The sequence below is a fragment of the Chenopodium album genome, chromosome 10, assembly GCF_948465745.1.
Source record: "Chenopodium album chromosome 10, dcCheAlbu1.1, whole genome shotgun sequence".
NCBI classification, from domain to species: domain Eukaryota; kingdom Viridiplantae; phylum Streptophyta; class Magnoliopsida; order Caryophyllales; family Amaranthaceae; genus Chenopodium; species Chenopodium album.
In genome coordinates this window covers 8,869,405-9,013,583 of record NC_137843.1, presented here as the reverse complement: position 1 = coordinate 9,013,583, position 144,179 = coordinate 8,869,405, and the positions used below count along the sequence as shown (strand labels likewise).

Below are 144,179 nucleotides of genomic sequence, written 5' to 3'. Positions count from 1 at the left end.
CGCCTGACCACCCCTTCCTCAACCCTTGCACCCCCCGGGCATGAACGACCCCCATTATCCCCTCCTCGCCTTCCTCAATAACCCACCCCGTCCTTGCAACCTCCCCTTATTCCCTCTCCATCACTCCTCCACCTAGAAGCCCCACCCCACCCAACCAATTAACCTACCACCGCGCTCCATCAAATACTAGAAAATCACCGCGAAAATGCTCCCTTAAAACCCAAAAAACCCCGTCCTCCCCCGAAACTTAGAAACTACCTTCGATTTCTGGATTTTGGGATGTTTGCAGTGGGTTTCGAGGTGTTTTGGGGGTTAGTTTCATAGGGTGTTCAAGGCTGCGTTTGAGTTGGGGGATTTGTGGTGGTGGTGGTTATAGTGGGAGTGGAGTTGGGTTCGAGGGTCGGGGTGGAATTTCAGCAAGGTGGAGGGGCTTTTTGGGGTTGGGGGTGAGATTACAGTGTGGTGGAGGTGATTTTCAGGGGTCAGTGTAGGATTTCGGTGTGGTGGAGGTGGTTTTCAGGGGTCGGTGTGGGATTGCGGCGAGGCGGAGTTGGTTTTCGTGGGTTAGTCTGGGATTTTGGTGAGGTGGAAGTGGTATTCGAGAGCCAGGGTGAGATTTCGGCAAATTGGAGGTGATTTTCGAGGGACAATGGCTGAATTCCGTCACTGTAAAAGGTTCTTTCATGCAAATTTTCTTTAAGATTAATATAACCCTCACACAAATCTATTTTATTTTGAAAAATTAAAGGCTTCAACCAAAAATACAACAAGTAATTAAAATGAAAAAAATACCCTGGTTTTATAATAATGAATCTGTCTCGTATAAAACGTTGCCTGATACATAGATATGATAACATATTTAGACCCATCCCCACCCCCTTAATATAGCAATAATTGGAATTTTGCATGAATAGTTAGTAGGTCCTATCCCATTGTTTTGCCAATGACCTCAGAATGTGACAATTTTAGGAATTACTACGTACTATGCAAAGGAGTAGTAGTAACCTTTAATTACTATTTGGCACAAAAAATCAATCATCAATACAACTTTACAAATTTTCTACCCACTCCCCCTCTCCCCACGAAGAATATGGAATGATGAGATGATAATCGAAACAATTGAATGAAGGAGAAATATTGAGAAAATAAGGAGCTATTTCATTCAGAGAGAAAAATGTAGAAATGAAATGTACAATGTAATAAATGAAGACTAAGCCTATTTATACAATAATACAAGTGTAACAAACTCTCTGACAATAATAAAAATAATAATATATCTTATACTCCCCCTTCAAGCTGGACCTGATCAATAAGTCCAAGCTTGGAACACAGAACACTATGCCTGTTAGAGGCTAAAGGTTTAGTGAGGAGATCTGCCAACTGATCTTCTGAAGAAACATGCTGAGTGCACAGAAAGTCAGCCTCAACTAACTCTCTGACATAGTGCATATCTCTCTTCAAATGCTTAGTCTTCTCATGAAACATGGGATTTTGAGCAAGATGCTCTGCAGAAGTGTTATCACACATTAAAGTAATAGGAAGTTTAGATTGAACAAGTAAATCTTCCAACAAACCATAAACCCATTCAATCTCACTTGAAGCAACTGACATACTAACACTTCTCTGCTTTTTAGTTTTCCATGAGATCAAATTTGATCCAAGGAAAACTGTATATGCACTCAAAGACCTGCTGCTAAATTGACATCCTCCCCAATCAGCATCACTATAAGCAGACAAGTCTAGACTAGATTGTGCTGAATACCATAAACCACAGTTCATTGTTCCTTTCAGATATCTTAGAACATGTAAAGCAGCTCTAAGATGAGGTACCCTTGGAGAATGCATAAACTGACTCAGGTGCTGTACTGAGTATGACAAATCTGGTCTTGTTATACCTAAGTATAACAGTCTTCCAACAAGTCTTCTGTAAATATCTGGTTCCTTAAATAAGTCACCATGTTCTGTAGAAAGTTTTAAACTAGTAGGCAAAGGAACATCAGCAGCAGAACACTCATCCATTCCAGCATCAAATATAACATCTTTGATATATTTTCTTTGAGAAAGAAAAGTTCCTTTAGAGTTTCTAGTGATTTCAATCCCTAGAAAATACTTCAAATCACCAAGATCCTTGATAGTAAAAGCTTCATCTAAAGCCTTTTTAACACCATTAATCTGAACAGTAGAAGTTCCAGTTATGAGCATGTCATCTACATACACCAATATTGCCAGAAATTCACCATCCAAGCTTCTTGTAAACAAAGAATAATCTTGTTTGGACTGTTGAAAACCAAGACTCTTTAAAAGCTTACTGAGTTCTTTGTTCCATTGTCTAGAAGCCTATTTCAGTCCATAAATGGACCTTTTCAGCTTACAAACTTGACCTTTTCTTGCTTTCTTATATCCAGCAGGAGGAACCATATAAACCTCTTCATCCAAGTAACCATGCAGAAATGCATTGTTAACATCTAATTGGCATAAAGGCCAATTCTTCACAGTAGCAAGAGCAATAACAATTCTAACAGTAGCAAGCTTAGCAACAGGAGAAAATGTCTGAGTAAAATCCTGTCCTTCCACTTGCTGATATCCAATAGCTACAACTCTCCCTTTATATCTTTCAATAGTACCATCTGGGTTTAACTTTGTCTTATAAACCCATTTAGATCCTATTGCCTTCTTGCCTACAGGAAGCTCAACTAACTCCCAAGTATCATTTTCCTCTAAAGCTTTTAACTCTTTCTCCATGGCAGCAATCCAATAAGGATCATATTTGGCTTGGTTATAGTGTTTAGGTTCAATTATTTGAGAAGAATTGACAGCAAAAGATTCAGACTGAGATTCTTGTGGATTATTTTTGTGAGGAATATAGGTAGTAACAAAATTTTGTAGTTTGGTAGAGGGTTTAACAGGTCTAGATGATGTCCTGGCAACAGGAACATCAATATGAGGGTGGGTAGAAACAGAATTTTTTGAATAAGAATTTGAATCAGAAAATTCTGAATGAGAATGTTGCTCAACAATATTATCAAAGAAATGAGCATTGTGATCAGAAGGAAATGAAGAAGTAACTTCAGTAGAAACACCAAAATTCTCAGTAGGAATAACAACATCAGATTCACTACTGAAGGATACAATACTGGGAACAGGACAACTTTGGTTTATGACATTTTTATCAGGCTGAAATGGAAATATGGTTTCAAAAAAAACCACATCTCTGGATACAAAAGTTGTGTGTGTTTCAAGATCATAAAGCTTAAAAGCTTTTTGTCCAAAAGGATATCCAAGAAATATGCATTTCCTTGCCCTTGAATCAAACTTATCTCTGTTATTCTTCATATTATAAGCAAAACAAAGACATCCCATAATCCTCAACTCATTATAAGTAGGAGCCTTTTGAAACAAAACCTCATAAGGAGTTTTCCATTCCAGAACCTTGACAGGCAACTTATTTATCAAATGAGTTGCAGTTAAAATACATTCACCCCAAAACTTCTTAGGCAGATTAGCATGAAATCTAAGAGCTCTAGCAACTTCAAGCAAATGCCTATGTTTTCTCTCAACTCTAGCATTTTGTTGAGGAACTTTAGGCACACTCTTCTGATGTATTATGCCTCTATCACCAAACAAATCTAAGCACTGTTCTTTCACCAACTCAGTCCCATTATCAGACCTCACCACCTTAACTTTCTTCTGAAATTGAGTTTCTACCATGGACAGAAAATTATTCACAGTCTTCAACACTTGCATTTTATTATGCAAAAGAAAAGTCCAAGTGACTCTACTATGATCATCAAGGATTGTGAGAAAGTAAGAAGCTCCATTCAAAGCATGAACTCTATAAGGACCCCATAAATCAATATGTATCAAATCAAACACATCAACAACTCTACTTGTACTGACATGAAATGGTGACTTATGCTGTTTAGCATGAAAACAAACACCACAATTATATTCCTTAAGACCAGAACAGTCACAATCCTGAATATACTTCATCTTAGACAAAGATACATGCCCAAGTCTTGCATGTAAAATATCTAAGCTAGTCTTATTATCCTTATCTACATCACTTGTTCCAGTTTTATTTGGCAAAGCAAATAACAACTGATTATTATCAACATTATTGCAGCTTACTATATTTTCAGTAGAAACAATACCTTCATCTCCAGCAATATCTCTGAGGAAGTAGTACAAACCATTTTCCCTTTGACCAAATCCAAGCACCTTCTCATTAGAAGGGTCCTGAAAATAACATCCATGGGCAGTGAAGAAAACCTGAACTCCAGATTGATCAATTAAATGACCAATAGACAGCAAATTATGCTTGAAACCATCCACTAGCATAACATCATTAAGGACCAGATTCTTGTTAAGTTTCACACTACCAACCATCTTAACAAACTTGTAAGAACCATCAGGCAACACCACTCTAACAGGCTTATCAAGTTTTCTTTTACTGATAAACATGTTATCATCAAACACCATATGATCACAAGCACCAGAATCTACAATCCATAAACAATTTTCACTAGACTTACTAACAGCACATGAAATAGAATCAGTACCTGCAAAATTTGCAAAATTTGCAAAATTAAACAAAGTCTTTGACTCTTAGTGTATGACCATTGGACTTTAAGTGCCTAAACTCAATTAAAGACTTAAACATGGTTTGAACCATTAATAAACTGATTAACCGATTAGTAGACTGTTTATTAGACTCGTCGTGATGACTCGAGCAAGAAAACTGGACTGTCGCTAAAACAACAGGACTGTCGCCACTGTTTAAAGCATGTCGCTAGACGACAAAATTGTCGCCAAGCGACAGACACTAAACTGCAGCGCCACAGTCCAAATTTCTGTGCCATTGCTGGAACATTAATCTGGACTGTTTCCAGTAATTTTACTCTAAATGGACATGCCTAAAGTCGTACTAAGTCGAATTGATTAATTTATTAGCCTTTAATTAATTAATTAATTAATTAGACAAAGTCCTTTTAGTCATTAGTCAATTTATTTAGTCTTAATCACAAGTCAAACAAACGGTTAACACATATATAATATATACAAGCAAGGGTGCACAAGTAGTTCACATAGTCACAATATGATGAGTTTGCAACCTAACCATGGCTCTAGTTCTCTAAAGTTCGAGGATATGGGTTAAGTCAAAAAGGTCCATGGTTATGAATCCATATGCATTGCACACAAGCCTACCGTGAGGGTTGGAGCGAATGGACAGGATTCCGCGAGTTCGTGATGAAATCGAACTCGACTCCATGGTTTGGTGGATTCACAAACTTTGCACGTACCCAAATTTGAACTTTGCACATGATAGTGGGATATTCCATTGGGCAGGTGAAGCAGGAACCCCCAGAGGGTTATATCCATATGTAGAACACATATGGGTTCAGAAAAGTGAGAAAAGGACTCAATCAATAAGTAAAATCAAGCCAACAATGCTAGAAATGGTCAAAGCAAGAAGGCAGACCCCTGGCTCGGTATTGGAAGAACTTGGCGCCAGACTACAGGGACTGTCGCCGCAAAAAAGCTTCTGTCGCCAGGCGACAGAAACTTTTTACGGGCGACAAGCCCTGTTTTCTAGACGCTAGTTCCTACATGCCTTGGCAAGTTTCTGTGTTCTTCGAATTTTCCAGATTTCGCATCATCTTTTCGATTCTAGTCATGAAAGATATTTCTCAAATTTCCTACGTGTAAAATTCCTATGGATTGACTCATGGGGTGCTCCCATGAGGACCTTTTAATGCATATGACAATAATGTTAATCAAATCACGCACATGAAATACTTAGAATTTTTCGAGTCTCATCCGCTCATTCTAAATAATTGCCAAAATTAAATAAATTTCAGGAATATAAATAGAAATCCTCCCCAGTGGAGTCGCCAAAAACTGTAGGGAATATTTCAAGCATTACGATAACCCCAAACTTGAACCCCACTGTGATCATACACTAAAGTACGGTGGCGTTCCAAAGGGAAAGAAAAAGAGCAAAAAGAGTCGCCAACAAGTTTTAGGAACTTGTAAACCCAAAAGACAATCCAAAAGACCGTCAACTACTCCATAAGGTCTTGAACCAAACAGGGTCCGGGGATGAGGGTACGAATCCAATCTACAAAAGAAAGGACTCGCCCTATAAAATAGGCCTCTACTTTGTTCTGCTCGCATTCATGTGCGCTTTTCGAATAACATACAAACATTATATTAAACCTACCCTGTTTATCTATGTTGGTTGAATATTAATGCACAAATAATACTATTATTGGCGATCACTTGAGTTAAAATCACATTAGCCTAAACCAAATTAATAATTATCTTATTAAGCGTGATTTCAAGTACCAATTCCCTTTAACAAGCATAAAAGGTGTGATCAAGCAATAACAATAAAACAATATCAAGCAACATAATAATAATCAATAATAATAATGATAATAGCATGATATAATAAAGCTCAATAATAATAGCAAGATCCTAGGCATGATACTAACAAGATTAATAACAAACCCTAGCATGTCACTAAACAATAAAGATCAAAGCTTTAAACCTAACATGGTACTAACATGATATTAGAAAGAGTAAAGGCACCCTAAACATGATACTATAAAGCATAAAATAACATCCTAACATGATACTAGAAAGCATTAAAATCATCCTAACATGATACTAGGAATTAAACATTAATAAACATGCTTTCTACATTGAAAGAGAGTAATAAGATTACATACTTTGAAGCCTCGTACCTCTTTCTAATAACAAAATACACAAGTTAGTAACTTCAATGAAAATAATAAAGAAAAATTAAAGAATTAAATTGAAATCAAGTTAAATAAAGTTTAGACTAGTTTTGGATCAAACCCTCAGAAATTATCAACCTTTCACGTCTAGGGCGAAGGCAACTTCGAACTTGGCTAAGAGATTCTAAGTCTTGTGAATGCGGAATATTGTATTAAAAAAGCTAGTTTAGAAAGAGAGGGAGAAAAATAAGAATTAAGTAATTCTTGATGAGAGAATAGAGAGAATTGATGATGAGAGTTGATGATAAAAGTTGATGAATTGATTGTTGATGAATGAAAACAGAAGTTCGGACCCTATTTATAGGAAAAAGTCCGGAAAATCATAGAATTTGATAAGGAATAAAACTCCACTCTGTCGCTAACAAACCGACCTTGTCGCCAAAGATTTATCTTGTCGCGAGGCGACAGAGTCTGTCGCGAGGCGACAAGCCTGTCGTTTCGCGACAAGACAGTTTTTTGCGGATTTTGTTTTTATCATATCTTTTAATCTAGAAGTCCAAATAAGTCATATAATATGTCGTTGGAAAGCTCTTGAAGTCTACTTTCAAATTCAATTAGAATCAGATTAAAATCTTTTGTAGATAAAAAGATATGGACGAAATAGTGAAAGGGTGTCAGCTTTGGATAAAGTTTCGTATATCTTTAATATCTTTTTCGTTATAGCTCGGATTTAATATTATAATATATCATTGGAAAGATAATTTCAAGACCTATCCAACCATATAAAATTTGGATAAAAATTATGAGGCACGAAAATAATATCTGACTATCTTTGAACATGTTTAAATTCGAATAGAATTAGGAAAGTTTTTTAAAAAAAGAAAGTTTATATTCAAATCAAATTCCATGATCTTATCTTTTCAAAAAAGGATAATTAAGATATTTTAGAAACTTATGGAAGATTCTAATTAATCCTAATTAGTTTAGGAATAGGATTAAACCTTTGGACCCTCCTCATGATCATTGGGTCGTAGGTAAAATCCGGTTTGGGCCCAGTTTAGTATTTTGGCCATAACTTCCTCATTATTCATCGGAATTGGGCTTATAATATATCGTTGGAAAGGTCTTTTCAAGCCCCATCCAACTACACCATTATTTGACCCTTATTATGGACCAAAATAAACTGAATTGGACGTTTTCATAAAATAGAGTGGGTTTTCGAAAACAGAAAGAAGGGTTTTAATAAAAACTAACCGCAACACTTGACTTTTCACACTTTCACCTCATTCGATTATGGTTTGACGCGAAAGGTATTCATCACTGGGTTTGGTTTTGGGGAGACACAAATGGGTGTCTACACTACCATATAATCAGCTCTCTTCCACCTCTGATGATCACTATGACTAACATCAGGTTCCTTCAAACTTCCAGTTATAAATCCATCCTTATTCTTAGCAACTAAGGCACGTTTTACACTCCTACTCCATCTAATGAAATTTTGTCCAGAAAATTGAACAGCAACTAAAGACGAAGTAGGATTATCAGAATTAGCAACGAAAAGAGGATCAAGATTACCTAAATTCTGTTGTCCGCCATTGTTATTACCCAGACCTTCATCAGCCGCCATTAAAACAGCTTCAAAACTTCAGAAATCAATCTCAATTAAAGAGAAGCAAAGACGATCGTAACAAATCGCCAAGAAAATGAACAATCGTTAAGAAATTCAAGATATGCAAGAAGTTTCAACAAATCGCAAGAAACTTCGCAATCGAATTTCAAAATCAAACCAAAAAATACTGGAAAGAAACAGAGTAATCAAATCCAGTAAGATGCAATTGCAAAGAACCCTAATCTTCGAAGAGATTATTGCTCTGATACCATATGGAATGATGAGATGATAATCGAAACAATTGAATGAAGGAGAAATATTGAGAAAATAAGGAGGTATTTCATTCAGAGAGAAAAATGTAGAAATGAAATGTACAATGTAATAAATGAAGACTAAGCCATTTATACAATAATACAAGTGTAACTAACTCTCTCACAATAATAAAAATAATAATATATCTTATAAAGAATTTGAAAGCTTAAGGGCAGCTCATCACATGAAGACGAGCAGAGGACAAACAAGCCCTTATTCAATTTCACAAAGACTATTTAAGCATAAAGTGAAATTAATCCACTAGGAAAAATGAAATTTAGTAATAATAATCGTAATTAATTACTATTAACATTAGTTCTAATTTATTAAAAATGATAATATTATGTAATTAGTATATAACTGAATAAAAATAACTTAAGATTAATCGGATAAGTTCCAACCTACACTAAAAAAAAAAAAATAATCAATTTTGATCAATAAAAATTAAATTGATGTAGATATGGTGAAAAACTGAAAATAACTGGACCTAAGATCATCTTTTAAGTGTTCCCCCATTTTCTTGCCATCCCTTTCCCTCTTAAGGTACGTTAGATCAAAAGTCAAAAAAATAGTGAATGGGATGATAAAAGAGAGGATTTTATAACCCCCTTTATGTTCTCTATATCGTTCTCATCTCTCATATATAACTCATTTTTTTGAGTATCTTTGAGTGAGAGAAAAAAGAATTGATACATAACACTTTGTATTATAATAGAGTAATGTATTGTTAATGATGCTCTTTTGAATTGAAAAACATCACTTTAAAGTTCTTTTGCCTAAAAGAAAGTGTTAGAGAAGTAGGGTGTGAAGACTGAAGAGAAGCTTACACACGACTTCAGTGGACCTCCCACAAAATCGAATATAAACATGTCCATTATACATCCGAATAACAGCACCGAGGTAGTCACAATCTTCCGGATAAACATACTCATTTGTAAAAAAAGCTTCTTTAGAGTGAACACCATCATTTCAAAGTGCTAAAATTCTTAGTTCATAAGAAAGGATTAAAAAGTGAAAAACAAAAAATAATCAATGACATAATATACTAGTAGTTGATAATATGATATGACCAAGAAAAAGGAGATTATAAACCCCATCATCATATATTATTATCTGCATTATACAGGATTTATCCTGTTCGTGCATATTAGTAATAATAATATTAATCTTGTTCATGTTTTTACAGCATAGAAAAACTCCCCAATTACTGCCTAATCATTCATTCATTTGCCGCACGGTGTAATACTACAAAGACACGGCCACCTCCAAAAGACGTCATCTTTCTCTCTCCTCACATGGCCTCCATTTTTCTTGCTTCCAACAAGAAAATCACAGTGCTTTGGGAACTTAACCTCTGTACAATTAATTTGGAAGGATGTTTTTTATTGAGTTAGGTTCCCAAAACCCGTGAAATTCCTCAAATTTGATTATCTCATTTCTTTTTTGGTTTAAGGGTTTTGATTTTGGGATCATTAAGTCCACTGATCTGGGCAGTACCAATGAAGAGAAGGAGCTTGTTCTTCAGAGAAGAAGTTACAAGCTTCTTCACCACTGAAGAAGTTATGTTCTTCAATTTTCACGAATTGGGGATGATATACATTGTTGTGATTCTGGGGAGTGCCTAAGTTGTCTGATCTTGTTTCGGCTGCAAAACCGAAACAGTTGATTGAAGGTGGTGGAGATGAAGAGCAATTGAATCTGAAGGAGGATGTTGGTGACATCAGTAGCTGCTGCTGCTGCGGGTGGTGGAAGAGTGCGTCGCTTGAAGAGTTTGACGCATTTGGACTGTTACTGTTATTGTCATCGTTTAAGATTGCGCTTGAATCACTGTCTGATGGTCCGTCTTTGAATTCGGAGAATGCATTCTTTACCTTCAGCAGCTTTGCATCCTCCGATCCACCGTCGTCACCGCCGCTCAGTGTGTCGAGTGGGGTGATCAGCTCAGCGTCTTTCTTGTTGTGATCGTTGTCGGATTCAAATATCAAAGCTTCTTCTTTGATGTGTGTATTGCTGTCTGAGACATTATCTTCACTCAGCTTTGATTTTAACTCTTTGATCTGTCAAAAATTATAATCACTTCGTAAGATACACATTACGGAGGACATATAAAAGTCAATATATTTACAAATATCTATGTTACTCAGACTCGGCTAGATGTGTAAGATTATATGATATATCCACTTAAGGTGAAATGAAAGTAACAAAAATACAAAATTTATCAAATTAGCACTGGTTAACTCGACTAGATGTACAAATATGATATAATGTGAGATGAAGACTCCGAGTAACACAATTAATCAAATTACTTGCAATCTATGTTACTCAGACTAGATGTACATAGTATGATATGATACGGACACCTAAGATGAAATGAAGAGTCCGAGTAACAAAATTCAATAAAAGTCACATGAAATCATACCTCTTTAAGGAGTGCGTCCTTGTCATGTTGAAGAGACTCATAATTCTGCTTGAGATTATCAAAACTAGCTTTAAGAACACCATAATCTCTCTCCAACTGCTTAGTCTTCCACCGAGCCCTACGGTTCTGAAACCAAACAGCAACCTGTCTAGGCTGCAACCCAAGCTCTTGAGCAAGCTTAACCTTCCTTTCAGGTTCCAACTTATTTTCAACCTCAAAGTTCCTCTCCAAAGCCTTCACCTGATCCACACTTAGCCGTCTTTTCTTCTCCGGTACGTGCCCGGTTTCTTCTATACACCCTTCTTCATCAAACCCATCTAACATAGACTGGTAATCTCTGCTGTATATGTTGTTTCTTGGGCTATGTTCATCTGCATCAACCGTCACACCATAATTCAGCACCCAAGAAATAAAACATTAAATAAAATAAATATTAAAGAAAATTATGTTGTAAAATAAGTAAACCTGTAGGAGGGCACATGGAAATGAGGGCACCCAATGAATCTGAGCTGCTAATTCTCTTCATAATTCTCAAACTTTAAAAAGTTTAGGCCTTTTTAATTTTCTTTAAAAGAGTTAAAATGCTTTAGTCAACTTTATTGAGAGTTTCAGATGTTGTGTTGAGTTTCCAAGTAAGGAAGAATTAAAGCAGTTGAAATGGTGCAGTACAACAGATAATTCACTGCTAAACACCCATTTTCTTTACCTTCCATCATCATTAGTTTTAGTTTTACTTCTTCTCCTCTACAAAACCCCATGCAACAACAGTAAAAAAAAAAAAAAAAAAAAACACAAGAATTTACCCAACCAGAAGCAGGAAAAGAGTGTTCTACAAGTTCATTTGGGGATTGAGAGGAGAGAGAAAGTAAGTGAGAGGGAGGAGAGAGAAAGAGATGAATAACAAGATCACAACCCAGAGCCAGAAGGCTCTCAGATTTCAGTGTCCTTAAATAAACAAACTGGGGTTAGTGAGAATGGTTAGAATTCAACTTGGGTTACATCCTACTGGGTTGGGAAATGAAATGAGACCCAAATTATAACCAAATGCAATTTTTGTTGACCGGCTATATCCGGTGGTAGTCCCTTCTCCCTTTCTAAGGGGTTTTGATGAGAAGATATTTTCACAAATTTCATCGATGTCTTTACGACTCTACGAGTACTCCCTTATTTTTTAAATACTTGTTCCACTTTTTTTTTTTTTTTTTTTGACCGTTTTTACATATTTATTTCATTTCCTTATTTGAAAAACTTTTACAATATTTATTTAATTTCTCTTAACAAGTGAACCCAACAATATTAATTCTATATTTTCTCTCCTTCAATTATCTCCACTACTTTTTGAAATTTTATAATTTTTTATTCTTCCCCCAACTCCACTACCTCCATAATTTATTACTTTCTCCAATTTCTTCTTAAACTCCGCACATGGAGAAACGGAGCAAATATTTAAAAACGGAGAAAGTATTACAAAAAATAAATAAATAAAATTTAGGAAAATTTCACTTTTGCTACCACTCAAACACCCCTACTTTATTTTTGCTACCCATCAAACGCTTTATTTTATTTTGCTACCACAAAAAATCACATGATTTTAATTTTGCTACCACTTAACACTTTCAGTTACAATTTCCGTTAATGAGATCAACAATCCTCATTGCCACCCCTCCCTCCTCGGACACCCTCACGTCAGCCACCTTCGACCCACCATGAATTTTTTTTTTTTTTTAAAAAAAAAACACCCAGCCACCATCGCTGCCAAGCAACCCCCCTGTCGGCGCCGACAACAACCCACCCCCTCCCTTATCGCCGCCCCAATCCCCAGCTCGAAACCGGAAAACAACCCCTCCCCACCCCCACCGGAATCGGCCCCCCTCCCCTTCCCCCATCCTGAATCGACCCCTCTCCCCTTCCCCCCACCCAAAACAACCATCCCTAACCCTTAAACACCAGCTCGACGCCACCATAAATGAAACCCTAAATCCCGTTTAGGGTGGTTTTGGGATGGTGTTTAAGGGTTAGGGGTGGCGGTTTTGGGTGGGTGAAGGGGAGGGGGGATCAATTCAGGGTGAGGGAAGGGGAGGGGGCCGATTTCAGTGGGGGGAGGGGGAGGGGGAGGGGGTTGTTTTCCGGTTTCGGGGTGGGGGTTGGGGTAGCGAGAAGGGGATAAGGGAGGGGGTGTGCTGCATAGGTAGAGGAGGGGGAATGGAGTCGCCGGTCTCCGGTAGGGGGAGGGTGGCTGACGGGAGGGGGTTGGCAGTTGAAGGTGGTGGCTGGGTTTTTCTTTTTTATTTTATTTATTTGAATAAACTTAACGGATTCCGTCAAGTGGTAGCAATTTTTAACAAACTTATTTTTGTATGGTAGTAAAATAAAATTAAAACTTTCCTCGATAGCAAAAGTGAAGTACATGTGTTTTGTTGGTAGCAAAAGTGAAAATTTCCTAAAATTTACTTCAAAGTTTTTTTTTTATTTTTTATTTTTTTTGAAGACAATTTACTTCCAAGTTTTTACAAAAAATTATACACATCAGTACAAGATGCATCCAATTATTTAAGAGAATATTTTGTTCATATTATAATTAAAAAAAAAAAGAAAAAAAAACCCGATTTTTTCACCATATGCCCTAAGAATTTTTTTTTATTTTTTTTATTCACCTTATAGGCTTATATACATGAAATTTTTTAAATTCACCATATGTCTAATGACGGTTAACTTCGTGACTCATTAAAGATAACTATGCCACATGACGACCTTTAATTGGTTCTCTTTTAAGTTATTTAAATAATAATAATTAAAAAAATAAAACCAATACCCCGGCCAACCACACTTCCCCTACCTCTTACCCCTAAGCGTCGACACTAACCCATTGCCGATATCCATCCCCTTAACTAAAAACCCTCACTCTACCCTCAAAAAACCCTCTATCTTCAATTGTTGGAGCCCAAACCCTTCCCCCATGTCTGCGCACCGAATTCTCCTTTCCTTCCCCCATCTCCACCTCCTCCCCCCCACCACCCTAAAACCCTAATACAAAAATCGAGATGGCAAGGGGAGAAAGGGAGGGTTTTTCAAGGGAAAAGGTGGTTTTTAGGGTGGGGGATGGTGGTTCAGGGGAAGGAGAATGGCAGGGTCAGAATGGTACGGGTGCGGGGGTTCAGGGGGGAATGCGCGCCAGCGGAGGAAAAGGCACGACCAGCCTTTCCACCACCGCCGGACCTCATCCTCTCTTTCCCACCTTGTCGATGCCCTATCCCCTCTCATTCCCCTTAAACCACCCCTCCTCCCATTTGTTGAATTATTTAGAGTATTGGTGACAAATATTCATGTGTTTGATTGAATTTCTTAGGTTAAGGTGTTGAAATTCAATTAAACAAGTTAAATAGCAATTTGTATCTTGGTTTAGAAAAGTGTTCCTCCACCCTATAGTCCGCGCTTGTTGGTGGCCCGGCAGGGCGAGCCACCGCCTGGTAGGGCCATCGTCGCCTGATCGGGCGCGAGAGCACCGAATTTTTTTGGGTTGCTTGATTTCTTTCACCTGGCAGGGCGTGGAGGGCATTATTGACGGTTATTCTTCAGTTTTACTTGGTGAGAGTTCATATTGATGATATAACTTCAAAAATTAGTTTTATTCTCACTTGAAACCTTTTGCAAGTTATTGTTCATCATCACAAATCACAAAAGCTTATTTACATTGTATTGTAATCATCCTACTTGTGATGGCAATTGTTTTTCATTGTATCACCTGAGTAAATTTCCGTAATACCCGGTTATAGTATAGGGTTGGAATTATATTTTTGGGAAAGTGATCTCGTTCACGCCTCGAAGGTTTTTTGGTTAATTTCATTTGCAACTTTCTTTGTGACTCTTGTAAACACAAATTCCCCAACACCATTTGCCTTACCCCGACCCCTACCCCATCCTTAAAATGAACCCTGAGCCCCACCCAAAACCACCAAGAAAACCAACCACCCAAAAATCAAACTCATTCTTTAGGGGAGGGCGTTGGGTAAGGGAAAAGAGAGGATGTGGGGTAGGGAGTCGTCAAAAAGGGGGGTCTGGGCGTTACATGAATATTTGTGGATGGAAAAAGAAATTAAACTAGCTAAATCACTATCGTTCAATACCGTTTAAAAAGTATGAGAGACTTCTTATGAATAGCGTGAGGATATTTATTCCCCTTAAAATGTTTGTTTACATATGTACTCTTATTTATAAGTTTAAGAAGCTCATTTTTTTTTCTTACATAAAAATGTTTGTTTACATACTTTCCCCCATTTATATGTTTAAAAAGCTTTTTTTTTTTCTTATTAATACATTTTCCTAATAAAAACTCCTAGGTAGTAGTCTAGAACTTATAGTTATTGTCACTTCTTCATTGGGGCTAAATTAACTCTACTAAAGTTTCGAAAAATATTACAAGATTGCAACATCTAACACATTTATTGTCTATGCAAATAATTATAATAAAATACCATGCAAATTCATTAGGGTCAATCATAAAAATTTTTTTTAAAAATTAGCTATAGCGGGCTTCAAAATTTCTGGTCATCCAAAAAAATTAGGAAAAAATGTAAAAATAAAAGTGTTTCATCTAAATTCTAGAAGGCGAGAGTAAGTAAAAATCAATTATTATTAAAATAATAATATACTCCGTACTTCGTATTTTTGGTGTGGGTAATTGGGTATAATAAGCTGAAGCCACGCGGTTCAAGATTTGTACAGCGTCAGCGTATCCTGACCGTGTAACTACAGTGTGGTCGGTTGCAGGATCATGGTTATTTCAGAAATTTATTTTTTAAATATTTTTTTAATTATACTACGTATTACAATCGTCTTAAGACTTTGGAGTGGGTGATGCCAAACAGCCAAAGGAGGATCATGATTATTTCAGAAATTTATTTTTTTAATTATATTACAATCGTCTTAAGACTTTGGAGTGAGTGATGCCAAACAGCCAAAGGATAATATTAGTAATTTTATTAATCAAGAAGAAATCAAGACAAGTACGCCAGAAAATGGATATTCCACCGATAATTATAATATTAATCATAACAATTATAAATTAAGATGGGATTAGTGTAACGGATTAAATTACTCAAATGATTGCCACAGGAATAAAGTTCAAAGTTCATCCTATGACAATAAAGTTAATTCTATTAGAGTATGTATTAACATAATCATGAGTAGAAAAGGAGTTATTTATGATAAATGCTAAATCTAGTTGTCAATGCCAGCGGTTACTGTAGTAGTCTTTTTCTTAAAAACGACATGTCTACTAAAATTCAAACACTTTGTGATCCATATTCCCAGCTAATTAAATTGTGGAAAAAAAAAATTGTGGTGAAAAAAAAATATATTTTGAGATTCTGGCCCTCTAATCCCTAGAAAAATATCTACAGTGATAATATTTACACCTCCTTCAAGGTAGTTTAAAATATTTAAGGAAGTATAAATTAAAATATCGATTAAATTAAATTGAGTGTTAAATCACTTTAATTATTTGGAGTAATTCATCTATTTTGCATGCATGTAGTATATAGACGTAGTCACAATCTTCTCTTCTATAGATGTTTAAAGTCCTTAAATAACAAAAACATTAAAACGGAAGATTAGCATTAGAGGGAAAAAAAAAACTTTCATAACATTAGATTTAAGTATTTAACTCAAGTACTAACACCAACTAAAATAGATATAAATCCGGTTGAGTGGTTTGGAGACTAGATAAATATTTTGGCATTGAACAAAAACAGGTTTCTTACAATAATCTCAAAATGCATCAAATCTATTAACTATTACTCAAATAAAACATTACTAACATCATCTCTCTCAAAACTGTATATGTATCGTTTTTTTATGAAATTTTGTCCTGCCTAAAACCATTGATTATGTCATTTTTGTGATACTTTTTTCTTTTTTTCTTTTTTTCTTTTGTGTGATACTTCATAAATAAGCTGTAAGTTTTTTCAACAACTTTAATCTAGAAAGTATAGTAAATTGAATAGCAACTGTATTCCTTTATTTTGTTTTAAAGATCTATCATTCCCTCTCTTTCCTAGCCTCCATTGCTAGTTTTTTTCAATTTCTTTAAAGGTTTTCCTTCTGTCTTCTCCCTTTTCTCTCCATCTCTTCCATCTCTTTTCCTCTTGATCTCAGTTGTGAATCTTTATAGGGGCTTCCACTGGTATTTTTACCGCTGGTAAGTCCCAAAAACTTTTCAATTGCTTTCAATAAATAGATCTCATCCTTATGATGATGATTTTTATCTTAAGTTTATTTTCTTTTTGTGTTTGTTTGGTGAAAATTGAACATCTAGGGTTTCATAATCTCTATAAAAATTTGGAGGACCACATGAGTATTTTCACTCAGAAGACTACGTATCAGTGGATTTCAAACCGAATCAGTGCGAACTCACAGATTGTATTGCTTCAAATGAAGTTTTTTTATTAAGGCGATTGTTAATCAAATCTACGATGTATTTAGTTTTAAGGTGTGTACTTATGTTGGAATTCTTGATTTTTTAGGAATTATATGTAAGTGCCGTTTGGCTATATTTTATTAATGAAATCCCTTTTTTTCTTGTCAAAAAAAAAAAGAAAAAAAAGTACTCATACCGTCATACATAGTACTTGCTTATTAAAAATTAGACAAAATTGCTCTAGCAACCATATATAAACATTAAAGTTTATGATAGTTGGACCTTTCACTAGTTCCTTACTATCGTCCATTAGGTTGATTTTGTACAATCAAGTACTCATACGTAGGACTTATTACTCAGTAATGTCTTTATTATTAATGTCATCTAGGAGCTCAGTACCACAAATGCAAGAAATAAATGGTTTCTAATACAAGTAGACGTTCAAATATTCGTCTTTTAAATGACAAGTATAAGAACCTAAAGGTAAATTAGTCTAGCATTTACAAAAATTAAGGAAATGTCTACCCCAATGTCCACAAACACTTACCCTTATCAAGATTTCAATTCCATACCTCGAAAATACTCCGTATAAGGTAAGAGTCTTATCGAGTGATGTTTAGATATTCCTTAGAAAAGGCATTCAGACAATTTCCCATATACGGAGTACATACGATTTTCATACGCTTCATCACGAGCATATACGAAGGACAGATTAGGTAAAGTATTCAATGTATATTAGTCATATCTGTCAGAAATGTCACCTGCAAGCACCTCGTGTTGTATAGATTGTCAAATGTGGTGGGTGGCCCTTTTCATGGTTTCTTCTACCAGAGACCATGGTTTTTCTAATTTACCATCTTTTACCGCATCTCCCACCTATTTCAAAGGTCCAAATTAAAAAGGTGGTTTCTATATATTTTAGGGAAATTACAGTGTAACGTATTAAGTGCTAAACTCGGTTATTTTGCAAAGTATGTACGTATACTCCGTACAAGTGATGTGAGTCCATAGCTCAAAGTTCATTTTTGTCAAAGACTGAACATATTCTCATTAAGGAAAATGAATAATTTAAACAACTTAAGGAATTTAACGCACTAGAAGGTGCAAGAGGGAGTAAAATAGATCGAGTAGTATGGTGGAAACGGTAACCACTTATCAATTACTGCACCAAGCAACATTCACCAATTTCTTTGATGGTCACATTTACCCAAGTAAATTAAAAAAAAAAAAAAAAAAAAAAAATTCACCCTTTAACACCAAAGAAAAACACTCCTAAGAGCATCTCCAATGGGAGTACTCTACTTCCATACTTTTTCCCTCTCTCTCCCATTCTCCTTTTGACACATCATCTACTTTTTCCTATACCCCACTTTCCACTATCATAATACTCTTCATCTTCCTCCTCCTCCATAATTTCCCACAACAAGAGGATCCTCTTGTCATACTCTTTTATTCTCTATCTCTTTAATATATATATATATATATATATATATATATATATATATATATATATATATATATATATATATATATATTTGTCACTACATTATTGTACCTATTATTATATATATCACTACATTATTGTACCTATTATTATTTAGTATTAAATTAATTTTGTTTAAATTTTAATTATAGTAAAAATATTTGTTAGTAAAACGTAAACATATAGTTAACTTTCTAAGATAATAAAATAGTAAATATTTGTAAAATAGTATAATCAAATAGTACGCTTAATTTGCATTAATAATAACATTCATTAATAGCTGAAATAATAACAAACCAACATGAAACTAAAAACAACAATAACTAGAAAATAACGACATTAAATTAAAATTAACATAAAAATAAAAATAATGATAACAATACCAATCTCCTTTTCTTACACACATTGTTTAAGTTTAATTTGGTCCTTGAAACTTTCTCCAAACATGTTCAACCAAATCGTTTTTCAACGACACATGTATTTGTTTGTTGTGAAGCTCTTCCCTTTTGCCCATAAATCTGCTTAAATCTCGATCCATGTACTCGTATCTTCCGCGACTAACAAGGATGGGCCCGCGATTAGCGTTTTCACTTGATGAACTAGCTAGTGTCTCGGGTTGTTCTTCCGCAAAATCAATACACGGATCTTGATAATTTCGATACATATGACGTTCATCTTCTACAATCATGTTGTGCATTATAATACATGCCATCATAATTTTCCATAATAATTCAGGGTGCCATGCCAAAGCAGGATATCTTATTATTGCAAATCGAGCTTGAAGTACTCCAAATGCCCGCTCCACATCCTTTCTAGCACTTTCTTGTTTCATAGTAAAAAGTTAATGTTTAGCAGTCTGGGGAGCAGTTATGGCATCAATGAAACCAGCCCATTTCGGATAGATACCATCCGTTAGATAGTAACCCATATTGTACGTTTTTCCATTTACGTTGTATTGAACTTCTGGAGCTCGTCCAGTTAGTAAGTCATCAAATACCGGTGATCGCTGCAAGACATTGATATCATTATTTGACCCAGGTGTCCCGAAAAATGCATGCCAAATCCATGTATCCCAAGAAGCAACGGCTTCTAAGATTACAGTTGCCTCTCGAGATCTTCCTTGATACATGCCTCTCCACCCTGCTGGACAATTTTTCCATTGCCAATGCATACAATCAATGCTCCCAAGCATGCCAGGAAAACCACGACTTTCTCCTTCACAAAGGAGACGATACACATCATCAGAATTTGGCTTCCTCAAGTAAACTGCAGAAAAGCTAGTAATAATTCCGTCAACAAAATGAGTAAGACACTCTCTTGCCGTACTTGCACCCAACTTGAGGTACTCATCAACATGATCAGCCGAGGTGCCATATGCTAACATTCTTATTGCCGCGGTGCACTTCTGCAAGTTTGAAGCACCAAGTTTCCCAGTGGCATCTGCATTTTGCTTAAAGAAATCGTCAACTTCGGTTAAAGTATTCACAATGCGCATAAAAACTGGCTTTCGCATGCGAAATCTTTGTCGAAATTTTACATCATTATAGAGTGGCGTGGTACTAAAGTAATCATCTACCAAACGTTTGTGAGCCCCTTCACGATCTCTTGGCACATAGTCCCTCGATCTTGGTCGTGAACTCTCAGTTGTGGGTTGTTGAACAGCAGAGGTAACCACTTCTCTTATTACATCCTCCACCTCTTGTATACGTTCACTCTCCTGAATGAAATCCATCAACATCCAATCATATATTTCATCACTAGAACTTGATGAACCTGAACCAAAGTCAAAGTTCATTTTTTTTTTGTGAAACTTTGAGTGTTTTTACAATTTGTGCAAAAAACAATGATATTTTCACATAAGGAGAGTAAATATATATATGGAGTATAATGTGAAGTGAACTTATATTGTGAAGTAAACTTATAATTTATCAAGTGAACATAAAATCACGGATAAGATATTGTTGGATATAGAAGATAAGAAAGTAAAAGTTAATGGTTGAGAATTACTAGATATCTTCTGAAGATAAGAGTGAAGATATCTTATCCAAATATGTTGGATTTCAATTATATGAAACAATAAGACTAGTACAAGTAACGTTAGGTACATCATCATGATATGTCAGCAATTATATGATAGGACATGACATATTGTAATGGTAAAGCTTACAAGATTTTTTTTTATTTTGTTTTTAATTAATATAAAAATTAATATATTTCACATAAATGATTTAGAGCAATATATTACAAAGAATCTTAATTTGAACTAAACAACATTATATAAATTAACTAAATATATATTACAATAACAACAATGGAATATATTACAATACAATATCATTTAAACAATAAAATTGTAACAATTAGGATATAATTATTCAACTTTTTATAACTAACACTAAATAAATCTACCCCTAAACTCATTTTTCAACTTCCGATACAATTCTTCATCATCGCTATCACGATTAGGATTTGTCGCTAGTATGCTGAAAATTCTAATTTTTGCCTCCTCCTCCTTTTGTCGTTTTCTATCTTCACTTCGCTCTTTGATTAAAGAATACATCCTTTTTCCTTGTTCATGTCTCTTAAGGTTAGACTCATCAAGAGTAGAGGTCAAACTATCAATGTTGACAAAAGAAGAAGTAGCCTTCTCCTTACCTTTATTTTTCATCTTCTTAACCCCATAAGGTCGATTTTCTTCACTATCACCTATTAAATACTCGGACTCTGATCTTTTACTTCCTCGACTATCAGAAGGTAGTAGCATAGTTCCGGCACCCCATTTCTTTTTTTTCCTCATAATTTGCCAACAATGTGTCAACACAAAATGTTTACCATATTGTTTGTGAAAACTCTCGTGAGCATGCATTTCAATATCTTCCTCCGATTCTCCACTTTGTGGTGGGTTACGTCGGATTAATGAGTAACATCCAACCCATTTTCCAACCAATTCATTAATATGATTCCACCTAACTTGCAAAGCTTTCTTGGTCCTTTTACTAATTTTCCAATCGGGATTTTCTTCTCTTGATTTGTTGTAGAGAGCTTCAATGTTATCCCACAAATTAACTTTTGTTTGATAAGTACTCTCTCCGACATCTCCTCCGGCATTAATATACCCGGATACTAGCGCTTCATCGTCCTTTATGGACCACCCCTTTGATCATACAATAATATTCAAACTAATTAAAACAATACAATACATAAAGTAATAATAAAACTAGTTAGCCATAATAATATTAATTGATTATATGCACTATATAATGTAATAATATATCTCTTAAAATAAATCTTAGATCATCTAATCTTTACAAGAATGCTACACTACTGTAAGTTTTGCTAAAGATTCTTTTTATTATTATCATTTACAAAAATTCTTTTTATTATTATCATTTACAAAAATTTATGTGTACAAGTGAGAATAGTATATTGTTTGATGGGTTGTAATTAAATTATCTATAATAATGTTCGTTATTGCTAATAATAATTTTAAAAAAACAATCATACCTTAGGTTATTGCTAATAATAATTTTTAAAAAACAATCATACCTTAGGTTATTGCTAATAATAATTTTTAAAAAACAATCATACCTTAGGTTATTGCTAATAATAATTTTTAAAAAACTATCACACCTTAGGTTATTGCTAATAATATTTTTAAAAACTATCATACCTTAGGTTGTTGCAACTCATTCGTTTGTTGCGACACTTTTGCTTGTGACGTCTTCTTTGCTTGCTTTTGCGTTTTTTTATTGTTAACGATGACATTTGGTTCTTCGGGAAACAATTCGACGGCAACATCTTCAATTTCTTCAAGGTGGCGTGCCGTCCTAATTTCGGAAGTTGGAGTTGCATTGCTACTAGCATTTCCTCCCGGAGAACATTCCATTTGTTGAAAATGTTGAGACATTGGAAAAACAAAATTTGGATTTTGTGAAGTGTTATTTGGATTATTAAGGTTAGATTGAGTAGTAAATAATTGTACCATAGCTTGAAATTGAGGATTATTAAGAAGATTAGGATCAAATTGGAAATTATTTGGTGTATTTTGTGAGTTTGCACTATTATTATCCATATGGGATTTTCTTAGTTGAGAATAATTAAAGGAAAAAAGTTAATTAGTTGTGAGAAATATGGAATATGTAGGAATAGATGAATGAAAGTTAATTAGTTGTGACAAATATATAATGTAAAATTTTTTTACCGTTACAAACTTACAACATATAAAAATTACTACAAATTCTTCTTGTTTGAAATCCCCTAGAAACTAGCCGTTTCAAATTTTTTTTTTTTTTTTTTATTTTAAAATATATATATGTATATTTTGATAAAGTTCCGTTTGCATTGTTGACTGGGTAGAGTATTGCAATGTTGTTTATTTTTTTTAAAGTATTGCATTATTGTTGTTGTACTACAAATTAGAAAAAAAAAAAGAAGAAAAGAAGTGGGCCAACAATGTACAAGTGTCAAACATTAATAGGATAGTTGGGGGGTCCACTATACAAGAGTACCATGGGAGTACTACTCCATATTTGGAGTATGCTTCCAAATACTCCTATATGGAGTACTTTGGGTAAATTTACCACAATGGGAGTATCCTCCCAAATTGGAGAAATATGGGGGTAGAGTACTCCCATTGTAAGTGCTCTAAGAACCACCCAAAAAAAAAAAAAGCCCATATTCATGCACCAAGGAGAATATTTTATGCATATACATCCAAATTAATAGGACCCACCATATTTTTTTAAAGGAAAAATATTATGATCTATATCATCTTTACCTCCGTTTCATATTATTTGTAACGATTTGACATAAAATAAAGAGAAAAAATGTATATTCGTTGCAAATAATATGAAACGGAGGTAGTATTTAATTTTTTTCACGGTTAGAAAGTTACAGGTTCTATTGATCCGCACCTTGAACGCGGATGTAACATTAAACCTGAATTAAGCTAATACTAGTACACCAGATAAAGGTATGGTTGATTGGTTGCTCATACAAATGAAGAAAAAAGAGGTGAAAACGGGAGGGGTTAAAGGTTTTCCTTTTCCTTTCCCTTTCAAAAAAGTATTACTCGTACTCAAATCTACCGAAAAGCTCGTCAAAAGAACAAAAAACTTAGCACAAGATGATGTTAAATTTATGGTCAAAGTATTCGGCTTTCGGGAAAAGCTTTAAGCGCCCAGCTAGTGTTTTATCTTTTAATCTAACCAAATTGTAATTTGCCTGAGCGATCAGTTGACCATAATATAATTTTGTGGGCATGGACAACCCGAAGAAAGAGGAGAAAAGTTTGGTCCACAAATAAGGCATAGGAAGTTCCATACTAAAACCAATTGACAATTGTAGAAGGTACTCCTCTACCTTATAAAGTGAAATCATCTCTCATCTTTCTTCAATGTAGGACACTCATAAGTGGGCAACAATGGGTTTTAACAATACTCCATCCGTTTTTGAATACTTGCTCTATTTTTCCATGCGCGGGATTTTAGGAGGAATTGGAGAAAATAGTAAAATATAGAGATAGTGGGATAGATGGAAGAATAAAAAATTATTAAAAGCAAAAGTAGTGGATAGAATTAGAGGAGATAGAATATAAAACTAATTAAGATAAATGAATTAAATAATATATAAACTTTCCAAATAAGAAAATGGAGAAAATATTTAAAAATGAAGGGAGTAAATAGTCATCTCATAGTCACACAATTGTGGGATCAATCCCCACACTAGAGGCAACTAGGAAGAAATGATTCCCTTACTTATCCCCAACCCCACTCTCACTCTCAAGAGGCACATTGCCTGCTAATCTGGGCTGGTTTGATAAAACGTTCTCTCTTTACCTACCATTAATAAAATGGTATTTGCTTGAGGTTTGAACAAATAGCTAGTTTAATACTCCTAGAATCCTAGGACATAAGACCACTCTCATTCATGAGCAAATAAAAAAAATGTCATTATCTCTCTAACCACTTTCTCACTCATCTTTTCCACTTTTTCTTATGGGCATTTTTTTTTCTACAACTTCTCACACATTCATGGGCTAAGAAAAAACCCACACCACTCTCTCTCCTATTTTTTCTCTCTCCTAAAGTATTACTATCATCACATTATTTATTTTTTTTCTTTTATTTTTTTTGCTGATTTGGTACCATGGCCCACACTACCGTAGCAATTAATTTTTGCCATTGCTATGGGCATTTAAGGATTTTCCCATGGGCATTTTTTCTAATGCTCATGAGTGGGAAGTCAAAATTTCATTGTTTTCATTAAAATCTCCTCATGAGCATTTTTTGCCCATGAGTGAGAGTGCTCTAAGGTAGATCATTCGAACGGGATGGATGGTGGACTAAATAGACGGTAATTATTCTATCAAACCTCATTCTCTTCTACCTGTACATGTTCCAAAGACACTACAACCAGCTCAAAAGGTGCAAAAATAAAGCTATAGCCAAGCTTACTAAAATTTGATCTTTCGTCTGTAGATGGATTACCAAGATGTTTTTCTTGTCTCCTTCATTGGGGCCTAACGATGACTTAGTATATTGGTTACGATGTCAATTTTCAGGAAAACAATGTGTAGAAATTAGTCTGGATATGATGAAGTGGGTTCCAAAGAATACCAACCTAAAATAGAGTTTCATCAGGAAAAGGGCATTCAGCTAGCTGAAGATGTTATCAACTCATCATTAGGGAATGTAGCGACCCACCTGCAAACATAAAGGTATACATTCATAATGTATATCCTATGCGTCTAACGAAGTTTAATGTACAAACATGTAAGCCAAATACATCTTACCTATCATTTGATTTTAATAAAGCCCAACTGGCGAGTCGTAAACACGGAAGTATGGAGCATGAGTTGATCTTAGTATTGAGAATCAGGCGGTTAATGGGCTGTTTTAATCTGTCAAATATGCAATAAAATGAATGAAAATCAGCAAGTTTTGTCTTCATTTTGAGCAGACACATATCAATTCCAGGGAAAGGGTAACCACACGGTAAGAAAGGTAAAGTCCAATTGAAATAGCTAACCCCCAAAAACTTCTAAGCAAAAACAAAATGAAACGGAAAAGGAGAAACATGATAATAACACGAGGTAATTGATAGCAAAATACTTCCATAAGCAAACGTACATCAACTAGGACAAAAATCCACCCTTTATCAGTAAAGTTTACATGCATGAAAACACATCGTACATTATGTCAAGCAATCAGAAAATCATGACACAATTTCAGGTACATTAAAAAAATAAACTGCTCATATCAAACAAGACAAGAAACATGTCCATACGAAAAATTCATGAGTAAATTGTACCTCCAAATACTCAAAGTTTTGCAGTGAAACCAGATACAATTGTGTCAAAATGTAATGTCAAGTCTCATTCAACACCAACAATATTAACCAGATTTATGGACATCCATGCAGGGTCAAGTCCTAGAGCTTTTCCAATAAAATGGCAAATTTGTGCTACACCTTTAATCTCTTAATCTTGTGTCTACCGAGGGTTGATTAGGGTTAAAGTTTCTTTAGTAAACTTCAGTCATAATACTTTTTTTTCCTAAGTTCCTAATGCGTAGCTATTCAAGTTTCTTTAGTAAACTTCAGTGACAATACTTTTTTTTTCCTAAGTTCCTAATGCGTAGCTATTACTCCGTATAATGAAACGGAGAGAGTACTCGGTAAACAAGTTGCCACAAACACAAAGTATGCGAGTATGCGACTAAGCGCCTACCGTGAGCAAGAAACAAAGACAGCAAGCATTTCGTAAGTTGGTGATTCGCAGGCAGTAATGGGGTTTTAGCTGGAGTTGTAGGGCCACCTAAAGAAAATCAAAGCCCACCACCAAAAAAATACTTTCTTTCTCTATCTAAAAATAAAAAAGAAAAGGACCCCACTCAGCGTTTGTCAATTGACAGCAACACGTGTAAGACTGAGTTTCTGGATTTCAATATTTTAGACCAATGCCAACAGAAAGGGGAACTGCTGAGTTGTAAGCATGTGGGATACTTTCTTGTATTTTTCATAATCAGCATAAAAGTCCACAAAAAAAAAATAAAAAAACTAAAAAACTGAATCAGTGCTTAAAATCCAGTAGTAGGGTACTAGGGTAGGGTATGGAACAAAAGCAGCATCATGATTCATGAGGAATCACAATACTAATAAGAGAAACAATTCTGGTCCCTTTAAATTTTGTTCCATGTTCAACTTCTTGGAACATTTGTAATGGGTATAGTTTAGCAAGTGTTACATTGGTTTGTGATTTTCAGCAATTTAACATGTACACACATGACACTAATACATCGTCTAAACAGTGGGTCCCATTTATCTTGTACTACCACGACGTGGGTCCCACATATATTGAGTAGTGAGAGGAAAAGTTAGGAGTACTATGTGGGGAATTTATTTTTACAAACACTGTCACGGTACAAGGGAGATAAAGAGATTGGACAGCACAAAGACTTGTGAAAGTTTAGTAGACCTGGGATTCTATTCAACCCACACCAAAATTAATAAATTTGGAAAATATAGTTTTGGTAGGCAAAATGCATTCAAAGAGGCACATAACTTTACAATTTTTACTCTCAAGGTTTTCTTTTTATTAAGTGTGCATATGCCAAAGCTCACCTAAGCGTAACAAAACTTCTATCGACTTAGTTTACCTAACACTATAAAATCCGTTAAAAAGTTAGAAATAAACATGAACCTAACACTAAATTTAAACCGATTAGAACCTAACCCGACAAGATGAGCTTGCTTGAATGTGATGTTATGAACTTATGACGCCACATATTCTAAACACACGAACCTAATCCTAATAGCCTTGCATGTTTAGAGCAGGTGATTTCCATGTTTTCATCTAGTACCCCTAAACAAGGCCTTCGGTAATCGGTAGTGTAACATAACAAACTTCCCCAGTCATGTGGCTTAGGAAAAGCTAATTGCCTAATCCCTTAATTCGGCTGAGGGAATGGTCCAAAGCTTGTTCACAGTAAAAGTTCTAAGGCTGCATGTTTATACTAACTCGTATGATATTTAAAGTCCTATCACATAGTACTACAAATATGAAAATATCTAGTTAAATTACAGTATTGAAAATTATTTATCTAATTATAATAATGACGTATAAATTTGGGAGACTCACTACTGTTACCTTAATAGTCAATCAGCCAATCAGACCACATACAAGGAGGAGTCTCTTTCACCAATTCATAAGCACAAGATAAAAGTTATGAATGGAACTTTAATGCACGTGGAAGAAAGCCCACGAGTCATAAAGACAAGATGAAGACCCAGGGTAAATTAGATGAGAGTATATACTAATATACACTGTAATTTCCTTGTATGGAGAGTCTCCTAACGTACATTTTTTACCTTATAAAAAGTAAAAAGTGCTAAAAAGATAAAGCTTGTGTTTTGCAGATGTAATGGAAGCACCTTTTAATGCACACAAATGTGATGATAAGGTCTCAAACTGTGAGACGGAGTGGGTGGGTCTGTCCAGCATAATGGGGTAGTAGAGGATCTTCCCAAATTCACTATAATAATTTGGAAGAAGTATGAAATAATTAATTGGGGTCTGACTAAAACAGAGGATCTATCTATGCAAAATTTATATTATCATCTCCATCTTTTCTACTCATCTTTTTCAGCACGGGGAAAGCAATTTGCTACGTTCGTCTCCCCTGAATGACATGCATGTATATGCTAAGATCAGAGTGCTTCTTAAATGAGCAATTATTTGATAATGAATGAATATTCATCAGAGCCCACTTCTAATCATTGGGTTTTTTCCAAGAACTAGTTGCTTACGAAACACTATTATCTATCAAAGTATACAATTCAGTGCCCCCAGTTTCCACCCCCACCATCAATTCATAGTCTCCCAATTCAACTCGTCTAATCAAGGATCCACTATGATTTCATCAAACAACCCGTAGTAATATATAGTTATGTTCTCACCATCCTTTCTTCGGGTTCACGAAATCACAATCCATTTAGAAATTGTAACAACTTGTTTTTTCTGGACATCTAGTTAATATAAGAATGCTATTACAGTATAAAAAGAAAGGAAATATAAAAATAATATACTCCTTAAATATAAAATAAAATTTAGAAATGATTGAATGAGCAGGTAAGATGTCATTAACCTTGATTTAGCATTCAAAATAGTGTGACTAAACTTTGGTAGTATGTAAAAGCAAAATCCTACTAAAAAAAGAAGCCGACAAAAGCACAGAGATTTCAACCAGATTCTAGCGTCTTTCAATGCAAAAAAGACATGATCTAACTTGACCTGATTCGTATAAAGATGGGAAAAGTAATCTTGATTTTTGGACTAAAACCTCCCCCCACCCCGCACTATACCCTCCATCTACTGTTAAGTTATTTTTTCACAGGCAACCGGGTAAATCAATTAAACCACTACTAAGCTCTATGTTACTCGAACTCTATTATTCCATTACTCCGTAATCAAAATATCCTCTATGTTGCTCGAACTCTATTATTCCGTATAAGAGTTTAGCAACTTTGAATTACAGTTGAAGTTTACACTACATAGTAACAGTTGCTAAATGGCACGGCCAAACACAATTGAAGGTTACTTTTTAAATACTTGAACAAAAAGTCCACAACTATCATATCACTATTAATATTGTTATCACCACACCACATAAATAGACAAGATAGTCTTTCCTTTGGAGTATTAGTGGTCGTTTGGTTGAACATAGAAAATACCATTTCTTAGAGCGTTCATGTGCGGATGTGCCCATGACTTTCCAATTTCTATGAAGTGTATTAATTTGATTAATTGATTAAAGGAAGTTTCACTCACTTACGAGGCTTAGATAATCAACTTCTGCCATAATATAGGAAGTGCTTGAATGGGAAAAACCATGAAAAGTTTCACTTCCCACAAAATGAAAAAAATTGTTTACCTAAGTCCCTATAGTTAAGTAAACCTTTCCATGGAACATTCTACTTCCCATGTCTAACCAAATAATAATCTTTACTACCTCAGAGAGTATGTATTACATGGAAAACTTCTACCTATGAAATTTTACTTCCTAAGTTCAACCAAACGATCACTTACTAATCAAAGTAATCATTAAGGGTAAAGTCAGAGTGATTTAACTTTAACACTACAAATCGGTTAATTTCATATGATATAAAAAGTTACAAAAACTTGGTTTGCCACAAATCAAACCAATATGCTCCATGTTACCCAAACTTGGCTAAAAGTGTTAATCCATGGATAGCTAGGTGAAACTTGGATAAACAAAGCATTATTACCAATTTTGCATATTGACTACCAAAAATGGACACTCAAGATGAACCCAGGAATATTAGTGAAATTTAGCTTATACTGTATTTTAAAGCCAAATGGGCAAGTATAGTACCTTTTAAGTTGCATCTAACTTTGCTTGGACCCACAGCCTGGTAATCATGGGAACAGTTGCAATCCAATGAAGCATGTAACCTGCACATGAGAGGGATTTTAATTTTTAAACATGAAATTTTAGGATGCACCTATGGGTGAAGATTTGCCTAATATTCAGGAATAATAAGAAAATAAGTGCCAGATATGGGAAACAAGAGTAGGCAAATACTATCATACATTTACTAGGCGAAAGTACATTAAGGGACATGCATGCTGGTAGCTGTCATGACTTGAAACCCAAATTGAGGATGATTAACCTACTTAACATGAATCTGCACGGTTAAGTGAAGACAATAAGAGCCAAAACCTAAATCTGATAGTAACTCGTAATCTATTGAATATAGATTCACATGGGTTCTTCTAAAAGGCCAGTTCTAATTTCCACAATCAGGCGATAAATAGCTGTCATGGTGTTTAATGTAATTAAAGTGACAGAAAACAGATTCCGCAGAAAACAGTCCTAGCATTCTTATGCTTCAAAATTTAGCATCAAATATACTTTTTCCATCCAACATTAACAACCATGTTAATAGGTTAATTTGAATTATTAGCATGTTGATTAATGACTAAATGCGAACGGAGGGAAAATAGAGACTAGACTTCGGTCGTGTCCTCGGGTACCTATTTGCTGGCTGCACATAGAATATGATGAACTTAGTTAAATAAATTAAAAAAGGTGACCATAACAATAGTAATAATAATAAAGTATACAAATTGGGAAATGATATGATTAATTGTGGAGCTTTATAGACTATCGACCCCTTAATGGTAGGCAGCTTTCTCTTTAGGTTTTCTTTTTTATTAGGTGAGTGCTGTCTAAAGGCTCAGGTTGAAAGGTAAACAAAAGCAGAATCTTGGTCAGGAATTCTTTTGTCATCTTTTTCATGTATAAATCAACCTTTAGTTAAACCAAAAACATCCCTTTCACCCCCTTGTAAAGAAGGGAGCCAAAATACATGAAAACAGTGAGAGGTGATGGATGTGGCTTCTAGTGGAAAACAAATTAGCTCGTTACTTCATCATGGCAAAGAATCAACACTGTGTAACACGGGCCTTTCATTTCACCTAAATACCCGTGTATAATAGTTGACATTCAATGAGAACATAGATACTTGGACACAACAAGTTTGGCCAAAAAGATGCTATTGGGAAATGGAGGGAGTCTAATGCCTTGACATGTATTTATGCAACCTTAATTCGGAGACTTGGAATCTAAATTACATTTGTATAGTAGAGGTACATCAAACATATATTTTTCATGATTTAAAAAAAAAAAAAAAACAGTTATATATATATATATATATATATATATATATATATATATATATATATATATATAATATAATAAAAAATATATATAATAATAAATAAATAAAATAAAAAAAAATAAAAAAAAAAAAAAACGTATACTAACTTGTTCAATAGCATATTTTTTTGCATAAATATGAAGTATATAATCTCATACTACTTTGGATTTATTTTTTATTTTATTTTTTTTTTTAAATAAAAAAGACTAAAGATCCATCAGCATACACAATATACCAAGTTTTGATACACCTAAAATGAGCAAAAAATTACTAATTCCCCTTAGGCCAATGCAGAATTGAAAGACAAAGCAAAATGCCTAAATGATAGGGAAAGAAAACAGAAAGATAATCATCAGCCAAGAAGCACACTTACTAGTTTCAAATGACTAAAACTTAAGAAAAAAAGTAGGACATCTTTCTCTAGCCAGAATAATTTTACTCCACTCATGAGTCATGAGCATCTTCATTACACTAGAGATACCAACTCAAAAAAGATGATGAACTTCCTAGTAGATTAGGAATGCTATCTGTATACATGACTTCTTTAGGGATATGCATGTTGGATACACACTAGCAATCAATTCCAATCATTTCAGTCAAATAACATGCCTATGGCCAAGTAGACCAAAAAGATAAGCCTATTCTCCCCTAATCTTCTGTTACACAAAAAAGCAATTAAAAATGCTATATAGAAATTCTGCTCCATTCCATGTTCATTTTTTACATTGCAATAAAGCCCTAAATTTAGCCCCCCAACTTTAACAAATTTGGCTTCTATATAAGGGCAATCTCCCAACATCAAGGTTGTCTGTGCACAGCACTTAAGATCTAACTTCTAATCAACCTCAATAAACAATGTCATCAGCTTCTTTACTGGATGTAAATCATGACTTGTATAATCAATTCCGTTACTATCCTATTATCAGGGATAAAAAAAATATAGCAATCCTACAGGCAAACAAGAAAACTATGTACTAGTATCAATCTTCTAAGATCTCGAGCAAAACTTATACTAGTATATAGGAGCAAGAAAAGGTATTTTGCTAACGACATAGATTCTTCTGCTTTCATTCAGCGAGCAACGTGCCTTCACCCCTCTACGGCTCTCCTCATTCTGCTCACACCCTCTTTACATTACCTACCTCTTAACATTCTTGTTAACCACCCCTCTGACTATCAAATAGACAGAAAAAAAAGGAAAACTAGAACGTACAGATATCTATATGCACAGATTAGCACCCTCATCGCTCAAAGTGCAAATGATGAAGCATAAAGCTGATTCAAGTCGAAATCTATTGCTACAAGCATCCAGAATTTACTTAGAATACTAGACTATGGGCAAAGGACAATCATGTTAATTAGCCCTCCCTGCAAGTCTGCAACTCCACAAAATAAAGCATAATGTATAAGCATCCATTTATTAGTCAACCGTGCAGCCAATTTTACATCAAATAAAAAAGATTATAAGCCTGGTACTACCTTCATATGATACTCAAACCCTGCTTGTAAAATGAAATAAGCTAAGAGTTTTCTAAAATGTGCAACTTCAAATACCTATCAACCAATTATTTTAAGCAGTCAGAACACGGAAGTTAAAATGTCCTTTTTCCACAATAACATGTACACCTTAATGATCATAAGTTCATAACCATCAGGTTCAAAAGAAATGACATCATAGCCATAGTTGCAAGTTACATTAAAAAATACAGTATGAGCTTGTTGAACACTTTTGGCCCTAAAGAATTAAGACATGTTGAGCTATACTAGGAGAAGAGATTCCTTCTTGTGCAAGACTATGAGAATTAGCATTTTGTAAGCACTTTATCCCGGCCTCAGTTTACAAGGGCCAGGAGGTAATAGATAATATTAAGCCAATGGCAGGTGATTAATCTCAGAAAGGAATAAGTAATGCCTAATCATTGTAGGACTATTTATTTTGTAAGAGGATGACTTTAATGTCATTGGACCAGGAACTCAGGAAGTGTCTTTTTCTAAGGATTTCAGCCTTAACTTTTTTTTCCCCCCTTATGTTATGAACATACATAATGGCCTTAATAAGGCCAAGTGTTGTCTTGGACTCTTGGGCCACCAACTAGTCTTATAAACATTTGACCCAGACAGGCCAGACTTCATCTTCAAAATCTTAATCTAAATATGAAAGACCTCCAATGCATTCAAAGAACAAATCACCTTGCAATTGCTGTCGGCACAAGCCTGAGTATCAGGTGAAGAAACTAAAGGGTTAAAGGACAAGCAATAGCAGGAATATAGACATAAAAAACTATCTTATCATGCATGACTTTGCTTCATTATAGGAGGACTTCTTTAAATCATACAGAAGTTTATCTTTACTTAGAATTACTCTACAAAACTTGAGCAGATTATTTTAATTTAAAACTAAAAAAAAATAAAAAATAAATAAAAATAAATAAAAAATAAAATAAAAAATAAAAAACTATTACAACAGAATCAGATACCTTAAAGAGAGGGCTTAAAAGTCCACCAGATTCAAGAAAATAATTTGGTTTAAAAAATTTAAAATTCCAAACAAGAGTTTCCTTATCATTCTTCTCCCATCAAAGCACCAAAAATTAAATAAATAAGCAAATCAATAACTGTATGCAGGAAATTGATGCCCCCTTATGTTGCTTAAATTTTTTATACTGCACCTGATTATGACTAAAAACAGTAACAGGGACAACCCAGCTAAATTCCTCTCCCCTCACTAAATAGCCTATGTCTGAGACTCTGAGGCTAGGGCCTCTCCATTAGCATAGCACAAGACACACATAAGGAGATAACACACAGTGACACAGCCTACAAGCCAGAAAATTCTAACGAGTATTAATTTTCTTCAAACTTGCGTATACACATACCCTAACATGCTTTGGAGCTGTAAGGCATAACCTTTCTCATAAAGGTGGAAATAGGAAAAGGTTGTGAGTTACGAATTGGCTATAAAAGGAGCAGAAGTAAGTAACCTGAAGAATTAGCTATCAAGTTTGTAAGCTCCTTTCCAACTCCCACTCATAAAAGATCGGCCTAAACCGAAAAATCCCAGAAGTGCCACTACTTCTAACATAAAAAGATAATATAGGAGAATGGTTAACAGTAGAAACCAGTAGAAGTATTGATAAATACACTCAATTGATCTTTCGCTCAAAATCCCTCCCTAAGTAATGCACCCCTTCATTGTCCACCTTGAAATTTGACAAGGGGAAAAATTCACCCCAATACTCCAATAACAGTGATTATTCAGTCCATTAATTACATAGTACCAATTCCAATGAACCTTATGCCTAGGAGGCTAGGATAACTGGGATCTTTTGTGAAAAACTCCATAACCATCTTTCAACTAGAGAAAAGGTTTTAGATTCCACACTACCAAAAGGTCCAAAACTAAAACCTCCTTCCTCAAAATTACAAATTCACTCCCATATCACAAGGTGATACCTCCTACCATCTTCATTTGCCTTAGACCATATATGATATTCATAATCATCTCAAAGACATCAGCCATAGCCAGGTTGAAAAGGGGGAAAAGTGGTGAAGATTAGCAAGTTTGAATGAATGCCATAAACACCCCACCTCTGGAGAATTGGGGACAAATCCTTTTCCACCCAAATTCCTAAAAACCTTCTTAAAAACAAATGCCCAAGATGATGCCTACAAGATATATCACTCCAAAGGAAGAGCAAAGTATATAGAGACAACCATAGTCCGCAGAAACTCCCTTGGGATAGCTTAGCTTCTATGTGTAGTTGGACCATACATCCTTCAAGTAGTCAGCTCTCCCTAATAGGTTTACGTGGCAATACAATATTTTCTAAAACCATAACCAAGGTTAGCTCTCCCTAGTAAATAACCTGAATCATCAAATATTTTAACCTGAAACTGACGATAATATACTAGGCAAGCAAAGCGAGCAAAGATCAAGTGATCAACACCTAAAATAAGCTTCAGAGGTTCATAAAGATTCTTTTTGAGGACATGGAGAACTACACATATTAATAACCTCATCCCAAACACAATACTGGTAATCCTTTCAAATTTATACCAAAGTTGAAACTGATTACCAGTATTGTTTTGAAAGGATACCAAAGTATTGTTCATAAAGGTTCTTATATGTTTTCATTTTTTAATACTACATCCTATATACCAAAGTAACCATCAGTAATATTTTGAAATTGATTGCACTTTCCTTGCATAATGCATTTTACTTGAAAACTAAAACTTACATAAGTTTAAGACAACAATTAGAGTTCATATCAAATGCTGGAAATGCTGGCGATGCTCATCCTTTGTTGTTTTCAACTAGTAGCATAAAAGGTATTTAGTAAGGTGCTGAAAAAGAAAATACAGCAGAATTTGAGTTAAAATGATTTTTAAAAATTAAATTAATCCCTCTAACAAGAATAAGTTTCAACAATCTAAATTCTTTTTAATTAAGATATCATCATTGTCCAAAACTGGTTATCTAATGTTTTCAGCTATCAAATACTCGCATCTCTCCATAGTTTCAGCAATTTAATCAACTAATTTACGAAACATTTCATTGTAATCAGCGTCTAAAACTCAAGTTTCAACTGATTTTTTCCAACGACGACATCCAAACCATTACTTTAATTAATATTAAAATCAACCACTTGATCATCACATGTAACTCTCAATTTCTTTAGTGATATGACGTCATAAACTCGAAGCTGGCACAGTCAATTAGAAAGAACAAATGCAGCAAAATTCTAGCTAAACTACTCGCTTAAAGTTCAATGTTGCCTCCAATTGCTACAAAATTAACCAAGGTTTACCTAATTCTTCTTTTGAAATTAAAAATAAAATAGCAAGATAAATTACACTTATAAAACGAAAGTAAATTGACTTTCCAGCATAATCGTAGGCTACAGAATCCAAATTACGAATAACTCAACGAAACTCAATGAAATATACCAAAAATCGCCTCCAAAATTCCAGAAAATTCAAATAAGAAATCAAAATTCAGCAGAAATACGAAGCTGATGAGAATTCGAAGAGAACGAAAGTATAGCGAAAACAAAAATAAAGTTAAAATTGACATGCATAATTATAATTTGAGAAGCATAAAAATGGAGTAATTGAAGAAAAATCAGTGAAATGTGAAGAACCTGAGAATGTGAAAGACGTAATGACATTGCAGAAGAGCGAGCTTTCGAGTTCCATATCGCTGAATTGTTTGTCCTCCGTATGAAGCAGTAGCAGATGAGAGAGAAAATCGAAGCGTGGTGAAAATGGTGAGGAAGGGTGAGGGTAGGAAGTTGATTGAGGTTTTGAAACTTTTGATTATAGACGGGAGGAGGGAAATATTACGAGGTTTCCGGTTTAAGATTCAAAATATTCCACGGTTGCACGTAATAATTAACGAAGGTAATATATTATTTTCAAGTAATAATTAACGGAGGTAATAGATTATTTTTGAGTAAATGCTGATCACATAAGCGACTTTATTAAAAAATTCAGGTAGAAAATAAAGAATGATTATTGCTTTAGTATAACATATTGATGATGGATAATTCTTCATTACTTGTTCATTTTATTTTTGGTGACATGTTTTTAAAAGTTCATGAGGAATAAACAATAAAGAATCACAAAGTTCAAGTACAGAGACGAACAAAAACAATAAGGGAGTACTATAATGAGTTTAGTTAAAATACAATTCCTCAATTTTACTCCAGTATTTGGAGCAATTTGGTCTCTTATCTTTCAAATGAAACAAATTGGTCCCTCTACCACCCTTACCTGACTTTTCTGGTGGGAAAAAAATGAGTCACCAAAATTTAAGGACTAAATTGCCCATGAGGCAAAAATTTATATTATTTTTTTTTTACAAAGTTTAGAGATCTTTTGGGTATGAGTTGGCATTTAATTAATAGAGAAAGATAGTATAGGGACTACTAGACTTAGGTGGCGTATGTCATGATTACATATTAAAGTTTAGGGATTAAGGGGGACACGTGGCGCAACGAATAACCACATAATCAAAACGAAACGTTTGGGGTTCTCCATTTTCCAAATACGAGTGAGTTCTTTGGCGGAATAATCAGAGGGACACTACTACGTATATAATATCCCTCTAGAAGGTTACCAAAAAAAACCCACAATTCAAATTCAATTACCGATGTCTGGCCGGAAGTTTGGTGAATCCTTGGAGCAGAAGAAGGCGAAGATAGCGAAACTCACAATGACACCTTTGACCACTTCCACTAGATCCACGGCTAAGTCTAGACATTTTCTATCATCAACAAACATATTATTATTGTTTAAATCTTCTAAAATTGAACAATTACTAATTACCTTAATTCCTAATTTTATTGCAGATACTATGGCAGGAACTTCCTTCTTCACTGCAGCAGTTGTAGGTTTTTTTTTTTTTTTTAAAGGATTTTTGCTTAATTTTCTGATGGTTTTAGTGGCTACAAACAACATTTTATATAGCCACTTTTGAAATGTTTAAGGCTAGTTTTTTTTTACTATTTTGGTTTTTTTTTTTTTTTTTAACATTCCTTCGGAATTAAATGCAAACCCCCTAAACTTCAAGCTGCCATTTTGTTGCAACTGAAATTGTCCATATAAACATGCAGGCCCCTAATCTTTAGCAGAAAATATGTGTAGTTAAGGCCCTGTTTAGTTCACCTGATTTAAGTTGATCTGGTCTGGTCTGATCTGATCTGATCTGAACTTATATTTTCTGATCTAATCTGATCTGAACTTATTTTTTCTGATATGATCTGAACTGAACTTATTTTTTCTGATCTGAACTTATCTTTTCTGATTGATCTGATCTGAACTTATTTTTTCTGATCTGAACTTATTTTAATTATTTCAATATTCTACTTTTAATTTTAATCAATATTAATGTTTTATTATTATTATTATTGTTGTTGTTGTTGTAGTAGTAGTTGTTGTTGTTGTTGTGGAAAATTATTATTATTATTACAAAATATTGTAGATCCCTTACAAATATTTTAAAAGAAACATAGAAGTATTAATATTATCAGATAGTACAAGGTAATAGACTTGTAATATTTGATAATTTTATTATTTACAATATCCCACATCATAAATGAATTTGTTTATAAGAAAGTATTAAAATGGGATCCTAAAAAACCTAAATCACAGATTAAATTTGTCATAGCTTTTTGTTATATAGAAAAAAGAGATTTGACTTGTTTTTGTTATAGGGAATTTTACAAATTTTTTGGTAATGTAAAATGGTTGACTAAATTGAATTGAAAATTATCATTTCATATTTCAATATTCCGAACAACTATGGGTAACACCTCTATTTTCCTATATAAAACAACATCTTAGTGTCATAATTTTCACACTCTAAATCAATCTCCTAAAATATTTTTCTATTCATCTGTTCAATAGGTTGTTTGTCTTTTATCTCCATCATAGGTAAATACTTCAATACTCTATGTCATTAATTTTATCATTTGTCCATTGTTTTTTTGATAATGTAGGAAAATATACATTTATTTGATTTCATGAATTTTACATTTGACCTAATGCAAGTAATATCGATGAAAATGTAAAGCACAATTAATATTTTATCTTCAGTTCATTTATTTTAAAAGAATCCTTTTGATTATAATCCTGGTGCCAATTCAACATTAATGTCTATAATTTATGCATGAAATATTGATTCCAAAGTGCTCTTTATCATAGTGTAATGGCTGGTAGGGTAGCATGGTCTGAAGAATGTACGGAGATATTGTTGGACATATGCTTGGAGATGAAAGAATTTGGATATTTAAAGCTTAATTGGGATAGAATAGTGAGCACTTTGATCGTAAAAAGTGGAAAATAATTCAATATCAAACAAGTAACAAATCATTGTAATGATTTGAGGAATAAATTCAAAATTTGGACTGAGATGGAGCTCAATTGGACTGACCTTAAATTTGATTCTATTACCGGTCGTCCTCTAGTTGAACAAGATGATAAGTGGATGCTATTTGTGAAGGTATGACATGTTTTAAACAAGTTTCTATTATTATCCATACATTGTTGGTTACTTTATTAAATTTATTTAATCTAAATTGAATCTTGTTTTTGCAGAAACATAAAGATATACCTGGAATATTCCTTAAAGAGACCATTACCTCATGTAGAGAAGATGCGAGCACTTTTTTCTTAAGAGACCAATACCTTAATTAAAGGCGATAATTGAAAATCCATCAGTATTTTGTGAAGTCGTTACCTAATTAAAAGGCGACATTTGAAAATCCAACCACAAGAGGTTCTTAAATAATAATATCGGATTTATGATGTATCGGATTTGGTTTTATCGTTTGTTTGAACTGGCCACATTTTCTACGTTACTATATACTACGGAGTAATTTAATTAAAGTAATGTGTTGCTATTAATTTTGATCTTGTACTTTTCCTTTTGTAATTTTGGTCAATGCTCACCATCTCTCCATTTCATCTACCCACTTTATATTAAATTGATTTATGTTATTTTTAATCAACCAATTAGTAATTAATCATTATGTGTAATACGTGAAGAACAAATTGATTTATGTTGTTTTTAATCAACCAATTTGTATACGTGAAGAACAAATTGCTCAACAAGATCAAGATGAGATAAGTGATAAATTGATAATAAGACACACTTTTATAATATGAAAGACTCCTTGAGTTCAATTGTAATTATTTGAATATGTGCACACCCGAATTATTATGTGTAATATTTATCTTCAATTTTGCTATTTGATTTTATTATACGTGTTTAAGGATTTCGAGCCCATAACAAAGAATCTCTGGAACCACCACTGTCCCTCCGTAACTTTTTGATAGTCTTTTTTGGCTAAATTTTAGTTCCAAAAGGTTAATCCCATTTAAAGGTGGGCACGGGCTGTACCGGCACGCGGGCGGCACGGGCCCGACACGACACCGGCACGGCCCGGCACGGGCACGGCACGGAACGGCGGCCCACCTGTGGGCCGTGCCGTGAACAAAATTTCTGGGACGGGCACGGGCACGGCCCGTGGCACGGCGGGCGGCACGGTGGCCGGCACGACGGCCGGCACGCTGGCACGACCCGCCGGCACGGCACGTGGCACGACCAGGCACGGCCCGGCACGAAGCCAGGCACGGCCCGTGCCTTGTACTAGCCGTTGGAAAATAGCCGTTTATGGCCGTTTTCCAACAGCTATAAACGGCCATATTTTCCTCCAATTTCCACCCAAATCCCCTATAAATACCTCATATTTTCCTCCAAAATTTTCACAATTCATCAACTCATCTCTTCTCTCTTATTCTCTAATTTTCTTACTCCCAAATTCTCAATTCTCAAATTCCTACAAATCATACAATCTTCCTCTCTTTTGTGAAAAGAAAAAAAAAATTCCTACTCTCTTATAAATTTTACATTTTTACTATTATTAGTCTACTACAAAAAAAAAAAAAAAAAAATTGTTATATTTACATTCGGGAAATTAAAATTTCGGGAAATTATAAGTTCGAGAAATTATAAATTTGGGAAAGCATTGAAGCGTCATTGTAAGATCTAACTCAACTTTATTTTAATTTGTTATTGTTATTGTTATTATTATTGTTGTTGTTGTTGTTATTATTATTATTATTATTATTATTATTATTATTGTATACGTGGAACTACTTAATTATATAAAAACTACTTTCTATTTTAATTGTGGGTTATTTGGATTGTTGAAATCTGTCTAAGGCGGGATTTGGGCTCTGGACAACGTCGCTCCTAACCTCTCCTACCTGGGATCTCATTGATCCAAGTAATCTACTATTATTATAATTATTTTTGAAAATTTAATTTATATAAAAACTACTTACTAATTAATTCTCATTGATCTCATTGTTGTTAATTGTTACTTTGTTATTGTTAGTTGTGTTATTATTATTAATTAATCATGGCATCAAACCAGAACGTTTCCTCCTCCTCTAGAAAAGCCAAGTCAAAACGTAGGGAATCACCAAACCCAAACACTTCAATGTCTATGCCCCCCCCCCTAACATGCCCTTTCCCTCTTCTAACATGCCCTTTCCAAACACTTCCACCTCTTTCTTTCATCCCCAAAACACGGGAGGGCAAGAACAAATGGATGATATGGCTCCTTGGACCCAATTTCAACAAACCCAATTTCAACAAACCCAATTTCAACAATATGAATTTCCTTTTCCTCCTCCTCCTCCTCCTTCCCAAGGTAGCCAAACACAAGCCTCCGGGTCGAGTGAACCATCCACCCAAAATCCTAACATATTAGAGTGGTGTACCGAAGAGGATTTTGTTCAAACCAAAAGAAAGAGTGAATGTTGGGCACATTATCAATTAAGTAAAGATGGAAAAAAATGCAAGTGTCGGACTTGTGGTAAAATTTTCTCGGCCGATACCAAGGGAGGGACGGGACACCTTACTAGACATACAAAAAAATGTGGTGGACCATCTAGTGATCCAACCCAACCTAAAATTTCTCAATTCCATCCACAAGGTTTCATTTACAATTACGAGAGAGATAGGGATGAACTTGGGAGAATGATTGTACATGCAGAACAACCTTTTCTTTTCGCCGAAAATGATGCCTTCAACAACTATATTAACCGAGCACTACAACCAAAACACAAAAAAATCTCCCGAAAAACCGTTCGATCTGCTGCCATGAAGACTTATCTAGAGTACAAATTGAAATTAGTAAATGAATTAGCTAATCTTCCTAGTAGAGTTTCTTTAACCGCCGATGCATGGGATGGTGGGTACGGACTTCACTATTTATGTGTTACTTGTCATTGGTTAGATAATGAGTGGATGTTACAAAAACGCATCATTCATTTCAAAATGCTTGAATACCCTCATACCGGTCTTAACATTTCACATCATTTAATGGAAGCTATTGATGCATATAGTCTTAGGGATAAAATCATGTCTATGACTTTCGATAATGCAACTTCTATGACATATAGTGCGAATTTGGTCAAATCCCAATTGAACGATGTTATATTAGATGGAGATGCACTTCATGTTAGATGCATTTGTCATGTTCTTAACTTGTGTGTGAAGGATGGAACACAAGCAATTGGTCCATTTTATCACAAAATAAGGAATGCTATTTGCACTATTAATAGCTCTAACATGAGATATCAAGAATGGAAAGGTTTTTGCAGGCAACAACGGATAAAAACCATAAAAATAGCACCGGATTGTCCAACTAGGTGGAACTCCACCTATGAAATGTTGAGTCGGGCAATCGAGTACAAGGTTCATTTAACACTTTTTTATAATATGAAATTTCCACAAAATGCTTTACTTGAAGATGATTGGGCTAATTGTGAAAAATATATGCAGTTTTTACAATTACTATATGGTATGACACATTGTTTTTCTTCTGTACATAATCCTTGTGCTCATTCTTTTCTTAGCAATGCATGTTTACTTGCACAACTTTTTGCGGAACACCGATCACAACATGTTTATCGTGGATATCTTCCATCCATGGAGGATAAATGGCGTAAATATTACACCGATATTCCTATGATTTATATTTTTGCTTCTATTTTAGATCCTAGACAAAAATATGATGGCACCTTTTTATTAATTGATATTTATTATAGTAACATGAATTTTGAAGATGATGTTGAAACTTTTAAGAATAAGGTGACGGATGAGTTTTTTAATTTATATAATGTTTATGAAAGTAAATACGGAACCGTGTCTCGATTTGCCCCTTCTCAAACATCCAAAAATGTAAGTAAACGGGCCAAAGGTTTATTTGCACAAGCTGCTAACTTGATGTCTAAGTATTCAGGTACAGAATCATCATCATCTAGGAGAATACAAAGCGATGTTTCGGAGTTGCAAATGTACTTAAGTTACGACTTCATGAAAGGCATGGACGATGAAGAGAAGTTTGGCCTCGACATCCTCGATTGGTGGAAATCACAAGCCGTGAAACATCCAATTTTGTCGACAATGGCTCGTGATATTTTTGCTATCCAAGTCTCCTCCGTTGCTTCCGAAAGAGCTTTTAGTGCGTCGGGAAGAGTTCTAGACGATAGAAGAACAAGACTAAAACCCGAAACACTTGAAATGTGTGTTTGCTTCAAGGATTGGTTGGATGCCGAAACTCGTTCTCAAGATCGTACTTATGCACAAAACGACGACGATGAAGGAACGTCGACTTCTTTTAGTTCTCATACTTCTCAATCCACTCAATTGGCGGATGACCTTGAACCTCTAGGAGACGAAGACGAAGGCGAAGACGAAGACGACCAATAATAATTACATGATTACATATTTACATTATACACTATTGTATTCTTTTTGTATTATCGAACTTCGTATTCCGTATAATAAATGAAGTTATTCAATATTCATACACTATTGTACGATTTTTAATTATCATTACTTATTTTGTAATTTTGTATTATTGAATTATCGTACATTCGTACCGGGTACCGTCATATAATAAAATAAGTTATTCTTCAATTTTTTGTGTTTTCGGATTATCGCACTAGTATTTTTTTATTATTATATGCATTTTTGTTTTTAATTCGTTTTTTTTTAACATTTATTTTTTTGTGTTTTCGGATTATCGCACTAGTATTTTTTTTTTATTATATGCATTTTTGTTTTTAATTCGTTTTTTTTAACATTTATTTTTTTTTTAAAAAAAAAAAAAAAATTAAGGTAGGCACGGTTTGGCCCGCGGCCCGGCACAGCACGGCCCGCTAGGCACGTGGGCCGTGCCGTGCCGTGGGCTGGGGTGTGCCAATTTCAGGCACGGCACGGCACGGCCCGCCGCGGAGCCGGCACGGCACGGCCGCCACCCCGGCACGGCCAGGCACGGCCCGTGCCCATGTTTAATCCCATTTGCTTTTTAAATTCGTCTACTTTTTTGAACACCCAATGTAAATATATCTTTCCAATGTATTTTTACTACTTATTTATGCTTATTAATTCCCGTGAAAATTGCCCATACATGGCTATTAATAAGAGACGGAGGGAGTATATTGTTATAGGAATTGACAATACTTTTTTTATTCACCTAAATAATAAATTGTTTTAGGAAATGATAATATAACTCTACCCTAGGAAATAATATTGTCCTAAAAGCTGTCAACATGCTATATTGTTTTAGCAAAAACATAAAGGTGGTTGAAAAATACAAACACACTAACATATTTTCTAATTAAAAAATACATTATGGTTCTAGGAAATGAATCAGTGACAAGTTTTTAGGAAAGGAATTCACTTTATACTAGGAATTGACTACCGACAATTAATGACACAGACCAAACCTCTGTATATTTATACTAGGAAATGACATATACAATTTATGTTCCTAAGAAATGACAACCGAGATGTATTGCATGTTGCACGGTTGGCACACTTTGGCAGCTTAAACTTTATACATCAAGTAATGTATATTTTTTTATTTTAGAACAACATTCCTACTCTGCATGGTTGACCGACAATTTCATTGAATGTGAGTATTGGTAGTTTAGTAGTACAGTTTCGATTTTGTATATATAATCCTTCGGGTATTGCAATAATTCTCACACCACAACAAGTTCTCCCAAATATTTTCCTTCTGTTGCTCGTATACAATAGCGTCGGCAGGTAAATACTTTAACTCTTTGTTTTTATTTTTATTATACTTCATGTTTAGCTGGTGTGTACAGACAATATTCTTTTATTCAATTTCATGAAGATAATAAATCAAATCTTCTAAAATAAGCTTTTATCATCAATCAAATATTATTATTATATAAAAGTTTTAATTATGTATGAATCATGTTTTTAAGTGGAGTGTACAGACAATATATATATATATATATATATATATATATATATATATATATATATATATATATATATATATATATATATATATATATATATATATATATATATTTTAAGACCAACATGTATATATTGGGGAGTATCATCATGCAGTACTTGTTTGTTAACAAGTGGAGGCAGAATCATATAGTGAACAATTTTACAAAAATAAATCAGATAGTGAACAGTGGAGGGGGAAATATATTGTGAAACATAATTGATTGGCTAGAATTATTATTATAACATAAATTACATTATATTTTGTTGTATATTTCATGCATCAAACTAATAATTTCAAAGTGCTCTTGATCATAGTGTAATGGCTGGTAGGGTAGCATGGTCTGATGATAGTACAGAAATTTTTTTGGACATATGCTTGGAGATGAAAGCTGGTGGACTATCAAAGGTTAATTGGGATAGAATAGTGAGTACTTTGAATGTGAAAAGTGGGAAGAATTTCAATACCAAACAAGCAATAAATCATTGGGATGATTTAAGGAAAAAGTTCAAAATTTGGAATGAAATGGAACTCAATTGGACTGGTCTTACATTTGATCCTATTACTGGTTGTCCTCTAGTTGAACAAGATGATAGGTGGAAGATATTTGTAAAGGTATGACATTTTGCTTATCCATTTTCTTGCATTATGACCTCTACAATGTTTATTTTTAAATTTATTAAATCGAAATCTTGTGCATTTATGCAGAAACATAAAGATATACTGACGAGATTCCTAAGGAGGCCATTGCCTCATCTAGAGAAGCTACGAGCACTTTTTTCAGGGTCTTTTGCTACTAGCAAGTGGAGTTTTTCTCCAGGATTAGGTGGGGAACAAATTGGTAAAGAAAATGAGGAAATTTCTGGGGATAGTGATGAAAATATAGGAGCTATGGATATGAGTAGGGTAATAATTAATTCGGGTGATGAACAGAGCATTTCACCTCCTAAAAGTACCTCATTGGGGAAACGTAAGAGTAATGGGTGTACTGGTAAACTTAAAAAAAAAATAGTAGTAACATTGACTCTTGTATAGAGTTGTTGAAAATGTCTATTGGAACTAATTGTAAGCAAGGGAGTGGTAACAAGTATAAAGATGTCTCGGAAGCTCTATACAATATTGAGGCTGTTGTTCAACAAGGAGAAGGATTTATTTACCAATGTATGAATTTTCTTCATCTTGGCGATAATGCAGATTTCTTCTTAGGTCTCCGAAGTGATGATCAGAAGATCATGTATTTGAAGGCGGCATTTCAAGATCCATCATTAGGAGGTCCCTAATTAGGTTTATCGGGTTGATGAGTTTTCGAAATTAACTTTGTCTTATGTTTTCCTATGACTTGTTTTGCAGTTTCGTATGTTCTTTGTTAGTTATTTGATGTTGTTCTAGTTTTAATTAAGGTTCTACATATGAAGCTACTATTTTTTCTGACCTTTAGGTTTAAGTAGCTTCATATGATGTTATTGCATTCGAAATTAGTCTTTATTTAAAAAGTCATTGTTTATTTTATTTTAGAAATTGAATGATGTTGGTATGTTGTTGATTTATGTTGTAGAATGGATAACACTTCCACTGTGCTCAACAATTATCGCATTGGAAGAGCTAAAGAGACTTCTTACACCAATTGAGAGATTGCCTTTAAGGTTAGGTGGAGAATCTGGTAGCGAATACATAAACAGATTACTATATGCCCATCCTGATTTATGCAAAGAACAATTGAGATTAGATAGAAACATATTGGTGGATCTTGTTACTTACATGAAAAATAAAAATTTATTATCGGATGGTCGTCACATATCTGTGGCTGAGCAAGTAGGAATATTTTTATATATCATGGCTAAAGGCAGTTCTTATCGTGATGCTGCCGGTTGATTTCAACACTCCGTTGCAACAATTGGGTTGTACTTCAAACAAGTATCGCAAGCAATTGTTCATTTGTCTACTGAGATCATAAGACCATACCAAAGTTTGAGCGAGGTGCCAAAAAAAATAAGTGACAACAAAAAATATTGGCCATATTTCAAGGTATTAAGAAACATTATTATAATCTTGCATTTCCATTTTATCTTTTTATGCATGTGCAATATATAATTGCTTATAAAATGTATCATTAAATGTTTATGAACTATTAGGATTGTGTTGGAGCATTAGATGGGACTCACATAAATGCAGTTGTGAGTGATGATGATGGTGTGGCATATCGAGGGCGTTCAGGAAAAAAAAACATGGAATGTTTTGGCTGCTTGTTCCTTTGATAGACTTTTCACGTTTATCAACGTTGGATTTGAAGGTAGTGCTCGTGATATTACTGTATGGAACCATTGCTTAACTGTACCAGAATTTTGATTTCCCCATCCACCTCCGGGTATAATTTAGAATAGTGTATGTTTTTACTCCATACAATAACACTATACTAATATCCTGTATAACTTTATTTTGTAACAGGAAAATATTATCTAGTAGATTCTGGATATCCGAATACCGTTGGATATTTGAGTCCAATAAAAGATAAAGATATTAGAACTCATATGCCCGAATTTCGAAATGGTCCACCACCTCAAGGCATACTTGAACATTTTAATTATCTTCACTCTTCACTCCGAACAACGATCGAGAGATGTTTTGGACAATTAAAATCTCAATGGAAAACACTGACAATGATGCCAATTATGGACACTAAACATCAATTGGCGATTATGGTTGTTGTATTCACACTTCACAATTTTATTCAATTACATGAGTTGCATATACCCATTGATAGTGGTATAGAAATCGAACCAAGAGCAGATTATGATTTGTTTAACGAGAATCATAAGGCTGTAATGAAAAAGTACAACTTAATAGCGAAGGAAATTTGGAACTTCTTGTAATGGAAATTATATTTGTAAACGTTTATGATTTGGAGCTTATAATGAAATTTTAATTATTATTGTTTATTGTTTGTGCTATTTTTTATAATGAAATTTTAATAATTATCGTTTATTGTTTGTGCAATAATAATAATAATAATAATAATAATAATAATAATAATAATAATAATAATAATAATAATAATAATAATAATTTGTATTTAATCTGAACTTATCTGATCTGATCTGAACTTATTTTTTCTGATCTGATCTGATCTGAACTTATTTTTTCTAAAATAAGTAAAAATAAGGTGAACTAAACAAGGCCTAAGTGCAAGAAGTCCCTAAACTTTGGTTTAGTTGGTTTGGAGATCCTAAACTTTGCTGACTAGGAAGTTTCTCGACTAGAAATGGTGAGGCAAGGGTGGTAGAGGGACCAATTTGCTTCATTTGAGAAATGAGGGACCAAATGTGCAACTAATGGCAAAGTTGAAGGACCGTATTTTAGCTTAACTCGTACTATAATAGTGATCCCGTATGAATATAGGAAGCATTTTAAGTACCTTCAAAACAGACAAAAAATGAGTCAAATGCTGCAAGAATTTAAGAACAAGAGTATATATTTAATTTCGGTATTGAGATACGGAGTACAAAATTAAGAGTATGTTACTCCGTACGTAGGAACATTTATTAGGCATAAGCTAGTTCCACCTTCCACGATATAAGTTGTAGTCCTATTATTGTTTCATAGACTACTGGACCACTAAAAGCATTATACATTGGCAGAAAGCTAGACAAACTCTAGAGTTTATACCACAATAGGATACAAAGCATATAGCATCCGCGGAAACTTAGATTATCATCTATGAGCATAACCAAGTACTTCAGCAGTTCAGCTCTCCAGGGACATTGTCTATGTAGAAACACAAAAGGCTCCACATAATACTAAATAATGGGGTGAATTGTTTCCAATTACATAATCAAGCTTGCAGACCATTAAGAGACCGAAATATAGTCGCGATGATAGATCAAGTAAATTATTCTCCCAGTTATACAGCTAGATAGGCACTGGTGCACTTCCACATAATAGCCCAGGTCCAGCTGCATACGGCCTGGAATAATAGACTACTCTTGAGTTAGGATACTTCCTGGACCATGAACCAGTCAGTACAAGTTTCCATCTCGTGTACCAAAAGTTTCTTCCATGAGCCAGGTCCATTCTTATGGCATGGGGCATTGGGGCTGTAGAAGCATCTTCATCTTTCAGCAATATCAGCATTATGCTTGACTTCCAATCATCAATATCTTCCTCCACGGAACACTAACCGTTCATTTGATACGTCATTGAGCAAGCAAATAGTCGTGAAATACTCGTATATTTTACATGGAAAGTCCAAGTGAATGTCCATTACATAGCATCTCCACTAACAAGTTGCCAGAACTAATATTCATTTTCACTTATTACCACCCAGATGTGTAAGCATCTGTTGAAAAAATAAGATCAATGAAAATTCATACATGTTTGGTAGCAGAGATGCCACAATTAAGACATCAACCTGGGACTTACTACCAAAAATAATACACTAACTCAGTATGATTCCCCTAACCTACAACCGTGTATCAAATGAGCCAAAAGGTCTCGAAAAAGCTTCGTTTTGGCCAATTCTTCTATTGCTAACAAGGAGCTGCAGAATTCAAATGAACAACTTATTTGGCTTTTTTTTCCTTTTTTTTTTTTTTTTGTGGGGGACTTGGGGGGGGGGGGGGTGGTTGAGGGCTTTAGTGAAGAAAGCAGGAAAAGAGGGATAAACTTACCATCGATATTGGTCCTCCAAGAGCAGATTTTGCGTACATCAAAACATCTTCTAGTAGCAGCCCTTGCCTGGGAATTGGTAAAGGCACTGCGATATCGAAGCATGCATTAAACAGGTGTTTTCAAATCATAAGTTTCATTACCAGAAAAGGTGAGAGATGAAACAATCAAATCCTTCAACAACTTTGTAGCATAAGCTGGAAATTCAAGTCTTTCAGCATTTTGGAGGTGTTCAGTGCACAAAGACGTGAACAAGAAAGTAGGCACATAATGCTACCAATGCTACGCCAAAAAATTAATATGTGTTTGCAGAGTCAAAGATACTTCCTAAATTTCTGCATAAGCCAGATATGAGTCACCCAACTGCTATTAAGCAATGTTTAGGTTCTTCAACTAATAAGTATCATTTTTAATTGTAGGCCCAGCCAAAGTCATTCAGAAATATAAACATAACTACATATCATAACACTAAAAGAGGACCGACAAAGACCTGTTGGAGAACACGAGCAAGGAGCATATAATTGCTAAGCTACAAAGTTCCAAGTCTTATCACACCTTCCAGTCTTACTGGCTAATTGAACACTAGAAACTAATTAGGAGTAATTCAGCATTCCAGACTACATTATCAAACAAATTCCAGTCCGTTGGGTACAAAACGACTGTACATGAGACTATTTTAAGGTCTGCACTTAAAAGACTGGTTGGGGGAGAACCCAGGAGCTAACAAATTTTATGTGCCAATACCTTTAACAAGGAATTTAAGTTTTAGCAACCCAACCTGCCTTTTAAGTAGCCAAATATGAAATAACCCAGTCTCCTATCACCAGTTGCTTCCCTTTCTCAAACATCATCTATGTCTCTCAAGTATAATACTTTGCAGGACATTTACCTTTTTCACAGTAGTGAAGTTGCAAAAATAATCTCTAGTTAATACTCTTCTAGCAACCATCGAAAACAGTGTCAGACTATCAATCTACTATCATCGCATATAAATTAAAAACTTACCATAATCAAGTGCAGTAGAATCTTTTGATGCATTATTTTTCCCTCTCTTGTACCGAGCAAGGTGTTCATGATACTCTTCCAGCTCCTTCTCCAACTTTTCGATGAATTGACTTGTATGCTCAAGGGACTGTTCATACTGATACTTCTCCAAAGCCTAAAAACAATTGTATTAAAGGTATGACAGAATAGATACTGTAGCAACATCTATTTATAAACAAGGGAAATTACCACACCAAACACCAGTAGAATGTAAAATTACCTTTGCCTTTGACAGGAGACATAACATCTGGCTGCACATAATTTTTTCCCCGGTAAAATATTATAGTGTTGTCAGGCTTTATGTCAATGACAATACCTTTGCTCAGCCGAACAAGCTCTTCCGCAATTTCATGAACCTGCCCAGGCTTACAAGGTTTGCAAACAACCTTAACAGTTTCATGCTTTTTCCAATGCAAATGCATATTAAGCACAACTCCCCCAAAGACTCCTCGTCTCCCAACAGGAACATAATTTTTCTTTTTCTCACCAGTACGTTTCAAATAAAATTTCTCTTCCTCTGTTAAACTTTCAGGATCATGTGTTTCAGCTGGAGCCTTAGGTAACTCAAATTTTCTCAACTTCTCAATCAGCCAAGCTTCCTTTCGCTTTGCCTAAGGAGAGAACAGAAATGCATTAAAACATTGTGCTACGTACATTGCACTATATCGTCTATATGCATGCCAAGGCATCACAGTCAACACTATAATCTTTCCCCACTAACATTGCATTATTCTTCCAATACCCAATCTTTCTCGTTGTTTGTGGATGGAAATTTATCAGACTGAGGTGCATTTGGTGTGGATAATGGGATAGAAATCAGAAAATTTACTTTATAGCACAGCACCATGTGGTGCCGCAATATCAAAGTTGAAATGCATACAAAAGTTGAGACTTGAGACAATGCGAAAAGGCACCGCCTTTCCTCTATCTTGTTTTTCAGAAACCAGAAATGGCAAGGGTTGAGTTCTATAACTTATAGTAATATGTACAACCATAGTCCTAACTAGAGACTAATATCAAAGTTGACAAGATTTAGTTATAAAATGCAAAAAACAGACATATTAATATGATGGGGAAAATGTAATTATCATCTTCAGATCAATATCATCACATTACTAATTGTGTCAACCATGCAATGATTAACTATTAAGAGATGCCTAGGATGATTGCGAAGTTTACAGAAGGAACTATACTCTCCTTCTAGAAGTATAACAGCAATGAACATAGCTAATAAATCACAAAATATACTAAAGCATCAAAATACTTAATAGAAAGCAATGCTACCTTTCCCAGTTTATATCTAATCCTAACTTCAGGATTCGATGATTTCATCTTCTTCTTCGCCATAAGCCGGTAAAGCCTCAATTCATTCACCTTGGCCTTCTTTGACTTCTTTTTCTTTCTCACCATCATACCCTTTCCTTCTTCAGCAGCAACCCTAGCATCACCCTTTCGACAAGGCGAATCGCCGAAAGAAAACCTAACAACACCATTATCATCCTTTACACCAACAACAGATGCATTGCTCAACTGCCTAACACTCAACAATCTAGTCACACCCTCAGAAATCCAGTTTACATTAGATTCCAATTGCTTATTAAAGATACCCTTTGATTGGTATTGCAAATAAGTACGAAAATTTGATGAATAATGAGATAAATTGTTCGTTTGTGTAGAACCCCTGCATTAAAATCAAAACATTGTACCCTCAATTTCATGAAAAATTCCCGAAATCAATTAATATACTAGAAATTGAAAGAAATGATGAATTAATCCTTAGAAAATGAAGAAAATGAAAACTTAGGGAAATTCAAACCGTAGAATAGAATAAAAATGGAGTGAGTTGAAGAAAGTGCGATTAGTTGTTCTACACAGTGCCTGCATCATAATTCTGGCTCTAATTCACGCCGTGCAGAGGCCAGAGTGTAGAGTTGCTTGCTGGTTAGCCGAGGGAGAAGTCAGTAAGCGGTTATGTACTGAACAACTTTTTTTTTTTTTTTTTTTTTTGATTAGCTACTGAACAACTTAAATACGAGTAAACAAATAATCTTTTTTTTTGGGTATTTGGGTATTTCCACCACGATTAGGATGATAAAAACATTAATACTCTCTCCGAACCTAAATTACATTCTTACTTCTCTCTATAATGTGAGGATAAATGCTAGAAATAGCAATGTAATTTATGGACGAAGAGTCGAAGAGAGTAAGAATGAGAGCTTGCATATGTTGGGAATGAATTCCTCGATCCAATCCAACATAACATAACAAGGGAATTCTTTAAAATATTACAAATATGCAGATTTTATAATACTCCTTTATTTTTGGGAAAACTACTCCTCCGTACTTTATTTATACCTAATTGACATAGTCAAAGTTGATACATACGCTAGTTTCACCTTAAATACAGATAATTATAAATTAATAAAAAAAATATTAGTAACACAGCTAATAATTAGAAACTTTGTACCTATACGACTTCATCTATATAACAATAACAATAAAATTCATGATAAAAATTGTTAAATATACATACTAAATATACTATGATAAAAAAAATGAAAGAAAAATGAAAAGTAAATTAAGAGGTCAAACGTGATGATTTTTGAAACAATGGAGCATTATGAAATTATAAAAATATTTAATCTCTCTCATTTCTCTTGATCCCATTCAAAGTTTCAAACCCACTACTATTTTTATATTTCCTTACTTACAATTTGTCTTGAGGAATCTTTATTATATACTTCGTAATCCCTTCGTCCCTTATTAATAGTCTCTTATGGCCAATTTTAAATCCCAAAATGATAGTCTCATTTGCTTTTTTCAAGTACCATTAATATTAAATTTTTACCAAAATTCTCTTCAATTTGCAATAATATTTTTGCAAACTTAACTTTACTGTGTAAATTTTGCTTTTTCATGTACTTTTATTATTTTTTCTCTCTACTTTTTTGCATACCTAATGTCAATTTACCTTTTCAATGTACTTTTACTATTTCTTATTTATATTTATTAATTTCTGTGAAAATTGTCTATAATGAACTATCATTAAGGGACAGAGGGAGTATAAGTCAAGGGAGGTTGTAGTGTCCCCCTTAAAATTAACATAATACCCCACTATTAGGTTTGCATATTTAGACAATTAACTATCACCTGAATTATTAAAGTTTTTCAAAATGAAAAATGATAAACATAACCATATATATAAGAAGCTAAAAAAAGAAATATTGAGAATAAATCATATAACTAATATATAAAGCTAAACTTTTAGCCAGGTCACAAGATTACGACACTTGGCATTCCAACTTTTCGCCAAGTGTTGCGCCACGTTGGAAAAATTTAAATAGACTTCCTAAGATATATATATATATATATATATATAAAATAAAAAAAAAAAAGTTAGTTTAGAATTCTATTTGGATAGAATAGTAGGATAAAATTGTTAGTTTAAAGTTTTATTATCGATAAAATACCAATATTTCAGATGTACAAATTGAATTATAATTTTATTCAAAAAAATTATTAGATTATAATTCTAAAAAATTATCATATAAATTTATTTTTTATATCATAATATTTTTTGGAGCGAAGCAAGTAGTTCAAAGCGTAAAACATTCATTTATACTAATCGGTTAAAATTATATATTTCACAATCTAATAAAATGGAGACCTGTCAATTAGGGTTGGGTCATAAGTCATCTCAGGTTGAGTCACTTCAAGTTACGAGTCAAGAAATGTTCAATCCTTGCCCAAAGTTTTGGGTTCGGATCAATCCAACATGTTTTGAACATTTATTTTATTTAGTTTATTTTTTGCTATTTTTAAAAAAAAAATTTAATGTATTAAATCGAACATTTTCACTAACATTATTATTAGTCATTACATGCCCACTAGATAGCAAATTGTTAGAAATTTTGTATAAATGGTATATTATAAATTTTGACTTATAAATTTATCTTAAAATTCAATAAACAACCCGGATATCGCATGGGGCACAAAACTAGTTAACATTAATTACAACAATCTGTGTGTGATTTCATCATGAATTCCCAAACCATTACTCTTACAAAAAAACAAAGAGAAAAAAAACAATCGATGACATTAAATTATCTATCAATCAATATTTAACATTTTGGAAACTTTACTAAGGGCCTGTTCTCATTTACTGAACTGAATATTTTATGAAAAAAGGAAATTAAACTGAAAATAAGCTGAAGTGAACAGGCCCCGATTAAAAACATAATAAAAAGACAATTGGTTTTCTGATTTTCTCCCCATCGGCCCATCCCAGAGCACTCAAAATACAAATTATTTCTCTGTATCACGTACAAAAAAAAAATGCTAGTGGAAGCGTAACATTGTAACAAAACCCGAACTCAATGTGATTTTAATTTCCAAACCAACTATTTTTGTCAAATAAATTACTCTTTTTATTCGTGATAACCATTCTGTTTAACGAGAATCCAAAGACCCGTGTATGTTACTCTTTTTCAAGTTAGAAGCATTGTCATGTTTATACAATTAACAGAGTGCCTAATCGAGTTGCAATCTGCTTGTGCAAAAGACTGTATTACTTAACCTGTCAAAAGATTCAAACCTGAAAAAGAATTATACCGAAATACAATAACGTGGATTGCACCTGACAATTCAAGCCTGAAAAAAAAAAAAAAAAATCATACCAAAATACAATAACATGGATTTTTTTTTTTTTTTTTTTTTTTTTTTTTTTTTTATATGCTGCTTGTAAAACTATGTATGCTACAACAATACATCCTTGAGCAGATACAAGAGTTCTCCAAATACAAGGAAAACCAGTTGCTCAAAACAAAATTTGGTAGTATCTAAAGCTTTACATCAACATCACAGTCGTGAATATTTAATGACATCATTCATATATTATAAATATCATAGCAAAATAAATTAAAAAAAAAAAATCTACTCTACAAAAAACAGCTCCTGCAGAAGCGCTAGCATAGTAAACATAAGATTTTTTTTTTTTTTTTTATCCTTGGTTGTTTCCACAATTTATGATATTTTTTTTACGTTTTCGGTGACAAATGCAAATGTTTCAAGTTAATGAAATAATGAGGACGATTAGTTAGTCTTCCTAATGACAATAAAGTCTGATGACAGAATTAGCACCAGCAGTAAATAACCAGGGTTGCCTAGGATGAAACTTGCAATCCAGAATGCCTGCAAATACAAAGATAGAGAACCAAAAAAAAAAAGTAAGCAAGGCATCAGCAGAAATTAGAATTCTTGAAACCCTGTAACATTTAAAGCACAAAGAAGAGAAGCGTGCATATGCATTAAACAAATCAATTAGTCTTCAATTTTGCTTCTCACTAACCACACCCCCTCTCCCTAAAGAATAGGATAGTAAAACTAAAAATGCCATGATATAAGTTTGTACTTTGTACTATATAACTCAACTAAATCTATATGAAAGCAAAATGGAGTAAATATGACTTAAGAGCATGTAGAGATAGACCGGTTTGTGCTTGTTTATTCGCTTAAATTTTGTAAGGCAATTAGCAGATAATTAACATGTGACATATATCATTACCAATAACATTACAAGAATGCAAAGCCACAACAAAAATGACAGCTTTTTTTCTTGGCTAGGAAATAAAATACAGAAGCAGTTAAACCTTCAGCAAGAAAATAAAAATAAAAAAAAAGACAAGGATTGACCTTTACTGTTTTTCTCTTGGAGAATTCGCAGCGGAACAATGAGAGGATTCTGGTTTAAGTCCGAATAAACCATGCCATGGAAAACATATGCTTTACCATCCTCCGAACAAGAAGCGAATAAAGGATATGAGCGGTGAAAGGACACATTTGTGATATCCTTTTTGTGAATCCTGAAAAGAAAACCATTGAACAAGTAAAATCAGTATGTCAAGTTTTAGTAAAAGCAGTAGAAAATCACTTCAAGGAGAAAATTCCCAAGAAGCTCCAAAAGAACAAAGTCGCTTCAACCCCCTTTTCCCAGCCACCTAATCCACCAAGTAGAATTTGTTATATACACCCGGGTGTACTGTACACCCGGGTAATTTGCTCATTAATTTTTGCTCATTTAATAAATGAGCAAATTTTTTTTTGCTCATATATTAAATGAGCAAAAATCAATGAACAAATTACCCGGGTGTACGGAACACCCTGGTGTACAGAACAGGCTCTCCCCACCAAGATGCCTTGTAGAAAAAGGATAATGAAACAGACACAGATAAACAAAAATAGAGATTGCCCTGTATGAATTCTTCACAGCTTATAGATCATACTAAGTTTTGATTATTGCACTTTATTCCTCTTTATCTCAATATTACCACTTTTGGAAGCTAAAAACCAATTACATAATATATTAGGTCTCCTAATATCAAGGCCGCCCACAGTATAAAGCAAACGCAATAAAAACGATACCAGAGATGGGCAATTCAAAATCAATGTCAACCAAATTAAGCCAAGAGGATAGGAAGCCTTTAAAAACCGAGAACATACTTCAGGTTTGCATAAGGTTTTACGGAGGAGAGATCCATGTCAAACCAACACAACTTTCCTTCTCTACTCCCGATAATCACATTATCGCCTACATTAGAGTTATAACAAAAACTTTAGATAAAAGCACATGTACAACTACAGAATTAGAACTATGTAAAAAATGAGCAAAGAATGGATTGTTACCACCAGGATGCACTGCAATGCACGAAACTTCACGCAGCCCTGTATCAATTTTTTTGATCATTTTTTCCTTAAGTAAATCATACACACGAACATTTTTCTTGGTTGAGATAAAGAAAATGGAACGAACTGGATGAAAAGCCGTAGAGACTGGAAGTCCATGCAACTTGAAAGGGATTCTCTGACTTCCTTTTCTAGACAGCTGGTGTATCATTATCGCTCGAGATTCACGTAAAAAAAAGGTTAAGAAAATTTATGGGGCAAACAAGTAACAGTGAACATCACATTTAGCACTGTTGAAGATACTCAAGCGTCCCCAGTCTTATTTCCCACAAAGAAAGCCAAGCAGTCAGGTACAAGTATAACCAAAGTCTATTAAAACTTCAAATTTTAACCAAATGGAAATCAGATAATCAACTCGAATAATGGACCTAGAGCATATGAAGCCAAATTTTAAGACAAGGTTTTTATTAGTAATCCTGCTTCACTTTTTTTTAGCCACCAGTTCAACAGAAAAGAATAGTGTGTAATAATACATCATATTTTACTGGAGTAATTATATCAGGGGAAAAAAAGACGAGTATAGCTGTATGAAATGTATAAAATTACAACCTCATACAAAGCTTAATATGCAGTAAGACAGTAAAGGATACATCTACAACTGACCAACAACAATTAAGACGATAGTAGCAGCATCTACTAGGATCATCACCCAAAATAAAGCCCCAGGCCCCAACACATTAAGGGGCCGTTTGGTTGGGGTTAATAAACAAAGAGAAAGGGAATGAACAAGCCTCGTTCCCTTTGTTGCTGTTTGTTTATCACTTTTAATCATTCCCTTTACCCATTTTTATTTTTGAGTTTACCCAAAATCACTCTAAATTGATTCCCCACCTTCCCCCCCTAAGACTTTTCCATTCCCTTTCCTTAGCCACCACCATGCCCACATCAGCCACCACCCTTCTACCCTACCCACAACGCACAGCCACCACCCAGCAACCTTGACGTCCCTCCACCGGCCATCGCCGACCCCATCAACCTCGTCGCCCCTCCCCCGCCACTCGCCAACCCCCGGAAATCTCGCAGCTCCCTCGAAAACCTTCCCCGACCCCTCGTCGGAACTCGTTGCCCTTGTTCGCACCTCCCCCATCCCTCCCCTTCCCCGAAAATATCTCCACTCCCCGGAAAACCGTCCCCCCACCAACGAGCGAAGTTTGAATTGAAGAAAAATGAGCAAAGTTCGATTGAAGAAAAACGAGCGAATGTTTTTTTTGTTTGATTCAGCAAAGTTTGAATTGAAAGAAAAACGTGAAATTGTTGGATTTCTTAATAGGGGTTTTCTGGGGTTTTAGGGTTCTTATATGGGTTTTCTGGTGTTCGAATTGAAAGGGATTAGGAGAAGGTATTCCGGGGAGGGGAGGGATGGGGGAGGTGCGACGGGATCCGGAGGATTCTGACAAGGTGGTGGCTGGATGGTGGGATGGCTGGAGGAGTGGGAAAGTGAATGAAAAGGGGTTGTGTGGTGGTGTTGGTGGTGGTGCTGAGGTAGTGGTGATTCCCTTTGTTATTTTAAAACAAACAACATATTACATGGAATGGTTTTTCATTCCATTCTCTTTGAATCCCTTTGTTCATTCCATTCCGTTTGCCCCGTGCGAACCAAACGGCCCCTAATAATAAAGAGCCAAGAGCATCTGTCAGGATTATCACAAAAAAAAATTGCTTCAGAAATTGATTGGAACCAAGGATATTTCACTGCAACACACACACACACACCCCATGTAGAGCAAACAAGAGTTTCTCATAACTACTACAGTAACTACAGTACTACACAAGTTATCTTCCAAATAGCTGGATACATAAGTATCATCTCTATTACGGAAAACATTGCCTTAAAGCTTTATACTTAATATTACTTATGATTGAAAATTTGAAATCTAAAATCAGCGAAAGGAGATCAATAAAACAAAAGAAGAGAGAAGGATATCTGCTGGTATCACTGTTGAGAGATAATCTCCTTTACGGTGCCATTCAATTGATGTCACGGTCTGTAAATCCAAAGACAATAAGCAGTTACACTCTGCACAAAATCACCTTGCTGCCTTGCACATACCTAATGCAGGATTATATAAGTACATAATATGAAATTAGTACCTTAGAATGCTTCAATCTAAGACCACCTAATTTGTCATCAGACAGCCAGCTTACAATGGCAGCGTCACCTATATAATAATAACATATAGATTGAAAAGGCAGATTTTATTTCATTGAGAAGGGTTAAAAGGAAAGGGGGACAAAGCTAATCTTTACATAAGCAGATATCAGTAGCCAAAAAAAAAAAAAAAAAACTGACCCGATTCATCAGAAATCGTAGATTTCTGCATGTGCAAAAGATCTTTAATTTTCCCCTGCTCTTCTTCACTTCCCAATCCAGTATCTAGAATAAGCACGTCTTGGTCCCTACAGAAAGAAGTTTAGCCAATTGTTATGCAATTAAACAAGGAAAAAGCAAATTATTGATAACTCAAAAGAACCATACACGGAGACGGCCAAAATTGGTAGATCTGGTGAAGGATTCCATGCAACTTGCCGGATAGAACTGCCAACTTCCCAGACACGGACGCATCTTCCAGTAGCAACCTCCCAAACACGTACAGTACCATCAGTTGAACCTGAAAATAAAAAAATAAAAATAAAAAATAAAAAAACACTATTCAGCTTAGATGGCATCATCATAAAATACAAATATGTGATGACTAGGTGAACACGATAGCAAACCAGAAGCAATCCATTGCCCAGAAGAATCAGTTGAAATAGTGACAACAGCTTCACTGTGACCCTTGTACTCAATATAACATGTTGTGGGATAAGGTCTAAGATCCTTGGGATCAGGCAACTTTTTTTTCAATGATTCAGGATCAATATTCACCTGGAGACATTCAAATCAGAATAGATTCCCGTAAGGCCTTCAATTGTGTTCACAAGCACTATATATACAGGATATGTACAAAGACACAGAGTATGGTAAAAACTTCAGCTCAGAGAAAACAGCCAGTTTTTCTTTACATTAAATGGCAAAAACTTACACGCTTTTTAATAACTCTAGGACACAGATACAGATCTAAACAGCGGGCAAATAATTCCTTGAGAAAATTGGCATATGCTGGGATACTTCTCAAAGATGTATAACTAATAAAAAAGAAATGTAATAAATCCATCAGTTCACATCAAAATGAAGAGAAAACAATCTTTGAATGTTAATATTTCATACTAGCAGACATGGTCATATGGAGCATTAAAAATACCTCGTGGGAATAAATGTAGGTCTATCTTCCTCATACATTAGCTGATATGAATTAATCTCTTCTTGAGTTGGTAGGTATTCCAAGGAAGGGTTGTAAGCTTCCTCATGACCTGAAAAGAATATAATTTGTTTGATGGCAAATTTTGGGACCCAAGCCCAAAAGGGGAAGAGAGGGGAGTGGGAGGGACTCTCAGAATGAATTAGTCATACCAGGCAATTTTGCTTTTGGAGGAGGAATGTAGGATAATCCTCTTGTTTTTCCTGATGAACTAGAATCATCACCCCATAATAGGTAGACCTTTTCCTTTTCTTTGGGTTTTTCAAATGTGATTCTTCCATCTCGGATTCCCCTTACATACTTTTTGATCTGCAGATTCACATTATAGCATAAGATGATTATAAAATCCATAAGATTGTAATGAAACAATAAATTCAACTCCAAATGATGACAGGCTGATGAAATTAGCCTACCAAAAGACACAGGGAAATTAACACATTAACACAAACGAGACAGTACGAAAACTATTCTCAAAAAAAATTAAATAAAGAGTAAAAGTTCCAGCAAGGCATACAATTTCAGCATCCTTTCTAATTTTTGCGCTAGATGTACAAAAGATAGCTTATTATCCTAACCCCTACCAAAAACACGTAGAAACATCTTCAAAAATTTTTATCAGAAAACATCAACTAATTACTTTCACTTGTAAGACCCTGATTTCTTCACCTTATTTTTGTTGACCTTCAATTATTTGTATTGATTAATACTCATTTTAAGTGAGCTGAACTTATTTTTGTCGAGCTGAACTTATTTTTGTTGAACTTAACTTATTTTTACTGAACTAAATTTTACTAAATATTATTTTGATAATAAGGTTAAGGGAACAAGGTCTAGTTTAAAGACGCACATATCTCACAAATTGACACTAATTTAAACTAGTTTTGCAGCTACACTCATAGCAGGGGCATTCTAAGGGGTCCAATTACATATTGTATAATGTCCACCGGAATTTGACAATCCTAGAAGACTCCATACATAATTTTTAATGTGTAATTATTTCAGCACCACAGAACAAACAAACAAAAAAAAAGGCCCAATGTCGTCTAACCCTATATATAGAGATGAGAAGTTCACTACTGCATGAAACTATAAAGTGCTCCACTTGACAGAGAATCTTTTAAAAAAAGAATACCTTTTTGGCCTCTGATTTAGAGGGAATAAACCGTCTCTTTGGCTCTGGTGCATTTGACAGAGGATGGCCTTTACCTTCCCAGACAAACCAATCAACATATGGCTGCAGAGGAGATGTATTACGGTTATGAAAAGACCACAGCATAGAACTCTAGTTGGCTAATAGTTACAATGCATTAGCATCATAGTATAACACAAATAAAATGAGCATGATACCTCATAAGGATTCACATCAGCATGTGGTGTCTTTCCTTTCAATATACGATTAATCATCTTGGTCTCCTTTTTCGTCAATTCCACTTCTTCGTCGTTGTATTCATCAATAAATCTCCGCCTACAATTATTGCATGTTATAAGTCAAGTTACATAAAACCAACACTTTGCATAGAAGAAGCATCACAAACATGCATGCAGAGGATCACAACTTATCTTGCCCTAGAACAGAAATGAAGCATTCCTCAAACTCTATTCATCCTCAATCTTTGGACTGGCCCAAGCATTAATGATCTCAGAAATATTAAGAGCACAGCCAAATTTTTTGTAAGTCACCATGAAAGAAGCAAAAAGAAACTAAGATTTATATATAACTCAATATCTGGTAGTAACTAGCGACTCTCAAAGTTGGACTTATTGTATGCTATTTAAATCTCTAAATCTCCCCACAAGCACTTCCAAAGTTACATGACAAATATGGTTATACAAGCTCAGAATTTCCAGCAGGATGGTGAAACATGTTAAAGTAATGTTGTCACCATTCTTATATTAGTATACCGGAACAAAGACAGGCTCTTTGGTTCAATGTAATGGATGACAATATAGCATGCGACCAATGTATAAATAAAGGTGTCTTAGGAAGAAAAAACAAAAAAACACCCTATAAAATAACCTTTAAATGTTCATAGGGACTGAATGACAGGTGAAAAACATAATAATACTAACTTTTCTCCTGTGAGAATGACAAATTCTGATAAAAAAAGGCTTGTGATTACTTCAATAGTAAAGCCCAACAAGGCTATCTTTTATGTGAGGGATGTCTACAATTGATCTGACATTGAAAAGGTCTGCATTTATTTCTACGAATTCTACCACGCATGATCCAGTGTTCGCATTCATTTACTGAGCCCCATGCAGAACCTAAAACGTAAAACATGTGATAGTTAACAAGAAAACCAAAACTAACCACACCACATAACATAATTATCGCCTCTCCCTCCACATGTATTTACTATGTTTTGTAAATCCTAGCCAACACACTTCTGTTCAGAACATTTTGTCAGCTACCCCAAGGCTCTCAACTCCTATTCGAAAATGTATGGGTTATTTTGCATGCTAGGTGTCTATACAATGTAATTCCAAAATAATTAAATTACACATCCAACAAGGAAAACCTTTACTTGTATGCACTGACGAAGGTAACAAGTGTCTACTAAATTTTTTTATCACAAGCTAAGCGTCTATACGAGGACACCTATTATGCTTTACTAATTTTTATCAAAAGCCAATCTATAAAATTCAACAGCAGCAATCTTCCTTTGAGGAAATGCTTGGTATTCTTTGAACAAAGAGGTTAAAAAAAGGACGATGATAAAAAGTAGATATTTTCCTTCCCCCTCCAACCCAGAGCACATTTCTGGCAACCAAAAAGCAATTGATGGAAGCAGAACCTAAAGAGGGTCACCTCTCTCTTTAACTAAATCCCAAAGGCTACATTATTATAATGAAAAAACCATATTTAAAACTTTAACATCTCTTATAAATAATATAGAACAATTATAAATAAGGATTGTTATGATTCTGGAGTTGTGCTTGGTCTTTTATTAATGGATGAACGTAGTCATATATCAAAATTCACCCCACCCCCTAAAAAGTACTCCGTACATATTTTAAATTGAAATATATTAAGGTACATGAAAATTTTAGAATTTATTACAAAACAATGAAAAATATATAGTTACTCCTTCCCTTTAATATTGAAGCATGGGGGAGAATACCAAATTATAGGTAATGTAAATACTAAAGGCATGGAGAAAGATATAAATTACAAACTTGTACATTGGACTGTAAGCATAGACTAAAGTAATAAGTGTTTAAGCAAGGGTACATGTGAATTGAAGTGTTAAAGACGATATTAGTTACCTAAAAATCTAAAATGGGTAATAACTATTATACATAGTATAACGATAAACGTTTAGTGGCACTATATTTTTTTACCATGTGTTGCATACAACTATAACAAAACATAAACATACTCTGTAACACACATGATGTCAAATAAGTGAAATAAACGTTGCTCTCTAATTCTCTATCCAAGAGCAGACTTCAGGGTTAAAAATTTCTTGTATTCCACTAATTATATCAGAGGGATGAGCACCAAGCTCCAAATTCCAGCAAGTAATCGATTTGATATATACGAAGGTACTAATAATGGAGCATACATCTTTAAAGGAACATTCATAAAGCAAACAAATGCTAAATTAACACCACCAAGGAGTGATTGCAAACATACCATGATTTCTTATCATCGACATTGGCGAGAAAAGCATCGAGTTTATCTTTCCGGTCCTTCTTCTTAATCTTCCTCCCAATAACATCATAACCAATGTGTTCCTCATCTTTGTAAAACTCCAATGGAACTTCTCCTATAGTATTTCGAGGAGCAACCTAACAATAAAACAATCTTTAAACATCAAACACATGAATAAAACTCCCAATGCCAACAAAATTAAGCTAATGCAATCTCCAAACCTCGTCTTCTGACGAATCACTCTCTTCAGCCGAATGAAAAGAATCATTATCGTCGCTATCGCCACCACTCGTATTCGTGTCACCGCGCTTACGAGCTACAACGGTTCTACTAGGCGAAGCACCGTCTGCATTAACTAATTCAACACCACATTCAAATTAAAAGCAAAAGTAACAATCCTAAAATTCACAAATTATAATTAAATAGCTAATTTTTAAGCAGGAATTCAGATATTTACCATGTAATTCATCTCCAGAGGTTTCTTCCTCTTCGGAATAATAATCCTTTCACAAAAAAAAAAAATCAAATTAAACATCAAAACTTGCAATAAAATCTCAAAAATCAAAACTTTAAAAAAATAAAAAGTAACTCACTGAAATTTGAGATGATTTTTCTGCTTCTTCTTCATCATCAGATAGTTTGATTTTCTGCAAACTACTTCTAACTTTTTTCACCTTGGATTTTTTCTGCAAACTACTTCTAACTTTTTTCTCCTTGGATTTTTTCAGCAATTTTTTACTCGATTCTTTCTCCTTATTTTCATCCCTCCGCTTTTCCTTTAAATTCTCCTGCTTCTCTTTCTTCTTCGTGTTCTTCTTAGTTATCGCCATTGTTGCTTTCTTTCCGACCTTTAACTCCATTTTCTCAGTCTGCGAAAAAACTGAGAGATGGAAATTGAATTGAGTTAGGGTTTTTTTAGGGTTTATCAAAAATATGACGAAAGCGGACAAGGGTTATTTTGATAATTTCCTAATTTTGGTTCTCTTTTCTTAATTTATTTATTTTTTTTTTTTTTTTTTTTTTTTGACAACAAGCAAGCGGGATTTCATTATAATAAATCAATTTCCATCAAAGTTGTTAAACTTTGGGGAAACGAAGACATACAACAAATACGTTCCGATGAGTTATAACTTATAAGTATCCCAACGGGCCACACTATGAACAAGAATATTCCCGCTACGCTTAACATGAGAACTAAGTAAAAGAATTAAACATAAAACTAGAAAGAAACACATCTTCATAGAACAAGAAAATAGGGGCAGCTCCCTGTTGGCCTCCACGGATTGCAGAGATCACCCTCAGAGCATCACTCTCAAGGACCACATTATCAAAGCCGAATCTTCTCACCAATTGAACACCATAAGCAACAGCACCTGCTTCTGCAAGCTCAAGACACCACCTCGCCATAACCTTCTTGACAGCAGCCAACAAAAGTCCTCCAGCAGCATCACGAACAACCACTCCAAAGCTAGCACTCACCCCTTTCAGAATATGCGCATCAACATTTATCTTCACAGCAGAGGCAGCAGGGGGGATCCACCTTGCGTTAGATACAACAAGGCAAGGAGCAGGGGCACGATTGCAGACCTTCGTATTGTAGCACACATAATCTGCACATAATTTCATAAAGCCAATCGCTACACTAACAGGGTCAGCCACTCCATTCTCATTAAAAATAACCTTGTTGTGACAAAACCAGGCTGCCCACGCCAAAGCACAGAAGCAGCTAAGCATAGCTCCATCCAGTTTATCGCACATCCATAAGAACAAATTAGAAAAAGAGTTCATAGGAGCATCATTCAATAATTCCATAAAATTACTCTTCTCCCTTATTTTTGTAGCAACCTTGCAGAAAAATAAAGCATGGATTATAGTTTCATCTCCCCCATTACAGATTGTGCAGCGATTATTAGCTCTAATGTGGCGCTTATATAGAACATCAAGTACCCCCAAACTCCCCATACATGCTCTCCAAACAAAGTGACATAACTTAGGAGGCCCTTTCAGATTCCAAACATGCTTCCAAAGCTCGTTATCACTTCCATGAAAGAGTTCCCAAGTACGCAAGTGCCCAAGCCTACCTAGCCAATACCCTGATTTAACAGAGTATAGCCCATCCTTAGTTGGTCACCAATATCTTTTGTCACTCGGCCATCTCTTAGACAAAGGAATGTCAAGGATGGCTTTCTTATCAGCATCATTAAAGTGAGCATCCAACTCCCCAACATCCTAGCAGCCACCATTAAAGTCAATCAGGTCACACACACGAAGTTCCGGATTGTGATTTGGAAGAGGGGTTGGCACATAATGTTGTCCTTCACCACAAACCCATGAGTCCTCCCATACCCGAATTGAAACCCCATTCCCAACCCTCCATTTCAAACCATCTAGAAGAGACTTCACCCCCCACATGCTTCTCTAACTATAGCTCGGATCAAACCCCCTTAAGGCCTCTAAAAAATCAGAATTTTTATAATATCGAGCCTTTAAAATAGCATGTAGCAAAGAATTACCTTCTTGTGAGAGCCTCCAACATTGCTTTGCAAGCAACGCTTGATTAAAGCACTTCAAATCTCGGAACCCCAATCCCCCCATAGACTTCGGAAGACATAATTTCTCCCGACTATGCCAATGCATTTTTCTATCCACCCCATTCGAACCTCACCAAAACTGAGCTAAAATGGAGTGAATTTCATCAATAAGACCTTCTGGGATTTTAAAAATACTCATCATGTATGTGGAAATAGCTTGAGCAACGACTTTAATCATCACTTCCTTCCCCGGGCGAGATAACAATTTTTCCTTCCATCCTTGCAATTTTTTTATAAATCCTCTCCTTCAAGCAAGCAAACACGGCTTTTTTCGATCTCCCAATTATAGTCGGCAATCCCAAATATTTTTCATGTCGTACTACTTCTCGAACCCCAAGAGCTACCACAATCAAGTTTCGCTGGTCCAAACGCACACCTTTGCAAAAAGCGACTTCAGTCTTGCTTAGATTAACTTTCTGACCCAATGCCCTTTCATAAGTACTGATTATATCAGCAATTTTAGAGCATTCTTGCAAATTTGCTTTAGCAAAGACAATACTATCATCGGCAAAAAAGAGGTGAGAGATTCTAGGAGCTCCTCTGCATATTCGAACCCCACTTAGTTGCTTATCATTCACTGCCTTAGAAATAAAGGTTGAAAAGGCTTCCGCACATATAAGAAAAAGGTACGGAGATATGGGATCTCCTTGTCTTAGTCCACGTGACGGAATAAGGGAGCCCTTGATCATGCCATTATATTTAAATGAGAAAGAAACACTAGAGAGACATTGCATTATACGTTCGACCCAAAGTATCCGAAAACCAAACTTGAGCATCACCCTCTCCAAAAAGCACCTTTCGACCCTATCATAAGCCTTACTCATATCAATTTAAGGGCCGCCGTCCCATCTCGACCTTTACCTCCCCTCTTAATTTAATTTTTTTACTACTTTTTTTTTTGTTTCAAAAGGTTAGATGGATTTGTTCTTAAAGTGAAACGAGTCGGGCTAGCCATTGGACTCTTCTTTTTTTAGGAGAAGCCATAAGACTGTTGATATTGGGCTTGGTCCAATATTTGGGTTAATAATTATACCCAAAATGAAAATCCGTCTAGAATAATGTTGATTTGTTTTTTGACGGGTAGAATAATGTTGGTAAACTAGGTTAGATCCCGTGCCATGCGCGGTGATCTATAGTTGTAAACTAAATTAGCCCCGTGCGATGCATGACATAAAAAATTTCTTTTATAAGTTGTAGGTCTCAATCTACTTAGTGCTGCTACATGTATTATAGCATGACCCCAAGCAGATGATGGCAATTTTGACCTCATTAATAACGGTCTTGCAATTTATTGTAATCTCTTAATTAGTGATTCAGCTAGACCATTTTGTGTATGAACACGAGCTACTAGGTGTTCAACATCAATTCCAATTGACATACAATAATCATTAAATGTTTGGGATGTAAATTCCCCATCATTGTCAAATCTTATTTTCTGTATTGTATGATCTGGAAATTGTGCTCTTAATTTGATAATTTGGGCAAGTAATTTTTCAAAGGCAACATTTCTACTTGAAAGCAGACTTACATGTGACCATCGTGTAGAAGCATCAATTAAAACTATGAAATATCGAAATTGTCCGCATGCCGGATTAATTGGCCCATAGATATCTCCCTGAATTCTTTCCAAGAATTTTGGAGATTCAGTAGCAATTTTGTTCATAGATGGCCTTATTATTAATTTGCCAAGTGAACATGTAGAGCATGTTAATTCATCTGATCGAGGAATTTTGACATTTCTTATTGAATGTCCAACTGAATGTACTATTATTCTTTGCATCATCCCGGTTACTGGATGCTCCAGACGATCATGCCATAAAATAATCAAATTTTTGTCATATAACTTCTGGTTAGATACCATATTGATTTCCACGGGTCGTGTGATTATACGATATAACCCCGAAGAATATGCTGGCAATTTCTCATATATATGTTTCTTGCCATGTTTTTCTGCCATGAGGCATATATACTCCTTTTGATCTGTTGTCATTGTTTCTAGATGATAGCCATTTTGGCGTACATCTTTAAAGCTTATGAGATTTCTTCGAGATTTACTCAAATATAAAGCATTATTGATTATTAATTTTGTTCCATTTGGAAGCATTATACAAGCCTTTCCAGATCCTTCAATTAATTTTGCTGACCCGGAAATAGTATTTACATTTGCTTGAAACAACTTTAGTTGTGAAAAATATTTTCTATCCTTCAAGATAGTATGTGTTGTTCCACTGTCCAAAAGGCATTGATATTCAGAACTAACTTCAGACAGATCCATATCTTCATAAAATAAATTTGAGATTAGTTTAGAATAATATCATACAAAATTTTAGTGATGATAGGGATTAAAAGTACATGACTAGAAATTTAAAATACAGGACATAAAGGAAATACATTAAAACATAATATATGTTACATTAGTAGATGGGAAACCTAAACATTGTTATTTTCTCCAAGGATGAAATCATTTCCAATTTCAGCATTATCCATGAAATAATCAGATACGTCAAGGCTGGGACAAGGAGCATTTTCTTCGTTAACATAATTTGCCTCTGCATTTTTCTCTTTGCCTTTTACAGAATCTTGGTAAAGGTCTACCAAATTATTGGCCGTACGACAAGTACGTCCCCAATGCCCTGTCATGCCACATCTGTAATATGTGCCTTTTCCTTTCGAATGAGTTTGTTTGTGGCTTCCAGATAACTGTCCCTTCTGTTTTTCAAAAATTTTAAAATTACTGTTTCTTTGAAAATTGTTTCTACCACGACCCTGGGCCACGGCCGCGATAATTTCCACGGCCTCTTCCACGACCGTTGTAATTTCCACGTCCACCTCTTCGTGTAGCATTTGACTCGGGTGGATAAGAATTTGTTGCATTTGCCTCACGATGAGTGGCCAAAGACCTAGTTGGTCTAAGATTATGATTTTTCAACAAAAGTTCACTATTTTGTTCCGCAACAAGCAATACACTCATTAATTCATTAAACTTTTTGAAACCTCTTTCACGATACTATTCTTGCAACAATATGTTGCTTGCATGAAAGGTTGTGAGTGTTTTTTCAATCATCTGTTCATCTGTGACTGGATGATCGCAGTATCTCAATATAGATACTATCTCATGTATAGTTGTATTATAATCAATTACAGATTTGAAATGCTGGAACCGTAAATTTGTCCAGTCAAATAATGCCTTAGGAAGGAGCACCCTTTGTGGTGTCCAAATCTTTCATTAAGGCAAATCCTATAATTATTTGGGATCTTCAACCATCATGTACTCAGTTTTAAGGCCTTCATGTAAATGATGCCTTAACAACATTAAGGCTTTTGCCTTATCTTGTTCAGTAATAGGTTTTACAACTGTCATAGCAGAAGTGGTAGCATCAGTTGTTTGACTAGAGGGACTTTTATTTTCTTTAACAGTGTGCTCCAAGCCTTGAGCTTTCAAATTCATCATTGCATCCACTTTCCATTCCAGAAATTTCTTTCCAGATAAATCTAAGATACTGAACTGTCTTTTCATAAGGTCTCCCATTTTAGCTACAACAAATTAAGTGATGATTAGTTTATAATAATAAATTTTATGTACAACACATATGTTTAATCCTTCCATAATTATAGTTAGGTTAATAAAATAAGAATAGTTAAATTTAACAATAATAAACCATAAATAATATAGTTCTTTTCTCCCCCTTGGTTTATTATTGTGAGTAATTATATGATTAAGCAAAAATTAATCATGCTAGTTGCAAAAAAAAAAAAAAAACAGCAAAACAACAACAATAACAGTCGTAACAATAATTATAATGATAACGGTAATATTATACAATGACGATTAATAACAACAAACCAACATAATAAAACAAAAACAAGCTTTTAATCTACTAAAACGACAAAATAAGTGAGTTTTACTTATACATAATGACAAAAATTAATATTGCTACTAATAAAACTACAAGCACCGTAATTAGAAGGAAATATTATTTTATTTTCATTAAATCTTCCTCAAAAGTGAAGGTGTGGGTGTTTTGGGTGCCGTCGTCGGGGAACATATCGGAGAAGAAAGGGGTGAAAAAACTTTAGGTGATTTTTGGATAAAAAGGTAGGAAGGGATAAGGGATTTGTGGTGAAATCGGGGGAAAATCTGCCTTTTATAGAGGTAGGTTTATCCGTTACTATTCTGTACAACTGTAAAAATATCATATAATAATTTAATATACTGACAAAAATTATGATCCAAATATATATATTTATAATTGTAAAAGGTTATCACACTGGGAATGCAAGCCATAGTGGTCCGAGAGCCCTAATATTTAAAAAAGATCATGGGTTCGAAAACGGAAAGAAACACAAAAGTACGTAAAAGTAAGAAGAATAATAAGTATAAAAGGCTGCATCTTTTTGTCAATTTAGTTAATAATATGCATGCAGAATTACTACTACGCAATTATAACAACTAAAAATCAATACTTTACATGAAAGATGAGCATGTAACATGCATAAATCAAACAAAAAAAACAATATAACAACATGAATAAAACAAAGGAGGATATAATGATTTTACAAGTAAGAGAATTGTTTTTCACCGTTGTTTTTGAGGTATATAATACAATAAATGTTTGAGTTTCTGGTATAGAGGATCCCAAATATGGGCAACTATAGAGCATACTCCTCAACACATTTTAGAAGTAGATAGTATTACTTGTTATAGATTTTTAGAAGTAGGTATAAATATACCTGACTGAAAACTGGTGCTGATAACGTGTTAAATATTTACCGATAGAAAATCTTTTAATCAGTGAAATGAGAAGTAAAGAAGGAGTAAAAGGGGATGAGTGAAATTGTAGTGTAGTAGTAGTATTGCATCGTAATCTTTTCTTACATGACATCCTACATATATATATATAGCCAAGAGTCCTATACTAAGAGTACAATCATACTCATATATTGCCATATAAGTTAACAAGTCTTTGGATTTATATGGACATTGTAAAATCAAATCAATAATTGGTAATTTGGCATTCACCTTATTTTCTAACAGTTTTTTTTTTTTTTTTTTTTTTTTTTTTTTTTTTTTTTTTTTTTTTTTTTGGAAGGTAAGATCATATGGAATATTATTGTGATGCTTTGTAGTCCCAAGAGATAGAATTTAAAAAGAGATATATTTACACCCACATATAGAATTCTTATATGTGACTAGCCACATGGTGTGGCCACTTTACATAATCACATATAAGGCAATTAATTAAGTAATAGAGGTCACGGTGATAAGATAATGGGGTTACCTTAATATATACTTCCTCCGTTTCTATTTAGTTGACGCGTTTGATTTAGACACATATATTAAGGAGAGAGAATGAAAAAGCAAGTGGGGTAGCTTGTAAATGCAAGGTAAAAAAGTTACCCCAAAAGAAAACGTGTCAACTAAAAAAAAGGAATACGTGTCAACTAAAAAGAAACGGAGGTAGTATGTAGATTACTTTTTTTTTTTTGACAAGATATATGTAGATTACTTGAATGAGAAACAAGGGTTACTCTCTTAAATTAGTGGAACTAGATGAAGCCCGTGCGATGCACGGTTTGTTTGCACTTATTAAAATAATTTTTTTATACATATTTATGTGCTAAAATTTGTTATATTTAGATAAAATTCTGATATCAAAAGATAATATTTTATATTTAATTAATTTAAACTGAAAAATCTCATTCGTCAATTTTGCTTACGTGTCATTTAAATTATTTAATTCTAAAAGAAATTAATAATCTCGTATTTAATTGGCTACCACTAAAATTTATTATCCTACATGGCGCGCTGAAAAAATTAAATCCTACTTGGCTCTCTAAAAACTCGGGAAAAAACTCCCCTTTATATATATATTAGATTAGATTAGATTATTATTTTATTTTATTTTTTTAAATAAAAGAATAGGGGTTACTCAAATGAACAAATGGGGTTACTTATTTCTGAATTATTTGATTTTACTTATATAATGAATTTGAATTACTTTTATGGACAACATGGGGTTACTCTGATGAAAAAATGAGGTTACTCATACATATAAATGAATATTGTTCTTATAAACTAATTAGTCACACTGTGTGGCTAGCCACATACAAGACTTACCCTGGGAGTAGCACAATAAGGCACCACATGACAAAACACGCTAAAATTAATGAAACTTTGATTAGACACGCAAGCCTAACACAACCAGCACGATGGCATATGGGTTTAAATTGGGTCGTGCATGGGCCATCCTTTTGAAAATTTCTACCCGACCTGACACGTAACTTGTGGGCTAGGCCTAACTAACCCCAAAACACATGGGTTCGCACAAGGCATGACACAAAACCATCTTTAGGCTTGCTCTTCAAGTATTCCTTTTGTCCATATATATTTTAATGGGCCAATTATTATGAATGAGAATTACAAAGAAAATACAAAGAGTTATTATTGATGAAACCTAATCTAACAATATCATATATCAATGGTATGGTTGATTTTCAATAAAATTCCAAACATATATAACTAATAAGGAAGTTTACAATAGTAGAAATAAATCAATAATTAACAATAATACACCACAATTATCAATGTTGATTTAATCTAAAATGTATGATCTAATCAATTATGTACGTTAAAACAAATAAAATCAAAAAGTAGTTTATTAATATTATGTACGTATGAAAATGGTTTATCTATTGATGTAAAAATGGTTGATCTTGATAACTATAAAATGGCTGATAATATAAATGGTTGATAATTATAAATTGATACTTGTTTAGTTGTTTGATATAGGTACATAATTGATTTCTGTAAAAATGGTTGATCTATTGAAATCAAAATGATTGATAAATTGATACGAAGTACTTGTTTAGGAATACCGCAATACTTGTAATGATAACTATAAGGAGGGTAATTAGTGTAACAAACCTAACAGTAGAGAAAAGTTGTCAATATTGATGTTAAGTTGTCAAATACTATGATCTAAACTTATAAACACTGTGTTAATAAGGATTAATAATCACGTTAACTGTAATGCATGTGGATGATTTACAATAATACAGCTTTTTAAAAACTTATTTACGATTTTGCGTTGCAGCGAAACTTATTTACGAAAATATAGTCCACGTAGGCTCGGGAATTCATTTGGGGTAATTTTTTAATTTAGAGACAAATCGCTACCTTGTTTTCAAGTAATCATACTTTTGTAAATCATCCAGTGTAAATAAGTTTTCAAGTAATCATACTTTTGTAAATCATCCAATGCATGTTGCATCAATAGATCGAGTATTTCACATCGATATAAAAATAAATAAAAATCTATAGATAATCACAATTATTTCCAAAGAAAGCTGCTAAGTAATTTAGTACCGTATGTATACTAAACAACTATCAATTTTTCCTAAAAAAAAAAGTATCAATTTATCAAATTGTTTAGGCTTGTCACATATAAGAACATCTTCTAATAGGTTTCCTAAATTATTCAAATCAATACAATACATGACTAATGGGGTCTTAATTATGGATCATCATTTATTTTTGTGTCTCATAAAAAGAAAATTTGTCTATTACTCCCTCCATCCCTTTTTTACCTTCTTGCTTTCCTTTTTGGGTATTCCAAAATTACATTCCTCCTTTTCTTTTTTAGTAAGTATTTTTTTTTTCCAAATATCTCAAGCTATCCCTCTTTTTCTGTTTTGTAATTAATGCTCACTCGTATTTTCTCACTCTTAGGCCTTGTTCTTTTGAGCTTCTGGGCAGAGCAGAGCAGAGCAGAACAGATTAAATTTTAGCAGAGCAGAGCAGAGCAGATTTCAAGATAGCAGAGCAAAGCCGAGCAGAGCAGATTTCAACATTATTATTAATACTATTATTATTATTATTATTATTACTATTATTATTATTATTTTTTATTAATACTATTATTAATGTTATTATTATTATTATTATTACTACTACTACTATTATTACTACTACTATTATTTATTATTACTATTATTATTATTATTATTATATCTCAAAAACATACAAAGTTATACAACCTATAGAAAATTAGTGGGAAGTCGGGATACAATCTGGGCCCCCACTCCTCTAGCTATAGATATGAGCTGCAGCACGCGCCCTAATATCCCGAGTCTTCGAGAACTTCTGGATCCGCTTCAGCAATGCAACAACCTCCTTTTCTAACTCCCCAAGAGAATAGAAGGAGAAAGGAAGGAAACCATATCCAATTGCTTGACAACTGGATTCGTACTTGACCCGCTTTCGATTAGCCGCATCAGTCACTACCCGTCCAGGAACAAAGTCATCATTATTATTATTATTATTATTATTATTATTATTATTATTACCATTGATTTAGGTGAGTGAAAACATAAATAAATGTGTACCGTATTTAACATATGTTAATAGCATAAAGATAAAAGACAACAGTTTACTTATATTCATTTCACAAAAATTTTAAAATAAAATTATTTAATGAGTAATAATGATTTTACTTATAAATATGTCTTAATCATATATTTTTAACCCTCAAAATAATAATAATATACAAAGTACTACTTGAAAACAACCTCTTTTTTTTTAATTCTTAAATTGTATGGAAAGATTTGAAAAATAATTCAACTCAATGAACTAACAATCAATACCCACATAAAATGTTTCTATACATTGTGATTCTAATATCAAATATTTATAAAAAGAAATTGTTATTATTATTATTTATTTATTTGAAAGAATTGTTATAATTATTAGAAATTATTAATTAATAATATTATTAAATATTAATTCTTAATAGTTTGAATTATTAAATATTATTATTGATAATTATTATTATGATTAATAAATATTAATTATTATTAATATTAATAATTATTTTTAATATTAATAATTATTATAATTATTTAAAATAATTAATTATTATCATCAATATAATATTAATTATTATTGTTATTATTTATTTGAAAATATAGCAGAGCAGATTTCTTTTGAGCAGAGCAGAGCAGAGAAGGGCTCAGTAGAGTAGAGCAGAGCAGAGCAGAGCAACTCTAAAGAACGGGGCCTTAGTTTCCTATTCTCACTCCTAAATTTAGATGAATATGATTAGTTCTTAATTTTCCAATAGGAGCATGTTATTGGTCCTTTTTTTTTTTTGTAAAGGATTGATGACATGTCATCATTAAATATTAATCTATCTTTGTTTTACTGAGCAATTTCCCACAATATTGCTAAAATAAAAATAAATTCCCTTTGTGCATCGATTTGGAAACTAATTCCGGAGATACCGTCCACATAGGATCGGTGTTGGGTGTAATTTCTTTTGATTTGGTTCAACCTAAAACCGCTAATGGCAATAGCGGTTATAGCTTTAAAACCGCTATTGTTATTAGCGGTTTCAGAAAAGAGACCGCCTTTTTCAATTAACAGGTCTCTTTTCTTCCTTGCCTTTTTAGAAAAAAAGTAAGGAGGCAAAGAGACCTGTCAACAAAAAAGGAGGTCTTTTTTTTGAAACCATGCCTTAGCCAAAAGCAGGAAAGAGAGCGCCCACATTATTGCTGTTAAGTTCAAATAGACCTGATTTTATTAATAACGGGTCTCTTTGCTTTCTTTAAAAAAAAAAAAAACCGCTAATGTTGCTAGTGGTTTTTATAAAACCATTAACAACATTAGCGGTTTTAAGCCAAACCAAATACCAATCCTACATGGACGGTATTTTGGGAATCTGTTTTTAAATGGGTGCATAATGGGAATTTGTTTTTGTTTCAACATTATTGAGGGAAATCGCTCTGTTTTACTCAAAGACATCATTTAATGTTTTGTACTTCCCATTGTGTTTTGTTTTATTGTTATTTGTTTATTCTTAGTTTCTTAATTCCCGTGTAATTTCACAAACAGAAATGTAAAAAAGGGACGGAAGGAATATTAAATTAGCTTTGAATGTTCATTACATGCACATTATCTTTTTCTTCCATATGCTATGATATATACTATATTTTATCTAATTTGGAAAATAAAAAAGTTAGATACCTCATTCATTAAAAAGGTCGTTTCATGTATAACGAAGGAGAAAAGTGTTTATATACGAGATTTTTGTTGCATGGTTCATCTTCTGCATGCAATCTAGGTTACTAAAGAAGGAAGACAATCTCATGCTTATCCTACTCCACCTTTGCATCATAACCAAAATCGACAATTCTTAAATTTTTTTACACAATCAATCAAAAAAATCAACAACTAACACAAAACCTATCTCCTCCATCACTCCACACTAGAAGAAAATAAAAACCTTATCTTATTAGGGCCTGTTCCGATTTACTGAGAACAATTGAATTGAATTGAACTAAACTGATTTGAATTGGACTGAACTGATTGAAACTGAACTAATTGGAGCTAAATTGAACTAATTGGAGCTGAACTGAACTAATTGGATAGCGCCATCGGGGCGTTAGATAAGAGAACTAAAAATGAAAATATTAGATTAGAACTAATATTAATTACATAGAACGACGCGTGATTTTATCATGCATTCCTAACTTATTACTATTTCAACTAATATAATTATTCCTTATCTAACGCCCCGCGACGCTCGTTAGCAAGATCCTTTATATAAAAACCCGTTAAATTAGCGCACCATGCTTTCTGTCACGGGATATTTTGTGGACTACTTTTTTTTTTCTAAGTTAGGAACTTAGGAGGTTCCCGTGATGGCGCCTAGACCAAGTTTACACCAGCCTAACACTCAAGCAACAAAGAACAAACGCACACAAGTAAGAGACATGCACCAACAACGCAAACACTTTATTATTTTTGTGGCTTACAAATTACAAGGAGTTTCTCTCTCTAGAATCTCTCTCTAGAGCTCCCAAATTCGATGCCCAGCAAATGAATGCCTGGGCCTATTTATAGGCACTGACTACAACCCACTCAGATAGGATAACTACCCACTATGCTTTGCTAGCACCATGGTCTAAGCACTCGGGGGTTATCCCTGATAACCTCGCAAGCCGTATACATGGTAGTGAGCAACTCTAGCCTCACTTGTCTCGTTCTTCCCGAATCGAGCACGCACTTGCTCGCGTGGGCAAGTGGGATCCCGAAGGCCTTGCGCGCCTATGCGGGGTGGTCAACGGCCTTGCCTAGGTCGACCCAAAAGTGACCGTGACACTTTCCCTATTAGGACTGTACACAGTTTGGTCTGAACCGTAACCAAACCGTATTTTAGCGGTTTGGTTTGGTTTGGTTTATGGTTTATAAAAATACGGGTTGGTTTCGAATTTTTTGGAAATATGGTTTACGGTTTCGTTTGGTTTTTCAAAATTTATAAACCAAACCAAATCGTAAACTAATAAACCGTATTTTAATATTTATATAATTTTTAAATAAATAAAAATAATTATTATATATTTAAAAAATTAAAAAATAATAATAATTATTGTTTTTATTGTAAATTTGTAATACAATTTAATCCGTTAGGCTAATTATTTAAACTTTATTATAAGTTAATGTAGTATTATTTGGCATATTTAAGAAAAAAAATGTCATGTTAACATAAACCGCAAACCAAACCGCACCAAACCATATTATTACGGTTTGATTTGGTTCGATTTCAATACTATTATGGTTTGAAAAATTAACCAAATTGTATTTTACGGTTTAATTTGAACTCAAACCGCACCAAACCAGACTATGTTCACCCCTATTCCCTATCCCTTCCTTTGAATGTCACAAACTCTCTTTACCCTCCTACTCAAAAGAACATTCAAATACTTCCTCCGTTCTTTTTTTATTGCATCATGAGGGATTTCACGCTTGCCAATGCAATTTTTTAGGTATTAATATCTTCAATTATACTTTTGCAAAAATTATAAAAAATTGATATTTGAAAAGAAGATTTCGAGACGAATCTAACTAGAATCCACATGATTATATTTTTGCGAATGGATAAATCATAAATGATGGTCAAAGAAGATTAAGTAAATAGTGTAAAAGTTCTAATGGTGCAATAAAAAAAAACGGAGGAAGTAAATCACATTGCTTATTCTAGAAGGATTCCAAAAAGTACTCTCTTATAGGTAGTACACAACCTAAGAAAAACGACAAATCACCAAGAAAATAAAAAGCATTAACCTTTTCCAACTCATAATCTCCATCAAATCCAACTTTCACTATCTCTATAAAAAAAATAAAATAAAAACAATTAAATCTAATTAATTTAATCACTCACACCCTTAATAAAAACCCAAAACCAAAAACCCCTCTATAATTATTCTGCCCCTGAAAGAAATTTTTCTTTCACTAACCCACTATTTCTCTCAGCTAAAACCCTTCACCTTCAAAATTTTTCCCCAAAATCTTAGGGTTTTTCTCCCTCTTCTTTCCCATGGCTCGAATTTGCAACCCAGGTTTCCGAAATCACTCAAATTTTCCGTCGTATTCTTGCCGGAATCACAAATCTCCGGCGGATGACCACCGTGGACGGCCGCCGGATGTTCTAGAAGACCACAGTCGCCGCCGCCCTAATTTCATCGTCAAGCTCTCTCCTCTTCCCGGCGACACCTTCAATTACAGAAATTCCGGTATTATTCAAAGTGTATTGGTGAAACACTGCAAATTCCGACCGTACGACGTCGTTTTCGAGTGGAAATCGTCGTCCATTCTTCTGTATTACATTCAATGGATTTGCGCTCGCGAAGGTGTCGTTAAATTCTGGGAGGCGCTTTTCAATGGCGAGCATAATTTGACCCCAATTTTGATTCGAAACGTCATCGTTCCGTCTGATGTTGATGAGGTTAACGATAGGTTAAAACCGCTGTTTTTGGCGAAGCTTCGAGGTTTGGATTCTGGAGAAGAGGTGAAAAAGTGGGAGGAGAAATTGCAGAGTTTGGAGAAAGAAATTGCAGCGGTTTTTGTTGCTATGAAGAAACACCAACATCCGCAGCTATTTGAGGAGAATAGGAAGAAGAAGGAGGTGTTGAAGAGTGAGAAAGAGTTGATTGTTAAGCGTATTCAAGAGTTTAAAGCAGGTGTTCGTTGTTTGCGTTGTTACATTGAAGGTGGAGAAAGTAAAGGAGGTTATTCGCCGTATTGGTTCGATGATGGCGGGTTCGATTGGCCGAGGATTTATCATCTGATAATGAGGGAATGTCGCCGGTTTCGAGACGGTTTGCCTGTGTATGCTTATCGCCGGGAACTTCTCCGGGAGATCAGTTCTCAGCAGGTCAATTTTCTCAAGCTAATCTCTATTCTCCTGTTTTTTTAACTTGCAATGTAATGTAGTGTATAGTTTGTCACTGTTGTATAACCAAGACTATTTTTTAGCGCAACGAATACTCTGTAGTTTGGGTTATATAGAGTAACATACACGTAAGATACAACAAGGTGTTAGGTGTACGAGAAAAATTGACAAAGTGAATGTTGTGGATTAGAAAAGCGATGAAATAATTTGCGTATAGTTAAAATTTTAAAGAAGGGTTGTTCTGTTGTTCATGGTGTGAGAATGATATAAATACCCTCAAAGAAAGTATGAACCACATTTACCTTAAGGTAACAAGGGTATTTTCGTCTTTTCATGTTTAATGGTTATGAACTTATGAGTCAATTTGTTGTTGTATGCACTGCACTCTGCATGAAAAGAAGTGTTCTTCTGTCTCTCACAGTTTTTTTATAAGATTCCACCAATCTTATTTCTCTAGCTTCGTGTTCACCAATAAGGAAATTGATTTTGACACGCCCTTTATTGATTTTGGCACACCCCTATGTGAAAAGAGCATAGAAAATTGTGCTCTCACACAGGGGTGTGCCAAAATCATTTCCCCACCAATAAGGCATATTTATAACTGTTTATTTTATATTTTTTAATTCATATACACCCGGTGATTTGTACATCCAACTAACCCAATACTCTCTCACTTTAATTAAGTGCCCCATTGAGACTTTTTTGACTCACGTTGACCCGTATTTGTGAATCATATACGAAGTATAAGAAAAGATATAGTTTTGGGGGTATTTGTTGAAATTGTTTCATTAAATAGAATACTACTTTCTCTGTCTCATAATACAATGTCTCTTTTCTTTTTTGGGCAAACCAAAATATAATGTCTCTTTCTATTTAAAGGTTGTACTTTAGACATTATTATTTTCTTTTTGATGAGTTATCATCTTTTTTCCATTTCTTTTTTCTTTTTTGCATTTTTAACATCAATTTTCAACATTCTTTCTCTCTCTCTTTAATTATTCCCAAGTACTTTTTCTTTCTCTCTATCTCTTTCTGACTCCACATGCATATATGTATTTCTAATAATTAGTTTTAATGAACTTACAATTTTCTTAATTTCCGCATAAAAACCCAAAGAGCCATTGTATTATGAAACAGAGGGAGTAATATTAAATTGCATTGAAAAAACGGAGGGAGTATTAGGTTTTGCTCATCATTTGATGAGTAAATAAGAATAAAACACACATGGGTGCATTATGTGACATGTGTACTACCAAGGTGCTCTTACACCCTACACCCAGGTGACCAATCTCCCTACTCCGTTTTGACCAACACTAGTGAATAACTTATTACACGGTATGTACTACGGCTACTACCCCTGTTTCATAATAACATGACCCTATATATTTTTTGTATATGTTTGAATATTAGTAAAATTTAGAAAAAAAGTTAATATTTTGAAACTTTAAATTAATATAATTTGTTTTAATAACATTTGATATTATACTCCCTCCGTTTTTAAATACTTGCTCCATTGCTCCATGCTCTGTGTTTTAGGGGATTTTGGAGAAAATGATAAAATATAGAGATAGTGAGGTTAGTAGAAGGTAAATAGGTGGAGAGAGAATCTAAAAGTAATAAAATAGGGTCCCATTAGTTGAGAGAAATGAATTAAATATTATTAAAGCTTTCCAAATAAGGAAATGGAGCAAAAACGGCCGCAAAAGGAAAGTGGAGCAAGTATTTAAAAACGGAGGGAGTATTTAACAACATTTTATATGTTATTATTTGTTTTAATATGTTAGTTAAAACTATAGTCAATGTGAGCATATAAATATTGAAACAGAGGGAGTAGAAGAAACATGTTCAAGTGGAATTTTGCTGGAATTGTCTTCATGTAAATATTTTGAATATAGACTTCTAATAAATTTTTAATTATTATTAAAAATTAAAGATTTAAATGGTGTTAGCTTTACATCAACAAGCGTGAAAAGTAGTCAAAGGTGTAAACAAATCTATTTTTTTTGAAAATTTGAAAGAAGATTAATAAAAGATAGAAATGGTCAAAGTTGTGCATTAGCAAAACAAACATGTAAATCAATATTTTGTAAAATTAAAAAAAGTTAAATTCAAAAGTATTTTTGTACGAACCATAATACGTAGAAGGATGTGTATGTCCCAAAATATTAATTTTTCATGATTTTTACTAAATACATAATTAAAGATATAGTGGTCAAAGGAGACTGTAAAAAAATAATGGTTTAGTAAATGATTATAGGTTTCATGTTTGAGTGATGCTTACCCAATAATCTAGTAATGAAGAAAATTGGTAACGGAGGAGGAAAACTTATACATGATGGTTGGAATGTTGATAAGAACTGCCTCAGGCAATGAATTGCAAAGTAGGAATGAGGTAAAAGGCCCCAAAAAAAAAAAAAAAAAAAAAAAAAAACAACTAAACTCTGGCTGTGAAGGATATCTGCCATCTTTTATATATACCATTAAACTGTTGATTGAATATGGGTGAAGATGGTAGAGGGCTATGCTGACGTGAATGGGCTTATGTATTTGGTCCTAGAGTCTGAGGAATGTAAGAAAGTTACAGTAATTACACCAATACCTTTTATATAGAATTTAATTTGTTTTTGTAAAATTTGTAGTAAACTATTGATGACTAGGTTAGAATAAATAGAGAATGTAGTTGATGAAAGTATTAATGAGCAAATAGTAAATAAATTATATTGAATTTAATTTATTTTTGTGAATTTTTGTAGTAAACTAGTGATATCTAGATTGGATTAAAGACAATGGAATTGAAGAAAGTATTAACGAAAAGAGTGAATAGTTATATTTACAGTTGAATCTTCTTTTTAATGAAGGCCCTTTGGCCATTTTCATGTTGCCTTTGTGCCTCATGCGTGTAAGCTACTTCTGCGAAAACTTTGTCCATGCATGGTCCATGGCTTATGGCTCATGCTTTCTTGCTGGGCAGTGCTTAAGTTTTGCCCATACCTGAACAAAATCATTTTGGTCTTATCAACTGGCATATAGGCATATCTCAGCATCCCACTGCCATCTTTTTTGGTGGATTTTTGTGTATTATATCATCCCTTTATGTTTTATGATTGTTTGGTTTTAATTTTGCAGATAATGGTATTGATTGGGGAAACGGGATCGGGAAAGAGTACTCAGTTGGTGCAATCTCTTGCTGATTCAGGTTTAGTTGCCGATGGATCTTTAATATGCACTCAGCCAAGAAAGATTGCGGCAAATTCACTGGAACGTAGAGTTAAAGAAGAGAGTTATGGTTGTTATGAAGATAATGCTATCAGCTGCTATCGGTCTTTTTCATCTATTCAGCAATTTGATGCCAAGCTAATATATATGACAGATCACTGTTTACTGCAATACTGTATGAATGACAAGATGTTGCATGGGGTTTCCTGCATTCTTGTTGATGAAGCTCATGAAAGAACTCTAAACACTGATCTGCTCTTGTCAATGCTTAAAAAGTTGCTTCCTCTGAGGCCTGACCTGAGACTCATTATCATGTCTGCAACAGCTGATGCTAAGCAACTTTCAGAATATTTCTTTGGATGTGGAATGTTTTCGGTGGTCGGCAGAAATTTCCCAGTTGATGTGAAATATGTCCCATCTTTCTGTGAAGGAACTTCTCAGTCACTTATTGGGTCATCTGGTAACATTGCCCCTTATGTATATGATGTTGTAAGATTGGTGACTGAAATCCATAGAACTGAGAAAGAAGGCACCATTCTTGCATTTTTGACGTCACTCATGGAAGTTGAATGGGCTTGTGAAATGTTGGTTGTGCCTGATGCAGTGCCTCTGGCATTACATGGTAAGTTGTCATATGAAGAGCAGTCACAGGTGTTCCAGGACTACCCTGGAAAAAGAAAAGTTATATTTGCGACAAATGTTGCTGAAACATCCTTGACAATTCCAGGGGTCAAGTTTGTTGTTGATTCTGGTCTGGCCAAGGAGAGCAGGTTTGAACCTGGTTCTGGCATGAATGTATTGAGAGTATGCTGGATCAGCAAGAGTTCTGCTAACCAACGAGCTGGACGTGCTGGGAGAACAGAACCAGGATGCTGTTATCGGCTGTACTCTCTGGATGATTTTACTTCGATGACTGCTCAGCAAGAACCTGAAATTCGTAGAGTACATCTGGGTGTTGCTGCCTTGAAAATTATTGCACTGGGAGTAAAAAACATTTGTGAGTTTGATTTCATTGATGCTCCCTCCAGTGAGGCAATTGATATTGCTATTCGAAATCTTGTGCAGTTGGGAGCTGTCACTTCAAATAGTGGTAATTTTGTATTGACTGACCTTGGTCGGTCTCTGGTTAAACTGGGCATCGAGCCTCGTTTAGGTAAGCTAATTCTCGGATGTGGCAGTTTTGGCCTGAAAAAAGAAGGTATTGTTCTTGCTGCGGTTTTGGCAAATGCCAGCAGTATATTTTGTCGAGTTGGTAACCTTGCAGATAAGCTGAAGTCTGACCGTCTTAAGGTGTCATTTTGTCACCCTCATGGTGATCTCTTTACGCTGCTCTCTGTTTACAAAGCATGGGAGGATGTGCCAGTGGGAAAGAGGAGGAATCAGTGGTGTTGGGATAACAGCATTAATGCCAAGGCAATGCAAAGATGCCATGATGCTATCTGTGAATGGGAGAGCTGTCTTAAAAGCGAACTTCGTATTATTGTACCAAGTTACTGGGGCTGGACACCTGAGCGAGTCACGGAGCATGACAGGAATCTTACAATGGCCATTCTTGCTTCCCTTGCTGAAAATGTGGCAATGTACTCTGGTAGTGATCAACTCGGCTATAAAGTGGCATTGTCAGGGCAATATGTGCAGCTTCATCCTGCCTGTTCTCTGTTGATGTTCAATCATAGGCCTGATTGGGTAGTCTTTGGTGAATTATTATCAGTGTCTTGTCAATATTTGACGTGCGTGACTGCATTTAACCAGGAACTCTTATCTGCTCTTACTCTCCCTCCTCTATTTGATGTTTCTGGACTGGCAAGTCAAAAGCTGCAAGTAATGACATTATCTGGCAATGGGAAAACCCTTCTTAAGAAATTCTGCGGGAAGTATAATAATGGTCTGACTTGTCTTGTGTCACGACTGCGAAGTATCTGCGGAGATGAAAGAATCAGTGTTGAAGTTGACTGTGATAAGGATGAAATTCGGTTGTATACTTCTTCAGATGACATCGAAAAGGTTTCAGATCATGTTAAGGCTGCTTTGGATCGTGAAAGAGGATCATTACAGAATGAATGCTTGGAAAAATGTTTGTATCATGGTGGTCCTGGTGCATTCCCTCCTGTTGCACTTTTTGGGTCTGGAGCTGAAATTAAGCATCTGGAGCTTGACAAAAGATGTTTGACTGCTGATGTATTCCATCCCAATGCCAATGCTATTGATGATAAAGAGCTCTTATTGCTTTTTGAAAGTCATGCCTCAGGAGTGTGTGCTGTCCATAAATCTGTAATTCATGGTTCAGAGATAGAAGATAAAGAGAAGTGGGGCAGTATTACGTTTCTGACGCCTGATGCTACCAAAAGGGCTGTTGCTGAGTTGAACAATTTTACGTTTGATGGTTCTTTGCTTAGAGTGAATCTTTCAAGGGCAACATTTGGAATAGACCGAGCATTTTCATTTCCCGCTGTCAAAGCAAAATTGTCATGGCCTCGTAGAATTAGCAGAGGCTTTGGTATTGTTAAATGCATGGCTCATGACGCTGACTTACTGGTTTCACAGTTCTCTAATCTGCGGATTGGAGAAAGATATCTAAAATGTGAACGTAGTGAAAAGTCTATTGATTCTGTTGTGATTAGTGGAATTGATCGGGAAGCTTCTGAACCTGAAATTTTACAGGTATTGAGGAGTGCTACAAATCGAAGAATTATGGACTTTTTTTTGGTCAGGGGAGATGCTGTGGAAGATCCAACATGCCATGCATGTGAAGAAGCTCTTTTTAGAGAGATTTCTGTATTCATGCCAAAAGGGGCCCCACAGATTAATTTCTGCAGAGTTCAGGTCTTTCCCCCAGAGCCCAAGAATGTTTTTATGAGAGCTTTGATTACTTTTGATGGAAGGTTACATTTGGAGGCGGCAAGAGCGTTAGAAGAGATTGAAGGAAAGGCTTTACCTGGTTTTCAATCATGGCAGAAAATACAATGCCAGCGGTTATTTTACACTTCAGTGTGTTGTTCTTCTGCTGTCTACTCTATAATCAAGAGAGATCTTGACTCCTTGGTGGCAAGATTTAACCGTCAAATAGGTATGTGTAAATTCATGGAAACTTCACTTGTCTGCTCAAAATAATTTTCTACTCATTCCCTTTCTGTTGCCTAAATCGAACTCTTCACTGTTTCAATGTTTCAAATGGCTGGCATTGAATTCTTGATCATCAGTTCTATATGGTGATACTGCTGAGATCTCTGAAATTCCTTGCTTAAGTAAATGAAAGTAGCATTTTTCAAAAACCAGAAACTTAATTGCTGTCAGAATCATATCTAATGAACAATGAATATTAAATTGCTATGCACCCCAGTGTTATTTACTCGATTATATGTTGGCTGGACTAAACTTCATCAATCACTTCCTCAAATTCACTTGATTTTTTAATATTTCAAATAAGGAATTACCTTAATTACAAACTTCAGGTTTATCATGCTGTACGAGGGGCCTCATATCAAGAACCCAATTTTTTTTGTGTTGACTTTCATGAGTTCATCTTTCCAACTTGACTTGACGAAAGCCTCTATTAGTGTTTTATTTATTTTATTTTATTATATATTTTTATTTTTGGCTCTTAGATTTTTTTCACCCTTATTCATTTTTCTCTTAATCTTAAATCCATGTTAGCATGAATAAGGAAAGAGGATATAGAGTAAAAGGCATGCTGGACAATATGCTTATTAGCAAATTAGGGTGTTTTTTTTTCCCCTTATGAGATTACAAAGTTGGAACCACTGTGATGATATATTCTTCTTGAAATAGTTGTGGAACCACTATGATTTATTTGTCTAACTGTTATGAGGAAACTTTATTTACAGGAACTGAATGCACTTTAGACAGGAATGCCAATGGCTCTTATCGAGTGAAGATATCAGCATCAGCCACTAAAGTTGTTGCCGAGTTGAGAAGACCACTGGAAGAACTGATGAAAGGGAAAATTATCCATCATGCCAGCCTCACTCCAGCTGTTCTACAGCTGCTCTTTTCTAGAGATGGTATCACATTAATGAAGTCCCTACAACAAGAAATGAGAATCTACATATATTTTGACAGGCAGAGTCTTAATGTGAGAATGATTGGGCCTTCTGCTAAGATTGTTGTTGCAGAGGAGAAGTTAGTTCAGCGCCTTCTTAATCTCCAAATGAATAAGCACTTAGAGATCCATCTACGTGGAGTTGAACTGCCGCATGACTTGATGAAGGAAGTTGTCAAGAGGTTTGGCCCAGACCTGCATGGGCTGAAGGAGAAGGTACCTGAAACTGAGTTCACTCTTAATACACGCCGTCACGTCATTTCCATTTGTGGTACTAAAGAGGCAAAGCAAATGGTGGAGGAGATTGTAAATGAGATAGCACTAGTTAGTGGTAGTTTAAGAGAGCCTAATGCTTGTAGTGAAAAGGCATGCTCGATTTGTTTGTGTGAACTGGAGGATGCATATCAGCTTGAGAGCTGCATGCATGTGTTCTGCAGATCATGTTTAGTGGAACAATGTGAGTCAGCAATAAAAAACATAGATAGCTTCCCTATCTGTTGTGCCCATGAAGGTTGTGGCGTCCCTTTTTGGCTTGTTGATTTGAAATCTCTTTTGTCATCTGAAAAGCTGGATGAGCTTTTTATGGCTTCATTGCGAGCATTTGTAGCATGTAGTTACAGCAAATTCAAATTTTGCCCTTCACCTGATTGTCCTTCTGTTTATCAGACTGATGGTCCAGGAAAGACAGGGGAGCCTTTTGTGTGTGGGGCTTGCTATGCAGAGACTTGTACTCAATGCCATTTGGAGTACCATCCTTACTTATCATGTGAAAAGTACAAAGAATTCAAGGAAGATCCAGATTCATCTCTAAGAGAGTGGTGGAGAGGTAAGGAGGAGTACGTTAAGAGGTGTCCGATTTGTGGCCATACCATTGAGAAGTCCGAGGGATGCAACCACGTTGAATGTAAATGTGGGAAGCATTTGTGTTGGGTTTGCTTGGAGTACTTTGCTGATAGTGATGAATGTTATAGCCATTTGAGGGAAATACATCACGGGATTACATGAAAGTGGTATTTATCTTAATCCTAACCATTAGATGTCATGTATATAACTGGCTTGTTTAGTTTAGCTCATTGTACATTTCCACAATCCCATGTATAGCTCCGACTACAGTCTAAAACTAACTTTAGTGATCCTTCTGTATATATCGTGAGTGTGGTAAAATGATGTTATATATATACGGAGTACATATAGTGCTCGTGGCAGGTTTGATGCATGTATGTGGCTTTCTATGTCCACCCCCCCCCCCCCCCCCCCCCTTCTTATTCTCCTTTGAAAAGTCTCTCAGGTACCATTTTCTAGATTTTACCTGACTGAATTGAGTGTTTTCGCTACACCTCCAATTATTTTTGGTGTGAAACAGACTGTAAGAACTTTTGGGAGATAATGCAAAAAGGATAACTTTACCAGAATTGCAACTGTAAATTAGTACTTTGTATTATTCTATTATCATTCGGGGTGAAATTCTCATCAACTATGGCACAACTGCTTGTAACGGTAAGGTCGTTGAGAACTGTAGGTGAACCTGTATGAGGTAACAGAGTATAGTAAATCTCACATCTTTGTTGACAGTAATTCAAATAATGTTAATTGTATTAACTGTGTACTGAAAACAGAGTCTCACCATCCTAAAATAATTCGATGATGATGAGAATTGGTATTAGTATGCAACCTATATGATTTGATTTGTTATATAATAGTTGTGGAATATATTTGTGAATATGAGTGTAAGAATATAGTTGAGAAAAATTTGAAAATGTTTGGTTCTGTAATTTTGTACCTTGAGTTGTTAGATGAAAAAGACTTGTGATTTTGTGAATGGGCTATTTAATTAAAGATAGGTAAAAACAATGTTGCCTTATAATACCTAATGCCTAGAAATTATGGAGTCTGAACTAGCAGAATATCAGTTTTTGGCAAATTGAAGCAGAAAGTTATGAAAAAAAGCCTGTACCATAGAATTTACACTCAAATTTGAGTTCATACTTGCAGAAAAGAGGAATTTCATAGGTTACTATTATAATTTAAACCAATTACAACCCATCAGAATCAGAAATATAAACCCAAGTTAGTTTCCATAAACCTAAGAGAAAACATATTTGCAACCAACTGCAATTCCAACCCCAGCTATACCCAAACAGAAAGCCATAGTTATCAACAATGTCAACCCATTACTTCCACTTTCATCACCACCTTCGTCGCCCTGTTTTCGCTTCCCATGATCACAGAAGACTTGCTGTTGCTGTTTTTGCTGTTGCTGAAGCTGAGTTACTTGAAATTCAAGCAACTTCACAAACTGTCTGTAAGCAAAAATCTGCATCGAATCTTGCACGACAGCACAGGCAAGCGCGTCTCTTTCCTTAGTAATCGCGGCATACTTAGCTTCTGCTTCGCGTGCTCGTGTCTGAGACAACCTTAGTGCCTTCAGAAGCCCCGTTTTTCTATCCCCAACATCAAATTCATCCCCATGATCATGATCACCCACAAAGTTGTGCACTTTTTTTCTGTTCATAGGACTGACTACTGTTACATTGTCAGGTAACCCTGAAAAGACTTTTGAAGGGGGTGGCAGATCACAGTTTTGAATAAGATCATTTCCTGATTTTTGTGACAACATAACACCCATCATCAAATCATTCTCATCAAACCCCTTTACATTAAACATCTGTTGGTTCTTCGGCGTCGCCCCGGCCCAGTTAGCCATTAGAGTGGCTCCTTTCTAAGGTCAGTTAAGGTATGTATGAAGTTTTGGTCATCCTAGATTTTTACACAAAAGAGAGAAATTTGTTAGTTTGAGGCGTGGAAGAAAGAGACTCTTTTTTTTCTAATCTTTATGTTTTTATTTGTTTTATATATGTTGATCAAGTTTTAAGTTAAAAAGGGTGGTTGAGAGGGAAGTGGATACCTCAAAAAATGGTGGGGTGTTAATTTAATTTATTTTTAAATTGGTTTTGCTGAGGGGAAATGCTTTTCTTGCGTGTGTGGGATGCTATATCATTGACAAAACGTTACAACTTTTCTTACTTTTAATATTGAAAGATTCCACTAAATATGAATTACTTGGAAAAAGCAAGGAATTAAGCATTTTAATTATTTTTGGACAAACATTTAAGGGTGGCTTGCTCGAAAATAGGTTAACCTATAGAATATAGAATTACCGAGTTTATTCACATCTTATTCTTCTTCTAAATCATCCTTACTTTTATTGTGTTAGGGATTTTTTTTTATATACTACGTCAGGTAGTATAAAAAATAATAAGTAGAGATGGAGTTATTTTTAAGGGGCAAAAGGAGTAAACACTCAATTTGGACAAACTTAAGGGTTTGGACTACTCCACCTGCATAATTCATGGAAGATAACATGTTTATTTGTTGTAATTTCTCACAATTTAGGGCCTGTTCATATTTATTGAACTGAGCTGAACTGAACTGAACTAAACTGATTGGAGCTGAATTGAACTGAGATGAAATAAATATTTTATGAGAGAGGAAAATTAGAAGCTGAACTGAAGTGAACTGAACTAAACTGATTGGAGTTAAACTGAAGTGAACTGAATTGAAATTAAGTAAATGTAAACAGGTCCTTAGGAAAAAGTACCATTTGAAAAACTATTTCGAAGACCAAATAATGAGTTACCTGGGACAACACTAGTTGCTAAAAATAATTGTTCACAAAAAGATGCTAATGGATATTCAAGAGATGTTTTCAGTTAAAATTTGGTGTAGAAAAAATAGGATGAGGTGAAAAATTAAAGTAGAAGGTGCGGATCCTCTCATAGTATTAGCATATATAGAAAGGGATTGAAATAGAGTGGTCAAGTCTACCTAAGGTCAACTCTTATGCTTTGAATAATTTGAAACAATCAAATTCCATTATCCAAATAGTCTTTATTCAAGATGCTAATCTTTAATAATTATAGCGTATCGTATCATATTATAATGTTTCCTTTCTCCGACCGTTTATTAGGGGATAAGATAATACGAGTAATACGCAGTACTTAGAAATGAAAAAACTTTTATATGTGTTTGGCCACATTGTGTATCTATTTATTATAGGGGGTTACTTCATTAGTATTATAATGGTTACTTGGTCAATGTTATAGGGATTACTTTGTCAGTTTTATATGGATTACTTAGTCAATGTTACATGGGTTACTCGTTCAATATTACATGAATTATTCGGCTTATATTATAGGCATTAATTTGTTATTTAAGCGCAGATACACAAAACACGCTGTTAAAAATTATATAAAGGCCTTATCTAAGATGTAAAATGAGAAAATTATAAATATTAATAACACGGATTGGAGTATAATTTTGTTATTAAATTTTCAATAATAAATATAATTTGGAAATATGTTTTTGCTTGTAATGTTGCCACATGTACACATATGCAAATTATTTTCTACATCGCCCACCTCATCTAAACCAAATCATCTCAATTCAATTCCATGCATGCATCTGGTAAGAGATTTTGATTTGATGAATAAATATAGATATTTCTATACCAATTATTTAAAATAAATAATTATGATGAAGGATAACTAATTAAGTAGCCAATAATTAAGTACTTTCCTAATGATGATGATAAAGTCTTCTTTTAGAGGTCGGTTGTGTAGTGGCCCCAGCAGCCCAGCTTGACGACTTCAATTTGTCTTCTTAGCTTGTATTTTCAATAGAACAATAATATTAGACATTCTCCTAGCTGCCAAAAAAAAAATTATGAAATAGAAATAAAATTGATATTAACCCAATATCAATTATTACTCATACAATCACTTAATAATCAAACTAGATTTAATCTCAAGTGATGCTTGGTTGTATACTATTGTAATATCTTGTGAGCATGAGATTATAAAATTAGATCACTATGTATTCATATACAGAACTTTGATTTGCAAAATTGTATACGTATCACTTAAAAAAAAAAAAAAAAAAAAAAAATCTAATTTAGGGAAATAGCCAACAAAAACAACATTGACAAGGTTTATAAACATGACACAATCTAGCACGAAAAGACATGATACAGTACCAACTGAATACAGTATATGATATGTTGTGTATGCCAAGTTGGTTTTTTTTTTTTTTTTTTTTTTTGACGGGGTGCATTCCAAATTTCCATGTTATGGTTTGGGCTTATGCTTCAATATATTTCATTTTTTATTTTTTTTTGCATAAAAGCCTGACACAACACAACGGGAGGTGATACACATATAATCATTGTATACGGTCCCAACACACAATACCAATGAGATTTTGCCACATCATCGAGAGCCAAAAAAAGAAGAGGGAAAATAAAGGGGAAATATTTTACCATTTTGCCGCCTAATACCATTTTAGGTGGGAATCTTGGTGGGAAATTGGGAATGTATAGCACCAAGTAGAGCATTAAATACAAGTTTGATTTTTGTTATTTTATTTTATTTTTATAAGAAATTTTTATGCATTTAGCTCAAATTCCAAACAATCTACCATACATCTTACTGGTAAAAAAAGTTTTATCCATTAAAAGCACTAAAGTTGAAGAAGATGAAAGTATTAGCGAAGAAAATAAATGACTGAAGCCATTAAAGCCGCCGGCGAATTTTTTGGTGAAAAGTTTTAAAAATTTAGGAGCTTGTTCCGATCAGTTTAGTTCAAACAAATTAGATTTTGTTCAACTATCCACCATGTTCGATTTAGTTAAAATACTTCTTTAAATTTTAATTAATCTTACGTCATTTTTCTCAAATATTCAGATTTTGACAAAATTCGGAAGACATTATATTGATTCATTTAAATATTTATTTAATTTTAATTAATGTTATGTCAATTATCTCAATTATTCAGATTTTGACGAACTTCTAATATCCCATAGATTTTGACAAAATCATTGTTAACCATGTCATGCTTTGTAGTTCTTCCAGCGTCCTGGCTCATCAAAAGCTTTATAATTGTTTAGTAACTATCACTATTGATTGATAATACCTATAAATAAAATAACCTCAATTATTCCATTCATTTATAATTTGTAATATAAGTAGCTGTAATTGAATTTATTGACAAGGGTTACCAATTAAACATCTGTTGTTACTAGGGAATTATAAAACACATCAAATATATTGATGAATTGATGAATGGAGAATGAAATATATTGATGTATGTGATAAAAGAGGGAGATAAAGATTATAGAGAAATGATAACTTAAAAATAAAACAAAACATTTGTTGAAATGTGTAGCTACAGTTTTTAGTAAATGTTACATATAATATGCAACGGCCGATGAATTGAGGGTCTATTTTGTTCAGCTTAATTTCAGTTCAACTTAAAGCTACTAATCGGTTCAGTTCAGTTCCTAATTTCCTTCTCTCATAAACAATTCATTTTAGTTCTATTCAGTTCAGTTTAGTTCAGTTATTTTCCGTAAATCGGAACAGGCCCTAAGTTATATACAAGGGTCAAACTGGTTGTTTTTATTCTCTTTATTTATACTATATAACACATTGTAAAATAAACAAGTTCATCATAGTTGTTTTTGTTTCAAAAAATTAAACTCAACTACTTGGTTCTACCATAACTTATATTATACGATCTCTTTCTTGTTGATGTATGTAATTTATACTTAGCTATAGTGTATGATGTATGTGATTTATATTTTAGACAAAAGATCACAAATTATGATCCTAATTACAAATCAAATGTATTAACTAGATGATTGTCTCTAACATTAACAACTTATTATTGCTAAGTAATTTCATGGGTTTACAATAATTAAAATCATGTTACTAGAAAAGTGGTTTATAATTATTGTTTATTTGACTCTAACATATACACGGTTACTAAAGTATTCTTTTGTTACCAATTTATGTTAAACATGCAAATCTATACTACTAACATAAAAATTTATACGGAGTAAGAAATATAGGGTGCCACTTGTCCTTTTCATTTTTTTTCATTTTTAAAATTTTTGTTAAAAAAAAAGGAAAAAAAAACTTTTGTTCTGGTATTTCTCAAATTACGCACTGTCATTCTTCCAATCATTCTTCATTCCTACGGGCTACGGAGTCCTTAAAAAAAAACAAAAAAAAATCATTCCTACGGATATTTGATTTCTTCCCAAACAACCTTCATTATTTTTCTTTAAGTTTATCCTTTCATAGTTCATACAAAGACTAATTACAGTCCGTTGATTAAAGATCCTATTTTTTCTTCTTCCCTTTTTTCACTTCTAAACCATGATTAATGTATATTTTAAGTAACCGTCAAACTCATCAAAATTCTTTATACTTACTGCAATAAACCATAGAAAGCATCCTCTTTTTTTTTTTTTTTTTTTTTTTTTTTTTTTTTTTTTTCGTTGATTAAAGGTTACTATCAGATTAAGGTTTTCGAGGAAATCATGAAGAAATGAACATCCATGGCTCTTGCTATCATTCTTTGGAAATTTGCTGTTCATGGTGGAAGAAAAATAACCAATATTTTTTATAATTTAATTCAAAAATTAAATGTAAGTATTGAAAAAGACAAAAAAAATTTGAAATTCAAATATTAAAAACCAGAAATTTCATTTGAATTTAAATGAAATTTTAAAAATAGTGGATTTTGGAGCTCAATTAAATAACCAATGAAAGGCTGTCATGTTAAATTGTATGTGTAGCCTTTCTCCACGCAACTTAGGGCCTGTTCTGATTGACTGAAATCAACTGAACTGAACTGAACTGAACTGAACTTAACTTATTAATTAGTGATTTTTAACTACGGATTAGTGGTCTTTGATTATATATTACTATACCTATGTGTATATACAAATGTACTATTTCATATGACATAATTATAAAATTTATAATATAATTATAAATTTATGGAAAATATATTAAAAACTTGAAACCTCTAAATATTTTAAACACATATACTATTTAATTTTAAAATAAAATAGTATTATGACAAAAGAACACAAAACACTTACATGTAGCAGAAAAGCAGCTATGGATATTGTCCGACAAGAAATAACTGATCAGATATGGGAGTCAGTTCAGAGGAATGCCGAGGTAATGGAGGAGCTTGGTGGACAAGAAGAAGACGAAGAACTAACTGACTATGAAAATTAGTTTAAGTTGTGTAGTACTCTAATTTTCTCAATAAGATTAACAATAGAAATGTGTATCAAAAAAATAGAACCATTTGAACAATGAATTGTATCGATATTATTATTATTATTATTATTAATATTAATATTAATATTAATTATTGTTATTATTATTATTATAATTAATTATTGATTATTATTATTAGTATTATTGTTATTATTATTATTATTTATTCATGATTATTATTATTATTTATTGATAATAATAATAATAATAATTATTATTATTATTTGTTGCGTCGTTGTAATAAGAGCTTAAAAGAATGAAATTTGGCTTTATATCATTAGCAATATCATTAGACATAAGAGCTGAACTGAACTGAACTGAACTGAACTGAACTGAACTGAGCTGAGCTGAACTGAACTGAACTGAATTTCAACGGAAGAGAACAGGCCCTTACTAGGTAAAAACAAGCTAATTAATACTCCCATAAAATATGCTAATTTATTCAAGGAATGACATTTGGCGGCTTATGCATGCAAGTATGATACAGTGGCAGGTGGAATATGATGTATGTGTGCTGCTGCTGCTATGACATGATCGCATGTGAGCTTAGGCTATGCTGGACCTGCGCTTCCCTTTTGAGAGTGTTGAGACGGTACATAACTAGTGGGTTAGTCTACAGATTGAACCTCCATAAAATATAGACTCGATATGAGACATGATTCACAACATTATTTTATGGGTTGTTTAACATTGACAAGTGAAATTGAACACATATTCACAGGTATATAAGTTAGACAATATAATTTAATCGTTATCCATATCATTTCACTTATAATTTAGCATTTGTCCCAACCCATCGTCCTCCTTTCAACCCTAATGAGTAATGACCCACAATTTTAGCCAAACTTTACTTGGGCCATATTCTGATACAATTATTTTCAATTTAGTTCAATTCAGTTCAGTTCAACTCTAATAAGTTCAGTTCAGTTCAGCTCCTAATTTCCTTCTCTTATAAAATATTCAGTTTAGTTCAGTTTAGCTCTAATAAGTTCAGTTCAGTTCAGTTTAACTCTGTTCATTCAATCAAAACAGGCCCCAGGCCTAACTACCCTATCTTACAATCTTTGTGAACAATTTGTTTTAAGTTTCGTGACACGTCAATTTGTAATGTTTGACTAAGTAATTTCTTATAGTTTTTTTAGTAGGTAAGAAAGCATCACTATGGAATTACAATTCTTTCGATCAACTCAGTCCGGGTTAGTGAAATAAACCCTTTGAGAGGGGTGGGGAGTGTAGGGGACTTTTCCCCAAAGGTACATACCCTTAATTAGTGGTATTATTGAACCCCTAACCTTAATAATAATTAAGAGATACAATTCTTACTGCTATCCCAAATTCGCTTGATAAAAAACTAGTTTACAGTTTATCTACATGAGAATATTACCACATATATATATACAAGCTCACTCAAGATCTCTTTCTACAACTGTTGTCTCTGAATAACTTGTTATGTTACTTGTATATGTTTACAAAAATTTCATGTAAAAATTGTCAACATTAAGAATTACAAGGTAAAGCCGTACGTATGTGAAATTTGTTGCCAAATCATATGGCCGGCTTGGCGGATCAGAAAATAAGCTAACCGTATTGCATGCATTAGTATTTGACGTTATCTAAGCTAGTAATTAAGTAGACTTGAATAAATTTCGTCTTATTTATCAATATAGAGCACCTAGTTATAACCTAATTGTAATATTAAATTCGTTATCATGAAGTATAAGTTAGTCCGAAAGACCAAACGTGTATCAAGTTTACCTTTTTTATTAGGTGTATATACACAAGTATAATTACATTTGATAATTACGTTGCATGAATATTATTTTATTTTATTTTTTAATTTTTTACATGAGATAACATTCAAGTGTTACAATTCATACTTAATTGATTAGTTATTTAGGTTGATTATCGACAATCTCATCTTGTGGCACTTCCATGGCTATACCATATTTTTGTTCTAGGAGTTCCTTCTCAGATTGTATATTGCCCTTTGTAACATCTTCATCATCGGGTACAACTTTCGTGGCTATTTCGTCGTGTAATACTTCACCCTCAAATGCAAATTCTACTTCTTTCTCCATACCTTCTACCTGTACGTAACAAATAAATTAAAAACGCATATTAATAATAAAAACAAACGTCGTTACTTTGAGATTCAATTTATCATGGATGAGGCTACATGTACTATTTGCAAAGAGTATCAACAAGGGCCATGCACCCAAAAGATCAAAGGAAAATTTTTTTATGGCCTTTTCAATGAGTTGATCTACGAAGTGGGCATCTTTTGCAGTTTCCTCCGCAACATTTGCTACATCACAAACAATATCATGCAATTTTCCATCTTTTGGAAGTTGATGTGCCACTTCATCAGCCACGTGAGCCACCTCCTTAGCCACCGTTTCAACGGTTTCTACCACTGTTTCAACTGTCTCCACCACCTTGTCGACTTCATCTACCGTACCATATGATTAATTTATCTTATAATAACCACAACTTAAATTAATTAGTGAGTATACTATGTTAATTTGTCATAAAATAACCACAACTTAAATTAATGAGTGAGAATACTATGTTAATTTATTAATAATGTGGAGTGTACTCTAATATATACTACATATGTTATTAAATAAATAAGGGAACGAAAGTGTATACTTACTTTTGATTGCCAATAGTCGGCTCCATTTTTTAGACGCAAAGGGTAAAATTAGTGGCAAAATTACACCAACCAACCACCTTAACCTGCACGCATCACATCACATGACAGTTTAACATATACTCGTACTAATATAATTCATAATACTAAATTATTACCAATCTTCAAAGTTAATATTCATGTTAATTGGTGGTGGAAGTAGAATTATGCTATGCACGACGAAAGATGTCTCCAATACAGGTGGTAGAACTTTGACCACTTCATTTGATTGTAGCTAATCTTATTGATATTTATGTCCTTAAATTATTTTATTCCTAAGAATCTTAACAATTGACACATATACGAAGTACTTCGTACGTGACATATTAACGAAAAGAAGTGAGGATGTGCGCGTATGCTTTTGATCGATAGTGTTAAAGTAAGAAAATTTTGATATAGGTTATGAAAAGAGAGAGTGAGAGGATGATACTTGCTGATATGATGAAAGGATTTGGAAAATGATTTTGACACTCCCGTCGTGAGATCACGATTTTTATGTGGTGCTCTACTCACCAAGAGGACTACTAAATTAAATAATTTCTCAAAGGGTTTTACTTACATGATTTACTTGTTTTGTTATTTAAATTAACATGGGAAACTTCTACAAAAGTTTGCATTACTTAAAAACTCACAACAATTACCAACATGTTCATTCCTAATATCTTATAGCTCCAATACAAAAAGTACTTCAGAACACATTATATTGACAAGATTTACCTATTTAGCTTATACCTGTTTGATAGAATTAGATACACCTATTTGAAAAGGAATATAATTAATGAAACTAATGTCTTTAGAAAATTTAGAATTTATGATGAATATTATACCAATTAAAATTTCCAAAAGGGTCTGGATTGGAAGCTGATCCTTCAACATTTTTATTGCCTTGCCCTGCAAATACTACTCCCCTGCATGCATGATCAGATTCAAGAAATTAAAGTTACTTCAATTTCCAACAATATTGGAATAATATATAAATGCCATAAATTTCTTAAAAAATAAAATAAAATAAAACTTACACATAATTTTTCCTGCTTGTATTAACATTGCTCCAAGCTAATGAATCACTCAAGACCCTAGACCTTCTTTGATTCTTGAATGCTGATATATCGACGAAGCTGCTTCGATTATTTGTAGAACTCGAAGATGATCTATTTTGCGATGTTTGAATTCTACGGAGTCTAATCAGGCTGTTCGAGTTCAATGTCTCCATTATAAATATGAGATTATACAAGTTTGTAAGCCATTATGTATTATTAATGTTTATTAGTATTGAACTATTGAAGGATTAGGTGCATGATAAATATTCACAAGGACAGCTACATGTAACTTGTGCATATGAATTTTCCATGAAAAAATATAAGAATTAAAGGAAGGCATAGATATAAATATTAATACTAGTGCTTTCATCAAATATTTATGGATGTTTTTCGATCTAAAATCACTTTGGAATTATGTCACTTTTGAGAAGTACAAGTCAACTTTAAGCCATTTTATTTTCTTTGAACATTTTTAGATGTGCAAGCAGTTGAAATGGTCTAGGACTTTGATCTTGCTGCCTGAATTATCGCGTTAATTAACATTAAACATTTAAACATGCATATATACTCGTATGATATACTCGTAGTAGTTTTTGTTGTTTAATTTGATTAACAAGTTAACAACGTTAATTATAATATATAGAGATTTAGGGAATTTAATTAACAATTACAAGTTGTCTTTGAAGTGAGTTGCTAATGTTTGTGCTCTTAATTAATTGATATATAATATTTCTCTAGCTTTAAGGTGAGTGTAACATCCTCTTATTCCTTCCATAAGAATGAATGTCATCATGAAATCATCACCACATCGCCTACAACTTGCTCTTTATTGAAATTTATATCGAGAGTGATAACCTCCACGGCTCCATGTCGTAATAATAACAAACTAAATTAAGCATCGAGTTCCAAATGGATCTAACCTTGCAATTATTATTATGAGATCTTAAGTTTGATTAATTCTTTAATTCTATCAAATTTTTTTTCTCATTTTTACTGGGAAATTAATGAAGTAGCTTACAGCCTTATACGGGCCAATGTACGTATTAGCTCATCTAAACTCAACTAACTACACTATTTAAGACTTACAATATATGTTATTTTTATTTATTTATTTATTTATTTTTATTTTTTTTATTTTTTTGAAATGGGTCTGGGCAAACAAGGAGGAGTGTTTGGTCTACAAATAAGGCTTTAGAGCTTCCATACTAAAACCAATTGACAATAGTAGGAATAACTCCTCTACTTTATAAAGTGAAACTAACTCTCCTTTTCAATGTAGGACATTCACAAGTGGGTTACAATAGATTTCAACAGTATATATGTTGCCATGTTGGGGAGTGTTTTGCCATTGATGTACTTATCACAAACGTACTCTAGCTACCTGCTATTTGCATTGTTAGTTAATATTTGGTAAATAATTTAAACGAGAAAATAAAGTTGATATAAGTTATCAACAAAACTTGTTAATATAGGGATGTTGTAGTCTTTTCAACTATGTTAGTGAGGGGCAAAATTGTAAGAACAAAGATTCCAGCTCATTCCCGTGATTCAAACCCGTCATCATCGTCAATTCACCTTCAACCAACGCAAACTCTTATGGCTGCCTTCAATGGAGAATGAAAAGTTCATCTTCAATGGTGAAGCAATGAATTGAAAGCTTATCTTTAATGGTGAAACCGTGGAAACAATGGAGGAGTTTAACACCTACCCTTTGGGGTTAATTATACCCTAAATTACTTCTTTTTACTTAAGGTTGTCGTTTGATTTCGCCGCCAATAGTGTTTGAGATTCGCCGCCAATAGGGTTTGATCAGATTGGTGTGGATTCCTTCAGTGTTTGAGATTCACTTTGGGGGCATTGTTTCTCTCTCCTCCCCAGATTGACCCACAAATGGGCACAATGGAGTCCACCTCACCTTTCCATTATTCTATCAATACTTTTCCAAAAATCTTGCCTATTATTTACAACAATACCATTATAATATTAAGAATGTTTGTTGATGTCTAATATCAATGGGGACCGACTCAATTTAAACGACTCAAGGTTTTTATTTTTTATTTATTTTTTTATTTTTATAACAAACTACTCGTATATAAATAAATATTGCTCCGCGATTGAAAGGTAAAGCCGCCCATTTTAACACTAGAAGCCTAAAAATTTGTGTTAATTAAAATCTAAATTGGTTTCTTTTGGTGCAATAAAGAAAAACCATACTAATTTTACTCAAAAAAAAAAATATTAATAATTAAATTAATTTAATTGGTAGCATTAGGTAGAGAAATGGACGATGATTAGTTCACAAGCTTTGTCTTTTATCATGTATCTTTCAAGGCTAAGATCTAAACTCTGAGGTTTTAATCGAGAGCAAGATGATGAATTGATGACTATTAAGGGCCAAAAGGCAGCATAGCCATCTTAAACAACATTATATAAGGGTAATATACAACCCCGATCGAATAGCCTGATAGACTAAATTAAGCTCACATTATGTCATGTGAATGCTATATTTTAAATAAAAATAATTAAGGAGTGCTAGAGCTATAATTTTAACCTCTCATGCACTAAATGGGCCAATAAGTGGAACATTTTCCTTTTCCCCCTATTTTTCTGTACATCCCAAATTAAAATGTTTTTTTTTTTTTTTTTTAAATTTTTTATTTTTATTTTGGCAAGCAAGTTTTGTTTGATCTCATACAACTTTATAGTATTACATTCTTCTCTCTCAATTTTCAAACCTTAGCCTCCATTAGCAAGTTTTAAAAGGGCTTCTATCGGTGTCGATTAACATGAATTGTCATAAGAAATCGTCCGAAAAGGAAAAAGAGCATAGCAAGATCAGATAACCGATTGAATAAAAGTTTATTAAGAAGAAAAAAAGTGACTAATGTGATTATACAAATAAAATTTAAAGAGTTTTAGAAGAGAGGTAAGGAGATAATTTGAAAAGAGATAGAGTCAAAATAGTACATGTGAGTAGTAAAATAAAAAATAAAAAAAAAGTTAGGTTTAGTTTAAACTGATGAATGAAAAAAAAAAAAAGAAAAAGAAAATGAACAGGTGGAAATTAAAGTTTCATTCATTATTATATTATTTTGTAATTTAGTTTTCTATTGTGTGTTTTAGGAGATTGAATTGATCCTGAATACCAAGTTTGGGGAGAAAACAAACTTCAATTTAATTATGAGATTTTGGTAATATAATCATGTACATTAATAGTTAGACAATTTATAAGATCACATCATAATCAACAAAAGATCTTTTGATTCTTAGATAACTTATATGATCATAATCAACAAAAAATTTTAATTGTTAGATAGTATAGAAGATCTTACTTATTCAAGGGATCATGCATATCATAATAATAAGGAATCAACTATGCGATGCGAAGAATTATACATGTAGCTTACAATTCAAAAACCGCAAACTTATATTTTTACATCTTTTCAGCATCAAAATACTGAAATTATTCACACCAGTACAAGATTTAACCTACATACATGACATGCTAGATGACCTCAACCCACAATTGCTACTCTCACCTCGTAAAATTTTCAACATGACATATACTCCTTGACTCATACAAAAAAATTAAATCACCCTTCATAATCATTATTCTATTAATAATGAGAATTACTTCGCAAAACTTCAATCCTATTTAAAGTTTAAAATCTAACATCTTTTTTGCATTCTTTCATCTCTAAAAGAGTAGCAAGACGACATTAGTCCTAATAGAATTCAATTTTCAACACCAATAATATAAATTCGATCTAGAATCAATATGCAAAACATGCTAAACATTAATATAAATCCGGTCTAACCAATATATAGAGCACCTAACATGCTAATAAACATCAATATTGATTAATCAATCAAAGCCTTAATTCTATAAATAGAGTCGAATACGTGAATCAGAAGTAATTAGCTAATAAACATCATCAATATAAATTCGATTTAACCAACCTACACGACATACTAGACTACTACTCCGTAGACTACTACTAGTCAGCACTAGTATTTCGGACACCAAAGAATGAAAGAAGTATAGACTATAGATAACGCACTATTCTTCAAAAAAAAAAGATAACGCACTATTACATCAATCTAAAAAATGAGCACCGGCCTTCAACTTAAAAACCACTAATCTCGCAGAACAAACTCCACGTATTTCTTCATCTCCTTTCTCTCTCCTCCCATCTTTATCAGTAAATTTCCACCCACCATTTTTATTTATTTCCATTTAATTATACGCGGAATTTTGACTTCAAGTTTCCCCCTTTTGACTTTTTTACAGGAAAAATTCATAACTCCCCTTCCACCCAACTGAAACGCACTCACTTCTTCGAATTCTACACCATGCAAATTCCAATTCCAAACCCCTCAAAAAAAAAACAACAAATTTAACAAAATTCCGCCATTTTCATCTCTTCCAAGCTCCATTATCATGCCAGACTCTCCCAATCATGGCCGCATTTATTGCTTCCCACCAAGCTGTGAAAACCTCACCAAACCCTGTTTTACCGACTGCTACACCGTCATCCCTGACCCCTCACCTTTTCCTCCGCCGCCATTGCCGCCGTCTTCTCAGAGTCATATAGCTCCTTTTTTGATTGCTACTGTTTGTATTCTGGGAGTTTCCTTTCTTCTTCTTACGACTTGTACTATCATTTTGAGGGTTCGTTTTACTGACCGGAGAAGAGGGGTTTCTCCGGCGAGCTCCGATGATGCTTCGATGAACGATGGTGGGTCGGTTGTGGACCACCCAATATGGCATATCGCAACAATTGGGCTTCAACAATCGGTAATTGATTCAATAACTGCTTTTAAGTATAAAAAAATTGATGGGTTTTTTGTCGATGGTTGTGATTCTTCTTGTTCTGTTTGTTTGACTGAGTTTGAGGAAGGTGATGATCTTAGGTTATTGCCAAAGTGTAGTCATGCTTTTCATGTTTCTTGTATTGATACTTGGTTGAGGTCTCATAAGAATTGCCCCCTTTGCCGGGCTCCTATTGTAAATGAGATTGAGAGTGGTGATTCTGGTGTAAGGGGGTTGAATTCGAGTGGTTCGGGTTCCGGTGAGGAAGGTGTAAGGGTTAATTTGGAGGAGGATGATGGAGGGGTAGTGTCTAGGGGAGGCCGCGAGTGTAGTAATCGAAATTCGAGGGGAGAAGAGGATGTTTTGAGGGGATTGCCTTTTGGGGAGGGTGTAAGGATAGCTGAGATTTTGAAGAAGAATCGTGAGTTAAGGATTTATAGTGATTTAGGTGAGAATCATCGGTTTCGAGGGGTGGAGGAGGGTTTGGAGCCGGTTAGGAGGTCGTTTTCGTTCGATGCTGTTGCTGCTTCTGCAGCCTGTGGTGCTGTTGTGGGCAATGAAGGGAGTTTTAGTGATAGGAGTTGCAATGAAGGGTGTTCTGGTGGTGGGAATTCTGGGGTTGTTCTGCAGGAAAAGAAAGTTGATTCAGGTAAAGGGGGTGATAATAAGAGGGGATCGAGTATGTCAGGTTTGTTGATGAAGAGTTCCTCTATTGGTCTATCATTGCAGAAGGGTCCTGTTTCTATGAAGAGATCGTTGTCTTCGAGTAGCAGGTTCTTTTCATTTCGCAGGTCAAAAAGTCAGGCCTCAATTCTTCCATTATGAATAAGGTGGATTGATCATCTTGCTAATGTAATAAGACATGCTTACCGCCTCCAATAATTATACTGCTATACATGGGTGAATTATGGTCCCAACATACCGAACTCTCAGGAATACAAAGCTGGTCTAATTGTCTGTTGCCGAAGGCTGTTTCAGACATTGGAGCATATATAGGTAATGAGGATAGGGCATTGGTATGATATGATAAATTAATGTAAATATGATAAATCTTTATGTCAACGATTGTGGTTTACTCAAATTGAAGCCACTATTTATGAGTAGAGTGCCTCTGCAATTTTTGCACTCAGGAAGTATTGATACAATATAATGGCATCAAGAACTACAGTTTATGCTTTATTTTTGCTGCAACCGCTCATCTTTTACTGGAAAAGTTTGATTATATGCTATTTTAAGTATTATTTGGTTGCTGTAGTGAAATTTTACAGCTAGGTTTACCTTGCATCGTTGCATATTTGGGTTAGTGCTTGAATGTTCTGTGTTTGCCCAACATATATTGCTGATAGATTTACCTTTCTTACATTGAATGTCATGTGCATATTTTGTCAGCTGATGTGACTGTCGTTCATCTTCAATTTGATTATCCTTCTTTCTCCCATTTAGAATCAGCACTTGCATTCCCTCCTTGAATGTATGGCTTGATTAGGCTGGCTCTTCAAGTAACTGGCGTAAGGCACTAAGGCATAACTAGACTGTCTAATATGCACCTGTGTCAGACACAGGTCTCAGCAGAACTAACTCTCCTAGATGTCATTTTGTGTTATTTCTGCTGTAGATTTTTCGAGTGACTTGTCTGAACAAAATCAAAGCTCCTAGAGCCAAGGGTGTACAATTGTAGCTGAAATTCTGCTGTGTTTGATCTAATCTGTCATCATGATATGAGTTCATGCTAGAAAATATTCTATCATGCTAGAAAATATTCTATCATGATCTATTTGTAGGAATGACCTGCGAATGCTTTAAAGTAATGAGAGTATGAGACATTCGGTAGTACTTGAATTATTTTCAGTGTTCAACTATACCGAAGCAAATAAGCTCATTTTTAATCTGATACTCCGACTCTGTCAGTGTATCGAGAGGACTACTAAAGACGCATTAGAAGTCGTCTTCCTTTCACAAAAACTCGTCGGATACCCTAAGATTATGTATGTTACTCTGGAATTCTGTTACTGCTAGGTCTGCTATTTCATATGTTACTTTCTTTGTTTGATCTTGTTAAAACAATTCAGCTTCAGGGATTTACGTCTGCTGGTGTGAAAACTCATTTTGATCAAGGTTTAACTGACAAAGATTCTAATTGGTGTACACTAGCTGAGTACGTCAGGCGCAGACTCTGCCTTGTTTTTCTCCTTGAAGTGTGTGTAAATGTTTGCTGCAGTTAGTTTTGATGTTAGAGAGGTATGAACATTAGGACCAAAGAGCAGGTTTGAACTTTAAAGCTGTCAGCAGCTTGACATCATTGTTGTTTTTTCCTTCAAACAGGGTACTGTTTTTTCCTTGATTTTTGTCCATATTTTACGGGGCGTGTGATATATGACTATACGAGTAAGGGGAAATTAATGTTTTTTTCACTTGTTTGATGTAGATTGGGAACAAGATTAGGAATTTAGGATACAAGAACGTTTTATCCCCATCTCTCTAAACAAACATACCGTTTTTCTCATTTCTATGACGAACGACCATGTTGGCCTTGTTGGGTCATTTCTCAATTCTCATTGTGGGGTGTGACATCTTCATATGGGGTAGGGCTGTCTTATCAAGTGAACCGACCTACGATTTTGAGGGTGACTGAGAGGAACGCAAGAAGGGACTGAGAGGAACAATGTAGATAGGTAGCATGTATTGCATGAAGAAAAAAAAAAAAAAGGCCAACACTTGCCAAAATTCAAACTAAATAACACAGGAGTTCATGATAAAAAGGATTTTTTTTTTTTTGGATGAAAAATAGGTCTTTTTTTCTACAAGATGTTTGGTAACCTATTGATTAATAACTTATTCACGCAATATATATTTTTTATGCTCTATGATATCATAATTATTACAAGTAATTAGTTATTAGTGTTTGTTCCTACTCTATTTTAATTGATCATCCCTTATTTGTGTGCAATTAACATATTTACAGGGTATCAATTAAAGTTTGGTGGAGTTGATGGGGAACTTACCTTATGACTTTGAAGTTATAAGTTTGAGCCCCACCAACTACATTTGCTTAGGAGTAGGGGAGTTCCCTAATCTCCCCCCTCTACTTTGAAATTGAGGTTGATGTCCATAGCAATTTCCACAAATGTCATTGACATGAATCTACCAGACTTTAAATTGAGATTTTTTTATTGAACGTCGGATGTCACCCATGAGGTTGGTATGGAGAAGGGGACAACTGAATTATTCTCACTTTTGAGCGAAACAACCTTCTACAAGACAAATATTCTTAATTATGTACATCTGGGTGTATCTAAGGATATTTTTGGTTCATGATAATGAATGAATGAAAAAAAAAAAAAACCACGTTGAGTCACCATAAGGTGAATTTTATAATTTTCACAACACACCATATCTTTCTACATCAAATTAGCACATTGTTGTATAAATTAAAAGTGTGTTCTATGAACCAAAAGCTTTTCTAATCTATACTAACAAAATTATTCTCCATAATTTACATTATTTTCTAAAAAATTGGACTTGTAAATTTAATTGAACATGAGTTACATGACATTATACGTTCAATTTATCCTTGTCCAAAAAGAAAAAAAATGTCAACTTAATGAACTTTCTACCTAAGAAAAATGTTGATTCGGTTAGGATAAGCATGCCTTTTCAGCTGCACTAAGGTGGTTGATCAACAATCAAAAACCTTATAATCCTAATAGCCTAACATGGCACACAACAGGAAAAATTGGGCTTTCTCTGTTCCTCTAAAGTTGCTCCAAATTTGTTCTTTTCTTCCCTTCTACCATCTTCTTTTTATTTAAAAAAAAATAAAATAATCCACCTATTAATAACCTTTTCCTTATTGTGATGCTACGTTGTAATTTTTTATGAGCATTCTCAAAGTTTCTATAGTAAGTAATGTAATGATTCTTGGATCATATACGAAGAACTGATCAGTCTCACATACATGAACGTTGTTAAAAGCCATAAATTATCTTAGGAGTATCATTCTTAGTATAATTGTTGGGATTGATTTATCTCAAAGAAAGGAATTACCTAAGATTCTGCTCAAAGTGGGTTTTTTTTCCTTACGAGTTTGGATAAATTTCCTCTTACTTTATGATATTCTTCTTCTAGAACTAATCTTGTAGGAGATGAATTGTACATTTCACATGGAATTTGTTTTCCAGAAATGGGTTTTGGCACTTTTCTTTTCCTTCTGTCTCCTCTTCTCTGCTGCATTATCAGGTAAAAGGTTACCAAAAACTTAGCTACATTTTGCTTTTTTTTTTTTTTTTTTTTTTTTTTTTTTTTTTTTTAAATTTAATCCTAATTGTGATAATTTTCATGTTTTTGATTGATAATTATTGTTTTTGATTGATGATTATTGAATGAAGTTGAAGGAATAAAAGGAAATTCAAAAGTTAGAGCAGTGAATTTAGGTGGGTGGTTGGTGATAGAAGGGTGGATTAAACCTTCACTTTTTGATGGAATTCTCAATGGAGATATGCTTGTGAGATTTCTTGACTTGGAATTTGTTTGATTAATCTTTTTGATATGAATAAATTATAGTGACTTTGTTTGTTTATGCTTGTGTTTCAATGAAAATGTAGGATGGGACAGAAGTGCAGTTTAAGTCAGTGACATTGCAGAAGTATGTTTCTGCTGAAAATGGAGGTGGCTCAAATGTCTCAGTCAGTAGGGATATACCTTCTTCCTGGGAAACGTTTCGGGTTTGTTTTTGACTACTTTGTCACTTACAAGTTGAAAGTGTGGTTTTTTACATACATTTAGTTTGGTTTGGTTCGGAATTGATTGATACTCTATTCATTTTGCTACATGAAAACGTTATTGCTTGTGTGCTTAACAGGATATGATCATAAGCAGGAATCAGAATTCCTTGTATGTAATATTGTAATTGTGTGTCAATGAGTTTTTCTGTAATAGAGTAATGGAAATTGGTAATTTTGGTTTATGATCATGGATGTGCAACTTTTTTTTTTGCCTGACATGACTAAGAACTATTTTCTGTTAGACAATATGTATATCTGAATTTTCAAAATAAGCTTAGTTACAGCAATCTGAAAGGTTGTTTCTGCCTGATTTTTTGGTCAGTAACTTACTGAACTGCTCAACATTTTGTTGTGATGAAATATGCAATATAATCAGGATTTCTGAACTCATGCCTCTATGTTTTTTAAGATATGATTACTGATTATTTAAATTTTCAATTGATGAAAATTATGTTCAAGGCATTCAACAAAATGATTGCAGTTATGGAGAGTGTCCGAGAAAGAATTCCAATTGCGCTCCACACAAGGGCAATTTTGGACTTGTGAGGGTCAAGGAAGCTCTGTATCAGCTACTACAGGTGCACCCGCAACCAATGAGACATTTAACATAGAGAGACTTTACAATAGCAGCCGAGTTCATATTAAACTTCAGAGTGGCATCTACCTGCAGGTATATATTTGCATCTTAACTCTTAAGCTTATGATCGGGTTAATGATTGTGCAGTAATCATCAGAAAATTCTAACAGAGAATTTCAAAGTACCTTGACAAATGTCCTTGTCTGACAACTATGATCAGGAAAATAAAAGGGGGAAACAAAACTCTTGGACTAATGTGTTAATACATATTACATAATATTCTGCATGGTGTTCTGCAAAATTTTGTTTTGCTGAACAAATTTTTCTGCCAAGAGTCACAGAGTCGGCTTCTCTTCTCAGAATGTTGGTTACTAAGAATTATGTGATTTGCCTCACAATTTAGGCTCTGACAGAAAGCCAGATTACAGCAGATTATCAAGGGACACCAGGATGGGATGATAATGCAGCCACCTTTGAGATGACAATAGTGTTAAATAATCTTAATGGCGATTTCCAGCTTGCAAATGGATATGGACATGCTAAGACCAAAGAAGTTCTGGAGGTATGCTGTATTTGTTTGCAATTCTAATCCAATTTCTTGTAAGGTATGGGGCCAATGCTTTAAGTCTTTCGAGTGAGCCTCAACTTTACGGATAGAAGTTTCCTCTAATATGTGAAGCAATAGATTAATGTGGGGCGGAGGGAGTAGGTTAGTGGTTCCTTGGCCTGTGAGGTATTCAGTCTATTTTTTTAATGAAGAAGTTCAGAAAACACACTATTTGTTCTGATTCTTACATGTATTGTTTTTCTTCACCTTTTGAAGCACAGGAACATAGAAACAGCTTTATCACCAGAGATGACTTTTATTTTATCAGTACACGTGGGATAAATGCGGTGAGGATCCCTGTGGGCTGGTGGATTGCTTTTGATCCTGATCCTCCTGCACCTTTCATTGGGGGATCGTTGGCAGCATTAGACGATGCATTTTCATGGGCTCAGTAGGTCTTTGCTCTAATACTTACGAAGTATATAGTCTATTGGTGAATTTTGAGTTTTCCTTTGTATTGACAAGCATTTTACATTTGTGGTTCAGAACATATGATATCAAGTGCATAATCGATCTTCATGCTGCCCCCGGTTCTCAAAATGGAATGGAACATAGTGCAAGCAGAGACGGCTCAGTTGATTGGCCAAAGTCACAAGATAATATTGATAAAACATTGGATGTTATTGACTTCTTGGCCTCCAGGTATACCCCTCACACCAAAGCTTCTTGGGCTTTGTTCTTTTCACCTTACAGGCTTACAGCATAATGTTTCGGGAAAAATCCGTTCAGATGAAAAGGATGAAGCCTTATTGCCTCAAATCTATATGGTTGTCCATTTTTAGACAACGTTGGTTTCTGCATCACCAACTTGCTGATTTTTTTTGTTGTTGCAGATATGCACACCACCCTGCATTGCTGGGAATCGAGCTCTTGAATGAACCATCGGCTGCAGGAGTTCCGCTTGACATTTTGGTTTCCTATTACCAAAAAGGCTATGAGACAGTGAGAAAATATTCCCCAACAGCTTATGTTATAGTCTGCCAGAGAATCGGCAATGCAGATCCTCTTGAACTTTATCAGGCTAACATAGGCTTCTCAAATGTTGTGGTGGACCTGCACTATTACAACCTTTTTGATACTTTCTTTGTTAATATGAGTTCAGCTCAGAATATTGACTATATATACAAGAGTAGGGAAGCTCAACTGCAACAGCTTAACAATGCAAGTGGTCCACTTCTTTTCATTGGTAATAAAGATTAAAAAAACCTGCAATTGTTGCCAAATTTCCATGAAAATTCCTTGCGAAAACTCTATCAATGAGCTTCAGATATATATGAATGTATTTATTTGAGTTTCAGGTGAATGGGTGAATGAATGGAATGTAACAAGCGGATCAGAACAAGACTACCAGAGTTTTGGTAAAGCACAGTTAGATGTTTATAATGCTGCTTCATTTGGATGGGCTTATTGGACAATAAAAAATGACAGGAAGCACTGGGATTTTGAATGGAACATTAAAAACAACTATCTTCAATTCAGTAAGTATATATATATTGTCCCATTGATTTTGTCTTGTGCTTCAGATGTACTGGATACTGATAGTGTACGTTTTCATAAATGTGCTTCTATTATACAGGCAGCTCACCTAGATCGTATGACTCAGACGTCATATTTTTCCTACTATTGACCTGCTACTTGTTCTTGCATCACATTTTGTAACAGACATCATTTACCTTATTCTTACAAAATCTGAAGAGAAATTTGAATGCGGCTGTTCTTTTTTCTTTAATCCTAATTGTATTATACAAAAATCTTGTATGTTGTCAATGAGTGCGAATACAAGTTAATTTTCTTCTGATGACAGTCAATAGACCTTGAAAAAAATAACCTCATGATCAACAGATATCCCCACGTTTTTATTCTGCATTGCTTGAACCATCCGTTGCTTCTGAGTTAGAGTTAACCGAGCAAGTACAGTTGTTTTTTTGACGGCTTCATGGAAAGTGTCAGGGTCAAGTAACTCATGTTTGGGTCCAGTGATTACGAGTTGTACTGATGCCTACCTCTTCACAAATCCTTATTGCAAGAGGTAAAGAGTCACCACTTAAAACTTTTGCTGCTTCTCCTTTTTCAGCCAAATGCCGTAAAGCTAGCTTAGCAGAGTCCTCGGTGGATCATAGAATGTCATTAGGCTAAGAAACACCATATCTGACTCTTTGGAATCACCATAAAGTTTCCTTCCAACACCTATCTTCTGCAACCACATTTTACTTTCAAATTTCAATAGGTTTGGTATGGGATTGATGCAAGTTTGTAAAAAATTAATTATACCATTTCTAGCTGCTTCATAGCTACTCCAAGAACCCGTAACCCATTTCTGCTTTCTCCCATAATTTGAATCCTTTGAGTGCTTCTAGTGTGGCATCATCAGAATGACATATAAAACTACAGACGAAGTCCATCCAGCAAGTCGCCGATGGATGCAGTTGCCTAGGATAATTCTAACTAATGTTTTATGTTTTCGGATAAGGAGTCCTTGGCTGTTGGTACTGAGCTTCTTGTCACGGGGAATGACATTATGTCCCAGGTCATTGATGAATATAGTATACTAACAAACTCTGTCGTCCGAGTTGAGCACGAACTATCCCAGGTGTTTATTTGGGTCTGCAAGCCTTGGTGCAATTGCCATCTTCCTTGGTTTTGCTAGGTTTGATCACATCTTCCTTGGTTTGATCATGCTCGAAAGGGTCTCAAACTAAGACTATTTCCCTGCATATCACAACCACCAGGCGGCACCAGCAAAGATGGCCATTGCACCAAGGCTTGCAGACCCAAATAAACACCTAGGATAGTTCGTGCTCAACCCAGACGACAAAAAGTTTGTTAGTATACTATATCCATCAATGACCTGGGAGTCTGGGACATAATGTCATTCCCCATGACAAGCAGCTCAGTACCAACAGCTAAGGACTCCTTATCCGAAAACATAAAACATCAGTTAGAATTATCTATCCTAGGCAACTGCATCCATCGCGACTTGCTGGATGACTCAAATGGCTTTGATCTTCTTCATATATTTTTCATTTCTAGCAGAGGTGTGCTTTGATCTTCTTCAGATCTGGTGATTTTTGCAGCTACTCCAGATTCCCCAGTTAATGATGACTGACTGTTATAGAAGTAGGATTTCATCATTTTTTCTAGACATTAATAGAAGCTAAAATATAAGAGAGTGCATAATGGACATTCTGAGAACCTAAGTTATAGTCAAGAATCCATTAAAACTGTTATACCTTACAGTCAATTGCTTAGATGTTAAAAGCCTCACATTGCCAAGGAAAAGGTCACCTGGTCCAAAATGGATGATATCACCAGGCACGATATGTTTTTGACCAACTCGAGTTATTACTTCCTGCTGAACAACTCTACAAGTGCATCTTCGGATTTAACTGGATATCTTAAATATTCAAAAAGCTTCGGAGCTGCTTTGCTGCTACTGTATTCCTGCGAGGATGAAGAAATCAGCGAAAGATGACTATGCATGGCTCATGGAACCTTTATCTTTAAGGGACGGAAACCATTGAAATAGATTTTGAACTGTTAGGAACGAAAAGTGACACTTATGGAAACCGGTACCAGCAGCATGATGCAGCCATTTAAAACGTCGCAAGTTATGCAAGATAATGTTGGCTAGACTATTAGATTTACACTAAGATTACTTTCTTTCAGTCTTCTGTCAGTTTCAGTAAAGCTCAATCCTGTGTCAAAAGATAAGGATTGAATGATGATTGATCATATTAAAAAGCCATGTTATGAACAAAAGTAAGCCCAAAATAAGGAGCCAAATCTCTATGATAATTACTCTAGTATGATGGCAAATTTCAGGGAACATAAGAAATGAATTTTTAGCAACTCGCGTAATTTACTTCCATCCCTCAACAGTAATAATTTCAGTAATATCATCACAACCTTTCATTCATGGTTATTGCCTATTATAATGCCATAACAAAAGTATTTGTACTCCGTATAATGTATAACCAGTTATAGAAATCCTAGTTCATATTGCCATATATAAGTGGGTTGTACAATTGTACTAGGTAGAAGATTATGAACTTTGGCCTCTCTTCATTCCATAAAAGCTTATGATGCACGAGTTAAAAATTATTCAGAGACGTGGTTGTTGCCCTTTGCTTCTCAATGCTTGCAGTTGCATTGTTTCCTACTTTCAAAGCGAAACCCTGCAATTGTCTAAGGCACATTCCTGACTATGAGTTGATAAACCTGGTGTAAATATCTTTTAATTCTTAAGTTGTTTAACCTATCACTGTGTCTAGAATTACATGTTCAAGAAGAGATAGCCCCTCAGGCAAAAATCTAGTTAGAACCATTCTCACATTCTCTCATTTTACTCAGACAAATTCAATCAAAGTCAACAACTTAAAGGCATTTTATCAAACACATGGTGTACAACTTAAAAAAAAAAAAAAAAAAAAAAAAAAAAAAAAAAAGGAAAAAATAATCGAAAAAATAAATAATTAAAATTTCCTCACCTTGCTCAGTTGATTCAACATATTCAAAAGCCAAAGCTTTATCAGTTTGAGCAAAAGCATATAATCAAGAATAAACCTTCTCTTCATTAGTCTGCGATTTCCCATCATTTCATTCTGCAAAATTTCAACAAATTAGTAACTACCCATTTCAATTCCTATTGAAATCAATCAAAAATACATGAAATTGATGGTTTTAATCAATGAAATCAAAATCAAGATAAAAATTACTTCCAAGCTTTAGACGGTGAAGAAGTACAGAGAGAAACTCCACAAAATAGTTATTTGTGGTACAATTTACGAGGTAATGGTGAGTTGGGCTCTTTTTTTTTTTGGTGAAAATGGAGGAAAGTTTGAATCTTGCCATGAGAAAATGAAGAAACGAAATTTAATGGTTGGAAAACTAAGCTAAATATAAGTATGAAATCTTGACAATAAGGTGAGAAAAACTGAATGTCTGTTTTTTGAAACTACCGGACTTCCTATTGACACTTGACAGTTAGGTGCGGCAAAACAGAGGATTTCTGAAGAGAGACCAGTGTCACCAGTCTACTGAATTTGAGATACTTGACTAGTTGCTTCATGTCCAATTTGGACCCACTTCCTAACTACCAAAAAAACAGGCAGTTATGCGGCAGTCTGCACCGGATCCTCAATTTTTTGACCAGAAACAATTAACTATTCTGATTTATTGAAGTGAACTGATTAAAGCTGAATTGAACTGAACTGAATAGAGGTGAATTGAATTGTTTATGAGAGAAGTAAATTAGGAACGGAACTAAACTAAATTTAACTGAACTGAACAAAACTGAAATTAAGCTAAAGAGAACAGGCCCTGAATCCATACATGATTATTGATCAATAACGGGTTAAGTATAGGAAATCTCGTAATGGATTTGGTAAATATAAATAATATCTAAGGGTTTGTTCTCTTCAGCTTATTTTCAGTTTAGTGTTCAGTTCAGTTCAATTCCAATAAGTTCAGTTCTTAATTTCCTTCTCTCATAAAATATTCAGTTCAGTTCCACTCCAATAAATTCAGTTCAGTTAATCAAAACAGGCCTTAAGTCCAAATAAATAAATAAAGGCCCAATGTAGAAAAAAAAAAAAGGCCCGACTATATTCATGTTTGATTTTTGTTGGCCCAAAGTTTCAAATAATGATCTCTTAAGTTTGTACTTTGTAGGAAGGGAAAAAAACACTTGCTACCTACTGTATTAATTTCAATGAAGAGATATTTCACATATAAAACACATCCTACTTTATGTTTAAACACTCCATTAAAGCTGATAAAAAGAAAGGACGAGCCTTTAGAGTGATGAAAGTTTTTTTTTTTTTTTTTTTACACGGTAAGGAGAAGAACTTATTGGGCCAGAATCTCTCATAAGTCTAACCCAATCCGAATTAACGGGTTAGACAATTTGTAAAAGGGGGAGAAAAGTAAAGAAATTCCCATCCCAATTTGCCTCTAGTGGGGTTTACCAAGTTTTGCTTGGTAGAATGATGATAGAATTGATCACAATTATTTTATATAAGAAACATCAAAATACATTCAAAATAACCGAAGATGTCAGAGACAGCATATGATTACTCATGGTGTATGCGAGTCCACTATTTTTTTTTTCGACGCCTATCTAACGACTAACTACAATAACTGATTTTGTCACCTTAGATAAGAGCTATAATCTATGGAAATTTGTAAGTTTTTAAACTACTTCATCCATTTTGCATGCTTGGATTCTTTGCCAATAATTTCAACTATTAGTTTATGTAATTATCCGTACATAGATTATAAAAATTTGATACTTTATTTAAACAAATCTAATAAGTTTTTAAAAATATATATTTAACTTACGTATTAATCTAAAGGAGAGTTTTAAAAATGTCGATTATGAGTAGATGGTATACATCATTCACACACCCATCCAACCACCACCGCCTCCACCACCATCCTCACCCCAACCCGAAACCCCTAACAAACCCAGCCACCACCAGCTCTACCCTTTATGAAAATAAGATGTAATGATAAAATCTTAATTAAAACCATTTTATATAAAATAGAAAAATGAAGTCCATTATTTTATGTAGCACAAATACAAGGTTACTGAGAATTTCCGAAATTTCCATTAATTGAATGATTTGTGTATGCAAGTTTTTGGAGGGGGCACGATTATTTTGTGTGGGCACAAATACACGTGTGAATTTGTCTACTTTGGCTAAACAATTATAAAAAGTGCAATGAAATGACACAAATGAATGACAGGATTCTATTAAAAAAAAAAGGTGAAAAGTAATAATAATTGATTGATAGGATCTAGCACAAAAAGGTTTAATCGATAAGACATGGCCATTGTCTTATAGCAGGCCTTCTAAGAGAAAGTCCAAACCACTTGGGCCCATTTTCCGTCATAAATGGGCCAGAGTAAAGTGAGTGTAACCAGCAAAGTATAATGTGTTGTCGAATTATTTTGGGTGAAGGCCCTATAATAGTGCAAAATGGGCTCCATTAATATAAATTTCTTTTTCATGCCCAACCTCTTTTTCCTAAATTATCATGGGATTTATGGCAAATCAACCACTCAAAATCTTAATATCTGTTTTTTTGTGAAATATGTGGGGGGAAATCACAAACAAACATGATAAAACAATTCCACTATGATAGAGAAAAGGTGCAATAACATTCTTAAAATTCATTGCATTATGAGGAGAAAGATTTATCAGAAATAAATCCCAACATTATTTGCCGGTGATTATCACTCTAATTATTTAAATAACTGTTAGTGGAAAAATTAGTGTTTGATTCAGATTGTCCAAATTTAGGGCATGTTTACAGTTACTGAATTGAGTTGAGCTGAACTGAACTGATTGGAGCTAAACTGAACTGAACTTAAATGAATATTTTATGAAAGAAAATAATTAAAAGCTGAACTGAACTGAAATTAAGCTGAAGTGAACAAGCCCTTATTATCGAATTAAAAAAAATAATAATAAAATAAAAATAAATTCTAGAGGGAATATTTGCAAGCATTCACTACTTATATATATATATACTTTCTCTGTTCTTTAATAGTTGTAAAATACACTTTTTCACGGTATTTAAAAATAATGGAGTTCACATGATTTAATACACATTAAAATGAGGTGATAGGTTATTATGAGTATAATTTAGTGGGCCGCGTGCTTTAAGTAAGAGAAATAGTACAACTTTTTCCCAAAATAACTTTTCAATTATAATGTGTTGTAAAAATTATGACATTTTCATTTTAATAAAGTGTTGCAAATATTAAAAGACGAATGAAGTATGTAGTAATTATGTCCAAATACTTATATATTACCTCAATTAAATCTGAAAATTCTTTGTGTATTCAAACATGAAGTGGTATTTTGTGTATCCAAATACTTATTCAACACTTAAAAAAAAAAAAAAAAAAGTGTTATAGTATTTGAAAAGAGAGTTGTACATGTTATTGTAAATCTATAAATCTATAATAGTGTAGTATTTATAAATTTGCACACATCATGTTACTACGATACTATAGTATTTATAAATTTGCACACACAATGGGCGTTGAATCGTTGATGACTTGATGTACTCTTCGTATATATTTGTGATAATTTCTTGATCTTTTGATAGATCAGACTCTGTAGTCCGTACACAAGAATTTTGAAAAGCTAGGACTAAAGAAGCACTTTCAGAGTACTTGTGTATATATTAGATGCCACACAACAATGCTTGACCACAACCAAATCATGCTAAATTGCCTGCGCCCGTAGTGTGCAACAACTAGTGTCTGGTGAGACCTGAGAACGAAAGACGTGACATGCATGCATGAATCATATCATATGCATTTTACAGTGTTACTGACAATTAAAGATAAGGAGCGTGCGGGAAAACAACATTTCAAAATCAAGGAAATAAACAGTATAATAGTAAAATACACTCTCTCTCGTCCGTTTCATAATATAGTTTCTCTTTTCTTATTTTGGAGATTTAAAATATTAATTCTGTTTCTATTTTTAAATAGTATGTAAAGACTATTATACTCTCATTTTTTAAATTTAATCATTGCACTTCTTAAATTATCTTTGAATTTTGCACATGCCTTATATTTTTTTCCACCTTTACTCTCTAACTTTTATCTATAATTATACTTTTCACTTTTATTAATGTATTTCATCTACTTTTTCCTCCTATTTCTCAAATACCGTGAAAAAACACAAATAATAATTATATTATGAGACAGAGGGATCACAATGAAAAGTGCAATATATTCCTTTATCAAATCAACAAAAAGAAAAAAAAAAAAAAGAAGGTGTGATTATATATGGATCCAATTCTTTCCTGTTCAGAATTATAAACTAAACTTGTTTAAACTATGAAGGTATGCTTAGACGAGTGTAATACAATGAATCCTTAATTAGTTTTGGGGTTGGTAGTGTACTTTTATTGTGTGTAGGTAGAAAGAGTCATAAAAGACAATGATGTATATACATATTTAATTGCAAATCTTGAATATCACCGCAGTTTTAAGATTTTGGCAAATTAAGTTAATTGACCTTTCCAAATTAGAAACCTTGTTAGGTTGTCTTAGAGCAACTCCAATAGCAAGCTAAATGTCAAATTAGCTTGCCATGCCACATAAGCTTTTAAACTAATTGTCATTTTAGCTCCAATGGTTAGCTAATAGCTCACTATTTAAATGGACTACACCGCCTTAATTAACGTTGATAAATTTCATTTTATTTATTCTAATTAGTTTTATTTTAGCAAGTTTTTTGTAAACGTATTCATATAATTTGTAAAACAAAAGCAGGAATAAATGAATAATAATGATTAATGTTTGCAAAGTAAATTCAACTTTCACGGCTAGGAGGTAAGTTGAAAGTCTTAATACACATTATTTCTTGCAGTTCAATAATCCCCTCTTCGGAAAAAAAAAAATGTGTAGTACAGTGCATGCATGTGCATGCTCTTGTCTTTTAACTATCCTCCAAGCCAGCAAGTTCATTAGTTTTTGTTTGAGAGTATTGATTGAATATATAAAAATATTTAATTTATTTTTTAAATAAAAATTATAATAAACGAAGCAATAAAAACAAGCAATCTGATCTCGATTTATATAGCTCATGTATTAAAATTCATTAAATACTTTAATTCACGAATAAATCATTTACATAAATTGGCTAGCAACAATTTAAGATCCCCTTTAGGTAATTAATACACATACAAATTTTCTCTATAATGACAACTACCAAAAAAGCACTTATAGTAAGTCTCTTTTAGCAGCTAAAAAAGTAAGAGAAAATTGTTAGACAACCAACTAAATGGGAAATTACCAAATTACCAAAATAATATTTGACAAAAAAATATAAAACCTCCTTCAACCCAATAAAAAAAATCCCATGCAAATGAAAGTTTGCAAATATAGCATGGACTAGTGAGTATCCATAGGAGATGATTTGATCCGACGACAACGATAACGATTATCGAGATCGCAGAAAAAAGATACTAAGATCTTGATTAATATGACCATCAGGATCAATTAAGTGAAAAGATTCAGCATCATTTGATCCACGAATTCTCTCAAAATTTCCTCTTAAATACATAATATCATCTTCTTCACATCCAACTTCTTTACCGCTAACTACCCCGGCACCCGCCACTACATCCTTCATCTTCCTTAAAATCTCGGTATCGGCCTTCGATGGCCGTCTCCTTACGGCGAAACCCACCCTTCTACCATTGCAGTACATTTTCCAAACCGGCATTTCAAGAAGAGAAAAAGGGTCATTAGTATTCGGCATGGAGGAGCATTCTAAGGCGATTCGCAATACCCCGCCTCGCATTTCGCGAGCTAGGATTGTTGTAGGGACGGCTAGCTCTAGGAGGAGGATTGGAGTTGCTGCGTTAGAGTTTGTTTGAACGCAAAACTTTACTTTGCCTTTTTTGTATCCGAAGATTGTTCCTGTAAGGAAGGATGAGGACGAGGATGAGGAGGAGAACGAGGAGAATGAGGATGAGGACGAGGACGAGGATGAGGATGCTGAGGAGGTTCTAGAATGAGTTGGTTTAAGGTTATGATGGTTTGAGGTTGTTTTTTTAATTTGGTGGTTAGGTTGTTGTTCTTGGACAAAGGTGCAATTACATGTAGGGATAAGTAGTTCCATGATGGCACGGAGGAGCCGCCACGTTCGGACTTGTTTGTGGCATTCGACGGTGGTAACGTTGGCGGCGATGTGGGTGGGGCCCATGTTCCGGTATGTGGGCATGGTGGTGGCTGTTGGTAGAGAAATTAGGTGATGTGTGAATTGTTTGTTGGAGCTACTAAGAACTTTGTGTGGTACACCTATATATAGAGAAAGTGATATGAATATATGATGAGGTTAGCAATGTAAAAAAGGTTTATGTGGGTTTATGAGAATCTAGTTAGCCCACTAATGGGTAATTATTTAGTTTATCTTTTGACACTAATCACATTAATTATAATGGAATGATTCAATTAGTGAAAGAAGGTGCTATGTTTAATTTATTCTTGATTTCAATCATTCAATTGATCATTGATTTTGATGCTCTTTTTCCTTTTTTATATATGTTGATGCAAAGTTGACAGTTTTTCTTATTAAATGTACTTAAATAAATATTTTCTAGTAATGTTTGCGTGAATGAGGTGTAAATGTCGATCAAATGTTTTGTGAATATATTCAACCTTTGAAAGTAGGAAATTATGTAATATTTTATGTTATATTTGGATAATACCCAGTAGGTTCATTAGGTTGAACAAATTCAACATAAAATGTTAGTTAGAAAAAAAGTATATAAATCATAAGGTTATACATTGTGTACAATAAAATCATAATGTTATAAACTTATTACTTGTACAATTAATCAATTTTTTTTTTTTTTAAATAAAAAAAATCTTTGAACTAAAATTGGTATTTATACCATTTAATTGGTCGGTGCATATATAATTAATAAGTGCATTTTTATGATTTAGAGAAAGAGGTGAGGAGAGTTTGGAGTATATTTTAAGAGCATCTGTCTTTGAGACTTGTAGAGTTGTATCACTTGTACAATTGTATGTGGTAGTTGTGGCTAATTTTGGGCATGTGTTACATTATTTAGTAGTGAATGATAGTTTGATATAAGTCCATATAACCATTACTTTGTATTGTTAATAAATTTTTTTTTTAATTATTTTTCAATCAATAATGAAAGTTTGTTTGAAATAAATTTTAAATTCTTCACCCTTAAATGAGTAGGCTCAAAAATGACATAATCCATTCTATTTACTACAGTAGTTTCTTTATCAAATCATAGACCTTTAAGTTAACATACCACATAGAAAGAGCGGTGCATATACGGATATACCTTATCCTATAATTTTCTGATGTAAAACATCACTATATTGTAACTGTGAATTAATTTACGAAAATATTTTGACAAAGGGTATATGTGCAAACTTGTTCATCCTAGATTGCACCAATAATGAAAAGAAATAATTATGGGAATGTGCATAATATAACAACAATATGATTACAATAATGTTGAGAGGAAGAATCGTAGTAGTACCGTACAATTAGTCATTTCGAAAGAAAAAAAAATGGTAGGAAAAATTAATGATTTAAAGACATTTTGCCACCCAAAACCCCAAAAATAAGTGTGTGTTAGTGTGTGGTTTTTTTTTTAAAAAAAAATAAATAAATAAAAAGAAGCTTGAACATTAAATAATTAGCGTTTTCTTGACGAAAAGATGTCCTATACTCCCCTCCAAATTAACACGGTGTTCCCGGAAAAGATACTCATATCATTTCAATTTTAAGAAAGACGACAATTTGTCTAAAGAAGAGAATATTAATTAAATAAAGGCATTATGGTCTACTATATGTTATTTTGGCTTATACAAAATGTGGAAAATTTTGAAAAAAGAAAGTTTAGGAAATGTTGTGAGGGTGTAAGTTGTTGGTTGGATAATCCAAAATATGATCTAGATTGTACCTGTGTTAATATTCGTGAATAACGTGATAATGAACACAATATACTTATATTTTTACTAATATGTTTGTATAAAACGGATTTACGTTAATTTTATTGGAATACGGTCAGTTTGAGTGTAATTTTATCAATTTTATGATTACTTTAATCTCTTTGATTGTAATTTTTAGTTTGTAAGGAGTTTGATTGCATTTTGATGTGTAATTCCTAATGGATGCATGCTATAAAGACTAATTTGATTAAATTAATTCATTATAGGTGTTTTTTAAGGGTAACATTTATATTAGGAATAAAATGACAACTTTTGTAGTATACAAAGGTAACTTTAAATAATTTTAGGGTAACTGAGCCTTAACTATTAGCTTAAATTTTTGGTTGACTTGATCCGCTAACATGGTATCGAAGCCAACATGATACAAAGGTAAAGTATATATAACACATTATTCGGCCTCAACCATCAGCTTAAACTTTTGAATTGGTTAATTTAGTCCTCTATCAGTAACTTTAACTCGTTTTACAATAAAAGGTTGTCTTAATTAAAAATTTATGTATATTTACACTTCTGATGTAAATAATGAGATATTTTAAATTATAATTAATGGGAGTTGAGAAAAAGGCATTCAAACATTCTCATTTACCGATCTTACTTTGATTGGATATCGACAGTTAGATTCCTTCAATAAGCAAAAAGAATACGTATTGGAAACAAATTATTCTACTTTTCTACTTTTTAATTTTGAAATTGATTTCATATACGTACTAAGACCTTTTTTTTTTTTTTTTTTTTTTTCAAAGTGAATAAATAGGTGAAACTATGAAGAGGAGAATAAATAGAGATAATGTGGTTTGTTGGATGCAATGTAGACCACTAAATTATAAGCAAGTATACATAAAATTAAGATAAAATTACGAACCATAAACGTAGCATTAATAGTAGATAGTAGCTCATTATTTGTTCTTCTTTTGGCTTTCTAGCTGGAATTTTCCATTCATGTTCTTTTGCTTCACCTTTAATTTTCCTTTACCACATGCTTCGACCCACTTTGTTCGATCTCCTCGTCCCTTTCCCCGCGCTAAATCGATCAATTCCGTTATTATGAAAGAAAACATTCCTTATTCATATCTTATAATTGTATAAATGACCAAGGTTTTTTCAATCATATGGTGCACATAAATCACTATTGACCCTTTTTACATGACTCTAGCACAACTAACCAAAAAATGTCAATAGAACGTATTGTACTATGTGTGAGTGTGTGACCTTGTAAACAGGAAAGACTTGCTACCTTTTCACTCTAGAATGTTTAGGCACATATGGTGTGCAGTGTGATTTGTCTGTACGGTGAAAAATATCTTATATTTCAACGTATAATATGGGAATGAAGATCATGAATCGCTAGGAGAGATAGGAGAAGATCCATTATAAAGGTAAAAATTTAGGAAAATCCGTTTTTGATTGAGATTGGTGAGATTTGACCTTAGCTTCATGTAATCTAAAGTCAAAGAAATACCAATTGTTATGTTTTGGCTCCTATCTCAAAATATATATGAATGTCAAAATGTCTTGTTGGAGGGAAAAACCACAAATTAAAACTTGCGTGCCATGGGTTTTATTTTGGAAAAGTGTCCTTGTCTCACAAAGAAAGATTAAAAGACATCTTCCTTGTTTGTACGTAGTGTATGTTTTCCTCCTTGGCAAGGGATTACTAGATTAGGAGGTCGGACGTATACTATACGCGACGTATACTATATGCGCACAAGTTGGCTATGTAGGGTTTGTGGTGTAGCGCATGTGATTTACTTGATGTGTTTGTTTCTTTTTTTGATTGCTCCAACTAATTGACCTAGCATCCAATTTCCCTCGTTATGAATAAGGGTCTATTCACTTCACCTTAATTTCAATTCAGTTCACTTCAGCTCCAATCAGTTCAATCCAGGTCCTAATTTCCTTCTCTCATAAAATATTCATTTCAACTCTATTCAGTTCAGTTCAGTTTAACTCCAATCAGTTCAATTAAGCTCCAATCAGTTCAATAAATGCAAACATGCACTAAGGATTGCCTTATATTATTCCAATCGGTTCTTTAAAAGGGTAAAAGATCTTCATCCCTAATAAAATATTGTATTTTAGAGGGTTTGACCTTACGACCACATATAAGTCACATAATCCCATATGTGCATACATGCAATTCGGTATCCTTAAAATCTCCTCAAAAATTAAGAATTGACATAGAATCAAAATACTATTGGTTAACTGTTTCAAAAAAAAAAAAAAAAAAAAAAAAAAAAACCTATAGGTTAACAGATCATGTAGTATGCTCCCCATTTAAATTATTAATAATTCTTTCTTCCTTAACAATATTTGACCTGGCTAACTGGCTTACAAAACTAATACAATAAGGCTGACTTGCATAAATAGCGGCTTTATTGAAGCCATTTTATTTTTTTCAGATGGGTGTAGATAGTATTATACTATTATATATTGAAGCCATTGTTTAATTACATAATTTAAAGTTGCACCCAATAAAACGACGTGTCGACGTGCAAGTCCTAACTCTGCTTCTTTTATTTTATTTTTTAAAATTAAATCTACTGCTGAATCATATAGTTATGAAAATCTATGTTGTGCACTTTGAATTATTAATTTTTTTTCACAATCATTCTTATGGTTCACATGTACTCAACTAATTTGTGTCAATAAAGATTAACTAAAATATGTAGTTGGTGGGTTGAGTAGGAAAATAAAGAGCAAATCTAAGACAAAGTTTAGTGTGTTCCATCTCAGGTGTAGTTATAATGTTGTTGGGTTGCTAACATATATATAATCTTGTCTGTTTAATTTGATAATTATTACTCAATCTCTGATGCTTATTGCGGAAACACTACAGTTTGGAAGTTTTCCAACATGTCAACGCGAGAGAAAGAGAGAGAGGAGACTTGAAAGTCCAAAGCTAATCCCCCTATCAATAGAGCCGTTAAAAATTGACCCGACTTGAAAAATTGATTAAATTCAATCGAAATTCAATCCAACTTTATAATATTAAAAAAAATTGCGCTATCGAAATTGATTCAAATCAATATGACATTAATCAATCATTTGAGTTAATCGGTGAATTTAATATCTAAACCGATCCACAATCAACTCGAAGAAATCTTATGCGCAATTTAAATCCGAAAACTTTAAATTGGACTTAATCTGCATCTAACCCAATAATAACCTATTACCCGATTCAACCCAATGAAAATGCATATGTCGAGATTGTTAAAACCGGCTTTAAAATAATGTTAGGGCTATACATATCAATTTTGACATTTAAGTTTCTCAAATCATACTTGTGTTATAATGTTATAGGCTATTGGCCTTAAAAACTTAAACCTTTCTTGGCTATATGTTTAGTTTACTACAGTAAATTTATGAGCCATGTGAATTATTTGGATCTTATCATATTAAAAGATTGGAAAAATTATCAAAAATAATACTTCTTTCGTTTTTTTTAGTTGACACCATTTGACTTTCACACTATTCACACGACACGCTTTGACTTGCTTTGATGGTTTATAGATACGATAAAACATATTCATGTGGGGTCTTGTTTGAATCGTTTCAATGTACATTTTATTAATATCCACTTCTTATAATTTTATAATGTTGTTAATTAAAGATATTAATCGTTAAAAATATGTGTTGACAAGCGTGATAATAAAAATGCGTCAACTAAAAAAACAGAGGAACTACAAATTTTGAGAAATCCGCCAAAAACAAGTCAAACTTTATTATTTTTGAATAATAAAAACTGGGAGGGTATTCGCTTTAAACAAGTTAAAACCATTTAGTTACCTCATCAACGGGTTATATGGAACATGTGACATTGTATTATTTTTTTTAAAACTATTAAACAACTTTATAAGATAAATAAAAAAATTAACCGGCTAAATAAGTCGTAGATAAAATAACTTGTTTAAAGTGGATATTCCTCAAAGTTTGTATTATTTAGAAATAATTAAAAGATTGACTTGTTTTTAACGGACCGCTCAAAATTTGTATTATTTTTGACCATTTTTCCTAAAAGATTTGGATCAGTAAAATAAACATATGATCCAAATAATTCACATTATCAATCCGAATCTGAACCACAAATCCAATTTGACAACTCTACCTCTCAGAGTCAATCTCTTATATGTCTCATTTAACAATGAAATTCATTGGCCCAATAGCATCTAGAATTTAACAAATTGGTTGAACTTTTTTAATGTGCCTTTTCTCTTGGGCTTGTTTAGTTGTGATTTAAGGGATCAAAGAGATGCATTAAACAATTTAAATTTGTAAAAAAGATTGTTATGATCACATATTTAGCCAGTGCCTATCTGGTTAATTGGGTGGATAGGATCTAGTTTTATTTTAACAAAAGTCGCCTTGCAATTGACCAACTTGGGCCGGGCTTTACGAGAAAATTGGGAGCACGTTAGTAGTCCACATGTGAAATGACTTCTTGTTTTGGTTAATACATAATTTAATGGATAATATACTAGATTAGGGTCAAATTGAAAGACAATTTTTTAAACCCTACTTTGCCTATTTGTTGTAATTTTTATACAAGAGTAAATTTAATATTGTGAGGTCTTGTAAATTATGTCTTGATATTGATATACAAACTAATAATATACTCGTACAAGAGTATTTACATGTGTCAAGTTAGCTCTGATATCATGTTAAAGGACTCATTCAAGTAAAAGTTTAATGGGTGGTTAAGACGTACTCATGTATATGTTTTATTCTCTATAAGATATTATTTTAAAAATATTTAGATTTATATTTTTATTTAAAGATATTTTTTTACTTGTAATATTTTTCATTTCACGCTTGTTAATGCTTTATTTCAACCACTATTATTATTATTATTATTATTACTAGTATTATTATATCAAAAAAAACCTACAAAGTCAATCAATTTACAAGAAATTGGTGGGGAGCCGAGATACAATCTGGGCCCCCACCCCTCTAGCTATAACGAACCCGATCCTGCCGAAAATGTGAACAGTTGCACAAGCACCAATATCCTGAGTCTTAGTGAACGCTTGAACCCGCTTCAGCAACGCAACAACATCCTTCTCTAATTCCCCCAACGAAGAAAAGGAGAAAGGAAGAAAACCATAACCAATAGCCCTACAACGCGCCTCATACTTGTCTCGCTTCCGCTGAGCCGCCGTAGACACAACACGACCAGGAACGAAGTCAGATAACCCCGATTAAGTCAAAGGTGAAGACCCCGTCAAGTCAACACATACATCAAGGCCTCTATCCCAGGAATAAAGCAACACATCTACTGGACGAAGAGCCCCGTCGTTCCCTCCACTCAACCATTATTATTATTATTATTATTATTATTATTATTATTATTATTTTTACAATTATACAAAAATCTATACTATATCTCAAAAGACATTTTAAACAAAGTATACATGCCACTTGGCGCTGTGCTCCATATGTTTTTTATTGCATGTCAAATGCCATCAATTTATAATAAAAAAGTTAGCCACAAGATTCAAGCATACAACCTCTAATTATAAAATTAAGTGTCTTACCACCGAGTTGAGCTGTCATACTTTATTTTATTTTTTGTATGCAAAATATTAATATGTAGTGAATGACAATATGAATAACAAATATAATTACAAAAAATTGTCATAAATTAAAATGTTATAATTTAATGTCAACCCCCCATGTAATGACTCAGGACATTGTCCGGACCCAAATACTAGTTTATAATTATGACTTTTTTTTTTTTTTTTTTTTTTTGTGCGTGATATAATTATGAAATATTGAAAATATAAATTGACACGAATATGATAAAATTCAGCTTCACAAAATTATATTCCTTAATTATAATCATTAAAGATAGTAAAAGTAAATTATATACAAGTTAAGCTTGATTTTGTGAAAAAGATTACACATTTCAACTTTAAGGATTTGAAGTTCAATCCCATAAAAGACACTTAAAGGGTGAAGATCCCTTACATTTTTCCTGTTTAACCCGCAAATATTGCATAAAAGAAATTGTGATGGTTGAGGTTTGATCATAATCCTTCTTCTTACCTAAAATAAAAAGGTAAAGTGAATTCTATAGTATAAATAGTGATAATATCAAAATGTTGTAAGTAGACTAAGTGAAGGAAGTAATTAAATTTAAATTATTGATGGTTAATAAATTTGTGTAATAAACGTAAAATTTTAAATACCTAGTTAAGTGTTTTTTGTATGATTTTTATAGAGGTAAAATATAAATTTCTTTCTTATATGTTTTTTAAATTTTATTTTATTTTATTTTATTATTTGTTTATTACATAAAAAGAAGATACTACGGAGTAGTATGTATATTAATAGGCTTAAGCCAATATATGGTTTAGTTATGAGAGTATAGAAGTAGCAAGAGTGGAACGTGGATGCATATGTATCAACAACTGAAAAATTAACATTCATACAAGTATTTTATAAATAGAGGTGCATCGTGGAAGCATTATATAACATCAATCATATTTTCAAAAGAGTGCGTGACTTGGAAGCACCCTTCTTACCCAAAATACTATCTTGGAAGCAAACTCGTGAACTAATTTATAAAGCAGTTTATCCCATTAACTATTTAAAAACCTTGATTAAATAAACTTATTAAAAAGACAATGCAATGAATATTGAACAACCCTCCTGAAAGAGCGAGCAAAAGTCATCTTCACTCCATTTCTCCCCCTTTTCCTTTATTTCAAAATATTCCATCTATACTATAATTATCTTTTTCTTCTACTAATGGCAGCGGTCCTCTTCCAATATGGACTACAACATATAGTCCTCCCTTCTTAGCACTCGTGTTGTCACACTATAATCATCACAATTAAAAATTAACGTTTTAAAACATCAGATTGAAACATTTAACTGGCTATCTGAATATACGAATAGGTTATATAAAATTAGTAACCTTATCACAAAAGGATTATTCTTATTGTTCATTTTAATTTCTCATTTGAACCTTCATCTTAAATCAACAAAATAGAAAAAACATGCATGGTTGAATTTAGAATTCTAGATTGATACAAGTAACCTTTAAGAAGTCAATAAATTCAGGATTTATCTAGAAAGTCAATTTTCAACTCCCATACATATCCGATAAAGTCAATCTTCCAATTCTCCTTATAATAAATCACTCGCATCACTACCGTCCGATTAATCACAAAAAGGCCGCCTACCAAAATCTTCCTCCCTTATTACGTCATCACATGCCAAAGCAAGACTCCCTTGGACCCCACTTCCTTCCATCCCACGACAACTCCTACCCCCATTTATATACTTTAATTTTTTTAAGTAACACTTTAAATTTAAAATACCTCCCAAAAAAAAAAAAAAAAAAAAAACTATTTTCTCTCTTCCAAATGAAGACCCGCCATTGCTGCACTACCAACGACCTCTATACTATTATTTCATTTCTGTTAATTATTTCGATACCGACACATGTGGATGCGCAACCATCGTTAGACTCACCGGACAACGACTATAATGGGTTGGACAATAGTATAGTAAGCCCATCAATGGCTTTGATCGTGATTTTGTTAGTCCTTGGGTTTTTCATCACGGGATGTATTTCCATTTATATCCAACAATGTTCAACTAATAATACGGGCGATACGACCACTATCGCCCGAAACGGTAATTTGGTAAGAATTAACCAGCGGGGACTTGATCGATCCGTGATCGACACGTTCCCGACTTTTTTATACTCCGATGTAAAGGAGTTGAAGATCGGTAAAGGGTCCCTCGAATGCGCAGTTTGTCTTAACGAGTTCGAAAAGGATGAAACGCTTCGTTTGCTACCGAAATGTGATCATGTCTTTCATCCTGAGTGTATTGACGCTTGGCTTATTGCTCATACTACTTGCCCTGTTTGTCGAGCTGAGCTTGTTCCCGACACACCCGAGTCATCGAGTGAGGATCTTCCTCACTCGACGCAAGGTGAGTCAGGAACAACAAGTTATGAAGTTGAGGTTACGGTTCTACCTATGCCACCGAAGGGTAGAGTGCCGAGATCGCACTCAACGGGTCACTCATTGGTTCGATCGAGTGAAGATCATGACCGATTTACGCTGAGGTTACCGGATGAGGTTCGGAAGCAGTTGATGGTGGCTCGGCCGAAGCTGAACCGGTCAGCCAGCTTGGTGGTTTTGCCACGGGTGTCGAGTTCACGACGAGGGTATCGAAATGGTGGCGGAGAAGGTAGTGGAAGTAGTCGTTATGGACGGTTTTTCGGGCGTTCGTTTAAGTGGACGTCGAAAAATAATGGTGGTGACGGAGATTTAGGTTCGGGGTCTAAGAGGTTTTTTGGTACGGTTGTAACACCGGTAGAGGGTTTGCCTCGAGTTCCTGTTTGAGTGTTAGACCCCCTTTCATAATTCAATAATTGTATATTATAATTGTTTATTAATTTATTATAGGGTTATTTAATTTACCAAGTTACATTAGTTAACCCATTTCTTTCATGGTGAGGTGTAAATTTAATCACTATAGAATATAATCATTGTCCATTTCATTGGGACAAATGAATTATTAGAATATGTTGTATATACTACCAATCTACCATGTTAGAATAATGTACAATGAGTGTGCATCAAAGTGTATAATTTGAGTAAATTATATGGAGCGAGTAATAGAGCTCAAGTTTCCATTTTTGTTAATTGTATACATCGGTAATGTATATGGTACCACTACATATGATTATGTTGGGATTGATAGTATAGGTACCAACCTTTTCTTGTTACAATTGTAATTGTTGTTGAAATGTTCGCTACGAAATCTATCATGTCACTTTCAAATATATAAAACCAACTCAACTCATAATATATAGATGTATCACAACAATTAATTCTACACATTTTAGGCAAAGAGCAAGCCAAGTCGTCCCGGGTAGGCTCCCTTGGATCCGCCCATGCACTTGACGTGCATTGATATAATTGGTTAGTCATTTATTAAATAATCAAATTGGTTAGTCATTTATTAAATAATCACACATTAAATTTGGAAGGATTTTAAAAAAGCACCTCAAACAAATGACATTGAATTTTCGGTTAAGTTGAGAAATCATGTACACAGCCACCAACTCACCACCTCACGCAAGTTTGTATTTACTTAGCTTGCAGTGTTTTCATTTAATTTTATACTACGTATGAAATTGACATATCATTTGCAAAATACCCATTAAAAAAAATAGAGTAAGTATCAATCTTTTGATTGCAATGACGATTAATAAGTCCTTAATTCTTGATTTTTTGTTAGTTAATTTAGGCATTCTTGACAAAAAAAAAAAAAAAAAAAAATTGGGCATTCATCATTATTGTAAATAAAAGATACTCTGTACGGTAAAAGAAAATAATGGTAAGAAAATATATAATAGGTGTTTCCTATCCTCCCTCAGTCCCTCTGTTCCACACCAATTTTTTTTTTTTTTAAAAAAACTTGTGCACAATATGATTTATGGAATATTTTTTTATCAATATATTGTAATACTCCCTCCGTCCTCAAATAATAGTTCTTTATGGGCAAATTTTAGTCCCAAAATGTTTACCTCATTTGCTTTTTTCAACAACCATTAATATTAATTTTTTACCGAAATTCCTCCAATTTGCAATAATATTTGTGCAAATTTAACTTTCCCATGTAAATTTTATTTTCCCATGTAATTTTATTACTTTCACTCTTTACTATTTTGCATATCCAATGTCAATTTACTTTTTCTATGTACTTTTACTATTCTTATTTGTGTTTATTAATTCCCGTGAAAAATGCCCATAAGGGACTATTAAAAGGGGATGGAGGGAGTACAATTATACAAATATAGAATACATGACCTACCTGCATTTGACCTAAATGTTTGTGGGTGAAGAAATTCGGCTTTCGTATGAATATAAGGAGTACTCCAAATACTATATTAAAAAAATCTAATAAACGATTATTCTTCCAAGATACAAGTATTAATTATCCAACTTATAATATAATACACCAATGTAACATAAAAATTTATCGTGCAGGGGATACAAAGTTTGTAAGAAGCATGTCCCTAGTCAATTGTAACTCTCTGATAGCATCTTTGATTCTCATTCGATCTTGTGGTGTTTCCACTGAACATTTTACTCCGATTTCAACGAGTGACTTCAAGCACATCATTTTACTACTGTCATAATTTCCTACCAACTTTTGGTCTTTGTTTTCATTGCTTGCACTAGCACCATCATCTAGCAACCTTGGATCAGTCATGTTTATCAGTGGTTCAGACAACGCCGATTTTGCATAATTATGCAGGTCTAAACCTCCCCCAAACATGGTACAAGTGGGAGTTTTTGTGGTCATCATCTCTATCAACACAATGCCGTAACTGTAAATGTCACCTTCCTTAGATACCATGCTTCCTAGGCCGTACTCTGTCCAAAAACAGAACATTTTAGAGGTGAAAAAAGAAGTCCAAAAATTAACACATGAAAGTTTAGTACTTAAGCGTTATAATTTTGTTATTACCTGGAGCAACATAACCAGCAGTCCCTTTAACAGCAACTGAACTACTGTTATTTGTGGTTGTATCTAAATAAAATCTTGCTAATCCAAAGTCTCCTATATGAGCAACCATATCACTGTCAAGAAGGATATTGCTTGGTTTTAGATCACAATGAATTATAGGCACGTCGTAGCTGTTATGCAAATAATCTAAAGCACATGCCACATCAATCGCGATGTTTACTCTTTGTAGGAGGCTTAAGGTTCTCTCATATTGATTGGTGTGAATCCATTGTTGAAGATTCCCATTTGGCATGAACTCGTAAACCAATGCCTTGAAATCATTACCTTGAAAGTCAGTACTTGAGCAAGCAGTGACAATCTTAAGAAGGTTCCTATGACGGATATTTCTCAATGTTTCACACTCGGCCATGAAACTCTTTGTAGCTGCTTCCATTTCAAGATTTATTACTTTAATAGCCACAACCATACTGCCCTCTATATCAAGAACTCCTTTATAAACAGAACCAAAATGACCAGCACCAACTAAATTTGCTTCCGAGAAATTGTCTGTTGCTTGTAGAAGCATTGCGTATGATACCCTAGAGAAGTGCTCCGTATTAAACAATGATGTATGAGACAGTTTATCGGATTTCCTCCTCGTACAAAGCAGGAAGTATACTGATGCCAGTATCGATAAACCAACAATCAACGAAGCCACTGCAATAATCACGATCACAGAAACGGACAATCTACCCCTTCTATTTGATTCTCTTTTCGGACATCTAGGCAAACGAAGCTCAGAAATCCCACCACAAAGTTTGCTATTCCCTTCAACTATAATGGCACTAGAGTTGGTAAAAATCCCAAGTCTAGGGACCTCTCCCTCAAATTCATTATAAGATAAATCCAATGTCATCAATGAAAGGTTAGCCAAAAAATTCGGAATTAGGCCAGATAATCTGTTATGAGATAGTTGCAAGTAATTCAAACTAGTTAAAGACTCGAAGGATTGAGGGATAGGTCCAGTGAAATTGTTCCCTCCCATAAATAGTCCAACAAGGCTAATGCAACTACCGAGGCTACTAGGGAGCTCGCCGGATAATTCATTTTCTGATACGTCGAATGCCACTAAATTTGTCAGTTGAGCAATATCCACCGGGATACCTCCTTGTAGGCGGTTTTGGTGCAAATTTAGTTCAACTATCATCGAAGCATGGAATAGATGAGGAGGCAGAGGTCCAGTGAGGTTGTTTTGGTTAAGTGACACATATAACAAATTTGTACAATTTCCTAGACTTGAGGGTATCATACCTTCAAAGTTATTATAGCCCATGTACAACCAACTCAATCGCGATAAATTTCCTAATGAGTAAGGGATAGGTCCATGGAGATTATTATTCATACAATTAAAGGCTTGTAGTTTAGTTAACTTTGTTCCTATTAGAGGAGAAAGATGTCCGGTTAGTCGATTTCCTTGGAGACTTAGTCGCTCTATGTTTACGAGGTTGAACAATCCCATGGGAATGGTTCCGTAGATTTGGTTAAGTCCAAAATCTAACTCGGTCAAATTAGAGGACAAGTTACCAAGAAAATCTGGTAAAATCCCACCAAAATTATTGGAACTTAATTGTAAAAAATATAATTGGGTACAATTAACAAGAGTTTGTAGAAAACTTAAGTCCCCCACTTCTCCTGTCCCTAAGTAGTTGGAGGAGACATCTAAGCTTTCCAAATTAGGCATATTTTTAGCACTAAACATGAATTTTCCAGTGAAGTTGTTAGAGTAGACACTTAAGTCCACAAGATGAGTAAGATTTGAGAGAGAAGCTGGGAGATTTCCATGGAAGGAATTATTACCTATGTGGAATATGGTTAGCTGAGAAAGTCGAAACCCGATATCCGGGGGAAGAGTTCCATGAAGTTGATTGAGGCTTAAATCTAGGACTTGAAGGTTAGAAAGATTGTAAAAGGAAGGAGGAATAGTACCTGACATTTTATTTTCTCCAATACTAAGAAAAGTTAAATTTTTTAGTATTGCTCCAATATTGTGTGGAATGCTTCCTTCAAAGGAATTGAATGATGCAGACAGTTGTCGCAAAGATGTCAAATTCATAATGACTGTGTTGAGAAGATCACCTATAAGCTGGTTTTTATAAAGATATAAATACTCTAATTTAGATAGGAGGCTAAGTTGAGACGGAACAATTCCTGTAAGACGGCTGCCTCCTAGACCAAGTGACCTGAGGTTTAAGCATTGAGATATGTTCGCCGGGATTTGGCCTTGAAAGTTGTTATTTTCTAAAGCTAGGTACCTTAAACTTAAGAGATTACCTATTTGAGATGGTATATATCCTCCAAGAGTATTATTGGCTAGCGAAATATTGTATAGGAAGCTTAGGTTTCCCACATAAGGTGATAGAGTTCCCACCAAATCGTCGTGCTCAAGATTTAAGCCAACGACTCGATGAGGATGACTGGTGTCACAAGTGATACCTTGCCAGTCACAAATCGAAAGAGAGTCGTTCCAAGAGTTTAAAACTCCATGAGGGTCATGAGTAATTTGAGATTTAATGGCTAAGAGCGCAACACGGTCCTCACTATTTGACAAGACCGAGCTGAAAAGGCTTAAGAAATGGATGATTAAAATGAATAAAGATGGGCAGATGATATTCATGGCTCTAATGTATCACAAGTGAAGGCTATTTGATGTATTTTTATAGTACCTAGCTTGGTGTTTTATGGTATCAAAATGCATTTAAAATATTCAGCTTTTACAGTAGTAAAATGCATATTGGCTGTATTACAATGGACGAAAATTCAAAGAGCAGTTAAACACGATAATCAATTAACAGAATGTAGACTAGGACGCGGTTGGTAAAGTAAATGCAACAACACTTAATTGTTATTGTTAATTAACAAAGATGACTTTATAAAAGGAAGGTAATAGAATTCACATTATTTGATTATAATAAATGTACAGAATAACTTCGTTTTCATTGTATGGACATAGAGAAATCACGATCCAATTTTTTTCTCAAGTATACGACTAATATGAGAGATTGAGAGGTAAGTAGTTTAGTTTCTTTTCTCTTTTTATTTTCTCCCCTAGCTGCCTTTACACACCGGGTTGAGGTTGCCAATAGTAATTTTAGTACTTGTGTCGTCAGTTCGCCAGTTGGTGTTATAATTAGGCCCTGTTCTTTTGAGATTCTGGGCACAGCAGAGCAGAGGTCAGCAGAACAGAGCAGATTAAATTTCAGCAGAGTAGAGCAGATTTCAGGATAGCAGAGTAGAGCAGAGCCGAGCCGAGCCGAGCAGAGGAGATTTCAACATTATTATTAATGTTATTATTATTAATTTTGTTGTTGTTGTTGTTGTTGTTGTTATATTATTATTATTATTATTATTATTAAATGCATATACCATTGATTTAGGTGAGTGAAAATATAAATAAATGTGTACCATATTTAATATATGTTAATAGTAGAATGATACAAGACAACAATTTACTTATATTCATTTCACAAAAATTTTAAAATAAAATGATTTAATGAGTAATAATGATTTTACTTATAAATATGTCTTAATCATATATTTTTAACCCTCAAAATAATAATATACAAAGTACTACTTGAAAATAACCTCTTTTATTTTTTATTTATTTTTTTTTTTTTAATTCTTAAATTGTATGGAAAGATTTGAAAAATAATTCAACTCAATGAACTAACAATCAATACCCACGTTAAATGTTTCTATACATTGTGATTCTAATATCAAATGTTTATAAAAAGAAATTGTTATTATTATTATTTATTTTTTTGAAAGAATTGTTATAATTATTAGAAATTATTAATTAATAATATTATTAAATATTAATTCTTAATAGTGTGAATTATTAAATACTAGATGAATCCCGTACGATGCACGGTTTGTTTGAATTTTTAAAAATATATTTTTTTTATGTATGTGCTAAACTTTGTTATATATTTAGATAAAATTCATAATATCAAAAGATAATATTTTATATTTAATTAATTTAAACTTAAAAATATCATTCGACAATTTTGCTTACATGTCATTTGAATTATTTAATTTTAAAAAAAATTAATAATCTCTTATTTTATTGCCTACAATTAAAATTTATAATCCTATGTGCGCGTTAAGAAAATCTAATATATATATATAAAGGGGAGTTTTTCCCCGAGTTTTTAGAGAGCCACGTAGGATTTAATTTTCTTAATGCGCCATGTAGGATTATAAATTTAAGTTGTAGCCAATTAAATAAGAGATTATTAATTTCTTTTGCAATTAAATAATTCAAATGACACGTAAGCAAAATTGACGAATGAGATTTTAAAGTTTAAATTAATTAAATACAAAATATTATCTTTTGAGAGTAGGAATTTTATCTAATATTTTAAAACTAATATAATAACAATTTTAATCGCATAAATATAAAAAATATTTTTTAAAAAAATACTAACAAACCGTGCATCACACGGGCTTCATCTAGTTAAATCTTACATGGCTCTAAAAAACTCGAGTAAAAACTCTCCTTTATATATTTATATTAGATTAGATTATTATTGATAATTATTATTATTAATTATTATTATGATAAATAAATATTAATTATTATTAATATTATTAATTATTATAATTATTTTTAATATTAATAATTATTATAATTATTTAAAATAATAAATTATTATCATCAATACAATATTAATTATTATTGCTATTGAATATTAATTATTATTGTTATTATTAATTATTATTTGAAAATAGAGCTGAGTAGAGCAGCTTTCTTTTGAGCATAGCAGATTTGATCTGAGTAGAGCAGAGAAGCTCTAAAGAACAAGGCCTTAGATTAATATGAATCAAATTTTTATTTATTTATTTATTTAAACGGGGAGTTTTTTCTTTAATTATACGTGGGTCATGGGTTTCAAAAAAGATAGTTAGCTGGTGATAGAATTGAAGAATATTCTTTTGTCATGAAGAATCTTAAATGGGAATGAACTTAACAACCAATTAGCTTTCGGCTTAACGGATAGCCGTAGCTTAAGGTATGGGGTGGATGCAACATTTCCTCGCATCGTTATCGGATTGGTTGGAGTTTGGTAGGCTCCTGTATTATATTTTACGGTGTGATACCCTTAATCATAAAATTTTCTTAAACACGTAGTGTTATTGAAGATCTATCTAGTAATTACTAATTACTTAGACAATTAATATGTGGATTGCGACCTATTACGTATATTGATTTGGTATGTAGGGAAAATAGTAGAGATCATCATAATGGTCAGGATCTATGTTATTTTCGAGTTATTAGTGTTATTGTTTAATTTATTTTGACTTATTTCATTTAAAACAAATTCAGACGAAACAAGTAGATATGAACAATTAAAAACCCACTTATTTCACAACTCAAGGAATAAAGACATAAATTACTTAAAAACAAGATTTTCAAAGTGTCATTTAATCAAGAATACAAAGCCTATAGAGTATAGGCTACAAAATTGTAATTCAAATTACAAAAATTATTGTAAAATATGTTCACTTAGAAAATGTTCATTTTGGTGGCAGCCTCATAAATACGTAGCTGAGCTTAGAAATTTTGGATTTGACTTGGACCATTGAGTGATTTTAATCACCGTTTAAAGCCCATCCCCCCCCCCCCCCCCCCCCCAAAAGGCCCATATGTTCAGACCATTCTAAATATTATTTTATTGGTCATTTGCCCCAATTAGTATTATGTGCACCATGGTGCATCTAGACATAGGTGCACCACGTTTATGCTTTTGACATTTAGTAAAAAAAATTAAACATTTTACAAAAAATGAACATTTAGTAAAAAATATGTACACGTTACAAAAACTGAACATAAACAAGCAATTTTTATGTTCATATTTTATAAAGAAATGTTCATTTTGTATACAGTAAATGTTCAGTTTATATTACAAAACTATTGAATTATTACAAGTCAAAATTTGTCTGACTCGTAATAATTCAAAATTTGCAATTGTTCAGATTTTTTACTAAATGTTTAAAATTTGTTATTGTTCATATACTTTTACTAACTAGTCAAAAGTATAGGCGTGGTACATTGCGATTGTTCAGATTTTTTTTACTAAATGTTCAAAATTTTCAATGTTCAGATTTTTTTAACTAAATGTTCAAAATTCGTGATTGTTCAGATTTTTTTTTTTACTAAATGTTCAAAAGTTTAGGTGTGATGCATTACGATTGTTTAGATTTTTTAACTAAATGTTCAAAATTTGCGATGTTCAGATGTTTTTACTACATGTTCAAAATTTGCAATTGTTCAAATTTTTTATTAAAATATTCAAAAGTATAAGGTGCACCATGGTGCATCTTAAAATTTGCGCATCAGCCCGTCTTGTATAAAGTATGTCCAATATGATGATGAAATTTGAATTGGAAATGTCCAATAAGATGATAAATATTGAATAGTATATTGAGAAGGGCGCGAGTACCGAGTTCTTGCTACATTGCCTTTTCAATAAAATTGAGTTTTTGTCAAATAACGGGTCTGGACCGCACCCGTTACAGGAGAGTGCAAGTCCACCACTTCACAAGTTCAAGGAGGTTCCACCTCAAAACCATATGGCAATGAGGGGAGTAGCCCTTAGCTTTATATAGTGATGGTAACACTTGAATTCTTTCAATGTGAGATTCCATTATCACTACACTCTCCCTTTAGTTTTTTAGTGTGAGTCAAGAGAATACTCACATGTAAGTTGTTTATGGGCTCAACAGTTTTTATAATTAATATGGAGATTGGAGAAGTAATGTTCTAATTCTCTCTTCGATAAGATTGACCGAGCTTTAAATTAAAGTATTTATTTCAAGTATATTAGTTCGATATTTTTCGTGGTGGATAATGATACACTGATATAGTATACACCCTCTATCACTTCTTATTTGATTCAAGTTATTTTGAATTTGTTCGACAATTGGAAATTTTAATCACCACAATACTCGTTATTAATAATTTCATTAATTTTTCTCTCATCAACCCCACTCAATAAAAAAATTAAAGAACTAACAAATTTAAATTAAGAGCAAACAATAACGAGTAACTTGACTTTTTCAGGTGCCATTAAACGTTTTTTTTCAATGGAGTCAAAATCATATGAACACGTAATCAAATGATAACAGGGACAAAATTATTTTATTTTGGAAGTTTCAAAACACCATAGCAAAGTCAAGTCTTTGCTCTTTAGTACAGTAATCCAAGTCGAATGGCACAAAATAGAAAAATGCAAACCACCACAAAAAATGGAGAATGGAGATAGAATTAAAATGATGATAATAATCTACAATTTGGTGATCCTTTTGACGACTTTCATATCAGCAACAAAAGCAATTGAGATTTCAGGAAACTGCAGTAGCAGATCATGCTTAGGAACAAAAGTACAGTACCCTTTTGGATTCTCCGAAAATTGCGAGTTTCAGTTGGATTGCAAATCCAACGGTAGAATGGAATTCAAAGGGTATGATATCCGAAGCATACAATGGAATTCCATCATACTCAATTTCCCTCCAAATTGCAGCCGTTCGATAACTGAAATCCGACATCTTTTTGGGAAAAACTACGCTTTAACCAATCTCAACGGTCTGCATTTACAGAACTGCGTCAAGCCTTTTACAGGGTGCATGATTCCGCAGAGCCTGTTGGAAAGCAGGTTTGCATTGTGTGGTTTGAAGAAAGACAACATGAGCTGCTATGATTCGAAGAACGGTATTTTAAAAGGTGAACTTTTGAGGTACGAGGATGTCATTGACAGTCGATGTGATTTATTGTATTCGTCCATTGTTGTAGACAGTTTCGTCTCTGGAGGTAACCCTGATACATGGCTAGAGTTCGAGGCGGTTCAGGTTGGTTGGTGGATTAACGGGGAGTGCCGGTGTCATGACAATGACATGGTTGCTCATGTTGGAGACTTTGGGTTAGCGAGATTTCATTTACAATCAAGTTCACGCATTAGTAGTAGTTCACTTGCAGTTAAAGGGACTGTTGGATATGCTGCTCCCGGTAATGTCTTATTTATTAACTATTCGTACTTCTATTTCTTAAACGATGCATCATTATTTATATTATTATATACTTATTTATAAAATAAGTTGTTACATTTTATTATGTTTTTCATATTTATTAATGCTTGATTTCTCACCTCTAAGTGTTTTTATATATTGGGACAGAGTATGGGCTGGGAAGCAGAGTGTCTAAGAAAGGTGACATTTACAGTTTCGGCATTGTGTTGATAGAAATGATGATTGCAGAATCTCCCACCGCTGGCATGTTCAAGGAAGGTTTAGACCTTCACAAGTACGCAAAGAAAGCATTATTGACAGACCGATTGTCCAGGGTAGTTGACCCAAGGCTTGTAGATGATAGTGATGGTGCAGGAAATGGGAATCAAGATATAAATTCGGCAACTAATGTCTGTAATATGAAGTGCATAAAATCACTTATTCAGGTGGGACTAAAATGTTCAGTGGATTCCCCACAAAATCGAATAAAAATCGAAGATGCCATCAAAGAGCTTCAAGTGACAAAGGATACTTTTCTTGAAGAGTTGCGCATCATCAACCGATATATGTATTAGGGATAGTTTTGCAATGGCTACAATAATCTTGTAGTCATTGTAATCTTTTAATCTGAGTCGTTGATATATGGTATTAAATTTAGACCATTAATTTAGTTGATAAATTAAAAATAAAATACAAAATATATTTATCAATAAAAATTAGTTTCTTTTTTTTTTTAAAAAAATAAAAAACTACCTAATCAATTACTTTATTAGCCCTTCAACAACAATGCTCTCTTCTATTCTTCTCATTGATCTATGGTTATTCGTATGATAATCTTGTTGATAGTTCTTCATATCTCATCTTATTTAAGATCAATTTCGTTGATATTGGTATTAGGAAGATACTTTTTTTGTTTTTTTGGTGAAGAACTTAGTTGAAGATGATGAATAATTGCTCAATCATTTTGATGGAAGAAATACTTACTCGGCTCCTAACCATATTTGATCATTGAATAACAAAACAAAAAGAGTTGATCTGATTTCAAGAATGTGTTGAGTTTGTTTGGCATCCTTTATTGTTTTCAGTTTTTAGTTTTTTTGAAAATAAAAAACCAAAAACAGGAACAAGAAACAAGAAAAAGGTGTTTTCACTTTTCTGTTATAATTTTTAAAAAACTATCATGATTTTAATAAGTTTGACTAATTTTTTATTCATCATATAACATATATCATATAATTTTAAAAAATAAAAAACCACAGTGATGCCAAATGAACCATAAACTATTAATATGTGTACATATGTCCATCAATCATATGTTTTTTTTTTTTTTTTTTTTTTAAAAGATAAATAGGAAGAATTGAAAAGCAGTTTTTGAATGTTATCTTTTTTATTTATATGAATAGTTTAAGAGTCAAATATATTAAAGGAATAAGATTGGTCATAATTTTTATAAAAAATTATAAATAATAATCCGAACTTTGCTCCATTTTCTTTTAATAATCCCAACTTTATATTATTCTAGAATAATCTCAATTTGGGGGTTGTTTACTTTCTTCAATCCCAAATCGGTCAACAAAAGTCAATGACCTGCTATCACAAGTTACGTTACATGTGTCACTTTGTGATTGGTCCAAAAAAGAAAAAAAAACTTAAAAAAAAAAAATCAAAACCCCCACCCAGCCCTTCCACCACCGCCCACCGGGTTCCCAAACCCCAACCGCCCCAATCCCCCTTAACCCACCGAAAAACTTACCCCGATCTCATTTACCCCTACCGGCGAACCCATCCCAACCCTCCCATCGGCCAGCCGCCACCTTCTCCCTTCTTGTAAACCCCTTTTATCTCCTCGAAACAACCATTAAAAACCTCCTCTGAGGTTTTCAAAGCCCACGAAACCCCTCCCCCCACCCACGAAACACTTATCACATGTAATTCGAGGGTGGGGTGAGGCGTTTCGTGGGCTTTTGGAGCGGCGGGGGACGTTTTAAGTGCTTGTATTGAGGAGAGAGAAGGGGTTTACAAAGATGGACATGGTGGTTCAAGGGGAAGGAAGGGGAGGGGCGACGGGACATGAGGAGTGGTGGAAAGGAGGCGAAAGGAGTTGGTAAGGCGGCTTTTGGTGTTGGTTTCCTGGCGCGGAAGGAGACTAGGGCTGCTAGGGTCCAGTGGGCGGTGGGGGCTAGGGTGGTCAGGGAAGATGTGAGGCTGTGTTTTTTTTTTTAATTTTTTAAATTTTTTGTTGTTTTTTTTATTATTTTTTTTAGCTAATTAGATATCAACACGTGGCGTTTATGAAGAAAAAAACTTTTTCAACCGGTAACCGGTAAAAGGGATTGAAGAAAGTAAACAACCCCCAAAGTTGGGACCATTCCAGAATAATCCATATTTGGGATTATTAAAAGAAAATG

The 144,179-nt window shown here is 33.8% G+C and overlaps 12 protein-coding genes and 2 pseudogenes across 18 annotated transcripts; 5 read left to right on the top strand and 9 right to left on the bottom strand.

The window, feature by feature from the left end:
• Positions 1-9,727: 9,727 nt before the first annotated feature.
• On the bottom strand, positions 9,728-12,052 carry LOC145562164 (homeobox-leucine zipper protein ATHB-16-like). 2 transcript variants are annotated; one of them, XM_081622354.1, is made up of 3 exons: positions 11,546-12,052; positions 11,081-11,451; positions 9,728-10,718 (listed from the first exon to the last, which is right to left on the bottom strand). In XM_081622354.1, the coding sequence occupies exons 1-3, from the start codon at positions 11,604-11,606 to the stop codon at positions 10,134-10,136; spliced, it is 1,017 nt and encodes a 338-aa protein (XP_081478480.1). In that variant the 5' UTR covers positions 11,607-12,052; the 3' UTR covers positions 9,728-10,133. The 2 variants fall into 2 exon arrangements, with proteins under 2 accessions (XP_081478480.1, XP_081478481.1); XM_081622355.1 differs by having other exon boundaries at positions 11,787-12,052.
• Positions 12,053-19,215: 7,163 nt separating this feature from the next.
• On the bottom strand, positions 19,216-20,843 carry LOC145563442 (uncharacterized). Its single transcript, XM_081623892.1, has one exon. The coding sequence runs from the start codon at positions 20,771-20,773 to the stop codon at positions 19,820-19,822; it is 954 nt and encodes a 317-aa protein (XP_081480018.1). The 5' UTR covers positions 20,774-20,843; the 3' UTR covers positions 19,216-19,819.
• On the bottom strand, positions 19,394-19,810 carry LOC145564737 (uncharacterized). The gene has a single exon (XM_081624953.1). It carries the CDS (start codon positions 19,808-19,810, stop codon positions 19,394-19,396), a length of 417 nt encoding a protein of 138 aa, XP_081481079.1.
• Positions 20,844-21,336: 493 nt separating the features above from the next.
• Positions 21,337-23,116, bottom strand: LOC145563441 (uncharacterized). The gene is made up of 2 exons (XM_081623891.1): positions 22,649-23,116; positions 21,337-22,132 (listed from the first exon to the last, which is right to left on the bottom strand). The coding sequence occupies exons 1-2, from the start codon at positions 23,048-23,050 to the stop codon at positions 21,374-21,376; spliced, it is 1,161 nt and encodes a 386-aa protein (XP_081480017.1). The 5' UTR covers positions 23,051-23,116; the 3' UTR covers positions 21,337-21,373.
• Positions 23,117-45,890: 22,774 nt separating this feature from the next.
• LOC145564736 (uncharacterized) lies at positions 45,891-48,439 on the top strand. The gene is made up of 6 exons (XM_081624952.1): positions 45,891-46,184; positions 46,278-46,560; positions 46,644-46,841; positions 47,125-47,381; positions 47,702-47,759; positions 48,015-48,439. The coding sequence occupies exons 1-6, from the start codon at positions 45,891-45,893 to the stop codon at positions 48,437-48,439; spliced, it is 1,515 nt and encodes a 504-aa protein (XP_081481078.1).
• A 581-nt stretch (positions 48,440-49,020) lies between these two features.
• LOC145563440 (putative CRM domain-containing protein At3g25440, chloroplastic) lies at positions 49,021-53,224 on the bottom strand (annotated as a pseudogene). The gene is made up of 6 exons (XR_014094541.1): positions 53,092-53,224; positions 52,560-52,956; positions 51,496-51,886; positions 51,237-51,390; positions 50,234-50,319; positions 49,021-49,902 (listed from the first exon to the last, which is right to left on the bottom strand). The product of XR_014094541.1 is annotated as a putative CRM domain-containing protein At3g25440, chloroplastic (transcript).
• A 2,749-nt stretch (positions 53,225-55,973) lies between these two features.
• LOC145563439 (ribosome biogenesis protein BOP1 homolog) lies at positions 55,974-65,864 on the bottom strand. Of its 3 annotated transcripts, none has more exons than XM_081623888.1 (18): positions 65,564-65,864; positions 65,428-65,473; positions 65,192-65,325; positions 64,953-65,107; positions 62,663-62,780; positions 62,448-62,549; positions 61,468-61,624; positions 61,259-61,367; positions 61,040-61,142; positions 60,732-60,882; positions 60,493-60,625; positions 60,307-60,413; positions 60,108-60,175; positions 59,941-60,001; positions 57,957-58,184; positions 57,774-57,861; positions 56,967-57,136; positions 55,974-56,465 (listed from the first exon to the last, which is right to left on the bottom strand). In XM_081623888.1, exons 1-18 carry the CDS (start codon positions 65,828-65,830, stop codon positions 56,380-56,382), a joined length of 2,283 nt encoding a protein of 760 aa, XP_081480014.1. In that variant the 5' UTR covers positions 65,831-65,864; the 3' UTR covers positions 55,974-56,379. The 3 variants fall into 3 exon arrangements, with proteins under 3 accessions (XP_081480014.1, XP_081480016.1, XP_081480015.1); XM_081623890.1 differs by having other exon boundaries at positions 65,192-65,316; XM_081623889.1 differs by having other exon boundaries at positions 55,975-56,465; positions 56,973-57,136.
• A 14,469-nt stretch (positions 65,865-80,333) lies between these two features.
• LOC145562163 (ATP-dependent RNA helicase DEAH12, chloroplastic-like) lies at positions 80,334-89,282 on the top strand. Its single transcript, XM_081622353.1, has 3 exons — positions 80,334-80,772; positions 83,917-87,073; positions 87,852-89,282. Exons 1-3 carry the CDS (start codon positions 80,470-80,472, stop codon positions 89,069-89,071), a joined length of 4,680 nt encoding a protein of 1,559 aa, XP_081478479.1. The 5' UTR covers positions 80,334-80,469; the 3' UTR covers positions 89,072-89,282.
• Positions 89,283-90,149: 867 nt separating this feature from the next.
• Positions 90,150-90,770, bottom strand: LOC145564734 (uncharacterized). Its single transcript, XM_081624951.1, has one exon. The coding sequence runs from the start codon at positions 90,768-90,770 to the stop codon at positions 90,150-90,152; it is 621 nt and encodes a 206-aa protein (XP_081481077.1).
• A 13,493-nt stretch (positions 90,771-104,263) lies between these two features.
• On the top strand, positions 104,264-105,994 carry LOC145563438 (RING-H2 finger protein ATL52-like). The gene has a single exon (XM_081623887.1). The coding sequence runs from the start codon at positions 104,369-104,371 to the stop codon at positions 105,563-105,565; it is 1,197 nt and encodes a 398-aa protein (XP_081480013.1). The 5' UTR covers positions 104,264-104,368; the 3' UTR covers positions 105,566-105,994.
• A 2,662-nt stretch (positions 105,995-108,656) lies between these two features.
• On the top strand, positions 108,657-112,780 carry LOC145563437 (putative glucan 1,3-beta-glucosidase A). 3 transcript variants are annotated; one of them, XM_081623885.1, is made up of 10 exons: positions 108,657-108,976; positions 109,126-109,241; positions 109,342-109,461; positions 110,003-110,191; positions 110,502-110,660; positions 110,927-111,096; positions 111,192-111,347; positions 111,539-111,891; positions 112,004-112,183; positions 112,282-112,780. In XM_081623885.1, the coding sequence occupies exons 1-10, from the start codon at positions 108,883-108,885 to the stop codon at positions 112,362-112,364; spliced, it is 1,620 nt and encodes a 539-aa protein (XP_081480011.1). In that variant the 5' UTR covers positions 108,657-108,882; the 3' UTR covers positions 112,365-112,780. The 3 variants fall into 3 exon arrangements, with proteins under 3 accessions (XP_081480011.1, XP_081480010.1, XP_081480009.1); XM_081623884.1 differs by having other exon boundaries at positions 111,539-111,873; positions 112,004-112,780; XM_081623883.1 differs by having other exon boundaries at positions 112,004-112,780.
• Positions 112,781-120,661: 7,881 nt separating this feature from the next.
• LOC145563436 (protein MIZU-KUSSEI 1-like) lies at positions 120,662-121,484 on the bottom strand. The gene has a single exon (XM_081623882.1). It carries the CDS (start codon positions 121,457-121,459, stop codon positions 120,674-120,676), a length of 786 nt encoding a protein of 261 aa, XP_081480008.1. The 5' UTR covers positions 121,460-121,484; the 3' UTR covers positions 120,662-120,673.
• Positions 121,485-130,569: 9,085 nt separating this feature from the next.
• LOC145563435 (E3 ubiquitin-protein ligase ATL6 pseudogene) lies at positions 130,570-131,609 on the top strand (annotated as a pseudogene).
• Positions 131,610-133,236: 1,627 nt separating this feature from the next.
• Positions 133,237-136,384, bottom strand: LOC145564733 (uncharacterized). The gene is made up of 2 exons (XM_081624950.1): positions 133,732-136,384; positions 133,237-133,637 (listed from the first exon to the last, which is right to left on the bottom strand). Exons 1-2 carry the CDS (start codon positions 136,382-136,384, stop codon positions 133,237-133,239), a joined length of 3,054 nt encoding a protein of 1,017 aa, XP_081481076.1.
• Positions 136,385-144,179: the final 7,795 nt, after the last annotated feature.

What these genes read in the sequence shown, in the direction of transcription:
- LOC145562164 (XM_081622354.1), bottom strand. Translation starts at nt 11,606, where the DNA reads ATGAAGAGAATTAGCAGCTCAGATTCATTGGGTGCCCTCATTTCCATG. An exon ending in TTCCATGTGCCCTCCTACAG is followed by an intron (nt 11,452 to 11,545) that starts GTTTACTTATTT and finishes CGGTTGATGCAG; the next exon opens with ATGAACATAGCCCAAGAAAC. An exon ending in AGGACGCACTCCTTAAAGAG is followed by an intron (nt 10,719 to 11,080) that starts GTATGATTTCAT and finishes AATTTTTGACAG; the next exon opens with ATCAAAGAGTTAAAATCAAA.
- LOC145564737 (XM_081624953.1), bottom strand. Translation starts at nt 19,810, where the DNA reads ATGAAACAAGAAAGTGCTAGAAAGGATGTGGAGCGGGCATTTGGAGTA.
- LOC145563442 (XM_081623892.1), bottom strand. Translation starts at nt 20,773, where the DNA reads ATGAACTTTGACTTTGGTTCAGGTTCATCAAGTTCTAGTGATGAAATA.
- LOC145563441 (XM_081623891.1), bottom strand. Translation starts at nt 23,050, where the DNA reads ATGGATAATAATAGTGCAAACTCACAAAATACACCAAATAATTTCCAA. An exon ending in ATGAGTTGCAACAACCTAAG is followed by an intron (nt 22,133 to 22,648) that starts GTATGATAGTTT and finishes GTATGATCAAAG; the next exon opens with GGGTGGTCCATAAAGGACGA.
- LOC145564736 (XM_081624952.1), top strand. Translation starts at nt 45,891, where the DNA reads ATGGCTGGTAGGGTAGCATGGTCTGATGATAGTACAGAAATTTTTTTG. An exon ending in GGTGGAAGATATTTGTAAAG is followed by an intron (nt 46,185 to 46,277) that starts GTATGACATTTT and finishes GCATTTATGCAG; the next exon opens with AAACATAAAGATATACTGAC. An exon ending in TCAAGATCCATCATTAGGAG is followed by an intron (nt 46,842 to 47,124) that starts GTCCCTAATTAG and finishes TTTATGTTGTAG; the next exon opens with AATGGATAACACTTCCACTG.
- LOC145563439 (XM_081623888.1), bottom strand. Translation starts at nt 65,830, where the DNA reads ATGGAGTTAAAGGTCGGAAAGAAAGCAACAATGGCGATAACTAAGAAG. An exon ending in GTCGATGATAAGAAATCATG is followed by an intron (nt 62,781 to 64,952) that starts GTATGTTTGCAA and finishes CAATAATTGTAG; the next exon opens with GCGGAGATTTATTGATGAAT. An exon ending in CTCAACAGTGATACCAGCAG is followed by an intron (nt 58,185 to 59,940) that starts ATATCCTTCTCT and finishes CCTTTTTTTTAC; the next exon opens with GTGAATCTCGAGCGATAATG.
- LOC145562163 (XM_081622353.1), top strand. Translation starts at nt 80,470, where the DNA reads ATGAAGAAACACCAACATCCGCAGCTATTTGAGGAGAATAGGAAGAAG. An exon ending in GGGAGATCAGTTCTCAGCAG is followed by an intron (nt 80,773 to 83,916) that starts GTCAATTTTCTC and finishes TTAATTTTGCAG; the next exon opens with ATAATGGTATTGATTGGGGA. An exon ending in AAGATTTAACCGTCAAATAG is followed by an intron (nt 87,074 to 87,851) that starts GTATGTGTAAAT and finishes CTTTATTTACAG; the next exon opens with GAACTGAATGCACTTTAGAC.
- LOC145564734 (XM_081624951.1), bottom strand. Translation starts at nt 90,770, where the DNA reads ATGGCTAACTGGGCCGGGGCGACGCCGAAGAACCAACAGATGTTTAAT.
- LOC145563438 (XM_081623887.1), top strand. Translation starts at nt 104,369, where the DNA reads ATGCCAGACTCTCCCAATCATGGCCGCATTTATTGCTTCCCACCAAGC.
- LOC145563437 (XM_081623883.1), top strand. Translation starts at nt 108,883, where the DNA reads ATGAATTGTACATTTCACATGGAATTTGTTTTCCAGAAATGGGTTTTG. An exon ending in CTTCTCTGCTGCATTATCAG is followed by an intron (nt 108,977 to 109,125) that starts GTAAAAGGTTAC and finishes TATTGAATGAAG; the next exon opens with TTGAAGGAATAAAAGGAAAT. An exon ending in ATTGACTTCTTGGCCTCCAG is followed by an intron (nt 111,348 to 111,538) that starts GTATACCCCTCA and finishes TTGTTGTTGCAG; the next exon opens with ATATGCACACCACCCTGCAT.
- LOC145563436 (XM_081623882.1), bottom strand. Translation starts at nt 121,459, where the DNA reads ATGCCCACATACCGGAACATGGGCCCCACCCACATCGCCGCCAACGTT.
- LOC145564733 (XM_081624950.1), bottom strand. Translation starts at nt 136,384, where the DNA reads ATGAATATCATCTGCCCATCTTTATTCATTTTAATCATCCATTTCTTA. An exon ending in TGCTGGTTATGTTGCTCCAG is followed by an intron (nt 133,638 to 133,731) that starts GTAATAACAAAA and finishes GTTTTTGGACAG; the next exon opens with AGTACGGCCTAGGAAGCATG.